The sequence below is a fragment of the Cervus elaphus genome, chromosome 14 (genome assembly GCF_910594005.1).
Source record: "Cervus elaphus chromosome 14, mCerEla1.1, whole genome shotgun sequence".
NCBI classification, from domain to species: Eukaryota; Metazoa; Chordata; class Mammalia; order Artiodactyla; family Cervidae; genus Cervus; species Cervus elaphus.
Window position 1 is genome coordinate 62,561,411 of NC_057828.1, and position 111,358 is coordinate 62,672,768.

The following is a 111,358-nucleotide window of genomic DNA, read 5'->3' on the forward strand; positions in this document are numbered from 1 at the left end:
CGCGGGGCAGCGGGCAGCCTGGCCTGAGTCACGCAGCACCCAGGCCCCTGGAGTCAGGGTGCTCTGCCCCAGCAGGCCTTTGGCCCTCAGCCAGGGGGCAGTTGGCTACAGCTCTGTCACCAGCCGTCCCCTGGGAGCAAAAAAGCCTGAGGCAAATCTCTCTCATCCCTGCACCCACCCCAGGCTCGAGCACCTCCTCCACTCCCCACAGAGCAGCCACACACACGCTCGCCCACCCCCAGCCTCTCCCCCAGCACCTCAGGCCACGGGGTGGACTTCTCTGCGTTTCAGTTTCCTCATATATAAAATTGAGCTTGTGAGGCCTACCTTATTCCCTTGAAAAGTAAGTGAGCCTGGCACACAAGGGAGCCATTGTCTTTAGAAGGATTTGGTGGGGACTCAAATCGGAGCTGTGGAGGCAGCTGGGATCGCTCAGGCATCGGGGTGAAAGGCTCCTCGGGGCTCATTTTCATCTCTGCTCCCCGCCAAGCTTCCTGCAGCCTCTCCTCCGTCGCCACCTCTCCCAGACACTGCCGGAACATCTCTCTGCCCATTACTGCCTCTCCCTCCATTTGGAACTTCCCTTCCCATAACTGCCTGTGACTCTTGGAGGGACCCAGGGTCCCATCAACCTGTGCTGTGCTGCGCTTAGTCACTCAGGCGTGTCCGACTCTGTGACCCCATGGACTGTAGCCCACCAGGCTCCTCTGTCCATAGGGATTCTCCCAGCAAGAAAACTGGAGTGGGTTGCCATGCCCTCCTTCAGGGGATCTTCCCAACCCAGGGATCAAACTCAGTTCTCCCACTTTGCAGGCAGATTTACCACCTGAGCCACCAGGGAAGCCCAAGAATCCTGGAGGAGGTAGCCTATCCCTTCTCCAGGAGAACTTCCCGACCCAGGAATCGAACCAGGCTCTTCTGCGTTGCTGCTGCTGCTGCATTGCAGGCAGATTCTTTACCAGCTGAGCTACCTGGGAAGCCCCCATCAACCTAGGACTCACATTTTGGCCTCACATTTGCCCCAGTAAACTATACAATTAAGGGAGAGAATATTCATACAAACAAGAGTTCAGCTCTCAGCTGGGTTCTGTGCTTATTTCACTGGCTTCCAAGTTCAAGTCCAAGGCTTGGGTTCAAAAGTCAGGTCAGAAGGGGTCCAAGGGACCCCTCCAGCTCTCCCTCTTGAGCCTGGACTCCCCATATTGTCCATCCCTGGCCCTGCTGAGTCTCACCCGGAACCTGCTAGACATTCTGGCTTCTCTGTTGAGGAGTGGACGAAGGCCTCCAGATGTTGGTGGGAGGTGAGGGTGGGAGAAAGAGTAGAGGGAGGGATCCCAACATCTGGCTGGGAGGGACAGGAATGCTCTTCTGTAGGACACCATCTGCACTGTCACAGAACTGTGGAACCAGAGGAGAATGGGACCTGCCCCATCCCTGCTGCCTCTCGCAGTGGGCTCTGCGGGACCCACCTTCACTCGGCTCTGAGTTCCCCTCCTTGCGTTCTGCCTAAACCCACAGAGAACAAAGGGAAATGATGGCTGAGCTCTACGACATAACCCGCAGGCCACGAAAGACTCTATTTCCCTGGCTAACCACTGTATCATCACTTCTACTCCCTCCTATCTGGGGGATGCGCGGGGGAGAATTCCTAAGAAATAAGATCAAAGTCCTCTTTCTCTATTTAGCTAACCCTGCTGTGCTCCTGTTCATCTGTTTTTGTCATAACACTTAAAGTGTGACTTTAGGGAAGTTTTTCATGTAATTCTAAGTTATTTGGGGAAATGTATCCACAGACTTGTTTCCACTTCAAAATGAGCTAAGGCAGCTTGAGTGGCACTAGGAGACTGAGATCGGGGAAATAAGACTCTGGGGCCTAACTGTACTAGTTCTGTAAAAGAGCATCAAACCATTCCCATGGCCTGCTTCCACATGCATCCTTAGAGGTGGGTGGCCAGTCAGATCCAGACAGCCACCAAGCACCACCCACCCACCTCCTCCCCGCCTGCCTTCATCCCTCCTCTGTGTCTTGCTGTGGATGCAAGTGGGGAAAGGCTTCATCAGGCCAGATCATATTGCCTCTGCCTTTCCTCCCTTTCCTTTTGCTTCAGTTCAGTTCAGTCACTCAGTCGTGTCCGACTCTGCGACCCCATGGACTACAGCATGCCAGGCTTCCCTGTTCATCACCAACTCCTGGAGCTTGCTCAAACTCATGTCCATCATTGGTGATGCAATCCAACCATCTCATCCTTTGTCGTCCCCTTCTCCTGCCTTCAATCTTTCCCAGCATCAGGGTCTTTTCCAATGAGTCAGTTCTTTGCATCAGGTGGCCAAAGTAAAGCAAAGATACATCCTTTGCATCAGGGGCTTACGATCCTGTACCTTTTATCTTTTCTTGGATGTGGCATGCAGGATCTTAGTTTCTTGCTCAGGAATCAAACCATCTCTCCCTGCAATGGAAGCAGAGTCCTAACCACTGGATCAATAGAGAAGTCCCTACAGGGTACTTTTAGATGGGAGGAAAGAGAGCCTATGAGTGTAAAAAAGTGAAAGTGTTAGATGCTCAGTCATGTCCAACTCTTTGTGACCAGGTGGACTATAACCCAACAGGCTCCTCTGTCCATGGAATTCTCCAGGCAAGAATACTGGAGTGGGTAACCATTCCCTTATCCAGGTAATCTTCCCAACCCAGGGATCAAACCCGGGTCTCCTACGTTGCAGGCAGATTCTTTATCATCTGAGCCACCAGGGAAGTAATGTTGACACTTTAATCATGAGTTCTGTTCTAGATCTAACTAAACAACTCAAGCTTAAACAGAAGCCTGACCCTCCTCACAAAGTTCTCTGAACTCTTAGCAAACATAGGACCCAACCAGGGAACAGGTCTTCTCCAGATAACCAGTCGGTGCTGTTACCTGCAATATCAGTGTAGTGAGGAGGCCATGACTCACTCCCCAGAGAGGGAGTCTCTTGAACTCCCCTTCTGACAGGAATCATGAGCAGGGCAGGGCCCTGGTGGAGGGTGGAAGGAGGGTGGAGAATGGCACCTCCACCTTCTAATCTCTAAAACGCAAGATCGTCAAAAGCAACCACGTGCAGGCTATGAAAAATCTCAACGTTCACCAAATCTGAAAGCATTGTCCAACAAACAAATTCAAATACATCCAGGAATAACACACTTCTCATGAATATTCTTAAGGATAATATTTTCTGCCTTTTAATCCAGTTGTTGGGCAGCCATGAACTCTTCCTGAAGCTTAGGAGCTGAACATCCATCCAGGGTCCCAGCCCTAAACATGGCAGAAGTCCCCCTTTCTCCAGCAAACTGCCGCCACAATCCTAGGTGAGCCTGCTTCCCAGGATGGTCCTTTTCCAAGGGTGATTGGTCTCTGGGGGACGATCTGCCCAGGTCTCCAGAAGAGCACTTGACTCCCCAGCTTCCTCTCCATCCTGTCGTGAAGCAACCCCCACCTCCTTCCCACACACACACCACCACTACCACCAGCAAGGAGCCCCAGCCGCAGCTTGGAGCTGGCAGGTAGGCAAGGCAGCCGTTTCCCTGAGCTCACGGGCTCCCAGGCCTGCTCCACCCAGTGGGCAGGACAGGTCCAGTCTTCAAGGGGTGAACGTCCAGAAACTGGGTGACTGGACATCCGAGATCACCTTCCCCTCCAAGTCTTCACATGGTGGAGATGACGACAGGGCCCAGCCAGCCCTGGCCATTGGCACCCGAGGCCCTGGAGGCCCATGGGGCTCCAATGCTGGCCTGCCTGCAGGTAGAGGCCAGGTCCAACACCCACGCCAACCCATCACAGTATCTATATATCCTCCTGGGCTGGGTTTTACCTTAGGCCAGAGATTTTCTTTCTACCCATTGGGAATTACATCCTTACTCCTAACAAAAGATCTTTCCCCTGAGAAGATCCATGTTCTGGGTCTAATCAAACCTCCTAAATTCATAACTGAGGCCTGACCCACCTCACAACATTTGAGTTCTTTCTGCAAACATGTAGGGCCCAACCAAGGAATCTAGAATGATCAGAAGACCTCAAACCCCAGACCCCTGCATAGAGATCAAGGGTCTCACCAGCCCCCTCACCCTCCCCTTCCTCTGCCTCCCTCCCGCCGCGTGTGGTCGCTTGTCTTCGCATCTGAGAAGGAGTCGTGAGCTGGTGCCAGTGAATGAGGAGGAACCCAAAAGAGAAAAACTAAGAATCGAGAATTTTCGAAGAGGGAAAAAAGTGGTAATATAAAATTTCAGACACTGGAAGAATACACAGACACACACACAGACACACAAAGAAAAATGGCTTCCTGTTGGAAGGGAGAGGGGAGTCAGTGAGATGAAGGCAGAACCAAAACTTTCCAATGTGTGCTCGCTTGGGCAGCACATATACTAAAATTGGAACAAAACTTTCCAATGTATGCACGTGCTAGGTTGCTTCAGTCATGACCCACTCTGTGTGACCCTATGGACTGTAGCCTTCCAGGCTCCTCTGTCCACGGAATTCTCCAGGCAAGAGTACTGGAGTGTGTTGTCATGCCTTCCTGCAGGGGATCTTCCTGATTCAGGAACCAAACCCGTGTCTCTTATGTCTCCTGCATTGGCAGGCAGGTTCTTTTCCACTAGCGTTACCTGGGAAGCTTCTTTCAACATATACCTGGTTATATTATTTTCCTTTGGTGACTTTATATTTTGAAAAGTGTTTTCTCTCAGTTAAATTATACCAGACTGTGTCTGAGAACAGCAAGTACCCTCCAGGCAGTCATATGCAGGTACATACCTGGCTATGAGCAGAGCCCTTGGGGCAAGCCTGCTGAGGCCTGTGCTCAGATCTGAAGAGATGCCAAGTGGTCAGGAGTCTCTTCAGATGTTGCCGCGTTTGGACTCTCCCAGCTCTAGGGCTGGGTCACAGCTCGTGTGTGCCCACTCTCCACAGGCAAAAGGGACTTCTGTGCTACAAGTTTGGAGTAATTTTCTCTCCACAAGACCAGTGGGCAGAAGACTAAAGGGAAAAACACTGTCAACCCACATAGGTTCATATCAAATAAATATTTTTTGAATTGCTTTCTGTTGTGGTAAATTATCTATAACGTAAAATTTACAGTTTTAAACATTTCGAGGTATACAATTCAGTGGCGTTAGTTCAATAGTGGATTTATTTATTTGCCTACTTATCTGAGATATAATTGACATATAACATTGTATTAGTTTTAGGTATACAACATAATTTAATATCTATATATATTGCAAAATGATCACTGCAATAAATTTAATGTCCATTACCACATATGGTGACACATTTGTTGTTTCTTTTTTTTTTTTTTTTTTTTTTATTTTTTTTTACATTTGTTGTTTCTTGTGATGAGATTTTAAGATCTGTTCTCTTAGCAACTTTCCCAAATGCAATACAGCAATTTTTAAAATACTTATTTGGCTGCACTGGGTTTTCGTTGTGGCATGTGGGATCTAGCTGCCTGACCAGAGATTGAACCCGGGCCTCCTGCATTGGGAGTGCGGAGTCTTAGCCACTGGACCACCACGGTAGTCCTCAGTAATTTTTTAAAATAAATTTAATTTATTTAAATACATAATTATTAAATACATAATTATTGACTCGAAGAGTCAATACCATTGTGAGGATCAGAGTCCTAGGGATAGAGGGCAGTCAGAGCTCACATAATCACCCTCACCTCAATGTACTGTCAATGCAAATAATCAATAACCCATCTAAAAATAGAGGGGAGTTTTATTCAAGCCAAACTGAGAACTATAGCCCAGGAAACAGCTTCTCAGTAGCTCTGGGAATTACTCCAGAGAAGCATAGTTTTCAGCAGTTTTATATCTTATCAGAACAAAGAACATCAAACATGACAGGGGTGCATTCCTTCAAGTTAAAAAAAAAAAAAAAAGACAGATTAGCACATCCAGTGAGTCAGTATGACCTTGGCGCCAGGAAGCGAGCCTTATCATCAAAGGAGTACTCACACTGATGTCCCAGGAAGGGGGGCATTTATCTCTGTCTTCAAAACAGACATCCTTTACTTCTGGACAGCACACCCTTTTCTTTAATGGTTAGAGCAGCTGTAAAATATACGTGTGATGGACCACAGACAGTATGTCCTAACTAGCATAAAGTTCAAGCCAAACCATGCACAAGCTAGAATGACTTCCTCAAAGCTCAATATGTGAAAATTTCTTCCATCAACCATTAGAAACCATCTGGCAGGGAGTACTTCCCTGGTGGTCCAGTGATTAAAAATCTGTGATTCCACTGCAGGGGACACAGATTTGATCCCTGTTTAGAGAACTAGGATCCCTCATGCTGTGTGGTACAGCAAAATAAAATACACATGCATGCTCTTTGGGTTTCCCTAGCAGTCCAGTGGTTAGGATTCCACACTTCCACTGCATGGGGTGCAGGTGGAAATGGAAACCCACTCCAGTATTCTTGCCTGGAAAATCCCATGGATGGAGGAGCCTGGTGGGCTACAGTCCACAGGGTCACAAAGAATTGGACACAACGGTGCAACTAACACACACATACACATAGGGAACTAAGGGGCTTCCCAGGTGGTGCAGGAGAAAGGATCCACCTACCAAGCAGAAAACGCAGGTTCAGTCCCTGGGTTGGGAAGACTCCCGGGAATGGCAAGCCACTCTCGTACTCTTGTCTGGGAAATCCCATAGACAGAGAAGTCCATGGGGTTACAAGGTTGGACACGACTTAGCAACTGAACTAAACCTTTAGGAGAATAACATTACATTCCTTTTAAGATAAACATCACTTATTAAAATGTAAATAATAGTGAGGAGATGTTAGTCAAAAGGTACAAACTTTCAGCGATAAGATGTAAGTTCTGGAAATCGAATACAGTATGGTGACTGTAGCTTACGCTGCGTTGTATACTTGAAATTTGCCAAAAGAGTAAATCTTGAGTGTTCTTAACACAAAAAAGGTGACTATGTAAGGTCATGAATATGTTAATTAATTTGATTGTGGTGATCATTTCACAATATACATATATCAAATTATCCTGTTGTACACTTGAAATATATATAATTTTATTTGTCAATTGTACCTCAGTAAACCTGGGAAAAATGTAAGTAATTCAAGGCAGGTAAGAGATTAGATATCGTAATTCTAATATTCTATCTTCCTATGATTATTTGGGGTACTATTAGTTAACAACCTAGTCTTTAAAAACTACATTTAATTTTTAGGTATGTAGTAGGGAACAACCTTTGTGTTCTCTTATAAGCTAGTCACTAAGGGGAGTTGCCTATAAGCTTAAATACACATAATGGTCCAATTCTGGGAACCTTGCCTCCCAGGTAATGAGCATTAAGCTAAAACAACTTTGTTTAGCTCAGAGGAATCATCCTGACCAGGTTCACATGTGAATGACTGCAGGGAGGAAGAAATCAACACATTCCCTCCAGAGGCTGATGGGAACCAGGAAGTGCGTGACTTTACGCCCTCCCTTTTTAGTATAAAAGAAGCCTGAGTTCTAACTCAGGTAAGATAGTTCTTTGCCACATGAGTTCCTTATCTTAGTCTGCTGGCTTCGGGAATAAAGTCACTGTTCCTTGCCCCAACAGCTTATCTTTCAGCTTATTGGCCTGTCATGCAGCTAGAAGTATGAAGTTGGATAACAGGTATTTATTTCCATTTAGGTCAAGAATCTTTTTTTTTTTTAGACTTACTAGGAATTTTTCACATCTTGTACAGATGTGTTAAAAATAAGATGTCAACTTTGCTACACTGAAGTATTATGGGAAGAAAATAATTCCAAAACTATATATAAAACAGCTAGGAATCAGATATAATAAAAGACAAAGTATATGATGAACAGAAGTACAATATAATACACTTGATCTTAGCCAAAAGGCCAAGAAGTGGTAGAAGTATGATATAAATGCTAACTAATATTAAATAATACTCATTTAGTAATACAAGGGGACTTTTGGTCATATGAAAAGAACTGTTAGTGGTTTTAACATCATGGTGGACTGATGGTGAACTCATCTGTGCTTCTGCTTCCTCTTGCTTTCTGAGAAATTTCTGAGGATTTCTGATCTCACTCAGGAAGCATTATGGTAAAAATCTGATTGAAGAAATATACATTGTATCTATGCTGGGTTTTTTGTGGGTTTTTTGTTTTTTGTTTTGTAATTGGAATGGCTAACTACTTGGTACTTCTGCCCCAGACTTTCATCACTAAATAAAACCCACTAAACTGTTGGCTATTCTAAAAGGTACTTTCCTTCTTTGTTTAAATTTGCTAATTCAGGCATGGAGTTTAAAGACAGCTCCATAGAAAGACTATTACCTCGAGTTCACATGGAGTAATTATTGAGGGTGATATTCTTTAATTAAAGAAAGAGGGAGAATAGTTTTTCTTCCTGTACCTACCAAGAATATAAATTTTTAAAAAAAAAATGGCACCAGCTCCTCTATTGTGGCTCCTGTGTATGTTTTTAGACGTTTACTTACTTGGCTGTGTTGGGTCGTTAGTTGCGGTAGGTGGGATCTTCCCTGGCAGTGTTCTGGGTTCTCTCTAGTCTCAAGAGCGCAAGAACTCAGTAGTTGTGGTGTGCTGGCTTAGCTGTCCCGTGGCATGTGGGATTCTGGTTCCCCAAACAGGGATTGAACCCATGTTCCCTGCATTGGAAAGCAGATTCTTAACCACTAGACCACCAGGGAAGTCCCAGCTCCTGTTCATTCTGATTGCTGCTGTATAAAATTTTCAAATCAAATGTAATTGTTGAAGTTTTTGTTACTTTTTCTCTAGTTTCCAGCAAACATATTGACATTCTTCTAAAAACCATTTGCTCTAGATTTTACCTGGGGAATATTCTACATGTGGCTTACCATCTCTGTGAAACTCATAAATAAATGAATGAAAAATTGATAAAATGGTCATGCAATATCACTGACAACAGACCAGGATGGCGATTTAGTAACCAGGAGTGTGTAGTTTTTGTTCATACTGTTCAGTAATGTGTCTGATGAGTAATTATAGCCCCACATCAAGTAATGAAACTACTGGCTATAATCAGAAAGATAGTGGGGCCTTTTTAAATTAACTTTCTCCAGACAAACTACATGGAATATAAGAAATTATGAAACTGACTTGCAGTACACTTATAAGATGCATTCAAACGAGATGTTTTCTTAAAAAGCTGCTTGAAACAAAGAATTACTGAATTTTGTGGATAACAATACCAATTTTGCAGGGCTTGCCTATTAGCTGTCTTGTTGATAATAACCAAACTGGTGGGCCTCACATGGGGCACTTGGTTCTAAGCACCCAGAAGCCTCTGCCTGACTGGATGCAGGACCCAGCAGGCCTGTGGCTTCAGCCCCACTTATCACTTTTTTTTTTTTTTTTTTTTACAATTTCTGATCCTCAAAGGTGCATCTGTTGTTCTTGAACCTGGCTTTGTGTTTTGTTTTCTAATTTTATTGACGGTAGAGTTGATTTATATTGTGTTAATTTCTGCTGTGTGGCAAAGTGATTCAGTTATATATACATTCTTCTTCATATTCTTTTCCATTATAGTTTATCACAGGATATTAAATATTGTTCCCTGTGCTATATAATAGGACTTTGTTCTTCATCTATCCCACATATAACAGCTTGCATCTGCTAACCCCAAACTCCCAATCCTCCCCTCCCCCATCCCCCTCCCCCTTGGCAACCACAATTCTGTATTCTATGTTTGTGAGTCTGTTTCTGTTTTTTAGATTATGTCATTTTATATTTTACAGGTAAGCATATGGTATTTGTCTTTCTCCATCTGATTTACTTAGCTTAGTATGATAATCTCTAGGTTCATCCATGTTTCTGCAAATGATGCTTCATTCTTTTCTACGGCTGAGTAATACTCCATTGTATATATCTACCACATCTGCTCTATCCATTTACCTGTTAACTGACATTTAGGTTCTTTCCAAGTCTTGGCTATTGTGAATAGTGCGGCTATGAACATAGGGGTCCATGTGTCTTTTTGATTTAGTTTTGTCTGGGTATATGCCCAGGAGTGGGATTGCAGGATCATACAGCACCAACTTACATTCTCACGAACAGTGTAGGAGGGTTCCCTTTTTGACCACACCCTCTGCAGCATTTGTTATTTGTAGACTTTTTAAATGATGACCATTCTGACTGGTGTGAAGTGGTACCTCATTAAATTGTTAACGTTTGCATGTCTCTAATAATTAGCAATGATGATGGCTCTGTTTTTTTTTTTAAGTTCCCTTGAATTTATTTCATCTATTATTGTTACATATTCAGAGTTACAAAAAGGTGTTAAAGTGAGAACTTAAAATGGCATCTTTGGTGTTATAATAAAAGGCATTACCAAGTTGAGGGTTCATTTTAAGTACTGGTTTGTATATCAGAAAATTAGAGATCTCCTAAAAGGTGTCCAGCTACAAGTCAAAATAAGTAATTTGTGTCTCATTTGTAGTATCTGTGTGTATGAAGGCCTTCTGCAGGCCCTAAATTCATATATCATGTGGGTGGATTCCTCAGTAAAGAGTACCCTGCACATATATGAAACAGGATTTGTTCCCTTTTCTTAAAGTAGCTAAGGACTTCAGTAGCTAAGTTCCTTCCCTAGTTTAGCTCAATGGAGCTACTTGTAAAAGAAAAAAATATTCAATGACACATGTTAAAAATGATAAGGCAGACTTCATTCAGGATGTTAATGCTGGTCTAGAGACCACTGCAATGGGATGTTACAGTGTGGAGACAGAACTGGGTTCAACTCCAAATACATCTTGCGCAAGAAGCAATTTAGAGCCAAGGAGCAGGGATAGAAAACAACTGAGAGGAAACACCAGGGATAACAGGGGTTCTGACTAAACTGACTTATCAGAATTCTAGCTGAAGGCAGGCCAGGGTGATAAGACATCACCAAGGGCAGGGGTCCCCAACCTCCAGGCCGCAGACCCGTACCTCCTGTCAGATCAGTGGTGGTATTAGATAAGAAATAAAGTGCACAATAAATGTAATGTGCTTGAACCATCCCCAAACCATCTCCCCACCCATTGTCTGTGGAAAAACTGTCTTCCCTGGAATCAGTCCCTGGTGCCAAAAAAGGTTGCAGACCGCTAAGGGATGCTGAAGGATGAGGAACCAGGTTAGATATTGAGGGTGGAGGGTCAGTTTAACACTGAAACACTTTCAGTTTAACACTGAAAGATGTTAAACTGGGATTCTTGTGAAAACGTTATTTTCTGAAGTACACAGATAGGCCTAAGAAGATATTCAGGAACCTGACTAAAGTTTGGGCAAGCAAAGAATCACTGTCAGCTTCTGTATCAAATATACCATGATCCAGAATGCAACTTCAGACTTCATTTTTATAGTATACTGTTTAAAATTAATTTCCACAGTAACCAAATAATTCACAGCACCTCTTTTCCTTATTAAACAATTTTCACAGCACTGAAGCCTGTCTGTTCCAATGTATTTGGAGAAATATGTTCACATCCTCTAGTGGTGAGTTTATGAATAAGAATAAAAAAATCATGTTGCTGGAAACCCACTGTGGCTATTTGGAGAACCATATGCTCTCTACCTTCAGGCTTGACTTATCCTTTGACTTTAGCCCATTCCATGGAAAGCTCTTATTTTAAGACATGCTGATTCCCAAGAGTTTCTATTATTCTGAACTGCAAGAATAAATCTCAGATTTTCAAAACTCAGTTCACCCAACCCCAACACACTGAAAGATGTCTGCCCTTAAGAGTAACACAATTCCCAATCAGCACACCTAGGTTAGGAGCAGTTCCCAGAGGTCTGCTTATTAAGGCAAGTCCTGTTTCTCTCCTACTCAAGAAAGCCTTGTTAAGTAAAAAGAGCACATGCAGAATGCCCAATGAGGCCAGTAACTGATGGCCAAGTGCCACCTGACATTCACAGAATTCTTTGGCTCTTGAACTTACTACCAAATGAGGGCAGTTTCCCTTCCCATCATCAATGAGAATACACCCATTTCTATAAACTTGCTATTTTGAGAAACAGAATCAATAATTAGTCAATAAACAAAAATTAAGGAGATTTATTTTTGGTAAAACCACGTAACTAGTTTGAATAAGGCACATTTGTCAACATCTATGAGAAACAAATGCAAACACAATCATGGTTACATAAGGAAGAAGGGGAAATACGCAGAATTTTGACATTAATATGGGCAAAGCCCATTTATGTTTGTTAAGTAGAAAAAAAAGCAAAATGCAGTTGTTTGAAGGTCAATGTGTGCTTCTTTTATGACAGGGATGACAAACTGATTTTAATCTCCTGTAATCTGACCAACAAGAACCAACTGCCTGAAGCTTTGGGCTGAGAAGGCAGAGGCCAGTGTGGGCACAGGAACAAGGATCTGACTGCTGTGGGCGGGGGTGCCAAGCGTCACATCTTCCTACCTACTCAGCCCGCTGCTTCCCAAGTCCAAAATGTTCTTTCTGGTTCAGGTGACTGCTCTTAGCCAAGGACAAATTTAGTTTAAGAGCCTCAATAAGGAAAAGTGGGAGAGCATTTCTCAGTATAGGAACCAATCTACGGATTTTTAAAGCCATCAAAACAAACTGAAGTAAACAGAGCATGTAACCTTGGGAAGAAAGGCATTGAAGACTAAATTATTTGTATCTTTACCAATTATTTACAGATTACGGGATACTAGTTGTGTTCTCAGGCCATTTAGACAAGGCTAGTGCTCTTAACTAGTTAGTAAATTTTTAAAACCAGTCGAGGAGCACTGCCATATACAGATCTGATAGGGCAGTATTTTGGAAATAAGTTTCAATAGCCCAGTCTCTGAATAAGGCAAATTTAGGCCCCCCATCATCAGCTACTTTAAGCCTAAACCCTAAAACTTAACATAATAGGAATAAGGGATATCTTAAATTAAGTCACCTGGAAAACTGTTTCACACAGATATTTTTAGTTAGTTCTCTCTAGAATTGGTAATATCTTCTTTGTAAATGCATTATTCAAAACAAGTATTCCCCATGTGACTCACAAGCCTCAGTATTTCATAAACTCATAGAACCCTTAGAAATATTTTAAAATAATCATTTCATCATATTTCTATGGACTATAGTATTTGTAATCATTAACAATAATCATAATACACATATAAAGACAAATATCAACAGTCCCATTGAGCAAGTGATATAGTGTCCCAGGTATTTTAATTTTGGAAAAACACAAACAGAAAACAGAACCACTATGACTTTTCAATAAATAAATTTCAAAGTGAAATATATTATGCTCAGATTGACAAAATATTAAAATGAAGATTAGTATTTAACTACAAATTCAACAATGACAAATAGATTAAAAACTGCTTTTATAAAATGATATAGAGAAGGCTTTATAAAGATGTCTTACTTTTACAATTATTTATTTCCAGATGATAAAAATAAGGTGTCAGGTTCCTATTTGGAAGTCCTTCTTTATCAATAAACTGTATATAGATATAAGATTTATTCCCATTAAATGATAATCAGATATAATGATTATATCTTCTGCTTAGGTTTTGAAGTACTAGACACCTGATTATGCTGCATAAAAACTGGTCAGATGTAGGCAAACACAGTCCCAGTGAAGACCACCTCACTCAATTACCACTTTCACATGCTGAATTCACTGTAGTTTTAACACCAGTGCTCCTTATGCTTCCTATATACATCAAACAATTAAAAACTGTGAAAGGGACCAAACCACCTCAGCAGCTAACACTGTTTACCTGGGTCTTCACCTGGAGGATGGTGGGTCACAGGCCTGCTGAACCTTACTCACCACATAAGCTTGGCAGGTTTCAGATGAAATTTATTTAAATTACTTAGTTGATTTAAAAATTCAAAATAGAAACAACAGCATTGCTACCTTTGGTTTTATGAATCCTCTAGAACTTCACTGCTAACCCTTGGGAACTGGGAAACTCAAAATTTACCCCATGGGGAAAGACACTTAAGTCTAGAGATGGTCTATAGTTCTACCAGTTGCTTTCAGAACTCTGGTATCACTCAAAGAAGTGACTTACATTAATGTATAACATAATGAGAATTTTCTGTGATAATAATTAAATGGCGATGCTTGGATATCATGCATGGTTATCGTATGCCCACAAGTCATTGTTTGAAGTCAGACAAACTATCTATTACAGTAATGAAAGCTGAACATAAAAGAAAATTTGGAAACTTGAAAAATGTAAAAAAAAAAAAAAGGTACAACTGAATAGAAATTAACTTGAGTACATTATATAATAGATTTTATTTGTACATTTAAAAAATAAAGTTTTATGCTTTAAGAATAATCATTTTATTCATGAGAAGACCCAGAGCTAACATACTGCTTCTTTTAAAAATGATTTTTGAAATAGTGGCCAGAAAACTGACAACAGTTTCAGTACTTATACATTGGAGGAGACTTTTTTAACGACGTGAGTGAATGAATGAAAGTCGCTCAGTCGTGTCTGACTCTTTGCGATCCTGTGGACTATAGAGTCCATGGAATTCTCCAGGCCAGAATACTGGAGTGGGTAGCCGTTCCCTTCTCAAGGAGATGTTCCCAACTCATAGATAAAACCCAGGTCTCCCGCATTGCAGGTGGATTCTTTACCAGCTGAGCCACCAGGGAAGCCGTTTTTAACAGACCAAAGAGTTAAAAAAAAAAAGTGACATTTGGAAATGTTTTTCTAAATTATACTGAAAGGAAATGAGGAAACACCATAGTCAACTGAATGAAGAAACGATCTCTGTCTATGATCTGAGTCACTGTTGTCATGTGCATACTCCACACTGGTTCTTTATAGATCCCAGGTAGCACAGGTCAGCAGGCATCAGTTCTGCAAGGCACCACTGGTTTTGTGTGATGTAATGCTAGCATCTGAGATCTAGAAATATTGAAAAAAAATTGAATATGGTATATAGATTTTCCTTTCATTTCTACTGATTTTATACTGTATTGATATTGATCTTATATACACTATGTTTTAACTTTTTGTTCAGGAAGGTCTCGCCTCAAATCTAGCAGAAGAGTCCTTCCCCAAGGCCCCAGTGAAAACAGTACCTTTAGGTATGTGGCCCTACACTCCGCTAAGCACAGTGTCAGGTCTTGGTTAGAACAAACTTTTATGTTTTTCCTGTGACAAACACTGTCAATGGCTTCTTCCTCCCATATCTTTATTATCTCTCTATAGGCATCAATAAAGACCCCTATATCTTCTTACTGTTCTTGAAAATCCTTCCACCCTTTAGTCACTGGACTTTAAAGGTCAAAACTTAGCTGAAATATTCTAGGTTCATGGCAATAGTTCCTAGGTATGCCATGTAATGGGTTAGATCCTTCACTTGGTCAAGATCATTTTACTAAAGTTTCTGCTTTAGGGGTTGAAATACAAATCAATAATCACTATCTCCATAAACACTGTTCTAGAGCTTCCTTACAATCACAGAACATGATCCAACAATTAACACTAGCTGTTAAAACCTCTTAGAATCTACCTACCATTTCTACTTCCTCTCACTAAGTATAATAGCTTCTGCATTTTTCTAATTGTTAACCTACTAGTACTTCTAACTAGAAGGTCAAGAAATGAGCTGCATTATATAATGTCCCATCACTGTACAATAAGCAAACAGTACGGTAAAGTTATGCCAATGCACCCAATATAAAACCTACTATTCAAGTGGTTGTTAAAATCAGTTCTGCATAAAGCATTCAGACTCATCTTAGACAATACAGAATTCCGTCAGGAGAGACAGAAATGCTGAGTAACAAATCAACAAAAGCATAGAAATATGCTAGTAAATACTAGTTTACACATTCTGCTATTCATCTGTAGGTCTTTATATTCTTCATAAATAGCATGTCTCTATGATAAACTTGTACTTCAATTTCTACCTACTCATGAGTTTTAATTCATTTCTTTCTACCCATTTCCTATCTTCTAAGCTGTCTTTTCCCTTAATCAGTGATTTTCAAACTTATCAGCAGAACTCTTTATTCCAATTAAATCTTATGTAGGATCTCAATATGTAAAATGGCAAAAGCAGAACTTCTCTGATACAAAAGGGAGAGGGGCCAGTAGACAGCTTGGAAATCACTGCTCTATATCAGAAAAATTGAAGCAAAGATACAGCCAGTTGCAATTTATTCATTTGCAATGATTATAAACAGTTCCCCCATCGTTTCCAATTTTTAAGAACATTTCTTGAGCACAGGCTGCTTTTTCCTTAGAGTTCATTAACGGAAGAAAAACATAGGGCCTTACATATAGTATTTAGGTAAATAAGTATTTGAATTCTTTTGTCCTTTTTCATACTATTCAAAAGTGCAAAAAAGCATAAGATGTAGTCCTGCAACTAGGTTATTAAAATGAGTTTTTAAAATATTTAACATGTAATAGAAAATTTTTAAAAATTTTAACTGCTTTATAATTGTAATTACTTTAATCTGAGTCCAAATACTATCCAAAAGGCTCCTCAGAGTCTCAAGAAAACAAAAATCACTCTGTAGTTACTGTGAGATTATCTTCCCACTTAATCATTCTGTCGCTCTATTTTTGGACTGGAAAAAATTCCTCAGTTGTATATACCTGATTCACTTGAAAGGCAAGGAAAGAAAGTCAGGTCAACTTTTAGCTCTGCCAAGCTTAGATTAGAAAGATTTTACAGGATGTAAAAAATGAAAATTTCTTTTCTAAAATAAGCTTGTTTGTGCTTTCCAGGCATTTCCCCACATTCATCAACCTCCTTCCACATAAAAAGACTTTTCAACTGACTTTTTAATAATCCCATGCCGATCATAACCACCTCTGTGCTTAGCTTATACAAAGCAGCCCCATTCTTCTATGCTCCTCACTGGCTGGACGGGCAGCACCAGGTGGGAAATACGGCTCCACAGCCCACTCAATTTGTCTGAATCCATTTGGTTGAAGGAGCTGGGAGTGTTAGAGTTGGTAAACCTCGCCCAGAGAAAATCTCGCACTTTCTCTTCGGTTTCCCTTGGGCTGACGCTTGCTTCTAATGTTTCCTCCTCCAGTAGAACGGTCAGGACCAGGGCCACATCTTTAAAGGCAGCGTTCTCATAGTCACAATACTTGTAGAAGATCAAGGTGGAGCCTGCAGGAAGGGATTCAAAGCGATGGACCACAGCTGCCTTCTGGCCCTTCTCAAATCCAGAGCTCAGTTCCATGTCAACTAAATGCTTGACCTGATCACTGTCCTGCAGGGTTTTCCCAGCCCCATCAATCTGAATGGCAGAGACCTTCTGGGCAGATGTGTAGGCATCCGCAACATAATGGCTGAGGCACTTCAGGGTCTCTCTTCCCTCTCGGGCTGCTGTGAATATGATGGTGGCTGGCTCACTGGGGTGTGAAGTGTTGAGGTGCTTCTGGAGAAATTTACGTGCTCTCTGCCACAGAAAGGAACTCTGGCCTGGAAACTTATCCTTCAGTTGGCTAAAATGAACCAAGAAAGCCTCCAATGCTGGATTTTTGGGGACTTGCTGGGCTGGAGACGAATAGTAGCTATTAACAGAATTTAGCAAAACTATGGTAAGAATCAGGAAGCCAAGAAAGATGGAGCCTGTCAGAGAAAAAGAAAATAAAAGACAAAATTAGAGAATGAGTCAGAAATAAAGCCTGTGGCAAACTAAAAAGAGGCAAGGACACTGTCAGATTTTACTGGATGTGTTGTGTTTCTTTTGCTTAAATCCTTATAATTTTTAGCTGTTAAAATCTACCGGAAATACTTCTTAAATTATTTAAAGATAATACTTCTAAAAATACTTCTAAAATTATTTAAAGATATAATATCTTTGTTAAAAGGTAAAATCTAATTTATATATTTTTTGCTATATCTAATGATGTGATTTAGAAATGAACTATCAGCATATTCTTCTATCAATACCTTCTGAAAAGTATCTACTACCTACAAGCCATTTTTTCCTAAATGGTCAAAATGTAAAAAAGCCACTTCAAAAGTTAATACTTTCTCACTGAAAAGGCAGCTTTAATAGGAAGCTATATTGAATATCTTTTAATAGCCTATAATGAAAAATAATGTGAAAAAATATACATATATATAATTAATCACTTTATTGCTCACCTGAAATTAGCACTACATTGTAAATCAGGTGTACTTCAATCAAAAACTGTTTCAGTTTCTTGGTTTATGAAAAGACCTTCCTCCACTGGGAATTCCCATTTTGTTAAGGATGGCAAAATGTTGGCTGAAACACCTAAAGGAAAAAATCCCTAAAACTCAATTGCTCTATTCTCATATTACTATAAACATTAAAAAAAAAAAATTAAAACAATGCTAAAACTGTTAAATCTGCTAGTTTTCTGGCTATTTCTCTGAGAATTTCTGAATGTGAATTACTGCAGTAAAACCAGTTTTGTTCTCACCATAGCTCAAAAAATCCTTTTTATCAGTCCTTCTTATGGTATCCTTCATATCCTTCATATGGTATCTTATGGTATCCTGTGCATTCTTCTCTTTGTTTTCTTCCAATTCTTGTGTTTCTTGTTGATGTCTCTCAGCCTCTGGAAAAAAAAACAAACATTATTCTTAGACAGTGTACACTAATGAGAGTGTGCATACCTTTGTACTTCTTATCAAAGCAAAGAATTTGACTGAGGATGCCATACGTCATAAAATTTTGTTTTGTACAAAGCTAATTATTTTTCCTGTCTTTTACTTAAGGCTCACTATTGTACTTTATTCTACTTAGAAGAATAAAATAAAATGCTGTGAAATCACTTAAGGATACATCCATAATTCTTCACTAGCCCTTATATCAAGGACAAAGAAACAAGATTGCAGCCAAACCTATTTAAAATGTGATTTGACAAAACGTACAGAACTAAGAAGGAATTTAAGAAACGCTAGCTATATGCAAGACTCAACATCATGGGTTTCAGCATTCATCAATAATTTCAGTATTCAGTTCAGTTCAGTTGAGTCGCTCAGTCGTATCCGACTCTTTGCGACCCCATGGCCTCCCTGTCCATCACCAACTCCCGGAGTTTACTCAAACTCATGTCCATCGAGTATTATTCATCACTAATTTCAGTATTTATATTTCAAAAGGTTCCTCAACTCCCAAATATGCAAATAACAGACACTAAGTTTAAAGACAGGAGAGATTACTATACACTAATAGCTTACTTTGCAAAATAACTTACAAAAGTAAGCCTGAAAATTAATAAGTGAGGTACATGAAACAAGGAATACAAGGTTAAGAAAACTTATGAACTATATAAAAACGCAGGTATGAGGTGTGATATCAATCTTAATTGATATCACATTTGTGATAAAATGTGTTGGTGAAAAGGAGGCAGTATTTTGTAGACTGAGTTAAGTCCCTCTAGAGTCAAAATGTGTGCCTGACCCAAGCCAGGTACCTCATATAAGAATGACAGCTGACTACTGCCCACAATCCTTACTAGAGAAATAACTCAAATAGCATACTCTATTAACATAAAGGAGTAGAGTCATCTCCACCTATAAAGAACAGTTAATCAGATCACACCAAAATGTGAGTTTTTAAACTATCATGTCACAGAATTTAAGGACTGAAAGGATCTGTAATGATCATCTACTCTAGCCCCCTACCTTACCTACTGTGACAAAAGGTCCAGAGATGTCAAGGGCTTTGCCCAACGCCAAGCTGAGATTAGAAAGAGGTTTCTCACCTCCTAGATGAGCTCATTCCATTATATTAAGCTGCTTCTCACACATGAAACTGCATTTTTAAAACAATGTTTTCTTCCCCTACTCAGTGAACCTGCGTAACAGTGAAATTCTGATGGCACATTATTGGTCCATATACAAATGCTATCATTTGCTCATTTAACAAATATTCATGAAGTCACTTCTCTGTGCCACGTGCCAAAGAAACACAATGAATGAGACATAGCCCTTGTCTTCACTCAAGTTAATAGTAAACTAATGAAACACATATTTGAGATCAGCCATTGAGTTACACTGAAACATGGAATTCTAGCTCGCAGTCAAGTCCAACAAAAACAATGTCTTACATTTTATATTCCTTTGCTGTGGCAAATAGGCTGAGCTTTCAGAGTACTTATACAACACAAATCCACACAATCCAACTCCATAATATCACAAAAGGTAAAAGCTGGAAGAAACCAGCTGGATATCATCTTGTTCAACTTCTTCATTTCCACAAATAGGAAACTGAAGTACCAGGAAGTTGGGAGATTTGCTTGCTGCTGCTGCTGCTGCTAAGTCATTTCAGTCCTGTCCAACTCTGTGTGACCCCATAGACGGCAGCCCATCAGGCTCCCCCGTCCCTGGGATTCTCCAGGCAAGAACACTGGAGTGGTTGCCATTTCCTTCTCCAATGCATGAAAGTGAAAAGTGAAAGTGAAGTCACTCAGTCGCGTCCGACTCTTAGCGACCCCATGGACCACAGCCTACCAGGCTCCTCCGTCCATGGGATTTTCCAGGCAAGAGTACTGGACTGGGATGCCATTGCCTTCTCCAGGGAGATTTGCTTAAATTCACCCAAATTAGGAACTGGTAGGGCTGCAACGAGAATCCATATCTCTTGAGTTCCAGTTAAAGACTTAGCACACTGCAACTATTTTTCGTGAGGAAAGACAGGATGCTGTTATCCTTAACATACAAGTGGGGAAAATCAGGTATAGAGAAATAACTGATTTGCTCAAAGTCCTATAAAACTGAAATATGACTGAGTTAAGGATACTGGCTCAGATGGTAAAGAATCTGCCTGCAGTGCAGGAGACCCAGGTTCGATCCCTGAGTCGGGAAGATCTCCTAGAGAAGGGAATGGCTACCCACTCCAGTATTCTTGCCTGGAGAATCCCATGGACAGAGGAGCCTGGTGGATAACAGTCCATGGGGTCGCAAAGAATCAGACACATACTGTAGTGACTAACATTTCACTTCAAGGCTACTATACCACTGATGCTGGTTTTTAAATATACCTATCTCTCGATTTATGTAGCATTTAATTTTCCCCAAAGTAAAAGATTTTAAATAGTGTAAGTGAAAATATAAGAAATAAAGAAAAGGCCAGGGGTGAATTTTTTAAGTCATACCTGTTAAAAAAAAAAATCATACATACAGTAAATAAATAGAAACTGTTAAAAAATGCAGCTTATGTATAAGTGGGAAGCAACTTAATGTAGTGAGCAGAATGAGCTAGCTTGAAAGTGAAAGTGTTAGTTGCTCAGTTGTGTCTGACTCTGTGACCCCATGGACTGTAGCCTGCTAGGCTCCTCTGTCCATGGGATTCTCCAGGTAAGAACACTGGAGTGGGGTGCCATTCCCTTCACCAGGGGATCTTCCCAACCCAGGGATTGAACCTGGGTCTCTCACATGGCAGGCAGAGCCTTTACCTTCTGAGCCACCAGGGAAGTCTTAGGAGATGAGAAACCTCATTTAATCTCAATGCAGTCATATCTCTTTGTGACCTTGGGCAAGATGCAAAGGCCTTAATCCTATGAAGTAAAGAGAAGCTCTCTGAAAAGAATGGCCCCACCTAAGCTGTGACAGAACAGCACACAACAGGACGGGCTCAGGGCTCTTCTCACCTGGGGCCAGCAGTCGCTTCCTCAGTGTGTGCTGGCTCCCCAGCCCTGCGCTGGGAGGGCCAGGGCTCTGGGCATCCTGAGGGTCAACGACTGGTGGCTCCTGAGAAGCTCCAGGTCCGTCACCGACGTGCTCCGGGAGCGCTGCAGAGCTGCCCACTATGTGTGTGTCTGTTCTTCCTACCTTGTCACTTGGAGAACACTCGGGTTCTGGATCCACAGGGTCTTCACTCAGACTCTCTGACGGGAGCTGATGGCCTTGTTCTCCACCCTGAAAACTCTGGCTGTTCTCACCTTCTATATCCTTTAGATATTTCCCATAATCTGTTTCGTCTGGATTTTCTGATTGAGCATCTATATCTGTACTTCCTGGGCCAGTTGTTTCTACCTCTTGGTGGTCTTTGTTAAGACGAGGGGCAGGGTCTAGGGTGTGAGCTTCTTCAGTGGTACTTGCAGTGACTGTAGTCTCCTGAGTATTTAGTGATGGATCATTTTCCAAATCCTTCTGAGGGTCTATTGAGACAAAAATTTACAATTTTAAAAATTTCCCTACATTTTTTATTTCAACAAGATCCCTGATTAATAAAAATATTTATATAGATTTTTATGGCTTTAAGAGGCACCCTTCCTAAACATTATTTCTCTTGACTTTCACTAAAGGTGACTGATTACCCAAATTTATTATCATGCTAATCTAACAAATAATACTAATTGAAAACTATTTTGAATGGCAAACCAACTTTTGGTAATATTAAAAATACCCTCTTCCCTAATGAAACAACAGATCTAGGCAATAATCATCAATAGCAACTGAAACCATTATTTGAAAGACTGAAGAGGAATTTTATAGTGAATGAACCAGGCTGACAACTTCCTTCTGAACCCATTGATGAATCTTAATACGACAAAAAGAAGGAAAATCAGACATTTCTAACTTCCCGAATTCCATGCAATAGGAAGTACACTATACTACCTATGAGGTATTCTTGCCAAACTAAAGCAGAATCTAATGAAGCTTCTAGAGCTAATTACCAGTTTCCAAGAAACACAGGGACAGAGGAATACATTAAATTATGCCTCAGGAATGTAATCAGAAAAACCCAAAATGATGGAAATTCTAAGAGACAAAGACTCTGTTTCTTGAGTAACACCAGGAGATAAAAATAAATGGCAATAAAAGATAAAAAAAGGAGGGGTGACCTATTGATTGAGATACTAGAGACACATCAACAATGTGTGGACCACATCATAGATCCAGTGTCCCACAAACCAACTGTTAAAGAAGTATTGATGAGATAATCAGGAAAATCTGAACATCAGCTATTTGATGAGATGAAGGAATTATTGGTTCATATTCTAGGTATGAAAAGGAATTGGGGTAATGTTTTTAAAAAGGAATCTGTACCATTTGGAGATAAGTGTTCAAGTATTTTGGCTAAAATTATATGATATCTAGATTTTGCTTCAATACAATGATATGGGTATAAGGAGAAGAGAGTATAAATGAAACAGCATTAGCCATATGTTGATAGCAGATGAAGCTGGGTCACGGAATTCATTTCATCTCTCTACTTTTATATATGTTTGAATTTTCCATAATAAAGTTTTTTTTTTTTTAAAGCAACTGAAAAGATATATCAATGAAATGCAGTATGTGACCCAAATGTAAAGAAAAAAAAAAAATTAGAAACCCAACTGTAAAGAAAACAGATTAAGAGACATTTGGGGAAATGTGAATGCTGACTGTATATATGAAGAATAGTGTGGAATAACAATTTATTTTTAGGTATGACAGTGCTATTTTGGTTCTTTTTTTTTTTTTAATCTAGCTTTAAGAGATGTAAACTAAAGTCCTAATAAAATTATATCATGTCTTGCATTTACACTTAAATATTTCAAGGCAGGTAACAAGAGTAGCATTATGTAGGTAAAAGTTGAAGTTAGATGTTGAGTACATGGGACTTCATTATACTGTGCTATTTTTTGTGTGTGCTATTTTTATATATTGAAAAATATCCTTAATAAAATATTTAAATATGCCCTTCTCTTCCAAAAAACCAATATCATATTTTGCCTATATTTCCATACACTTAAGCAGAATGAAGAATTTAAATTTCATCTTTCCTTATAATTGAAAGATCCTGCTCTAAATTTATAGCATATCACAGCTAACTTGACTTTTAAAAATATAACTCTAAAGATCTGTCTACCATCTTTTTTTAAGGTGTTATTTTCCCAATACTACAGGAGTCTCTAAAACTCAACTCTTCTTCATAATTAGGGTCTGGTATGATGGTAAAATTCGGTAAATATCAAAGAATAAGAATCATAATAAATTAAGCAATTCAGTTCTTTTTTACTTCCAAACTTCAGTTTTAGTCACCAGAGACTTTCTCTCCTAGCACAGCCCTAGTTTCCGACAGCACAAACTTCGTGCTGTACAAACGAGTCTTACCCTCTGGAGGATCCCCAAGTCCTCTGTCAGTCATGTTTGAGTTCTATCTCTTCAGACTTTGGGATACTTTCTGTTAGTATCTGGATTTCCTTGTAAAGATGTCTTGGTTTCTTCTTGTCCCAAGTCCCAACAGACTCATGCTTCCCGTGGACCCAGGAAACAAGGCATATATACAGTGACTAAAACAAAATAAAAAGAATTAAAATGACTTTTTTATTCATACATGGGAAAAATGCCTAGTTCAGCTTTATTTACTAAGTCTGTTTAGTTTGAATACTATTTTCTCGCTGAAACTTATCTAGTGAAGAAAAAATGTTTTCTGGCTTTCATGAGACTCATATTCCAAATCCTAGACTATAAATAGAAAAAAAAAAACAAACTTCAGATTATTAACCCTTGTATAGATGACATAACCTCCTAATACATTCTAGTGTGTCTGGAAGGATGTAAAAAGTAAGAACAAGTGACCAGAATCTTGAAGGAAACACCTTTGAAACTGAGATAAAAATAATTCCAAGAGTAAAAATTTAAGTCACTGCTGAGTTAATCACTGCAGATTTCCCTTATGTCAATTTCTGTCCCATATAAATTTCTCAGAGTTTGCCTATCAGAAACTTCCATTTATCATTAACAAGAAACATGCACAGGGGTGACCTACAGATGAAGATGGCTGTCTTGGTATTAGGAAAAGCAAATACACATTTAGGGTTTCGTCACTAAGAGTAGTTTTCTTACAGTATTCTTTTATAAAATATGGAGATAGTTATCACTTTATATGATCCCCTTCTATACACTGCTCAAAGAAGTTGTTGTGTTAGTCAGTCAGTCATGTCTGACTCTTTGCAACCCCATGGACTGTAGATCAAAGAAGAATATATATAAATTATTAAAAGCTGTATACAAAAGGAATCAAAACCAGAGGTAACTTATAAGCAATAAAAACTCAATTATATCTTATATTCAGTTGGTGCAAACATAATTGCAGTTTGGGTCCTTGAATTTTAAATCATTATAACTAGGCTTGAATACAGCTTAATTAATCAAAATAGGAACCATTACAATCAACACATTTTTGCTAAAGAGAAATAAGTTTGTTTATTCCTGTAGCATGAAAATCTATGCTTCAGGATTTGACAAACTCTTGGAAAGCATTTTCTGCATTGTTTGTTGTGGAAGTGTTTTCCCTGCAAAAAGTTTGAGATGCTTGAGGAAGTGGTAGTCAGTTGGTAAGAGGTCAGGTGAACACGGCAGATGAGGTAAAACTTTACAAATAAATAGAAAATCCAGTGACAGAGCAGTCTGGTGGGCTACAGTCCATAGGGTTGCAAAGAGTTGGACATGACTGAAGTGACTAAGCATGCATGCATGCACCTCATAATAAAAACTAAAAGGTACCTAGTAATAACTCTACAACACATATGCAAGGACTTTGGAGTGGGTGAAGTTTATGGTATATAAATTATACCTCAATAAAACTATTTTTAAAAAAAAGAACTTCTAGGGAGAAAAGTATTAAAACTTTATTGAAGGACATAAAAAGGACCTAAGTAGAGAAATATACTGTGTGTATAGACAGTAAGATTCAAGGCCATTTAGTGCTAATTGCACTCATCTCACATGCTAGCAAAGTAATGCTCAAAATTCACCAAGCCAGTCTTCAATAGTACGTAAACTGTGAACTTCCAGACGTTCAAGCGGGATTTAGAAAAGGCAGAAGAACCAGAGATCAAATTGCCAACATCCACTGGATCATCGAAAAAGCAAGACAGTTCCAGAAAAATATCTATTTTTGCTTTATTGACTACGCCAAAGCCTTTGACTGTGTGGATCACGGCAAACTGTGGAGAATTCTTAAAGAGATGGGAACACCAGACCACCTGATTTGCCTTCTGAGAAATCTGTATGCAGGTCAAGAAGCAACAGTTAGAACTGGACATGGAACAACAGACTGATTCCAAATCGGGAAAGGAGTATGTCAAGGCTGTATATATTGTCACCCTGCTTATTTAACTTATATGCAGAGTAGATCATGAGAAATGCTGGACTGGATGAAGCACAAGCTGGAATCAAGACTGCCGGGAGAAATATCAATAACCTCAGAAATGCAGATGACACCACCCTTATGGCAGAAAGCAAAGAAGAACTAAAGAGCCTCTTGATGAAAGTAAAAGAGGACAAGTGAAAAAGTTGGCTTAAAACTCTACATTCAGAAAACTAAGATCATGGCATCTGGTCCCATCACTTCATGGCAAATAGTTGGGGAAACAGTGGAAACAGTGAGAGACTTTATTTGTGGGGGCTCCACAATCACTGTGAGAGTTGGACTATAAACAAAGTTGACCGCCGAGGAATTGATGCTTTTGAACTGTGGTGTTGGAGAAGACTCTTGAGAGTCCCTTGGACTGCAAGGAGATCCAACCAGTCCATCCTAAAGGAGATCAGTCCTGAATATTCCTTGGAAGGATTGATGCTGAAGCTGAAACTCCAATACTTTGGCCCCCTGATGCAAAGAACCAACTCATTGGAAAAGACCCTGATGCTGGGAAAGACTGAAGGCGGGAGGAAAAGGGGACGACAGAGGATGACAGGGTTGGATGGCATCACTGACGTGATGGACATGAGTCAGCAAGCTCTGGGAGTTGGGTGATGGATGGGGAAGCCTGGTGAGCTGCAGTTAATGGGGTCACAAAGAGTCAGACACAACTGAGCGACTGAACTGAACTGAACACCAATTCCCTCCAAAATAATCTGTAAATTCATTGCAATCTGAAACAAAATCTTCAGACAATTTTTTTATTATATGTTTCTTATGAAATGAACGAGCTGACCCTAAAATTCATAAAAAGCAGTAAAGAATTAAGAGTCAAGCTAATTCTGAAGGAAGAAAAACGAATTCTGAAGGAGGGAAATCTTTACCAGATATATCAAGATATTAAAAACAATAGGGCACTGGCATTAGAACAGACAAACATAATAACAGAATAGAGAGCCAAGAAATATGTACATACTTAAGTAAAGGAAACTGAGTGACAAAGAGAAGAATGGACTAGTGAATAAACAGTTATGGGACAACTGATTTTTCAAATGGGGAAAAAAACTAGATTTCTACCTCCACAAAAATCAGTTGCAGATTAGAGACCTAAATGTAAAGTGCAAAAACTTTGAAATTTTCAGAAGAAAGTGGGGAATACCATTATAACCTCAAGGTTTTCTTAAGCAAGATATAAAAGACATACAAACCATGAGGGGAACAAATGTGATGACATTAAAAAAGTTATCTCTATACAAATCATCAAAATCAAGGTTAAAAGATAAATTCACTGACTAGAAAACTATCAGCAACACATATAATCATCAACGGATTAATATCTAGAATACATAAAAACTACCCCAGATCAGTTAAGAGACAAATACTGCTATTTTGCTTTTTAAGTGGGCAAAAGAGATGAACAAGTAGTTAAATAAAAAGAGGACTCTAAATGTCTAATGAATTGGTAAGAAATGTAGGCAAGGAATTGCAAATATTAATGATGAGATACCATCTCACAACCACCAGATTGGAAAAAAAAAATGTAATACCAAGTGTTGGTGAGGATTTGGAAATACCCAGACCTGTATTGCGGAGAAGGCAATGGCAACCCACTCCAGTACTCTTGCCTGGAAAATCCCATGGACGGAGGAGCCTGGTAGGCTGCAGTCCATGGGGTCGCTAAGAATCGGACACGATTGAGCGACTTCACTTTCACTTTTCACTTTCATGCATTGGAGAAGGAAATGGCAACCACTCCAGTGTTCTTGCCTGGAGAATCCCAGGGACGGGGGAGCCTGGTGGGCTGCCACCTATGGTGTCGCACACAGTCGGACATGACTGAAGCGACTTAGCAGCAGCAGCAGCAGACCCATATTGACAATGAGGCCACCTGTTACAACTTGGGAGGGCAATACAGCAATACCGAGTTGACACACACATTCTACAAATCAGCAATTCTTTTAGACATGTAACTTAGAGAAACTTTTCCTAAAGTGCCCAATGGTGTTTGTGGCAGCATTGTTAAAAAAGAAGAGGAAAAACTGAGAAAATCTTAAATGTCTATAAATAAGGAACTAGTTTTAAATTGTGGCATATTCTTTAAATGTAATATTATATATAGCAATTAACTAGTTATGTATCAAAAATTCATAAATGTTCAATATTAAAGCCTTCATATAAAATATAAGAAGCATAAAATACTACGTGTGTGTGTGTGTGTGCTCAGTCATGTCCAACTCTTTGCAACCCCATGGACTATAGCCCACCAGGTTCCACTGTCCAAAGAATTTTCCAGGCAAGAATACTGGAGTAGGTTGCCATATCCTACTTCAGGGGGTCTTCTCGATAGGAATCAAATCTGAGTCTCATGTGTCTCTTGTATTGGCAGGCAGATTCTTTACCACTGCACCACCTGGGAAACCTATAAATACTATAGAGTGATTAAAAAATAATTAAACAAATGGAAAAAAAATGAACCAACTACTGATACATAAGATGGATGAATCTGAAAAAATGTGATGAGTGAAAAAAGCCACACACAAGATTATATGCCAAATGATCCAATTTATATGAAGTTCTAGAATGGCCAATGGTCTACAGTGAGGGAAAACAGAGAAGTGGTTCCAAGGGTAAGGACTACTGACTGGAAAAGGGCATGAGAAAACCTTTTGGGGTAATGAAAGTGTTCTATATTTTTACTGAGGTGGTGGTTACATTTGTCATCAAGCTTAAAATCTGTGCATCTTATTGCAAGCAGGATATCCTCAATAAACTTAATTTCATGTAAACCTAACTGAATGCTTTAAAAAAAAATATTACTTGGAAACTAGGTTGCAGTCAATAAGCAATCTGCAAAGGAACACCAGAGATGTATCTATAATCTTACAAGTGCTCAATATATGCCTTTCTTATCACAAGGCACACATCATTTCTATAGCCCATTTCACTCAGACCCTTGGACACACACTGCTGTTCATAGCTGAACCAGTATTCCCTCAAGGCTACAAGGAAGAAATGGTATAAACACAGAAGTCCTTGATGTATCTTCAGAAGAAATTACATGGTGTGGTATCTGGGAGACCTGGAGGCAGATTCCAGAGGCAGGTTAATTTTTTGAACTGTGTCTAATCCATACCAGGAAATGTGTGCATTAGAAACCTCTGGATTGCATAGCAGAATTGAGGTAGCACCTCATTCTGATGGAAAATGGACATGTTGAAAACTTTTTGCAGCTTCAGGAAAAACCATCCATGAGCATCTCAAAAAAAAAAAATAATAATAACAATAACAACCCATCTTTGATGGTATCTTGAAAAAAAAAAACAAACTGATGAAGACCTACATGCTTCATTTAGCACAGAGGATGTTTGCTTTTAGTGAATCCCTTACAAGTTCAATTGTGAAATATTGGTTTTCAGTGCCCCATTTATAGAGGTTGCAATGATTCATTTTTCCACTTAAATAAAACTTAGCCTTATCATTGGTAGGTATCTTTGCTTCCCTGTGATCCTGAAATCTGCAGCAAAACTTACTGTTTTCCTTTAACTTGTCTCCATGAGGGCTCAAATCAGGTTCAAGTAATAAGGTTTTATTGTCTATGGAGAATATAACAACTTACTGAATTTTAATATCCTGAGACCTCCCTGAAGAGGGACACAGATTTACCTCACTGCTTCTTCTGTTTTGGATGCCCTGGCTTTTCCTTCTATATATTTATTTGGCTGCACTGGGGTTGCAGCATGTGAACTCTTAGTTGTGGCATGTAGGATCTAGATCCCTGACCAGGGGTTGAACCTGGATTCTTTGCTTTGGGAGTTCAGAGTCTTAGCCACTGGACCACCATGGAAGTCCCCTGGCTCTGTCTTTTAAGGTGCACCCTTTCTGCTCCATCTCAATGAACCAATGGTAATGCTTTGACAACCTGGTAGGTGTTCATTGTTTGGTACATAGAATGATCTCTGAACTGCGGTAATAAAACCAAGTCTAGCAGCCTGGAACACACAAAATTAAAAAGAGTAACAGTAACTTTAAAATTGATGCATAACATTGACATTCTAGGAATCAGTGAACTAAGATGGACTGGAATGGGTGAATTTAACTCAGATGACCATTATATCTACTACTGTGGGCAGGAATCCCTTAGAAGAAATGGAGTAGCCATCATAGTCAACAGAAGAGTCCGAAATGCAGTACTTGGAAGCAATCTCAAAAATGACAGAATAATTTGTTTGTTTCCAAGGCAAGCCATTCAATATCACGGTAATCCAAGTCTATGCCCCTACCAGTACCACTGAAAAAGCTGAACAGTTCTACAAAGACCTACAAGAACTTCTAGAACTAACCCCCAAAAAAGATGTCCTTTTCATTATAGGGGACTGGAATGCACAAGTAGGAAGTCAAGAGACACCTGGAATAACAGGCAAATTTGGCCTTGGAGTACAGAATGAAGCAGGTGCTAATAGAGTTTTGCCAAGAGAACACACTGGTCATAGCAAACACCCTCTTCCAACAACACAAGAGAGGACTCTACACATGGACATCACCAGATGGTCAACACCAAAATCAGATTTATTATATTCTTTGCAGCCAAAGATGGAGAAGCTCCATACAGTCAGCAAAAACAAGACTGGGAGCTGACTGTGGCTCGGATCATGAACTCCTTATTGCCACATTCAGACTGAAATTGAAGAAAGTGGGGAAAACCACTAGACCATTCAGGTATGACCTAAATCAAATCCCTTATGACTATACAGTGGAAGTGAGAAATAGATTTAAGGGACTAGATCTGATAGAGTGCCTGATGAACTATGGATGGAGGTTTGTGACATTGGACAGGAGGGAGGAATCAAAATTATCCCCAAGAAAAGAAATGCAAAAAAGCAAAATGCCTGTCTGAGGAGGCCTTACAAATAGCTGTGAAAAGAAGGGAAGTGAAAAGCAAAGGAGAAAAGGAAAGATATACCCACTTGAATGCACAGTTCCAAAGAATAGCAAGGAGAGATAAGAAAGTCTTCCTCAGCGATCAATGCAAAGACATAGAGGAAAACAATAGAATGGGCAAGACTAGAGATCTCTTCAAGAAAATTAGAGATACCAAGGGAACATTTCATGCAAAGATGGGCTCAATAAAGGACAGAAATGGTAGGGAGCTAACAGAAGCAGAAGATATTAAGAAGAGGTGGCAAGAATACACAGAAGAACTGTACAAAAAAGATCTTCACCACCCAGATAATCACGATGGTGTGATCACGCACCTATAGCCAGACAACCTGGAATGTGAACTCAAGTGGGCCTTAGGAAGCATCACTACGAACAAAGCTAGTGGAGGTGATGGAATTCCAGTTGAGCTATTTCAAATCCTGAAAGATGATGCTGTGAAAGTGCTGCACTCAACATGCCAATAAATTTGGAAAACTCAGCAGTGGCCACAGGACTGGAAAAGGTCCGTTTTCATTCCAATCCCAAAGAAAGGAAATGCCAAAGAATGCTCAAACTACCACACAATTGCACTCATCTCACATGCTAGCAAAGTAATGCTTAAAATTCTCCAAGCCAGGCTTCAGCAATACGTGAACCATGAACTTCCAGATGTTCAAGCTGGATTTAGAAAAGGCAGAGGAACCAGAGATTAAATTGCCAACATCCACTGGATCATCGAAAAAGCAAGAGTTCCAGAAAAAATCTATTTCTGTTTTATTGACTACACCAAAGCCTTTGACTGTGTGGATCACAATAAACTGTGGAAAATTCTGAAAGAGATGGGAATACCAGACCACCTGACCTGCCTCTTGAGAAACCTGTATGAGGGTCAGGAAGCAACAGTTAGAACTGGAACAACAGACTAGTTCTAAATAGGAAAAGGAGTACGTCAAGGCTGTATATTGTCACCCTGCTTATTTAACTTATATGCAGAGTACATCATGAGAAATGCTGGGTTGGCAGAAGCACAAGCTGGAATCAAGATTGCTAGGAGAAATATCAATAACCTCAGATATGCAGATGACACCACCCCTATGGCAGAAAGTGAAGAAGAACTAAAGAACTAAATGTAGGTAAGTGAAAGAGGAGAGTGAAAAAGCTGTCTTAAAGCTCAACATTCAGAAAACTAAGATCATGGCATCCGGTCCCATCATTTCATGGCAAATAGATGGGGAAACAGTGGAAACAGTGTCAGACTTTATTTTCCTGGGCTCCAAAATCACTGTGGATGGTGACTGCAGCTATGAAATGAAAAGACGCTTACTCCTTTGAAGGAAAGTTATGACCAACCTAGATAGCATATTAAAAAGCAGAGACGTTACTTTGCTAACAAAGGTCCGTCTAGTCAAGGCTATGGTTTTTACAGTGGTCATGTATGGATGTGAGAGTTGGACTGTGAAGAAAGCTGAGCACAGAAGAACTGATGCTTTTGAACTGTGGTGTTGGAGAAGACTCTTGAGAGTCCCTTGGACTGCAAGGAGATCAGTCCTGGGTGTTCACTGGAAGGACTGATGCTGAAGCTGAAACTCCAATACTTTGGCCATGTCATGCGAAGAGTTGACTCACTGGAAAAGACCCTGATGCTGCGAGGGATTGGGGGCAGGAGGAGAAGGGAACGACAGAGGATGAGATGGCTGGATGGTATCACCGACTTGATGGACATGAGTTTGAGTAAACTCCAGGAGTTGGTGATGGACAGGGAGGCCTGGTGTGCTACAGTTCATGGGGTCACAAAGAGTCGAACAGACTGAGTGACTGAACTGAACAGTTTATATACAACTGTTACTGAGCAATAAAAATTTCAAAGTGTTCAACTATTTTATTGCAGTGTACATTGTTTAAATGTACATAAAAATTAAACACATGATCAGAAAAGATACATGTTTGCTTCTGTGGAGGAAAGGATAGGAAGAGGATGAGAAAGAGAATGAGTTTCAACTGTCATCTGTTAAGCATTTTTTTTAGCATTTTTTTAAAATATGAGGTATATGTGGCAAAAGGTTAGTATACTTTATCTATTTTTAAAATTGAAGTACAGTTGATTTACAATGTTGTGTTAATTTCTGCCAAACAGCAGTCATTTGGGTTATATATATATATATATATATATATATATATATATATACACACACATCTTCCTTTTTACATTCTTTTCCATTATGGTTTATCTCAGGATATTGAATAGAATTCCCTGTGCTACACAGTAGGACCTTGTTGTTTATCCATTCTGTATATAATACTTTGTATCTGCTAACCCCAAACTCCCACTCCACTCTCCCTAACTTCCCTCCCCATTGGCAACCACAAGTCCCTTCTGTCTGTGAGTCTTTCCGTTTCATAAGTTCATTAGAGTCATATTTTAGATTCTACATATCATCTTCTATCCATGGACATTTACATTGTTTCTATGTCTTGGCTACTGTGAACAGTCTTGGCACTAGGAACACAGAGGTACATGTATCTTTTTGTTTTTGCCATGCCAAGAACCTTGCAGGATGTTCCCCCATCGGGATTAAATTTAGGTCCTCAGTAGTGAAAGCAAAGAATCCCAACCACTGACCCACCAGGGAATTCCCTGTCTTTCTGAATTATAGTTTTGTCTGGAGTGGGATTGTTAGATCATATGATAATTCTATTTTGTTTTTTTGAGGAACCTCCATACTGTTTTCTGTAGCGGCTGCACCAACTTACATTTCCAGCAACAGTGTAGGAGGGTTCCCTTTTCTACATCCTCTCTAGCATTTGTTATCTGTAGACTTTTTTTCTAAGAAGTGTTGCTTTTTCTTTTCTAATACTTTTATTTCCAGCTGCACAGGGTCTTTGTTGCTTTGTGGCCTGGGCTTTCTACAGCTGCAGAGTGTGGGGCTGCTCTTCCTTGGGATGTAAGGCCTCTCACTGTGGTGGCTTCCTCTTGTGGAGCACAGGCTCTAGGGTGTGCAGGCTTCCGCAGCTGCAGTAAGTGGGCTCAGGAGTTGTGGCACGTAGTCTTAAGTTACTCCTCAGCATGTGGAATCTTCCCAGACCAGGGATCAAACCCATGTCCCCTGCATTGGCAGACAGATTCTTATCCACTGCGCACCAGGGAAATTCCATTTGTAGGTTTTTTAATCTTGGCCATTCTGACTGGTATTATAGTCTTGATCTGCATTCCTCTAATAATTAGTGACGCTGAACATCTTTTTCATGTGCCTATTGGTCATCTATATGTCTTCTTTGGAGAAATGTCTACTTAGGTCTTCTGCCCATTTTTCTTTTTTTCTCTTTCTTTTCACAATTACAGGAGACTTGGAAAATACAGAACAAAATTAGATAGTTCCACTATTTTTTAAGTAGGTAAATTAAGATTTTTATTTGGAGCTTCAATATAAAACTCTCAAAAATTATGAGAATGAGTACACAGAAAAGTAGAATACAGGAGACCTGAAAGCACCATGAACCAATTCAACATAATTACGATTTATAGTGTATGATGTCAGTATCTTTAGTTTATAAAATTTTTGCAACTGTTTTATGTTCCTGTATATGTTTCAGTGTCTCCTAGTTTATAGAAACTTGAATAGAATTTGTATCCTACTATTGTATGAAAATTGCCCATTTTTCAATTGGGTTGTTTGTTTTTTTGTTGTTGTTGAATTGTATCAGCTGTTCATATATTTTGGAAATTAAGACTTTGTCAGTTGCATCATTTGCAGATATTTTCTCCAAGTCTGTAGGTTGTCTTTTTGTTTACGGTTTCTTTTGCTGTGCAAAAGCTCGTAAGTTTAAATAGGTCCCACTTATTTTTGTTTTTATTTCTATTGCCTTGGGAGACAGACCTAAGAAAATATTGGTAACGATTTATGTCAGATGTTTTGCCTATGTTCTCTTCTAGTAGTTTTATGGTTTCATGTCTTATGTTTAAGTCTTTAAGACATTTTGAATTTACTTTTCTGTATAGTGTGAGAGTGTTTCAACTTCACAGATTTACCTGTGGCTGTCCAACTTTTCCAAATCACCTGCAGAAGAGACTGTCCTTTTCCCATTGTATATATTTGGCCTCCTGTGTTGGAGACTGATTATAGGTGTGGGGGTTTAATTTTGGGCTCTCTATTCTGTTCTACTGGCCCATGTATGTCTGTTTTTGTGCTAATATCACGCCATTTTGATTGCTGTAGCTTTGTAGTATTGCCTGAAGTCTGGGAGGGTTATGCCTTCTTTGTTCTTTTTCCTTAGGATTGCTTTGGCAATTCTGGGTCTTTTATGGTCCCATATAAAGTTTAGGATTATTTTTCTATTTTGGTGAAAAATGCCGTGGGTAATTTGGTAAGGATCACATTACACTTGTAGACTGCTTTGGGTAGTATGGACATTTTAACAATATTAATTCTTCCAATCCAAGAGCACAGGACATCTTTCCTATGTTAATGTATTTTAGATCTGGGTGCATAGGTGAACACTATTTTCAGCACTTTTCTAAATGATTGATGTTAATAAATTTTTTAAATGAGTAATAAAATGTAATGTATTAGCTTCTGTGAGGAAAAGTTAAGAATCAAAATGAAAAACCTATAAGGGTTAACTCTGAGCCCACACACAATGAACTTATGTTACAAAGGCACACTTCAACAACAGTTTCCTATGCATTTTGTCACAATCAGCTGAGAGGAGACAGGACAAAGGAAAGCTACTCTCAAGAATAAATTGGGGCTGGGAGAGCAGTAGGACCTTACCTAACCTCTATTCCATCCTGGAAACTTCAATCTTATGATGTATGGACTTAATATTCCTTCTATTTTACAGATGAGGAAGTTGAGACAGAGAAAGGTTAAGAATCTTACCCAAGAACACACAACTAGTAGAGGCAGAGTTAGGATTTGAACTCAGGTGATTTGAACTCAGGTATCCTGACTGTGGGACCCTAGCTGTTAAGTAAAGCAACTGTTGATACTAAAACAACAAAACAACAACAATAAAACCACACAGTAAACATACTACAAGGCACTCCAAATCTAGGTTTGAATTGTGACTCTAGCACATATGACCTGGGTAAATTTACACACATTCAACTTTTCTCTAACTGCTTTTTTCAGCATTGTGTTAAAGTCTCAGGTGATAATAAATCATAAAATAAATTAGTTATATCTACCACAATTATGATTATAAATGGGCCTAAAAAAAGGTGACAAGGATCTGCCTTGGGTCATTCATCCTAATCCTCTTAATCTTCATCTCAGACCATGTGATTCACACGACTACAGGCCTGACCTCAGGTACAAGACAAATCTTGTCCTTCATCAGAAAAGATTTAAGAAATTTTTGATAATTTAGCATCAAGTTCTAACAGTTGGCCTTAATCCTTATTCTAAAACTGAGACTCTATCTTATCCCTAGTTCTAACTTCTGCCTCATTCTCTTATACCGCTCCTCATCCTAAAGATTTACTGTGGTGCTGACTGATAGACATGTACCACATATTAAACTTCACAACAGTATGAAGAAGGTATTATTACAAAACTTATTTCATAAATGAAACTGGACAGAGAAAGGTTAAAATGCCCAAGCTCATTTAATGTCAGAAGACAAACTGAGGTCAGCTGGCTGCAAGGCCATTATTTTCCCTCTATAACAAGCAGTTTTCAAGCTGTGTTCCGAAGACTGCATTGAGACTCAAGGGCTGCCAGCGGAGACTCCAGAGGGGTATGGCTCTCAACTCACTTTTACAGACACGTGTATTATGACTGCCACCTAGTCTTTGGATGTCATGGAATTCTTTCTTGCATGTGTGCTTGCCTGGACTATGTTCTCCTACAAGTTAAGAGATGAATCTTAACTCAGTCACCCACAATCCAAGACAGCCTTCTCTTTAGTAGATACTTTCCATTAAATTTCTACTCCTAGGTCTGCATTAAAGTAAAAGTATTTCTGGAAGTCATTTTAGAAATGGCCACCATTACATGTAAGTAATATTATCAACTCTCCCAGAGGATGGAAGTGGAGCTTACTATGGCTCACATCATCCAAAACAGTGGATCATCTGTGTTAAGAATTAATTTTAGGAATACACTTATACTTCCAAATTCATTATTCATAACCATGAATGAGTATTTTAGAATAGTCTGCAATGTTTTAAACCCAGTGAAGTCCTACTAAAGACCTAAGCTGAAAAGCTATGCAGTTTTCTAAATTTTCTCCCCTGCTCCATTTTATGACCTCTACCACATGATGTTGTTTCTGAGAGCTGACCATATCAGGTATGTGGTAATAATCATGTATGAAGGCAAAGTACCCTTCTTAATGTAGTATTAAAATTAGCATTTTTGATTCCTTTCTCTTGCCCATATGCTCACAAAGTTTATAATGACACCCTACAGAACTGTTTAAGGGCTACAATAGAGCCCTCCCCACAAACAGTTGAGAAAAATGTGACTGAGTTATCACCTGAAATATCAGCAGAGTCCTTCAGGCTGCTATGAAACCTCTTTATATGTCACTGGCAAAATACAATAACTACCACCATCTTACAGTGTTATGAGTACTCTTGGTTCCTAGTCTTTTAAGCTAGGTAACTAAATATGATGGATATGCTGCTATGGTATTTTTCAAGGTATGGTTCATAGAGCATCTGCATAAGAATCTTCTGAGGCACTATTTATAAAATGTAGATTCCTGGGCCCCATAAGAAACCTTGGAAATCAAAATTTCTGTAAGATCAGGAAATTTGCATTTTTGACAAGCTCACCCAGGCACTGACTTGAAACTCAACTGTACAAATCCATTTAATGTCCTACTATTTAAGAATGAGATTGGTTAAAACAAAAACAAAAGAAACTTTCTCTATTCTCCTGAATTGAACATAAGCAGTGTGTTTTGGTGTGTGTCTGAGAAAGTTTAGGAGACAGTAATATTGATTATAATACCATCCTCAAAAGCAATACCTCAAAGTAAATTTTCACTTTTTAGATAAAGCTTTAGGATAGTGTAGTTCTTAACCAAGGCTTGATTAATAAACTAATTAGTCTTCACTCAGTATAGCAGTCCACACACAATTTATTCAGCAATAGAACAGAAGAGAACGTCAATCATGACAGACATAAGGCAGATACAGGGCAGATCTCGGGGTACACTCTTTATACAGACCAACAGATGACTTTAAACAACATGTGGCAGGCATGATTTGCTGCACACCAACAGCCATTCATCCCTCACTTCTTCCTCAAAGAGCCCTGATTTTATTAGGGGAGACAACGTGTCCTACCCAGGCAATGTCAACTCCATTCCCCTCTGTCAGGTTTCCCAGGCTCCCTTCTGAATCAAGGGTGTAAGGGGAAATCCCTGATGTAATTAATGTAAGGAAAAATCTGAGGGACTTTTGAGAGAGAGATTTTCTTCCCAAATAAAAAATAGAGACTTGAAAGAACAAAGCTTTTTGCTCTCTACTTCCAGTCTTTGAGAGAGATTGAAATGTCTGGCGCAGCAACAAGCTACATTGTACTCACTGAGAAAACAACTATGTGGACAAAAAGCCAATACAATAAGGATCCCAGAGGGGAAAGACAGAAAGAACCTGGGACCTTGAGACCATTGTTGAGTTTCTACATAAGCAATGGATTATTTAGCATCTTAAGTGGAATTTTTAAATTGTTAGGTGGACTCTGAGATGTTTTCAGCTGCTTTTTCCAAGTTTCTTAACTCAAACTCTGGTTCCATGATTCTCATGAACAAGTGAAGGCCAGAATGAGGCCAATGTCAGGTAAGTCCTTTTTAGTTCTAAGAAAAATGCTTCCCCTAAACTGTTCATAATCTATATGGAGTCAAGTTTGATAACTCCTTCTGTCACCTAGCCCCTAATACAGGTACTTTTCCATTTCCAGAGGAGGACATTCTAAGTTCAGTCACCACAAAGACAGGAGAGTCTTTGCTTATGTAGAGCCAAGTAACTAGATAGTGGCATTTCTGCATATTTTTCTGTAACCTATTCAGGTATTGCCTGATTGAATGTGGTTTCTCTGACAGTGACCAGTTAATAAGGAAGGTCAAAGCCACACTGAGAATAAACCAAATAGAGCCAATGATGAACATTTGGTTAGATATGAATAAATCATATATATATATATAATTATCACTGATTAATATATAAGAGGTGGAATTGAGAATATAGATTCTTATTAAATGTCTAATTGTTTTACTGGAATAATCTAGAATTCAGCTACAAGGATGCTTTCCCACAAAAGTTATTACTAGAATTAAAGTACACACAGTATAGGCTTCTCCTCCAGGACTACCTTGTCACAATAACGTCAATGATTAGGCTGTGGAGATTTTTAGGAGGAGCAAGCTAATTCCAAAACATAGGAAATATGGATTAGTCAGGTTCCAGAGGAACAGTCTGGCTTGGACTAATAATTAAATTCATGCTGAACAAGAGATGTATAGACCCTGGAAGCAGATCCAACAATTTAAGCAGTTTCCCAAAGCAGTGACAGTCTGGATCAGATTTAGAAAGGAGTCATTTTTCCATCTTCCTTGGGCTACTAGTACAAAACCCTCTAGAGTCTCCATGATCTTGACTGTTTAAGAAGTTACTTGCTTTGGCCAAGTTTTTTGTTTAAGGTTTTGTCTGTCCTCGTCAGGATTAACTGTAGTGCAGGGTTAAAACCAGCAACTCTAGAGTCATGTATTCTTTTTCTAACCAGTGGAGGACCCAGAAGAAATGGGTGGCAGGCTTTTTCAAAGGTCCACCTGGTAAGATTTTGAGGAGCCCACTCAAGTGGGAAAGACCAAGGAAGAACAAGGCTTCTATTAGCAGGATTATCAGGGTAACACTCAGGGCAATAATCAGCTCTGTTAATACGGTCTAAGAACACTTGGTAACATTCATTCTCAACCAGTTCAGTTTGGTACAACCAATGGCCTAGTTCTAAACTAGGGAACCACTGCTGCCCACAGTCAGGGCAATGTGAATTATCTGAAAACATTGGGATCTGGAGAGACAACACAGACAGCAAATGTAACAGTAAGAGGCAACAATGATAATACAGAGAGACACCCAAGTAACCAGACCTATTACAGTTTCGGTTTAGCACTTTCTCAGTCCAACCACCATTACTTGGAGAGGATAAAATTTGGCTTGCACCTCCGTGCAATTCTTCACGATTTCTTTGTCTATTTTTCACTCACTTGTAGCCAGTCTCCAAACTCAGGGACTGATCCAGTCTGTTATCAGTCACTACTAGCAGCACAGATGTCACAAGAGCTCCTTTAAATCTGAGCTTCTTAAGAAAAGACAGGGTTCTAGTCTAAGTTACTTTTTCTCGTGTGTTATCAGCTGGTGGTATGTGCAGAGGCACTTGGCTTACTCTGCTTTGCTGGTAAGTTATTATGTCTGTTTGGTGAAACAGAAGCTGACAGTCCAGTGAGTCTTTGGTGGGTGCTGGCACTCTTGCCGTTGTAATACAAGTACCCAAGTCTTAAGGCCTTAGTGCTTTATAGCGATGTAGAGGGGTCAGGAAAACTTGGCAGTGTCCTCTTGAGCGTGGATCCAATGAAGTCTTTCTTGGGAGGACCTTAATCAGGACCCAGTCACAGGGAAGTAGCTGCTGTTGAGTTGGTTGAACGGTTCTGGGAATGCTTCACATACCTGTAAATAATAAAACTTCAGACAACTCATATGGGCTTTGAGTTGCTCACAATATCATTAGAAACATGCATCTGGAAATCATTTGGGTCAGTCAAGGTGCAGAAGAATTGTCTCATGGGATTCCCCATGACAACTTTATATGGATTCAAACCAACTTATCTGTTGGGAATTATTCTTATGCTCAACTGGGCAACAGGGAAGATTTTGCTTCATTTAAGATTTGTACTAGTCTCATTTATTTTTTAGGACTATGTATTTATTTTTCCTCCTCCTTTTGCACTTTGGGAATACTACAGTCTGTATAATCATATACATGGTAAAACTTTGAGATTTCTTTTATCTGTCTTCCATGAAATGGGTGCCATATATAGTATTACCATAATGGGTGGGATAATGTTAACAATGGTTACAGCCTTTTAAAACAGACTTCAATGCAAGGAAAACCTTACAAAATTATTAGATAATATTCTTAATAACTATCCATAGAAAGTTGGATGAAATCCTTTTGAAGGCTGGAAAAGAAACCACAAGGGACATGCCTCACTGCCCACATCCGTCTTTATAGGCTTATAAGCATTTAAGTTTAAGCCAATTAAAGCAAAGTCCTGAACTATCCTTGGGACATATATAGTAAATCAGTTGGGATTTACAGGCACTTTCACCATCTTTGTACTCCTTCATGACATTTAAATGTAGCAAGTAAACAAGGTGGGGTAGAGTAAGATGTACTGAACAACTAGAGAGCCACCTAGAGTATGCCACAGACCATCAGAATATGACATATAGCCTGCCTTTCTCCAGCAACTCTTTCGTGAATTCTGAGGCCTGATTCTGTGAAAGCACTAAGGAACACTGGGGAAGATGGGTGTCCCATTTACACAGGGTTAAAACTGTATAAAGACATAGCCTGAAAAGCAGAGGCAGTTATATCCTTAGCTGTGATCAGCCAAATCATTTTCCTTACAGACTATCAATAGTAGCTGTGATTCTTCGATTTTAAAATGAACACTTTAAAAGATAACTGGAGAGCCACCTCTGATAGGGCTGCAACATGGAGTGAATATTTTGGTGGGGACTCCAGATGGGGTGAGATAGAATCAGAGTCGATACACTGATGTGTTTTATGAGGTAAGGTGACAATGTGTGAAGGCTACCAATCCAGCCCCTCACGCAAGAATGAACACAAAATAGGATTTCTGACCTTTGTGGTGGCAACATAGGGTATAGCAGATTTCCCTGAGGGTCTACTGTCAGGAGCCACTACAGTAGAAGTTTCACTTGCCGAATCAGGAAATCTAGGGTACATGAAAGAGATGATGAATAAAACCCACATTGACTGTGGGGTTTAACACAGAAGTTAGTGGTAGTTATATGACGAAGTTTGATGTTGAAAAGATATAGAATTTTGGAATTTTCAGAGTAAAAAGGGGAAACTCAATTAAAACCACAAGATACCATATTTCATTTCCACCAGACTGGCAAAAATTAACAAGTTTGACAATGTGGGCTCTATATACCCTCGGCAAGACTTCCCCTCCCCCATGACTCCACATCTCTATTATAGCAGAATCAAGAAGAAGCTGTAAAGCTCCAAATGCTCAGGATAGATCCACCCTTCTCCCAACCTTCATTTCTCCAACTTTAAGAGTTAAGAAAGCACTAGAGCTCCAAGTGCTTATATTATATATTAACTGCTTAACTTATATGCAGAGTACATCAAGAGAAACGCTGGGCTGGATGAAGCACAAGCTGGAATCAAGACTGCCAGCAGAAGTATCAATAATCTCAGATATGCAGATGATACCACCCCTATGGCAGAAAGCAAAGAACTAAAGAGCCTCTTGATGATAGTGAAAGAGGAGAGTGAAAAAGTCGGCTTAAAACTCAACATTCACAAAACTAATAAGATCATGGCATCTGGTCCCATCACTTTATGGCAAACAGATGAGGAAACAATGAAAACAGCGAGAGACTTTATTTTTCTGGGCTCCAAAATCACCGAAGATAGTAACTGAAGACATGAAATTAAAAAATGCTTACTCCTTGAAAGAAAAGTTATGGCCAACCTAGACAGCATATTAAAATGCAGAGACGTTACTTTACCAAGAAAGGTCCGTCTAGTCAAAGCTATGGTTTTTCCAGTAGTCATGTATGGGTGTGAGAGTTGTATTATAAAGCAAGCTGAGCGCTGAAGAATTGGTACTTTTGAACTGTGGTGTTGGAGAAGACTCCTGAGAGTCCCTTGGACTGCAAGGAGATCCAACCAGTCCATCCTAAAGGAGATCAGTCCTGAATATTCATTGGAAGGACTGATGCTGAAGCTAAACTCCAATACTCTGGCCCCCTAACTAGAAGAACTGACTCATCTGAAAAGACCCTGATACTGGGAAAGATTGAAGGCAGGAGGAGAAGGGGACGACACAGGATGATATGGCTGGATGGCATCACTGACTCAATGGACATGAGTTTGAGTAAACTCTAGGAGTTGTGATGGACAGGGAGGCCTAGAGTGCTGCAGTCCATGGGATCGCAAAGAGTCGGACACGACTGAGCGACTGAACTGAACTGAGAGCTCCAAGTATTCTTGAACCAAGAGAACTCTAGTGTTCCATACATTCCAGACAAAACTGACCCTCCCCTGGTCCTCCAAACCACTACAGGTAAGAAGGGAATCAAAAGGGGGCTCCAAAGCACTAAATGATCAGAACAAGATCACGTACTACCAGCCTCCTAACTCATTCCCAGCCTCTTCACCAAAGGTGAAGAGGCCTTCCCCAAAATACTCCTGGAAAGATTCTCAAACCTTCCCACTTCTCACCCTCACAATTTCACTACCATTATCTGCTTGAAAATATGAGGACAAACCAATCCCATCAAACCTGTACCTCTGTTCATGTCAATCACCACATGGAGCCCAGAGCTTCCTGATTATACTTCATCCCCTTAGTCTCTAATCTGCTATGGCTCTGAGCACAGTGAGACAATATTCCCTCTCCTTCTTTACTTTTCCTCCCCATAAAACATGTACCATTTTGATATATTAAATATATATCAGAGAACATAGAGTAACTTGAATTCTTATACCCTAATGACAGGAACATAAATTAGTATAACCATTTTGGGCATTATCTAATAAAGCTGAGAATGTGCGTTTCCTATAACTCAGTAATTCCACTCTTAGGTAATTACCCTAGGGAAAATTACATGTTTATTTAAAAACATGAATAAAAATATTCATGGTAGTTCTATGTATAATAGCAAAATAACAGCTAAAGTGTCCACAAACAGTAGAATGGCTAAAAAAAAAAAATGACGTATTCTTATAAAAAGCAAGTAGCAGAAGGATATAATACTCTCTCTTATGTAATAGTTTCCATCTACATAGTTTCAATATATTGCTTAGGAATAAATATGCACTAAAGCTAAAAAGAAAAAGATAAGCACAAGGATAATTACTACCTTTGATGCGAGAGGGAAGTAAATGGGGTCAGGAAAGGCATACAGAGTATTTCAAAGATAATTATAAACATTTTTTCTTTGAATGGTTGGAGGTACATGAATGGTCACAGTATCACAAATCCTAACAATTTACATAACCTCTATTTGATATTTTATTTTTTTCTATTTCTATCTTCATTTTTATATTTTAAATAATTTTTACTGGAGTATAATTGATTTGCAATGTTGTTAAGTTTCTGCCATACAGCAAAGTAAATCAGTTATACTTAAACATATATCCACTCTTTAGAGCAGAGCAGAAAATATGAGTGGGCTAGAAAAACAGATAAATAGGCAAAACCAAACTTTCAAACTGTGGACAAGAAGATCAGCAGCAATTATTCTGTTCAGAGGCAAGGTGGGTGACTGAGGAAGAGGAACGCTATAGAAAGACATGGAGCTGTGTTTTTCTCATAATATTGCAAGCAACTATCTCTTTCTACAAACAAGGTAAAAGGAAATATAATATTGTAAATCAGCTATTTGTTGTTGTTGTTCAGTCACTCAGTCGTGTCTGATTCTTTGCGACCCCACAGACTATAGCCCGCCAGGCTCCTCTGTTCATGAGATTCTCCAGGAAGGAATACTGGAGTGGGTTGCCAGGCTCTCCTCCTAGGGATCTCCCCAACCTGGGGATCTAAGCCTGGTCTCCCGCATTGCAGGTGGATTCTTTACTGTCTGAGTCACCAGGGAAGCCCAAGAACATTGGGAGTGGGTAGCCTATCCTGTCTCCAGAGGATCTTCCCGACCCAGGAATCGAACCGGGGTCTCCTGCATTGAAGGCGGATTCTTTACCAGCTGAGCTACTAGGGAAACCCTACCTAATGTTAATTAATGGAATTAATTTCTCCATTAGCTACCCAATGGAAAGGAAAGTTTATCTTGGCATATTTTATAAAGGCACGAATCTCTGTGCAGCACTTTTTTGTTTTTTCATATGGTGTCTTTGTGCATATTAGAAAAGCAGCATTCTCCTTCCAGGCAAGATGAAGCCCAAAGGACCTCAACTGGCCTCACCTGGCCAAGCCTTCAACAGTAATCCTCCATCTGTGGAATACTAATCCTTTTTTTTACCCCTGGCCGCACAGCACGGCAAGTAGGGATCTTAATTCTGCACCAGGGATGCGCCCCCCTGCAGTGGAAGCAGGGTTCCTCCACATCCTAAGATTCAAACAACCACAGACTATGCAGTACCATACTATTTATCGTTGAAAAACATCTGCATGTAAGTTGACCCACACAATTCAAACTGTGTTGTTCAAAAGTCAACTGTACACACATTTAGATTCCCAAAAGAATCTGAAATGGTTCCGAACCATTTCACTATCAAAGGCAATTTTTATTCGTACGCTCCCCCCTCAGATCTCACTTTGGAAGGATGCTGGAACAGCTACCATTCCTGTAATAATGTCATTTTCTCATTTTATTAATTAGACATGTAACTCTGCCAGTCAGCACTTCTAATAAAACAAGTAAAAACCAAGGGTTAATAGCCCTGGTTAAGAAATTTTCAATACTTTAGAGATGATACTCAAAGCACCTGTAACATAAAGTTGGAAAGACTGAGACATTCTGGATTTGTTTCCTTTCTCAACACCATTAGCTTAAGTCAGAAGTGGTTCATTTGAGGTGAATACATGATAACCATTTTTGCATGCATGCGCAGTCACATGTGACCCTTTGTGACCCCCATGGATTATAGCTCACCAAGCTTCTCTGTCCATGGAATTTTCCAGGCAAGAATACTGAAGTGGGCTGCCATTTCCTACTCTAGGGGATCTTTCAGACCCAGACATCAAACCCATATCTTTACTACTGTGCATCATTATGCTTGTAGAAATGCTGAAAATACCCAGGAAACAACCAGTACTCAACTGATTATTGTATTGTTTAAGTTACTGAGGAAACCACCATGCACTAGGCACAATGCTAAATATTATAAATACAAAGAGAAAAACCTTACAGAACTTCTAGATGTCCAGGGAATCCAGAGTGGAACCAGTGCTTTAGGTAAAGGTCTTATAAGGGCTTTTTTTTTTTTTTTTTTTAAAAATAAGGGCTTTTGAAAGTGAAAGTGAGGTCGCTCCGTCATGTCCGACTCTTTGCGACCCCATGGACTGTAGCCTACCAGGATCTTCCGTCCATGGGATTTTCAAGGCAAGAGTACTGGAGTGGGTTGCCATTTCCTACTCCAGGGGATCTTCTTCCTGACCCAGGGATTGAACTTGGGTCTCCTGCATTGCAGGCAGACACTTTTACTGTCTGAGCCACCAGGGTGGGTTTTAAGGGCTTTCAAATGGATAGTAAAAGACTGCCTATAGAAATCACAGAAAATTATAGAAGGCCCACGGAAGAAGTTGGAATGTTTTTATTTTCAACAACCTTCCAGCCAACAATAGTGAGCAAAAAACAAAGTTTAAAAGGCTTCTCTACCACATAAACTCTATACAGTCATCCTATATAAGTGGGGGATTCAATCCAGGATCACCCAGATACCAAAATGCAAGGAGGGATGAACACTCCAGTCCCTTATATAAAACGGCATAGGATTTCATATAACTTATGCAAATATCAAGATTACTTACGATACCTTATACAAAGTAAATTCTAAGTAAATAGTTGCCAGAGCACAGCAAGTTCAAGTTTTGCTTTTTGGAACTTTCTGGAATTTTTTTTCACAAATATTTTCTATTCATGGTTGGTTGAATCCACAGACATAGGACATGTAGATACAGAAGACCAACTCTACAAAAGAAAAATACAAATAAAATTTTTTTTTTTTTTTTTTTTTTTTACTGCACTGTGAGGCTTAGTTCCCCAACCAGAAACTGAACCTGGGCCATGGCAGTGAATGTGCCCAGTTCTAACCACTGGACCACCAGGGAACTCCCTAAGTCAAAATTTTTGTGTGTGAGATGTTTTCTGCAGCTTTATTAGAGGAAAATTTAGAAAACAGCACTTTAACATCAAAATAGAAAATGCAGTTCTATTTAAACCAGTTAAATTTACATCTACTAAAAACGGCAGCTCAATATATATTAAATAATCATCTCTAAATATTTTGAGTCTATATCAAGAATTGCTATTTCCTGAATGCATGTTAGTTAGACAGCTCACATCTGCCTTTGATAGACAAAAACTCCCTTATTCTTTTTAGGCTGGATAATATGTTTCAGATTGAGTAGAGCTGGGGTGACTTCTCCAGGCAAATATATCATTTCAGCCAGGTCCTCATATAATACATAAACCAAAAGACAGACATGGAAAAAATACAAATGCTCTAAATTTTCTTGAGTTTCCATTTTAAATATTTTCTTCTGTGGAATATTTTATCCTAAAGTTAATCAATAATCAAAACTATTTTTTGTATGAGACAGAGCTTCTCTGGAAGTCTCATGCGTGTGTGCTCTGTCATGTCTGACTCTCTGTGATTCCATGGACTGTAGCCCATGAGGCTCTTCTGTCCATGGAATTAACCGGCAAGAACAGAGGAGTGGGTTGCCATTTCCTACTCCAGGGTATCTTCCCCTAAGTCTCACATATAAAGTGAAATCTCAAAAGCTTCATATTTCATTAACCAGTTCTGAATTTAGATGTTGAGAGTGAAGAAGTAGGGCTTCCCAGGTAAAGTGGTAAAGAATCTGCCTGCCAATGCAGGAGACGCAAGAGGTGCCTCAATCCCTGGGTTGGGAAGATCCCTTGGAGGAAGAAATGCAACCGGCTCCAGTATTCCTGCCTGAAAAATTCCATGGACAGAGGAGCCTGGTGGGCTACAGTCCAAGGGGTCACAAAGATTCAAATACGACTGAGCAACTGAGCACACACAGCACAGATTATAAAGTATGCAAAAAAAAATTCCTCTTCTTTTTAAATTCACATAACCTAAAATAATTCTTTGCTTAAAATATATTATGAAAATACAAGCTCCTGAAAGAAGTTTTCAGTCTGTTTTGTGAGGAATTACTTTGAATTTGGCAAAGTCGTGAGATCAGAGAGAAGGCACACTCCAGCACTATTTGGCACAGACACTATTCCCTCTCTGAAAGAAGATAAGCTGAACAAAAAATATCCTGAGTCGCACAGGAATTGACACAAAGAGAATTCCCCTGGTGGTCCTGTGGTTAGGACTCTGAGCTCTTAATGCCGAGAACCAGGGTTCAATCCCTGGTTGGGGAACTAAGATCCCACAAGCCTCGAGAGGTGCAGTCAAAAAAAACAGAATTGACAAACATAAGAGGTGTGTTTGTGCATTGCTGGCATTCCACAAAGGGGAACAACTGGTTTAGACATTTACTGGTGCATTTCAATCTACTCTGCCCTAACGGACACAAGTTCACGGTTCAAATTCTGCCTACAGTTTCAATTTAAAACACCAGGGGCCAAACTTTTAAAGTTAATTCGCAGTTTTCAATAGTGAGACCTAGTAGCGCTAAGGTTAGGTATTTCTGAATTTGTACCAGCAATTTTGGCTTCCCTGGTAGATCACTAATGAAGAATCCACCTGCCAATGCAGGAGACTCAGGTTTGATCCCTGGGTCAGGAAGATCCCCTAGAGAAGGAAAAGGCAACCCACTCCAGTACTCTTGCCTGGAGAATTCCATGAACAGAGGAGCCTGGCAGGCTCGTCCATGGAATCCCAAAAGAGTTGGACTAACTGAACAACAACCAACACCACGCATGTCTGTGTTGAAAACTAAGTATCTAAGTCTTGCCCACTCCTCTGTACCATATCCATTGTCATAATAAGTCAGGATTAATATTTTTAAATTTTAAAGTCATTTCCCAGTGTTTTCCCTAAGTACTTATCCCATATTTTAAAAGGCAAGTTGAGAAAGTACTAAACACTAGAAACAAAAAGCACTCCACTTACTTCCCTAGGGAACTGTTTCTTTTCAAGAGCCTGGAGCAGTTCAGTTATATACCTTTTCTGAGTACAGAAAGTTTTCTTTTCCTTCTTACCCTTTGTTCTACTCCCTCCCAACTCCTCTGATTTGTATCTCAGTTTTAAGAAGACTTATGTAGAGGCAAAAAGCAACGCACAAAGGTTCAGAGAGTTTGCTACGATTCCAACAGTGGGCAGCACAACTGATTCCCAGTGTCAGTTCAAGTCCACTAATCATCTTTAGTATCTACATGAAGCCAGCACGTTTTTATTAAACATTTTATTTTTAACTAATTTTATACCTGTTATAAAACCAAGACATTAACATGGTACAAGTCAATTAACTACAGACTGTTTGAATTTTGTCAGTTTCTCCACTAATGTTCCTTTTCTGTTCCATGGTTCAATCTGGGATCCCTCATTGCGTTTAGTTGTTAATTCTACTGAGTCTTCAATCTGTGACGGTTTCTGTCATTATCTTTTGTGACTCTTCCTGGTCTTTGTAACCTTGATACTTATGAAAAATACCAGTTGGTTATTTTGTAGAATGTCCCTCAATTTGTGTTTATAATGTTTACCCATGAGTAGAAAAGGAGGAGGCAATGGCACCCCACTCCAGTACTCTTGCCTGGAAAATCTCATGGACAAAGGAGCCTGGTGGGCTACAGTCCATGGGGTCACGAAGAGTCGGACCCAACTGCGAGGCTTCACTTTCACTTTTCACTTTCATGCATTGGAGAAGGAAATGGCAACCCACTCCAGTGTTCTTGTCTGGAGAATCCCAGGGATAGAGGAGCCTGGTAGGCTGCTGTCTGTGGGGTTGCAGAGTCGGACACGACTGAAGCGACTTAGCAGCAGCAGCAGCATGAGTAGAAAGATAAAGACGTTATGCATTTGGGGCAAGAATAACACCAAAGAAATGATGTGTCCTTCTAAGTGCATCACATCACTGGGTTCATGAAATCCATATGCCTTATTTCTGTGGAGATTTTAACCTTGGTCAGTCGGTTATCACGGTATCTCCACTGTGAAGTTACTAATAATTATCTTGGGGAGACACTCTGAGACTGTGCAAATATCCTGCATTTCCTCAAACTTTCACCTACCAGCATGACAGGCACATTTTGTTTGCGATAATTACTATGCTGCTGTTTTGCCTAATAGTGATTTTCTATTTCCTTCTTGCTGTGTTTATTCATTGGAATTCTTCTATAATAAAGAGCTGCCCCTCCTTGAATCCTATCTATGTACTCAGCTATGTCAGTACAGACTTATGGCCACTTATTCTATGAGTTAAAATCCAGTACTACCATTATGCATTCTATTACTCAAGGTGTTCCAACGTTGGCAATCAGGAGCTCCTTCAAGTCACTCTTGCGTGTTTTCAACAAGCTCCCAAACCGTTTCGAACATTTCCCTAATTTCCAGCACCACAAAATGTTTCAGGCTCCTCTTATATTTTCCCTGCCCATGGCCTAGATTCAAGTGCTTCCCCCCCCCCCCCGCCCCCCGGGCAAAAAAGTTCAAGTTCCTTTTATTAGAGGATAGGATTTTAAAACAGGAGCTGGGTGCTCAACGCTACTGAGGTTTCACTATCAGGCCAACAATTTGGACAACCACCACTAATATTTGTTTCCTTACTAAATTCATTAGCTGGAAATCATTAGCATCACCTGGGAACTTATTAGAAATGTAAACTCTTGGGCCCCACCCTAGACTTATTAGACAGAAACTTTGAGGGTGTACAGGAATCTGTGTTAAGAGGTTCACCAGATGATTCTGATGCTCCTTATAAAATTTAAAAAACACTTATAAACACTTTTAATGAAGAATACGTAGCTCTCTTTCACTATAAACCCTGTATTTACTTTATGTTTATCTCTAATAAAAAAAAGGGAAAATTTAGTCTTAATAACTTGTCTGGTATATAAATCACATTTTTTGCTGCCACAACTATTAAAACTATAGGTGAATGCCTCAACTGTGAAGACACTAAACACCTCCCTACTCCTGTTTTCCTACACATTTTTTTACATATGGTGGTCATGGTTGTTGTAAGGTGTCAGGAAGCAATTAACTGCTTCCTGTGTGCTGTTTTGGATCTGTCATGAATCCTCTCTTCCTTATTAATTCCTGAGTATTCAGGAATTAAGAGAGGCAAGCCTCTCCTGAGGAATCCAGGCATTTCCTTTGTTAGTTTTTCAATACGGTGGTAAGTACCCTCTTCCCTCTTATGAACCATACGGTAAAAGTGATTGTTTATGACTCTTTCTCTTTAATATGGATTGCCTTATGCTTTGTAAGTCTGGAATTTTAATCTTTATCTCTGCTGAGAATAACTACCTTGTAAGACAGTATATATGCCCACACCATGTTGATTAAAACACCTTTGCTCCATCAGAGCTTGGGTCCCCATGTCTGTCTTTCTCTCTCTATTTCTGGCTGATTCCCTGGAGCGCGAAGGCTGGCTGCGTAACCCAGGGAATATTAGCCTCTTTCCTTCTTTCACTTTCTCATCGTTGACTCCGGACCACCAAGTTCTGGTCCATTAAAGGACCAACAGTAAGGTACAAATACTGTTTGTTGTTTTTTTGTTGTTGTTGTTGTTTTTATACAAAGAAGTTGTAAGTCAGCCTCCAGGATCATCTCCTGCATACACATACAACTTGACATCCATATAGTGAATCTATAAATAGGAAAGACTGGCAGCACAGTCCCCTAAAGTCAGACTGCCTAGGCCTGAATGACTGCTCCAGCACCTGATTTTGTGAACTCTTCCCTGTTTCTCTGGTTTTCTTAATAACCACAAAATACAATAACACTACCTACATGAAAGAAGCATTGTGAGTGTTAAAGAGATAATGTGCAGTCCTTACCACAAAATAAGTCTCAGAAAGTGTTTATTACTAGTCTAACTAGTAAGTGAAAATGCAACTAGATATTTATTTTTCGAACTGAGAAAAACAAGTGGAAACTGTACTAAAGGAAAGCTCTGCTCTTTCATCACTAGTAGATCAGAGAGGCAGAACCAGAAAGCTCTATTTATATAATTAAGACAAAACCTTTAAAAGTTTACAAACTAATGTCTTAAACTTGCCTATTTGCAAAAATGTTATTTACATTATGTATATCCATGAACGGAGGCTAAAGAAGAGTGTATAAAAATTTAAAATTTTTTATTTGTTGAAGTAGTAAAATTATAGGTAAATTTTCCTCCACTCTATTTTGATTATCAGAACCATATGCCACTTATTTTAATATTAGTAAAGAGAAAATTAGCCAATTGGCAATAACTGTTTCCACTTAGGTCCTTAAACTATCCCATTTAATGTTCCAAACAACTCTAAATCTCTGCTTTCATGGGCTCAGCTGTGACTCCAAAGTCTATGCTCATAACCAACGTGGGAGCCATCTTTCTTTACTCACAAATGCTTAATTTGCTGTCCAAAACCTATGGTAAAGTATAATCAGTGTACTGAATTATCTCTTGTTGGGCACAACAGTCATAAAATATTGCCTAGCAATCAAATTTTGACACAATTAAACTTCTAAATGCAAAATGAGAAACAGCATAAAGCATACCAAGCTTCTCTGAGCAAACTTTCCTTCAGGAAATTCAAGTTGCACTTCAGAGGAATGTGGATTCTCATTCAGATTTCAAAACTACCTCCATGGCAAAGATAGATTACATACAAGACACTATGCATTATTAAAATACCCAATAACCCCCAAATAATTAGATAAATTCTTGTTACTTTATTTGTGAATTATAGACGCTCTCAGGCTAGTATTATCTCTACTTAAGTTAAAAAAAACAAGTGAAACACTGCTTAAATGAGTCACTTATGGTTACGTGATAAACCAGAAGCAAAACTGGTAATCAAGCTCTGGACTCTTGCATTCAGCATAAAAAATATTGCTGAGGAGAGGCTTTCAAAGTTTTCAAAGCAAAAGCCAATTTTCCAAACTATTCTAATCCACATAAAGGCTTCCAGGAACATTTTCAGTTCCTTTACCATTAAGTTCCTTTTAAAATTATTTTCCACTGGCCAGTTACATACTAATCCTGTGCTTGAAAAACAAAACTGAACTGATAGATATGGAGAACAGTCACAGTCCTAATTCTTAACAAACAGAGACAAGGAAGGAATCTCTCACAGAGACCCAAAATAAAATGTTTTAGAACCTTGAGAGGTAAAATTGAAATAAAAACAGTGTACTGAATCAGATTAAGATAACTGATTTTTGTATCTTGTGTATAAAATCTTTCAATTAAGGACTACTGATTAAGTAGGCAGTACATTTTTTTGAAGGAAGGAAAAAGGGATAAACTTTCTTACTGGGTATGAAATACAATTGGGAATACATACATAATATGTAATAAATTGGTAATTGCAGGGTCTCATTAAAACTTCAAACTTCGCTCTTTTTAGCACAATTAAGGCTAAAAGGCAGGGGTGGGGGAGTGAGGGGTGGGCGGGGCACTATCTTACAAGGATTAAGACGACGAATGACGGAATCGAGGCAAACACGGAGGTAAGGGAGTAATCAACACCTGCACTGGTAGATTTCCCGTTTACATTTGAACCTTAGAGAAATTGTGCTTCTCATCTCAAGGTCCAAACCAAACATTTATTCTCACCTTCCTGTTTAATGTTTACGCGATTCTGTTTCTTTTTCACTCCAAAACAAAAATATACCTCCAACCTGCTCCGTTTAAGGTTTTTGCGGTAAGGAGGTGGGGGTGGGGAGGGATCTTTTCTGAAAGATATTTAAAAAGAAGGTATCAGAGCAAATATTAAAACATGGGAAAGTTGTACACACATTTTACTTACAGTGTCTAGCGATGTTTTAAACCGTCGACTGTCAACGTCAGGAGAGCTCTTCGAGCGTTCTTTCTGGTTCACAACGCGGGCTGCACCCCTCGGACGCCACAGAACTGAACGTCGCCCCGTCCCTGCCCACGTGATGGCGACCTCCGCGGGGAGGGTAGGCGCCCGCGGAATGCTGGGACTGGAAGGCGCCGGCCCCTCCCCCTCCTCCCCCAGGCGTCACCCTCGGCTCCACTCCCCCGGCTCCACTCCCCCGGCCAGCCGGCGGCCGGGGGGGAGGCTGGAGGCATGGGCAGTGCGGGGACAGGACCGCAAAGCCTCCCAGCATTCTCGCTGTCGCGCTGCTGTCTGACCCGAAGGCAGATATCTCTGCAACACATTGGAGGGCCCTGGAGTTGGTGAATGGCCAGGGAAGCCTGGCGCAGCTGTTGGGGTAGAAAGGAGTCGGACACGTCTGAGCGACGGAACTAAACTGAGCCCTTAAAAAGACCTAAGGCTCATAGGCTTGAGGAACCAATGGAACCAACGCAGTGAGCGGCACTAGCCAATGATAATGGCAAGCACCAGTCAGGCTTGATTTGGAAGCCGACTGCCTGCCACCTTTATGAGGTGCGTGCCCCCATGTTAAATGCGGACAACGCTACATATATACCTCATAAGGTGGTTGTGAGTAAATGAAATAATGAACAGAAGTGTCGGTTAAATGGATAAAACATGTTTTCTTGATCTATTAATTTTATAAACATGAAAAGTGAGAGATGGAAAGCAGTTTACCCAAGAACACATAATTGGTTAAGGGCAACTGTCGTCAGTCTAAAAGTCCTGTTCCTGAACTGGGCCAATTCAAGACAACAGAGAAGAAATCTGCTCATATAAATCTCACTTCCCCTTTCCTAATTTTTTCCTATAAAACTCCTGACCAACATACTGTTTTACTTACACTGATTTTTATCTGACTCCCATAGAATATAAAATCCTAGAAGGAAGAGACGGTTGTCTTTGGTCTATTCTTTTCTGCTATATCCCCAGCACCTAGAATAGGGTTTACGTAGTACATAGCACAAGCTCAAAATTTTATTGGATTAATGATTCTTCATGTAAGTAACATTTTTTTGGTGTCTTCAACCATCCTTTTTTGGCAGAAGTTGCAGGATTTGGGAACATTTTTACATGTTTAATTGCAATTTCAAATTCAACAAAGAATAAGTGGAAGGCTATTTATTGTAGTCACTTCATTTCCAGCAAGACATTTTCATTTATATTAATAGTCTTCAAAATATTTTTTCTATCACTTGTGAGAATGGGGAATAAATGCAGCTGGTTACTATGTCTTTACTTCCTCTTATTTAATATTTTAATCTTTTTATTAAAAATAACAATGTTACCTTTTTCTACTAAGATATAACCCCAAAGTTATTTTTCTGACCAAAATTGTGAACACTATATACAATGAATTGATAAATGCTTTCTCACTACATAACAGGATTTCTGCTTACCCTGAACAAAAAACTCCAGGAGATAATGGAGGACAGAGGAGCCTGGCTCCTGGAGTTCATGGGGTTGCAAAGAGTCAGACATGACTTAGCAACAGAAAAGCAAACAAAAAACTCATGTACAAAAATTATCTTATTAAAATAGCTGCTTTACTTAGAAATCCAGAGTCAAGAACATTAGATTTCTAGACTGAGGCCTAATAGTTAGGTATTTAAATTAATGCCAATTATAATTTTGTAGATATCTGTCCTCCCTCAGTTCAGTTCAGTCGCTCAGTCATGTCTGACTCTTTGCGACCCCATGAATTGCAGCACGCCAGGCCTCCCTGTTAATCACCAACTCCTGGAGTTTACTCAAACTCATGTCCATCGAGTCAGTGATGCCATCCAGCCATCTCATCCTCTGTCGCCCCCTTCTCCTCCTGCCCCCAATCCCTCCCAGCATCAGGGTCTTTTCCAATGAGTCAGCTCTTCACATGAGGTGGCCAAAGTATTGGAGTTTCAGACTCAGCATCAGTCCTTCCAATGAACACTCAGGACTGATCTCCTTTAGGATGGACTGGTTGGATCTCCCTGCAGTCCAAGGGACTCTCAAGAGTCTTCTCCAACACCACAGTTCAAAAGCATCAATTCTTCTGTGCTCAGCTTTCTTCAGAGTCCAACTCTCACATCCATACATGATCACTGGAAAAACCATAGCCTTGACCAGACGGACCTTTGTTGGCAAAGTAATGTCTCTGCTTTTTAATATGCTATCTAGGTTGGTCATAACTTTCCTTCAAAGGAGTAAGCGTCTTTTCATTTCATAGCTGCAGTCACCATCCACAGTGATTTTGGAGCCCAGAAAAATAAAGTCTGACACTGTTTCCCCATCTATTTGCCATGAAATGATGGGACCGGATGCCATGATCTTAGTTTTCTGAATGTTGAGCTTTAAGACAGCTTTTTCACTCTCCTCTTTCACTTTCATCAAGAGGCTCTTTAGTTCTTCTTCACTATCTGCCATAAGGGTAGTGTCATCTGCATATCTGAGCTTATTGTCATTTCTCCCGGCAATCTTGATTCCAGCTTGTGCTTCTTCCAGCCCAGCGTTTCTCATGATGTACTCTGCATATAAGTTAAATAAGCAGGGTGACAATATACAGCCTTGACGTACTCCTTTTCCTATTTGGAACCAGTCTGTTGTTCCATGTCCAGTTCTAACTGTTGCTTCCTGACCCACATACAGGTTTCTCAAGAGGCAGGTCAGGTGGTCTGGTATTCCCATCTCTTTCAGAATTTTCCAGTTTATTGTGATCCACACAGTCAAAGGCTTTGGCATAGTCAATAAAGCAGAAATAGATGTTTTTCTGAAACTCTGTCTTCCCTAATATATGAAAAATTCCCTCAGGGTAAAGAATACTCAATTGAATTCATATATTTATTAAGCATCTATTCTGTTCCAACACAGATGTTTAATAAATACATGAATTAATGAGTCTATTCTTTGTTCTAATCATTTTTTCTCTTGTTTTCTTTCGATTCACTGAATTCCTCCACAGATTTCAAACTCCCACAATAACTGTTTAACATTCAGGGCTCATGCTTCCTATTGGATTAGCAGTCCAGCAGTTCCCTTATGATATTAGCTGAGTCTACCGTCTCTATAATGTCACCTCTTTTGTGCCACCCTTGGGTTTGGAAAACATCTACAGCAGAATATCTGGTTCGACAAGGGTTTAGCTTTACCTCACAGTTGGTAATGAAAAGTTGGTACTTGTAAGGTTGCTAAGTGTGGGAGGCACTTATGGCAGAACTAGGATTATGTACCCTTATTACCTAGACAAAAGAGGGAAAACCCTAAAAAAATGTATGTTTTAATGCTAAAGTTACCATTCCTCTGATTCTGCGTCAAGCTTCTCATGATTTTGAAAACCATTCCTAAGTTCTTCAAGCATTTTTAATTACAAGATGACACAGGTGGCGCTAGTGGTAAAGAACCTGCCTGCCAATGCAGAAGACATAGACATGCAGCTTCATTCCCTGGGTTGAGAAAATCCCCTGGAGGAGGGCCTGGCAACCCACTCCAGTATTCTTGCCTGGAGAATCACATGGACAGAGGAGCTGGTGGGCTACAGTCCGGGGCCGCAGAGTCTTGGACAGGACTGAAGCAAATTAGCAGCAGCAATACATGTATTAATATATTGAATCTCCTGTCTTCTTTTTTAATACATCCCCCCAAATCTGTTTTAAAATCTGTATCCATTTCTATATAGTTAACTGTCCTCATAACTGTTTTAAAGAGCTTAATATATGTATTAATATTACCACTATATTAACTTTATTAATACTACTTGTATAAAGTTTTATATCCTTTAATCTATTATATCCTTTATTATATCCTTGAATCTATTATATCTTTTCATCTATTACAGTACTTTTACTGTTACATATTAGTAGAGTAATATAATAGGTACCTTATAAAGCACTAGTTAAAACAAGTAAAAGCCAGATATTAACCAAGTATCAGTACTACTCAGCATTTTATCAGAAAAGAGTTAAGTCCCACAAATTTTCCAAATATACTATCTAACAGCTGACAAGGGAGAACATGCTTTTAATTTTCCCTAAGATAAAAGATTCTTTAAAAAGTAGCATCTCTCATGTTACTATTCCTTCAGTTTCTTTGGCTATATTGTATATAATTAAAAAAAAAAACCAGAACAGAAAACTAAAGGAGAGCTTTTATCAAGCAAAGACCTAGGTGATTCTAAAGCATGTAATTACTTGTGTCTGTGGCCAAATTTATGGACTATTAGTGAAAACACAGGACATCGTTAAGATCTCATTAAAATGAAATATGTGCCCAGTTTGGAAAATGAGTTGCTCAAAAACATTCTAAAGTGATTTTAAATACTTGAAAGAGTAAACACCTTTCTGGCTCAACTGGTAAAGAATCTGCCTGCAATACAGGAAACCTGGGTTCGATCCCTGGGTTGGGAAGATTCCCCTGGAGAAGGGAAGGCTAACTCTAGTATTTTGGCCGGGAGAATTCCACGGACTGTATACCATGGGGTCCCAAAGAGTCGGACATGACTGAGCGACTTACTTTCACTTCACTTCAAAATTTTCAGGCCCATTCACTGTAACTGCTATCCAAATTGCAATTTTTAAAATCTACTCACTAAAATCAATTCTAGAAAATCGTCCGAGGAGGGTGTGTGTATGTGAAGGCAAGATTAACCGTTTTCTCAATAACATTCCCTCAGTGTGTCTAAGTTTAGACATTTGCAGATTTTCGACATCTGCACATACGGTACACAGAAGTGAAACAAATGGCTTTGTCATGCTTTCTTATTCAGTAAACAAAGCGCAGAAAAACCCTGTATCAAATGCAGTATATCAAATCATGCTCAGAATCAAAGTGAAAATAATGGACCACAACTGAAAATTACAGTGCTGTCTTTAATCAAAGTATTTGTTCATTTCTTACTGTCCATAACACAGCACTAACAATGTCTCTGAACAGCTGGAGTAGAGCCTTTATAGGAAATCAGGAGTAATACTGTTTGCTGCGTACGTTTTGTAAATGGAAATCCACCCAAATAAGCCTATAGATCCGATTTCGTACACTCAACAAGTGACTTAAAACCTAAAACTGGTAAACTGCCTTCCCAAAGAACTTGAAACTAAAATTTTCTCCAGGGAAAGATGACACCTGCGAATATGTCTTTCTTATCAGCCCTGCAAAGGGACACTGGAAAGGTACGGCGAAGGCAGGAGTCGATCAAAAACGCTGCGGGGAAACTGCGCAACAGCCTGGAGCTGAGGACCGAAACTTCTCCTCCACCCGCGTTTCACTCCGCCTCTCCCAGCGACTCTGTGCTGGGGGCCCTGCCGGGCGCCTCTTGCGAGCAGGCAACAGTTGCCAGGAGCAGCTGGACTGAGGACCGGCAGTTTGCCCAGCCACTTGTCCCTTCTCCGTCTTCCCTCCCTCCCTCCCCGAAGGCCGAGGACAGCGACGCCTCCTCGCTCTTCTCCTCCTCTTTGGTGCCTTCAGCCAGGAGGCGGGAGTGACCCGCGGCAGCTGACCCAGCACAGGCACTGCCTCTTCCACAGCCCTCGGAACACACCATGGGCCCAGAGGCGGGTTTGCAGCACAGCAGCGACGACGCAGGCGGCAGCCCCGGCGACGCTCAACTGCCTCCCTGACCGCCGACACCACCGCCCTACACCCCGAAAAACGATCGCCATCAACGGCAGGAGACTTTTAAGGGCACCGCAAAACACCTTCGCGATCGACTCAAGCTACGTCAACAACTATGGCAGGCGAGGGGCGGCGGGCGGAGCCGGAGAGGGACGGATGGGCGCTGTACGTCACGCCAAGGGCTCCGCTACGGGAGGGAAGGCCCCGGCTCGCCCCTCAAAATGGCGGCAGCAGTGACGTGCGTGCGTACGGAACTCCTACGCCGTCGCGCCACGGCCGGCGGGAAGTGAGGTTCTCAGAAGAGCCGCCCGAAGTGTACGGCGACTTCGAGCCCCGGGCGGCCAAAGAAAAGGCCCGGGTGGGAAGACAGATTCCGGTAGAAGGGTTCCGGGCCGATTCGGCGAAAGAGGAAGTGAGAGAAAGCGCCTATTACCTTCGGTCTCGGCAGCGAAGGCAGCCCCGACTCCACGAAGCCGAGGAGATGCAGACGCGGAGAGCTACTCGCCTCCAGCAGCAGCCGCACTCACCGCCGCCTCCGATACGACCGTCTCCGGTTACCACCAGAAGAGGATTACGGGACTCCCATTCATCCGAAGGTGAGACAGTCGGAAGTAACGGTGTCAACCGCGAGTCAGGGAGGGAGTGCCGTGGGCGGGTGTGTGCCTGCCTTGAGCTCATCCCCTCTGAGCTTTTCCAGGATGGACGTGAGCCCCCACCCCCGGCCGCCCCGTCGGCTGGCGGGAAAGTGGCAGGGCGGGGGCGCTGGAAGGAAAGGCGGTCGTGCCTAGTGACCTGAGCAGAGCCGAGGAGCCGCGTGCTTCCCTGGGCATCAATTTAGAGGTGTCAGGATTGCCCGTTTTCTGCAGGCCTGCACTTCGGGGCGGCCAGTTAGGCAGCAGGCAGGACACTGAATCACTCCGAGTTCAGTTTCACATCGGTTTCATGTCGGTTCTCTCTACCCTGCGGGTGTTTCTGCCAAAGCCACTTCCATTTCCTCCTTTTAACTCCCAGACCAGAAGTACCTCAATGAGAATTTTGGTCCTCTAACCTTCCAGTCTTTCCCCGTCACTATCCAGGAGGGGAGAAAGGAAGGGGAATTTCGTGAGTGGCTGTTTTGAGGACTAGCGTAGTTGATGAATTGATTTGAGATCCCACCCACATGTTTACACTGAAATGGGGTCAAGGCAGTCATCCTGAACCTGAAGCTTCCCAGTGTGTGATAAACTTGAACTGATCGCTCTTTCTCTAGTGTGGTGGTCTCTGCCAGAAATTCGCATGTTGGGGACCTTAAGTGTAACCTCAGTAGTTAAGTAGTAGCGTGACAAAGTAAGACTTTCATTAGTTTTCATCTAAATGAGCCAAAGGATTACTGACAAAGTGATTGTGTAGTTTTAGGAAAGTCACAGACGAATCAACTCCGGTAATGCGTCCTCCCCTACACTGCCCCTTCTCCCCCATCTAGTACTGAGTCCCAGATGGAGTTTCATGCTGGCTCCAGGTAGGGCACCTTTGAGGTAAAACCAAGGGGTTTGAATCATAATGGGATTACATAGTTGGTGATAGACCATTGGTGGATATGAAGAAGAGGAGGTGGATTTTCAGTTTAGAGCTGAGTAATACACTGCACATTACCTGCTGATGCCTGAAGTGCTGACACAGTAGAAGTGTTGATGATTTTGGAAATTATGTTAAAGATAATGTGAGTTACTATTGGGAGTAGCAATTCAAGACTGTTTAACCCTATACATGTTTTATCTCTCTTTTAAGATTATAAACTTCTGAAGACAAAGATACTACATATATATTTGAGGGACCATGTTATACTTCAATGTTTATGTTCTTTCTGTATGTCCAGTAGCTAGAAGAATGCTTTGGAAGGCAAAGGAAATATGCTAAGTTGTATTGACTCTCCCACACAGGCTGATGCAGTTGTATAAGCTAGTTGTTTATTTAATTTTAAACACACAAATGATTTACTTCTATTTTTAGTGAACCTATGAAAATCTACACGTTTTTCATTCTTCCTCTTTAGCCCATCTTTCAAATTTTCTGGAGTAATATTTCTGTGTTTTTGTTGTAAAGCGTCATTGGTGAGTATTTTTATGTTGTCCTAAAGAATAGTTCTCACTAGTTCAATTCCCAAGTTTTGGTAAACCTAATTTTGTGTTGTTTAGTGTCCCCTAAGTCATGTCTGACTCTCTTTGCCACCCTATGGACTGTAACCCACTAGGCTCTTATGTCCGTGGGATCTCCCAGTCAAGAATACTGGAATGGGTTGCTATTTCCTTCTCTAGGGGATCCTCCCTACCCAGGGGTCAAACCCAAGTCTCCTGCATTGGCAGGCAGATTCTTTACCACTGAGCCACCAGGGAACCCCTTAATTACACATTTCTGAAGGGATTGAAACTGAGTGGGCCCCTGTGAGCCTCCCAGGCCTTTCTGTCCCCCATTGTTTGGAGGCAGTACACCAGCCATTATGACCTCTGAGTTCCAAAGGGCAGGTTCCAACTGTTGCTAATCAAGGGAAGAACAACCAAGAAGTCACTTGATGCAAGATTAAAAGGCCCAGATTAATCATCAGGATTAGGAGACTGACCACCTGAGATGAGAGTAAGGGATGAGAGTACCTTGCTCACACCCTTATCTTGTCAGACACCCTACCTTTGACCCACTTTTAAAACACTCATCAAGTCTTTTGGGGATGGGATACATAGTTTTTCAAGGCAGAAGCCTGATGTGTCTCCCTTTGCCTGGCAAAGCAGTAAAGCTATCCTTCTCTGCTTCGCTCACAACTCTGTCTCTGGGATTTGAATTGGCATCTGTGCACCGAGAGACCGAGTTTTCATAACAATGAATTACTTGCATTTCTGTTTATATATTGCTGTTAATATACATAATCCCTACTCACTTTGCATATTCTGAATTTTACAATTGTTATGTCTGTTCTTTAGAGGATGACCCACCTTCACAAACTGTTTTAAGCCAAACGGTCACAAAGAAAGCTATCAGGAGAACACAAGAGACTCCAGGTAAGAAGTTGAGGTTCTTAACTCCAGGTTGAGTTTGTTTTTTTCCCTAACCTGTCAGCTTTTTTTATGTATAGATTATAGCCTATAATTATTGGGTTATTGGATTATTGGGTGGATCAGGGGTCCCAAATCATACCTCATTCAAAGTTTCAGTGAATCTCATTTTTAGGTTGTTAAATTGAATTAAGCAATAGTAGCATGTGTCAAGAAAAGACAGGGCGCATACTTGAATACCTTCTAAGTACCATATACTTGGTATATGTTAATTCACTCACATAACTATGAAGGATAGATGTACCTACTTTTTTGGTGAGGAAACTGGAGCTCAGAGTAGCTGACTCTTCTCTTAAGATTACTTGCTGTGTAACTGAGCCAAATTCAGACCTAGGCTTGTCTTCTCCAAAGCCCCTTCACTCCAAAGCCCCAAGTACCTCACTGTCACTCTCCCATGGAATAATTAGCTGCTCAGTGAAACTTAAGTGTTGAATGAATAAATGTGTCATGTAAAATGGATTAAATGGTCTGCATAGTAAAATCATGACACAATATAATCAATCTCAATTTGATACTATATTTTATTAAATCTAAGATCTCATCAGTTGTAAGATACATCCTCTTGGGCTTCCCTGATAGCTCAGTTTGTAGAGAATCTGCCTGCAATGCAGGAGACCCCGGTTTGATTCCTGGGTTGGGAAGATCTGCTGGAGAAGGAATAGGCTACCCACTCCAGTATTCTTGGGCTTCCCTGTGGCTCAGCTGGTAAAGAATCTGCCTGTAATTCGGGAGACCTGGGTTCTAACCCTGGTTTGGGTAGATCCCCTGGAGAAGGGAAAGGCTACCCACTCCAGTATTCTGGCCTAGAGAATTCCATGGACTGTATAGTCCATTGGGTCCCAAAGAGTCGAACACAACTGAGTGACTTTCAGTTTCACCTAGGAGGAAGAGATGCTGCCAGTTAATGGTAATGTACCTTAGATTGTATAATACATCCCAATTTTAGAGATGTTAACGTGTAGAAGTATTTGCATCTTAGTATCAAGTGGCATTAGGCTACATTTGGTAGTGGCCATTTTAAAACCTGTTTTGAAAAGCAAGGGAAAGGATTAAGTTCAGTTATTAATGCATAGTATCCTTTGATTTTTAGTTCTGTTTATTTTCAGTTTGTTTTTCTTGACATTAGGAAATCCACAGTAATAATGACTGTAGCTGTTGAAACTGATCATCTGTGGCTTTTGTTTTAACCCAAATCCTGACTGACTTCCATACCCATTGCTTCTAATAAGATTATGCTTTGTAGTTTAAACTATTCTGTTTAGAATAAATAAATATCTGGTTGAAGATAAATTCCAAATAACACACCCTTTATGCTTAATTCCTTGAACAGCCTATGTTCCTGGAGTCTTAAGATTAGAAACTGTTTTAGAAAAATGCTTCGAGTGATAGGCTCTATAATCACATTTTTCAGGCCATTTGGGAAAACTGTATTCTTGAAATTTTATTTACAGTAGGTTCAATTACATGACGCTTATGCCTAGAAAAGCAAGTTTCTCATTTTTAAAATCTACAGCAAAAATAAATAAAATCTACAATAAATTTATAAAATTTATGGAGTTAAGTAAATTGATTTAATGAAGACTGTTGAGCACCAGCCTATAGACCATACAGACCACTATAAAACTATTACACAATAGAATGTCTTGTACATCTTTTGGAGTTCACATTAAGCTTGTATTTTAGGACTGCTATTGAGGTACATGGCTGCATTATGTTATGCAAAGAGCACTGGACCTTGGTCACATTAACTGCTGCTGCTGCTGCTGCTAAGTCGCTTTAGTCGTGTCCAACTCTGTGTGACCCCATAGACGGCAGCCCACCAGGCTCCGCTGTCCCTGGGATTCTCCAGGCAAGAACACTGAGCCATGTTAAACCTCAGGCCTTTATCTGTATGACTTAACCCGGCCTAACTCAAAAGCTCACTGCAAAAGTGAAATAGTACTTGCAAAATCACTTAGTATATAGTAAAACATATGGATATAAGGTGGGGTTTTTTTTCCTCACAGCACTTTGCAGGCAGTGTGAAGTTCATAAAATTTTGCTTAAGCATTTCTTTTTCTGACAAAGCTCATGCTATGGTTGATAATGGAAAAGACAGAACATTTCCCAATGTAGATAGTAGATTGATGGAACTCATGCACAGATTACCTGGACTATATTGTGCTGCAGTATAACTGGACATAAAGATCTGTGCATTTTGGGGAAATGTGAGATACTCTGGGTTCTTTTACTATTAAAGGTGCTTTTAAAAATCATACTATAAAAAAAAAATCATACTATATCTAGGACTTGTCCTGCTCCTCTGTCATTCCTCTTAAAAAAGGAGAACATTTAGGAAAGTCATTAAATGAACACTTGTAGAGTCTGTCTTTACAAGCTTTGTAAAGTACTGAGTATTCATTGGAAGGACTGATGCTGAAGCTGAAACTCCAGTACTCTGGCTTCCTGATGTGAAGAACTGACTCATTGGAAAAGACCCTGATGCTGGGAAAGATTGAAGGCAGGAGGAGAATGGGATGACAGAGGATGAGATGGTTGGATGGCATCACCGACTTCGTTGGCATGAGTTTGAGCAAGCTCCAGGAGTTAGTGATGGATAGGGAAGCCTGGCGTGCTGCAGTCCACAGGGTCATAAAGAGTCTGACATAACTGAGCAACTGAACTGAACTGAAAGTCTGTCGAGCAGAGGAATTACTTAAACAGGAGTCAGTTTGATGGAATACTACTTTAAGTGCAAGTTTAAGATAGGCCCTTCCTTGTTTGAGGGGATGTTAATTGGTACAACCACTATGGAAAACACTAGGAGGTTCCTTAAAACTAAAAATAGAATTGCCATATAATCCTGCAATCCCACTCCTGGGCATATATCAGGAGAAGACTCTTAATTCAGAAATATACATGCACCCACAGGTTCTTAGCAGCGCTATTTACAATGGCCAAGACATGGAAGCCACCTAAATGTCCATCAACAGATAACTGGAATAAAGAAGTAGAAGTGGTATGTGTGTGTGTGTGTACATATATATAAATGTATGTGTATATATATGTATACACACGTGCAAAATGGAACAATACTCAGTTATAAAAATGAATGAAATACTGCCATTTGCAGCAACATAGAAGGACCTAGAGGTTATCATATTAAAGTGAAGTAAGTCAGAAAGAGAAAGACAGATGTATAGTATCACTTGTATGTAGAATCTAAAATATGATACAAACAAACTTACGAAATGGAAACAGATTCACAGATTTATAGTTACCACAGGGGCAAGAGGGTAGAGGAGGAATAAGTTAGGAGTTTAGGATTAGCCGATATAAACTACTATATATAAAATAGATAAACAACAAAATCCTACCGTATAACGCAGGAAACTATATTCAGTATCCTATAATAAACCGTTACGAAAAAGAATATGTATATGTGTGTGTGTATATATATGTATAGAACTGAACCACTTTTCTATACACCAGAAACTATTAATAATACAACATTGTAAATCAGCTATACTTCAGTTAAAACAAATATATAGGCTCTTCCTCCTCCTTGTAGAATCACAGACTTTCAGTTCAACTTTGGTGTTCAAAATCATGCTATAATTGTATATAGGACCACTAGTGTGGTCTGACAAAACTTTATCCAAAAATGTCCTTGAAAATGATGACCTATACCAAGGGACTTCCCTGGTGGCTCAGCTGGTTAAGAATCCACCTGCACTGTGGGAGACCTGGCTTCGATCCCTGGGTTGGGAACAACCCCTGGAGAAGGGAACAGCTACCCACTCCAGTATTCTGGCCTGGAGAATTCCATTGGGGTAGCAAAGACACAACTGATCAACTTTCTCACACACACACACACACACACACACACACACACACACACACACACACACACACACACACACACACACACACACACACACACACACACCCCCCCCCCAAGGGACCACTTTCTAAAACAGCCTAGTAATCCGTTGGGGTAGCAAAGACACAATTGATCAACTTTCACACACACACACACACACACACACACACACACACACACACACCCAAGAGACTCCGTTGGGGTAGCAAAGACACAACTGATCAACTTTCACACACACACACACACACACACACACACACACACACACACCAAGGGACCACTTTCTAAAACAGCCTAGTAATCCGTTGGGGTAGCAAACACACAACTGATCAACTTTTACACACACACACACCCACACACACCCCAAGGGACCACTTTCTATAACAGCCTAGTAAAGACAACCACATCATTTGTCGTCCTGTTTTGGAAGTCATGAAAATGTTGATTGTATTAGTCTAGAGTAGCTTATTGCTTGAAGTTTCAGAATTGCATTATTTTCAAAGTAAAATAGCAATTAGGTTGTTCGGTCAGTTCCGTTCATATATACATATGTAACTTCTTCTATGGCCAGATTCATTCCATTCATGAAACTAATTTCATAACCTAAAAATATAGTAGGAAAATTTTAGTAACTTTTCCTAACGTTAAATATTTTTAGTAGTTATGGTTTCTAGTTAAATAATTATTGTTAAATATTTTTAATGCCTTCTGGTTTAACATGAGGGCTTCCCTGGTGACTCAGGAGTAAAGAATCTGCCTGCCAATGCAGGAGACACAGGTTCGATCCCTGGATCAGGAATATCCCTTGGAGAAGGCTACCCACTCCAGTATTCCTGCCTGGGAAATCCCATGAACACAGGAGCCTGGTGCGCTCCAGTCCTGGGGTTGCAGAAGAGTCAAACATGACCGAGTGACTAAACAACATTTTGTCATGAACATTTGAGTCTCTGACTGCTGTAATGACAGCATTCATTCATTCTCCAGATGTTTATTGAGCACCTACTTTACATTAGTGCTGTTGCTAGATGCTGGGGGTGCAGTGGTGAGCAAGAGCGGCAAACAAGGGAAGGAGATTGCTACTAAAGAAGAATCCTTGTTATTTTATTCCCTAATACCTCTCTCTGCTACTCTCTCTCCTTCAACCCCTCTTACATAGGGCTATGTATTTGGTAGAGCATACAAGAAAAGCTTAAATGAAAAGATGGGGTCTGAAATAGTCATTGATATCTACAGATTAAAGTTGAGTTTTAGGTTTTAACTAAACCTGCAAAGGATGGGAATATAGAGGAAAAAAAGAGGAAAGTCATTGTAATAATAAGAGTAATGGACATATGTGAGATTTCTTTTTAAAGCTATTTATGTAAGTTCTAAATTTGTGTTATGTAGAATGCTAACAACTGATAAATTGCATAGAATCTTAGAGCTGGAAGATTTACGAGAGTCATGTACTCAGAGTTTCTATCAGTGTAGGTGTCCCTCTGTTAACATCCATCCATGCACTGTCGATCATCTGCAGTGATGTGGAAATCACTCCCTCACCATCAGTTCTGTTTTGGAGACAACACTAATAATTTGGTTGCTTTTGTTTTTACCGTTGAACTAAAAGCTACTTTGCTGTAAATTTCCCTTGATCTTGACTCTGCCTTTCGAGCTACATAAAATCAATTATTTCTCTACCTTTTAAGATGTACAAAAACATGCTTGATAAGTATTTTTATAACAAATAAATGGATATCCCTTCAGGATTTCTCTTCTTGATACCGTGAAGAGGAAATGGGGTTAAGTCAGTTTTGTGAGAACAAACATAGGCAGCCAGTATAATGGAGAAGGGGTCAGTGATAGCTGGTTCAGAGTATGGTTTTTTCACTTCTCACGAAGAGCCAAACATGCTGCCTTTTTTATAGGTACAAATGAAGCTAAGTGTAATATAATCCAAATTTAAATATAGATTTGGTTTTATATTATGTTGTACAAGGCTTTTTGAGGACATACACTTGGATTTCTAGGCTAACATTAACATTATTTAATGGTATTGGCTTCCTCATTCACCCTGTGTCATTGAACTATAGACAGTCTGAAACAAATTGTGGCTAACATTAACATCTTTTTTTAAATCAGGGTTTGTATTTGCTGAAACACACAAGGTTAAGTAATTGGAGGGAGTGTATTAACTCTTAGGAAGTTAACCCTCAAATCAAAGTTTGACATAAATAATCCACAGTGAGGGTATGCCACAATGGAATACATAATTGAGTTGGTGCTACGGTACAGATTTTGGTTCTTAATTGAGAAATTTAGAAGTTTTATTTGATACTCCTTTCTTTTTATACAAATATGGTCTGGTGAGAAAAACTGCCAAATTTTACATCTAGCCCATATATTTTTTATGGCAGCAAACCTTTCTCTAGTTCACTATTTTATTCCCATACTTAGCATAATGGAGAGCTCAGAAAAAAAAACTTTGCTGACTAAATAGGTGATAGTATAATAAGTCTAATATGTTAGACACTTTATATATGTATTTTATTGTTTTGTCTTCCCATGTTAGTGATGAGTGAAGATCCTGTAATGAGTCTGTGTAGACCCCCTCTAAGAAGCTCAAGATCTGGTAAGAGATTGTCTTGTCTGTTGGTTCAGCTTGCTCGTATTTTTAAATAGAGTACTTACATGTATTTATATGGTTTGAAATTCAAAATTTCTATAAATATACAATGGAAAGTCTCCCAGCTCCCTTCGTTTGTTTGTCCACCCAGCTTCCTTAAGCAACCAGTGTTGTCAGTATCTTAGATATTCTTCCAGAGATATTTTATGGAGATATAAGGGAATTCATGTATAAATTATCGTTTCCTCTCTTTTTTAACTCACATTTTAGCCCAATAATTACTCTTTTCTGTACCTTCTTACTCTTTATTTTTACTTAAAATAGATTGAGACATCCTTCCATATAAGTGTATAAAATAATTTCTTCATTCTTTTTTAGAGGCTATGTCCTTGTATGTTGCTATGATTCTTTTTGTTAGCAAAATGGTTTTAAATTAATGTCAGGGACTTTTTATTCTTCCCAGTATAATGCTAATAAAAAATTGAAGACTGAGGCTTTGTGGCTCAGGGCTATAAATTTTTCCTACCTTAACTGCATTTCTTCCCTTGTGGCTCAGCCGGTAAAGAATTCACCTTCTACATAGGAGACCTGGGTTTGATCCCTGGGATGTAAAGATCCCCTGGAGAAGGGAAAGGCTACCCACTCCAGTATCTTGCCGGGAGAATTCCATGGACTGTATAGTCGTGGGGTGACAAAGAGTCGGAAATGAGTAAACAACTTTCACTTTAAGAGCTTAGAAGAGTATTGCCCTTAAATTGATTTCATGACTATGAAAGAAAACTAGGAATGTTATTCCAAGAGATCTACTTCATTTTTAGAGTTTCTCAGCCCATAAGGGCGCTTTATTGTGGGAACTAAAAAGGAAACATTTACCTTAACATGAAGTTTCTACTCCCCAGTTATTCTCTTTTAAAAGAGTTAGGTTGAATTTTTTTTGTTTTTTTGTCTTGATAGATGAACTGTCCTTTTAAGTGATAAAAATCTGTTAAGGTTTTGATGATGAACCTGTGGTAAAGAACCATATGATGCATTTCATTTTAAGCACTAATCATTTTATTGCTATCTCTCTTTCAGATTCGGCACACAAAACAAATGGAAATACTAAAATGAGTGAATTAGGTTTGTTTATCTCTAATTCTTATAGGTTCTCTTTGAGGCTTCTAATCAGTAGAATACAGGAGTACTTTCATTTGGTCACTGGCTTGAAAATATTACTTTGTTCATTATTTCAGCTTGAGGGACAGTGTCTTTATGACCAATAGCCTTGGTTTTTATTCTCTGAAATTATGTCCTTTGTTATATTATTGTTTAAGTTCACATGAGAAAATGTCATAACCTATATTTTAGTTTTTATTAGCAGTTGTTAAGTTCACACTATCGCGGGAAAAGAGATAGCAACTTACCTATTAAGTTTTTTCTTGATTTAGAAAGTGAATTGGAAATTTTTCTGTAGTAAGTTGTGTCCTTTGCCATGTTTATTGAAGTGGTTTATATTCTTTTCAGGATTTGCCTTGATATAGGACTTGAGCTAGCAAGATCTGTGGCTTTAAGTGAACTTACATTGATTGTGGTTGGACTTAGTCTTAAGTTACAAATTTTCTAAATTTGGAGATGAGTCAAAGGAGAGAAGCTTCATTTTTCTTTATAAATAGTTGCAGCTTGGTTTAAATTTGTCTTCCACTTAAGCTCAATTTTTTTTAGAGACTTCAGAATTTATAGTGTCTGGGTACTGAAAATGATCCTTGTAGTATGCAACTTATCATGTGTACTTGTACCTACCAGTTTCTCAAATGCTCTATGTAAAAACTTAAAAAGGAATTTTTTTTTAAGTCATAGAGTCTTAAATAGAAGCAAACTTGGAGCTGAAATAATCTAGCACTTTTGTGTTCTTTCTGTGCTAGATTTAGAAATTATTTCTGTAAGTACTTTATAATAAAAGCTAACTTAAAAAAAGTACTTTCCAACTTAAAGGAAATTTCTGTGAGATCAATAAAGAATGACACCCTTTTTTTTCCCCCAATGTAATTTATTAGTAATTACCAGTAATGCTAGTAAATCTTGAAATGTATAAAATGGCTGTTCATGGAGCTTGAACGTTTGTGATATTTCCAGACTATTCTTTATTCTCTTCTTCTTGCTGCCTCACTCTCTTGTTCTCCAAAGCATGATTGGCACTGAATAGTCTTAAAAGGTACCTTTCTTAAAGGTATCTATAGTGGGGATCCCCAGAGTACAGCCTCTGAGTAAAATCTGACCTGTGGTCTTGTTTTTATACAGCCTGTAAGCTAACAAAAATTTTTACATTTTGTGGAATAAGTATATATTTGTATATAAATAAATATAAATATGCATATGACAGAGACCTTATGTGGCTAGTGAAGCCTAAAATATTTACTATTTGGCTCTTGATGGAGAAAGTTTACTCACCTCTAATTACATTAATGGCAGACTTAAAGACAGCAAATCACCTAAATTATCCGTTGTTCTAAGAATAAATTCAGAGAGTTAAATAACTGCCTGGACATAGATTTATGTCCACACACAGATTGAACATTCCACACTAGGTTTTACTGACAACACAAAAAGGAGATACAGTGTCTCCTGTCTTCTCTTTGAAAAAGCATGATCGTCTCACTTTTGAATCTTCGTGCCTTTGTCCCCAGACACAACACAATTACGAAGTTTGTATTTCCTTGAATACCCTTCACGCCTCACACCAGCACATTTCATAAATCTCTTGGAATAAGAAAGGCTATAGTAGAAATATACTGGGACTTTGTATTTTTCTTAAAAACCGTGACCAGACAAAAGAAAGTGAACTGAAAGTGATACAGATAATGGATGATGTCCACCAGAGGAGGTGGTTTTAAGTGATCTGTGTTTTATAACAAACAGAAAGACCTTAGACTTCTGAAAGTACCTTTCCCTAATTGGTTGAAATTGTTAGAAAAGTGACACCTCCTTAATAGCACATTTAATTATTGCCATTTGTCTAAAAGCCACAGCCTTTGTAATTTTTTTAAAATAACCTTTTTTTGGTTAGAGTATTATTGCTCCAAATAGAATTTTAATGTCTTGAAAGTTTTCGCATATGTGTAGGAAAGAGTGGTACTTTTTTTTAAAAAAAATTTTTTTTAATGTTTTAACTTCCCCTATGTAGCAGCCAAGAAGTTTAGAATAAAGGAAGCTAAATGACAAAAGAGGGAAATGAAATTAAAAGCTATATAGTCATAGATACTGCTGATTCATCATCAGATTGTATTTGGATATTTATCTATACATTCTTTGCAGCTTGGGTAAAAAAATTGTTATAAGTATTAAAATAGTGGTATATGTATATGGTAGAGAAGAGCCCTACTCTGTGGAAGAGGTCAGGAAGGTTTAATGGCGATGGCGTTAGAATTTTGAAGGATGCAGAACAGGCAAAATGAGGAGAGTTATAAATACTACAGTTTGTCTTGTAATAAAATGTTACTCTTTTTACATTTAGAATTCAGGCAATATGAGAAACTCCTTTACGTTAGAAACAACACTCATATTAACTGTGGCTCCTTGAACTATCTTATGGTAAATGATTTTCAGAATGACATTTTCAGCTGGTTTCTAGGGTGAGAACTATGTTTTAAAATGTGTATACAACCAGGACAAAAGCCTATTAACAATGAAGAGTACTTGTCAACTATATAAAATGTATTATTATTTAAGTTGTCTTAATTCATAAAATACTGCTGGATTATAAGGCACAAAATAATACTGTTTTTTGTTCTTAGTGATGTTACTATGATAGCCTTGCTTGACAAATTATTATTTATGTTTTATATAGTGCTGATAAATATTTACTGTTAGGAACATGGAATTCTAAGAAAGGATTTTTAGACCCTATATTAAAAGTCTTAAAAGTGTTCAAAAATAGATTAAATCCATGATTTATTTAATACTTCATATTAAAAGTATTAAAAGTAAGTGCAGAACTCCCTTATAGAAGCTGATTTAAAAATACTTCTAAATCCTCCCTCATGCTAATTAAAACTAATTGACATAACTAACATAAACAGAAAAAAGGGAGATTGAATTGTAGGCAGCCTGGTATAGGAAGGATTGATTATTAGGTAATTTGCTCTAGACAGTTGACATAGATTTGCAGAAGTATTGTGCAAATACATTATATCAGGATGAAAAAAGAGGGATTACTGTACTATTTGTTTTTTCTGATAGTTTGGTGAATGAATATAAATTTTCAACATACTTTTCCTTCCATACATACAGATTCAAAAATCAGTTCAGCCTTAAATTTTGCTACAACAAATAATTTCTGAACTATATAAAACATAATGCCCTAATATAAATGTGATTTTAGCAAAGCTACTGTGTTACATTTAGGTATTGTTGGAACCTCTTATTTTAGAAAGAATTCACTTTTCAGCTTTCCCCCCATTCATTCATTTACTCAAAAAATTATTGAGGGAGACTTTTTAAAAAGGTTCCATGTATAAGGAACTTGGAAGTCACCATTTGAGCCTAATAACAAGTCAAAAACTGACAACTGAAAAGTCAGCAACTCTTCTTAGATCCATAAGAGAGGAAATGACACAGGTCAAATCACTGTCCCCAAAGTTGGAGAAATGGGCAAATACAGGAAGTCATAGCTTGCTGGAGCCAAGACTCACAAGTAGAAGCCTCTGCGGGAGGTAGTGCTGGATAGGAATACCTGAACTGCAGTTAATGAATTGTTGGATGTTCTGTGTGGACAAGTCTGAAGAGTTTAAAAATTTCAAGAGGACCCAATCTAAGGCAGGCCCCTACTGTGTTGCGATATTTACCTCCAGAGGCTCAGCCAGGCTCACATTAAAAAAAAAAAAAAAAAATCCCTTCAGACTTCTGCAAGGTAAAGGGAGAAAGGCAGCATTTTGAAACATGCCAGGGTATTCTGTTCCTCTTAACAAGACAAGCCCTCAAGGAAATCTAGTTAACTGGAGCCTATCCGTCTAGTTAAGGCTATGGTTTTTCCAGTGGTCATGTCTGGATGTGAGAGTTGGACTCTGAAGAAAGCTGAGCACAGAAGAATTGATGCTTTTGAACCGTGGTGTTGGAGAAGACTCTTGAGAATCCCTTGAACTGCAAGGAGATCCAACCAGTCCATCCTAAAGGAGATCAGTCCTGGGTGTTCATTAGAAGGACTGATGCTGAAGCTGAAACTCCAATACTTTGGCCACCTGATGTGAAGAGCTGACTCATTGGCAAAGACCCTGATGCTGGGAAAGATTGAGGGCAGGTGGAGAAGGGGACGACAGAGGATGAGATGGTTGGATGGCATCACCGACTCAATGGACATGGGTTTGGGTGGACTCCGGGAGTTGGTGATGGACAGAGAGGCCTGGTGTGCTGCGGTTCATAGGGTCGCAAAGAGTCGGATACGACTGAACTGAACTGAATCTACTGTATCAAAGCCCAGCTGACTTGAGAGATGGGAAATACCCAACTCCAGACCATTTTGAGCGTTCTATTCCACATAAACAGGAAGGGGGAAAATTTTGAACTGTTGTGAAGTTCATGGTCTTGAGGCATAAGCTTACTAAAAAATGGACACCTAGAGCTGTGAGATACTTCAGTTCTCCCAGGACACTGCCCCTCCCAACACCTTACCACCACTTTACTAAAGACCTATTTACAGCAGTATTCTTTTTAGCCAGTACATCAAGAAAAAAATTACAAAACATGACAAAGTGCAAAAGAGCAGTTTGAAAAGATAGAGCAATATCAACCAGATATGGCATGGATGTTAGAATTATCACATCAGGAATTTAAAACAACTATGATTTAATTTATGATTTGACTTAAACTATGATTTGATTTAAAATCAAATGATTTAAATTTAAAATCAAATGATTTTAAATCAAATTTTAAATGATTTAAAATCAACTATGATTTGATTTAAAACAAATATGCTACAGACTCTAATGGATAAAGTAGACTGCATGCCAGAACAGATGAACAATGTCAGCAAAGAAGTAGAAATCCTAAGAAAGAATCAAAAAGAAATGCTGCAGATAAAAAACATTGTAACAGAAATGAAGAATTTTGATGGGAGTTGTTGGACTGGATATGGTTTAAGCTCTCTAGCAATAGAATATCAATAGAATTCTCAAAGAAATGATATATGACATGATTTATTAGCTAGTGCTATGATGATAATCATACAGGAATATATAAATGTAGCAAATCAACACATTGTATACCTTACACATAACACAATGTTAAATATCAATTATATCTCAATTTAAAAAACAGAATCCTTGAAAACCAAAAAACAATGAGAACAATGACTAAATAATACAGAATATCCTAGACTGTGCGACAGCTACAAAAGATAAATGTATGCATACTGTGAATAACAGAAAGAGAAGAAAGGAACAGAGGAAATGTTTGAAATATAAATGACTGTGTGCATGTGTGCTCAGCTGCATCTGACTCTTTGCTACCCCATGAACTATAGCCTGCCAGGCTTCTCTGTCCTTGGGATTTTGGCAAGAATACTCGAGTGGGTTGCCATTTCTTCCTCTAGGGCATCTTCCTGATCCATGGGATTGAGCCTGCATCTACTGCATCTCCTGCCTTGGCAGGTGGATTCTTTACCACTTGAGCCACCTGGGAAGCCCAGTAATGACTTAAGAATTTCCCAAATAAATGTCAAACACTAAACTCAGATCCAGTAATCTCACAAACACCAAGAAAGATAAATGCCAAAAAATAAAAATACACTTGGGTATATCAAATGAAAAAAAAAAAAGAAACCTAAACAAAGCCTGAGGAAGACAACACATGACCTGTAAAGGAATAAAGGTCAGAATTGCATCTCACATCTCAGAAAGCATGCAAGCAAGAAGAGATTGGAGTAAAAGATTTAAAGTGTTCAAAGAAAAAAACCCACCAGCCTGGAATATTGTACCTTCACCTTCAAAGGTGAAGCTTCTGCCCAAGTTAACTAAGAAAAAAGGAAAGAAGGAAAAAAATGGAGAGGGATAAAAGGTAGGATGCAAGTTACTAATGTCAAGAATTAAAGAGGGGACACTGTATATCCTATGGAAATTAAAAGGATAACCTGGGAATATTATGAACAACTTTATGCCCACCAATTTGATAACCTAGATGAGATGTAACTGATTCCTTGAAAGATATAATCTGCCAAAACTCACTCAAAATGAAATAGGTGATCCGAATAGCTCTATATCTCTTAGATAAATTGAATCAACAATTAATAACCTTCCAAAATAGAAAGCATGAGGCCCAAGTGAGTTTCTTAGTGAATTCTTTCAAACATTTAAGGAAGAAATTATGCCAATTCTTTACAATCTCTTGGAGGATGGAAGCAGAGGAAATACTTTCTAATTCATTCTGTGAGGCCAGCATTATGCTGATACCAAAACCAGACAAAAACATTAGAAAAACTATAGGCCACCAGTGTCAGAAACATAGCAGTGTGAAACATCTACCTTTGTCGCTCTCCTTCACTGTATAACCAGTGAATAATTCACAGCTTAACAAAGGTGTCTCTGCTCAAAGCAACAGGATGCTGGAGAATTCCACACATCTGTGCATCTACAGGTGGGTGAATTGTAACACTTAATGGAAGAGGAACTGTGGTAATAGTGGAAACGGGGCTGCAATTGGGGTCCTTTGATGGAAACAGCAGAGCCCAGAGACAAAGAACTCAGAAACAGCAAGAAAGGCTATACACATGATTTGAACGAACTGACCAGACCAACACCCAAGGCCACAAGTAACTGGTCGATGGGAGCAGTGGGGCCTGGGACTGCAAATCAACAGCCACTGAGGTGCCCGCATCCACATCACCCCCCATTCACAGTGGCAGAGCCTGCAAACCTTGTAACAGACAAGGTAGAGTTGCCTGTGTGACTCCAGTCCCTCTGCCCCCTCCGTCGTCTTCCCCCATGGTGGAGCTTGTGTCTCGGGATCCCAGATGCAAGGAAAGGAAAGAGCCCACCATCCTGGTGATGACAAAGGCTATAGCACAAGCAAGGAGCTGTGACCCTGGTGGCAGAAAAAAACTACAGCAAAGGCACAGTCACACCTCTTAGAGAGAAGGTAGAGTCTATGAAATGCCATTCAGACAGATGTAACCAGTGGCAGCTTAGGTAAGAAAAACAAAACTCACGTGATAGTGCCACCAGCTGGAAAACAAAGGAGTCTAACTTCTAACCTGTCATTTAATATCAAATGCGCTGACAGAGGAACAAGTTCATCATCAAGCAACAGGAAGAACCACAGTAACAGTATACCACAAAAAGAAAATGGCAGTTGTCCAGAAACAAAAAGTCATGAAATATTGTAATCTGACTGTTAGAGAATTACAAACTTATCATGAAGATACTCAAAGATGTAATAAAGATATAATACTCAGAGATATTCAAAGATATAATAAAACTCAGCTTAATGAGCTCAGCGATAAAACTAATGGGCAGAAAGAATACCTTACCAAGATACTAAAATTCTAAAATTCTGGAGCTGAAGAACACAATAAATAAGATGAAGAATTCATTAGAATGAGAGCAGGCCACATGAAGAGAGTTCGGTCCAGTCACTCAGTCGTGTCCGACTCTTTGCAACCCCATGGACTGCAGCACGCCAGGCCTCCCTGTCCATCACCAGCTCCAGGAACTTGCTCAAACTCATGTCCATCATGTCGATGATGCCATCCAACCACCTCATCCTCTGCCGTCCACTTCTCCTCCTGCCCTCAATCTTCCCCAGCATCAGGGTCTTTTCAAATGAGTCAGTTCTTCACATCAGGTGGCCAAAGTATTAGAGTTTCAGCTTCAGCATCAGTCCTTCCAAAGAATTTTCAGGACTGATTTCCTTTAGGATTAACTGCTTTGATTGCCTTGCAGTCCAAGGGACTCTCAAGAGTCTTCCCCAACACCACAGTTCCAAAGCATCAATTCTTCAGCGCTCAGCTTTCTTTATAATCTGGTTCTCACATCCATACATGACAACTGGAAAAACCACAGCTTTGACTAGACAGACCTTTGTCAGCAAAGTAATGTCAAAGTAATGAAGAGAGAGGTAGTGACTTGTAGATAGAAATCTAGAAATAATACAAGTAGATGAGAAAAGAGAAATAAGATGTTTAACAGGAGTAAAGATTCTGCAGTGACTGTATCTGTGGTGCTTGTGCAGATTTTTCATGAAAGAATAAACTAAGACCTTTTCCATGTCAAAAAAAAAAAAAAATGAAGGAGCCCTAAATACTCAAAACTGAATGACAGTATTTTAAAGGCAGCCAGGGAAAAAATGGTGACCTACAAAGGAACCTGTATCAGCCTATTGGTGAATTTCTCAGCAGAAACCCTACAGGCCAGGAAGGAATAGAATGACATTTTCAAAATACTGAAAAATAGAAACTGTCACCCAAGAATACTCTATCCACCAAAGTTACCATTCAGACATGAAGGAGAAAAAGACTCCCAGACAAAAACTGAAGGAGTTCATCAACATGCTTTGCAAAATATATTGAAAGGGGCTCTTCAACCAGAAACAAAGTGGCCAAAATGTACAAAACTTTGAACAAGGTGATAAGTAGAGCCAGAAAATTACAACTGTCTATCAAAAAAGGTTTTTAAACCATCTATTATCTCATGAAGATTAAAGGGAGAAAAAAGAATAATAAATAGAGCTATCTCACTTTGATAACAAACTCACAACTTAAAAAGGGATAATTTAAGACAACAAAAACATAGAAGAAGAGGAAAAGGACAGAACTTGTATAGATGAATGAAGATAAGATGCTATCAGCAGAAAATGGACTATTTTAACTGAGATATTTCATACAAAACTTAGGATAACCATTAAGCAGAGACACAAAACATGAGAGGAACCTGTGGAAAATATCTTAGAAAATCACCAAACCAAAATGGCAACAGAAATGCAAGGAGAAACAATGAAGACATAGATCAACCAGAAAAAAAAAAAAAATTGATTTAATAGTAGTACTGTCCGTATCTACCAATAATCAGCATAAATATAAATGGATTGTACTCACCAGTCAAAAGACAGAGTGGCTGGATGGGCTGAAAAACAAGTACATGTTGCCTCTAGACCTCAGCTCTAAAGACAAACACAGGCTAGAAGTAAAGGCATGGAAGATAATACATGAAGCAAATAGCAGCCAAAAGAAAGCTGGTGTCTCCATACTCATATCTGGAAAAATAGACTTCAAGCCAAAAAAGGTAGCAAGATGTAAAAATGAGCAGTATATAGTAATGAGACAACCCATCAAGAAGACACTACAATGATTATCATATTTGCATCTAACATAGGCACACCAAAGTATATTAAAGCAATTGTTAGCAGACCTAAAGGGAGAAAGTGACAACAACATAATAGTAGGGCGTTTTAACACCTCACTTTCATCAGTGAGTAGATCTTTCAGATGAAAGTCAGCAAGGAAACACTGACCTTAAACATTAGACCAGATTGCTTTGATAGATTTTTAAAGAACATTCCATCCAAATGCAGCATAATATGCTTTCTTCTTAAGTGAACACAGATTTCTCAAGGATAGACAATATGTTGCGGCATAAAACAAGTCTCAGGAAGTTTAAGAAGATTGAAATCATATGCATCCTCTCTGATCACAGTGTGGAATGAAACTGGAAATCAACTACAAGAAGAAAACTTGAAAAGTCACAATATGGAAACTGAACAACTATTGGGTAAATGATGAAACAAACGCAAAATTTAACAAGTGAGATTACATCAAACAAAAAAATCTCTGCACAGCAAAGGAAACCATCAAGAGAATGAAAGAATAACTTACTGAATCGGAGAAAGTATTTGCAAAGTGTATATCAAATATGGGGTTAATGTCCAAAATATATGAAGATCTCATACAATTCAAAAATTAAAAAACCCTAAACAACCTGGTTAAAAATTGGACAGAGAAGCTGAATAGATGTTTTTTTCTAAGAGACATACAGATGGCTAACAGATTCATGAAAAAATGTTCATAACTGATTATTAAGGAAATGCAAATCAAAATCACAGTGAGATATCACCTCCCACATGTCAGAATTCTCAAAAAAGGAAAGATAAAGCAAGCGTTGGCAAGGATGTGGAAAAAAGGGACTCTTCATACATTATTGGTGGAAATGTAAGCTGATACAGTGACTGAAAGACTGTATGAAAATTCCTCAAAAAATTAAGAATAGAACTACCATATGATCCAGCTATCCCACTCCTGGGCATTTATCCAGAGAATATGAAGATACTAATCTGAAGTGATATCTGCATTGCCACTTAGCTCTGTGATCATCACAGCATTACTTACAGTATTCAAGATATGAAAACAACCCAAGTGCCTATCAACAGATAAATGGATAAAGAAGATGTGGTGTATATATATATACACACACACACACAGACATACACATATATATACAGTGGAATATTACTCAATAATAAAAATATGGCATTTTGCCATTTGTGATGATGTGTATGGATCTTGAGGGCGTGATGCTAAGGAAGATAAGTCAGAGAAAGACATACATATGATTTCATTCATATGTAGAATATAAAAAGCTAATATTTAAATGAACAAACCAAACAAAAGTAAGCATGTAGATATAGAGAACAAAGTATTGATTATCAAAAGGGAAAGAACAGTAGGGAAGGGGAAGTAGGTAAAGGGAGATCAAATATTTGATTTGTGAGCACATTGTAGGGTATATAGATGTAGATATGTAATGCTGTATACATGAAACTTATAGATCAGTGTTACTTAAATATTTGAAAATGTTTTATAAGCTACAGACTAATATTTCTCATGAACACAGACACTAAAAGTACAAGAAGAATACACTACAACCAAATAGGATTTATCCCAGGTGTTCAAAGCCTGATTTAACATTTGAAAATCAACTCATATAATCCATCACAGTAACAGAGTAAAGAAAAATCATACAATACTATCAATAGATGCAGGAAAAAGCATTTGATAGAGTCCAACACCCACTCATGATAAAAAAAATTCTCAATTAGGAATAGAGGTAAACTGTCTCAACTTGATAGAGAGTATCTGCAGAAACTACAGCTAACATCGTGTATAATGGGAAGGAATTGGAACCTTCTGTACTAACCTCAGGTACAAGGCGAAGATGACCTTGCTCACCACTTTTAAACATCAGGCTGGAAGTTCTAGCTAATGCAGTAAGAGAAAAGGAAATAAAAGGTACAGAGATTGAGAAGGAAGAACTAAAACTGTCTTTATTCACAGATGATATGACTGTCTATGTAGAAAATCCAAAAGAATGGACTGAAAACCTCCTGGCACTTACAAACAGTTATGCAAGTTTGTAGGATACAAGGTTAATACACAAAAATCAAGCAATTTCTTACATACCAGCAATGAACAAGATATTTTAAAATAAAAACAATATAATTACCATTAGCATATCATACAATGTAATACTTATATATAAATCCAACAAAATATATACAAGAACTATATTTTAAAAAATCTACAAAACTTGGTGAGTAAAATAAAAGAATTACTAAGTAAATGGGGAGATATTCCATGTTTATGGATAGGAGGACCCAATATTGTCAAGATGTCGTTTCTTCCCAACTTAATCAGTAGATTCAATGCAACACTGAACAAAATCCCAGCAAGTTAACTCATGGACATCAACAAATTGATCCTAAAGTTTATGTGGAGGAACAAAAGACCCCGAGTAACTAACAGAATATTGGAAGAATAAAATAGGACAGAACTGCAAGCTAAACTGAACCTAAAGCTACATAACTGAGACAATGTGGTATTGTCAAAAGAATAAACAAATATATCACTGGAGTAGAGGACAGAGCCCATAGGTAGAGGCATATGTAGTCAACTGATCTTTGACAAAGGAGTGAAGGCAATATAATGGAACAGAGAGTCTTCTCAACAGATGATACTGAATCAACTGGACATCTACATGAAAATAAAGAATCTGTACATAGACCTTAACACCTGTCACAAAAATTAACTCAAAATAGATCACAGACCCACATGTAAGCACAAAGCTATAAAACTTGTAGATTACATAGAAGAAAACCTAGATGATCTTGGGTTTGGTGATGCCTTCTTAGGTAAAAACCAAAAGCAGAATCCATGAGAGAAATAATAGGCCAAATTTTGTTAGGATTAAAAACTTCTGCTCAGCAGAAGACAGTGTCAAGGGAATGAGAAGGTAAGCCATAGATTGGAAGCAAAAATTTGCAAATGATATATTTGAGAAGGTACTGTTATCCAAAATATACAAATAACTCTCAAAACTCAGCAATAAGAAAACAACTTAATTTAAAAATGGGTCAAAGGCCATAACAGATACCTCACCAAAGAAGTTAGATGGCAAATAAACATACATAAAGATTCTCTCCATTGTATGTCATCAGGGAAATGCAGTTGAAAACAATGAGATATCACTATACACTAACAACACCAAATGCTGATATGAATGTGTAGCAACAGGAACTCCTATTTGTTGCTGGTGGGAATGCAGGGTTGTCCACTTTGAGGTTAGTTTTATAGTTTCTTAAAGAACTAAACATACTCTTAGTATGCAACCCAGCAATCACACTCCTGGATATTTACCCAAAGGAATTGAAAACTTAGATCCACACACAAACCTGTACACATGTGTGTGGCAGCTTTTTATTCATAATTGCCAAAACTTAAAAGCAACCAAGATATCTTTTCCATAGGTGAATGGCTAAATAAACTTCCAAACAATGGGATAATAATGTGTTAAGAACTATCAAGTCATGAAGAGACACGGAAGAACCTTAAATGTATCTTATTAAGTGAAAGAAACTAATCTGAAAAGGCTGCATACTGTATATGGCATCCTGGAAAACGCAAAACTCTTGAGACAGTAAAAAGATCAGTGATTGCCAAGGGTTGTGAGGGTAGGAGATGAGGGAGCAGTGAATAAGTCTGGCACAGGAGTTTTCTAGGACAGTGAAAATACTCTGTATAACACCATAATGGTGGTATACATGTCATTGTACATTTTTCTAAATCCATAGAAGGTGCAGCATCAAGAGAACTGATAAAAAAACGAGCTGTAATGTAAATTATGGTCTTTGGGTGGTTATGATGTATCTGCATAGGTTTATCAGTTGTAATAAATGTACCACTGTGATAGGAATGTTGGTAATGGGGAAGACTATGCATGTGTAGAGGCAGGGAGCATATTGGGAAATCTCTCTCCCTCGCCCAGTTTCATGAATCTTAAACGGCTTTAAAAAATTAATTTAAAAATAAAAAAATTTAAATTAGTGAGTGCTTACTATGTGCTATTATTATGAACAAAGCTGATGTAGTGGGAGAATAGTAGACTCAAAATGAGAAGAGTCTATTCAAGTCCTTTTTGGTCACTTGTTAGTCTTGACATCCTTAGACAAGGCACTTGATGTCTTTGAGCCTTACCTATGATAGTGTTCTCTTATGATGTTATGGGAATCAGATTAACACATGAAGTTTTTTGAAAACTAGCAACATGAAGATATTAAGGACTTACTATTATTAAAATAACTAAGACATGACCATTGGCTCTTAAAATTTTTTTGTTTGCATGCTTTGTAAATAGTTGCATAAATGAATAAAGCAAAACTGCTGTATAAAAAAGAAGTACTGTTAATGGTTATGAATTTAGAAAATAAAATTTCAAAAAGAGGGCAATACCTTTTAATGTGAGTGGAAATATTAACGTTTTAATAGAATAGCGGTAAGACAAATTTGACTTGCCAGGTTTCTGCTTGGGAAAGAGAAGATAAAATGAAAAGATAGTCTTTCTAAAGAAAGAATCCTATGCTGTGCTGTGCTGAGTCGTGTCCTACTCTCTGCAACCCCATGGACTGTAGCCCATCAGGCTCCTCTGTCCATGATTCTCAGGCAAGAATACTGGAATGGGTTGCCATGCCCTCCTGAGGGGATCTTCCTGACCCAGGGATTGAACTCAAGTCTCCCACACTGCAGGTGGATTCTTCACCTCTGACCACCAGGAAAGCATAAGAATACTGGGGTGGATAGCCTAACACTTCTCCAGGAGACCTTCTTGACCCAGGAGTCGAATCTGAGTCTGCTGCATTGCAGGCAGATTCTTTACCAGCTGAGCAACCAGGGAAACTCAAAGAAAGAATTGCATAGTATTATTAGCAATTTTCTCGGAGTTAATTTTTTTTATAGCAAAAATGTCAAATGCTGATTTGCACTTGCCACTATTAAGTAAAAGTAGCTTGGCTAGTATTGATGTTATACCAGTCTAATTAAACTGATTTTTTAAAAGTATTTCCACATTCATAGTACGATGGGTTGGTAGTTGCCTTCTATAATACAATTCTTTTTTCTTTTGAAAAGCAAATAGGAGTTACAATCAACAGAGGAAGATCTGAAAGGAAACAAATTTTCATTTTTGTGGAAACAGTCTGGTTCATTTCTGTTCTCATATGATCATTCAGCAATATTTTAGCCCAATTGTGCAATGCTTACATTTGGGTATATCTTCCTTTATTAAAAAAAAAAAAACAGGAAATTCCCTGGTGGTCCAGTGGTTGGGACTCTGCTCTTCCATGCCAAGGGCCCAGCTTCAGTCCCTGATTGGGGAACTAAGATACCACAAGCCAAGTGACACGGCCAGAAAAACCCCCAAAAAATCAGAATAGCCCATGTGAAAATACTGCATTTCTTTGACACATTTTACTCATTTATCTTTGTCCAAATTCTCTGACTCTTGAGAATAATGGTGTATGTGGACCTGCTGGAACTAGGAGTGTTTCTTTACCTTTCTTACAATCTTTTTAGATACACCAATGCATTAAAACACTGGTTTTTCAGCTCCCCTTGGGGGTTGACTTTTTCAAAGGAGTATGGGAAGTCTAGCAGATAATGAGAAAGAGAATACAGTAAACCTATTTACCAACCTAAGGGACTCTATTTATCAACATAGAGCTTCACATTTTCTACAAACACAGGTTACATTTTATAATACAAATAGACCTCTCACTGAAGATAAAGTCTTTCTGATTCTAGTTTGTAGCACATTTATTCCTGAAATAGTGTAAAGGGAAATAATCCTTTCTTTTTTATGATTTAACAAGGGGAAAAAAGTCTAATTGGTGTGATATAATATTCACTTTCCTAAATTAAATGTTCTTATTTATTCCTGAACTTTGGCTTATGATGTTATATACAACATGTATGCTTTTCTTTTCTAGAAGCTGCCAGTGTCCAACAGAAGGTCAATATCTTGGAAGAAGGTATTTTCTCTTAAAATACCATGCGGTATATTCTAAATCTTTTTGTTGTTGTTAAGAGTAGAAGCAATTTTGGTAGGTATTTAAGAGAGAGGACAGAAAAAAAGGCCTTTTTCTTCAGGAAAAAAATATTCATGCTTAAAATCTGAACTGTTAAATGGACAGGTAAAATAGGATAGAATGTGTGATAATGGCTTTTATGTATATTTTAAGCATCTTTTGTCTGTTGAAATTAATTTAAGAAAAGCTAATATTTTCTATTTCTGTCATGTGCTAGCCTTTGATTATGGTATTAAAGTAACCAGTTTTCCAAATCTTATATTTGAATAGTACAGTAAAATTTAGTGGTTTTTTAAAATTTATTTATTTTTTAATTGAAGTAAAATTGCTTTACAGAATTTTGTTGTTTTCTGTCAAACCTCAACATGAATCAGCCATAGGTTAGTCTGTTTTTAAGTTCACCATAATCTGAGATTAGTCCCGTGCATACTGAAATGTTTATGTACGGGTGTATGTATACACACACCCTGTTCGCAAACATACACACATATATGCAAACACATTAGTGCATATACTAATCTTCTATGAATTTGTACACTAAATTGTGTGTACTTTTCCTCACCATAAGGTAAAACTTTCCTTCTGTTTAATGTTCGTTTGTTTACTTTTTTACTCTAAAGCCTTAGAATACAATCTTACTGAATATTCATTTGGGATATAATTATGAACTTCAGAAAACATGAAATAAATGAGCTCAATTTTAGCTTTTTTAGAACTTTGTGACTCAGGATAGTAAGCATAATAAATAGCAATTCTAGATCTGATTATTTAAAAGGCTTCATTTTAATGTCAGATTGTTTTTATTTTTTTAATCCAGATATTTAAAGATGTAGAATAAAGACTATAATAGTGTGTTTTTATTTTGTTTTAGAGGAAACTGAGGAAAATGATCAAGACAGCTCTGACAGTGATGTTACTGCTAAGGTCAGATCCGGGGATTCTGTTGAGTCTGGAGGTAACATTGCTTTATGCTTTATGACTCTTTTCTTAGGAGCTGTAGTTCTAGGTAGAGTATAAAGTATTCTGTGAATTTGCTAAATATTTTAAAGTATTAAAGCTACTTTTTAAAAAGTTCTTTAAAAAAAGTGTACATTTATTAAAATTACTGATTCCACATACATATCTGATTAGTAATATAATATCTAAACAAACAAATCACTTCTACCTTGCCTTGTTATTTGTGGAACATATTTTTTTGCACCAAAAAAAAGCTATTTGTGGTTTTTAAAAAACTTTGATAGAGAAACTGATCACACTGGCATAGACTCACTGTACTGTCAGGAGTATTAGCTAGCTTTTAGAAAGTTTTAGTAAACTTAGATTACTACTTCTATCTCTGAATTGCTCAAATTCACACCAAGTTAGCAGTAACAGTTTCTGACTGTTCATGAAAATTGATGTTTAAGTTTATTCAAGGAAAAAATCAACTGAACGAAAAAGAAGTACCAGCTTGAGGCTTAATGAGAGTGCCGATCAAATTTGTAAACAGTGTAACTTATGAGTAGTTTTATTTATATGTTAGTCCCATTAACAATAAAATCTATACGTATTCTTCCCCACCTTTTGAGAATTTCTGTAATTCCTATGTTTTACTTAATCATTCTCCTTTCAAAATGAGCTCAGAAGCCCGCTTATGGGCATTTGATATTCTTTATATTTCCCACCCTTTGTCATTTTTTCCCCATCCTTTCTTGACACATAAATCCCAACGGAGATGTGCAAGACTCTAATATAGTGGTTAAGATCATGGCTCTTGAGTTAAGATCACTGGCTTTCACTCTTCCAGTACTATTGATAGGTTTTGTGCCCTCAGGCAATTCCTTAACTTTTCTGTTCCTCAGTTTCCTCACTGGTTTGTTGTGAGGTTAAAATACTCAGAGAGTGCCTGGCAAATAGTAAACACTCAAGTTACGTGCTGTTGTTAGTTGTTAGTTTTCATGTATGCATACGTCTGTGCTCTAAAACTGAGAGACTGATAAAGCCATTCATATAACCACTAGCTCGATACCATTGCCATCAGTGCTACTCTTTGAAACCACATAAACCACAGGCTCTGTAATCCCTTTAGAATTCTAATAAATTCGTATTGAACCACATATACCCCATGCAGAGGAAAACTCTAGCTAAAGAACAAAGAAGTGAAGCACATTAGGAAGAATACTGGTCTTTCTCGATTCTCTTCTGGGCCTATTGTCGCCACAGAGGGAGAAAATCCGCTGGAGTGCAGGAGGAAAATATTAGAATTTAGTGTATTACAGCTTTTATTTCATCCATTTAAAATGTCTATTTTAGTTTGTTTTATAATATGTACAATACATTCATTAATATTATTTTAGTAATGCTTATATATAAATTAAAAATATATTTTGGAGATTGACGCTCGAAAGTTTTTAAGTTATAGGAGTACACGGGCAAAACTACTTAGCCACTGCCTGGATGTGTCAAATACTTTTGCTCCCAAGATAGCAATCTGATTGTTTTTAAACATAATTTGTTATAAATTCTACTTTTAAATGAAAAAAAAAGTTGAAGATTTTTAAGAAGGGAAGACTAAAATATATAATATATTGATCATTTACAAGAAAAATTTAAAGCAAAATGGATGGTAATGATTCCAAGAAGATCCATTATTGTAAACTTTGAAGATTTTCCCCCATTCACAGGTTGTCATTATTTCTTTTATCTCCTGCCATGTTCTGTATCTTTTATCTTTAAAAAGAAAAGACAGATAATTAATTTTTTAGATATAACATGACCCTTTCGAAACTATATTTTAATAAATTATACATTCACATTGAAGTGTTGAATTCCATGAGGTTTATCTGAAAATTTTTGCTCTTTTGATTATTCATTATTTTCTGGTAAATGTGCACTTAGAAAGTTAAATGTGCTTTATAATATACTATATTTCTTTTTTGTTTTTAGACCAAACCACCAGATCATCAAGTCAGTATAAAGAATCACTTTGGCATTCATCACAAAGTAGGTAAAACCATAATTTACACTCTTAAAAGTCTAGATGTGATTGTGGCCAAATGCTATTCTGATTTTTCAAGATTGTCTTTTGCAGTTTAGTGTAAAATGTTGAAAGAGGGTATAGGCCGCTGCGGCCGCGGCCATGAGTATGCTCAGGCTTCAGAAGAGGCTTGCCTCCAGCGTCCTTCGCTGTGGCAAAAAGAAGGTCTGGTTGGACCCCAATGAGACTAATGAAATCGCCAATGCCAACTCCCGCCAGCAGATCCGGAAGCTGATCAAAGATGGGCTGATCATCCGGAAGCCTGTGACTGTCCATTCCCGGGCTCGATGCCGGAAAAACACCTTGGCTCGCCGGAAGGGCAGGCATATGGGTATAGGTAAGCGAAAGGGTACTGCCAATGCTCGAATGCCCGAGAAGGTAACCTGGATGAGGAGGATGAGAATTCTGCGCCGGCTGCTCAGACGATACCGTGAATCTAAGAAGATTGACCGCCACATGTATCACAGCCTGTACCTGAAGGTGAAGGGTAACGTGTTCAAAAACAAGCGGATTCTCATGGAACATATCCACAAGCTGAAGGCAGACAAGGCTCGCAAGAAGCTTCTAGCGGACCAGGCTGAGGCCCGCAGGTCTAAGACCAAGGAAGCCCGAAAGCGCCGGGAAGAGCGGCTCCAGGCCAAGAAGGAGGAAATCATCAAGACTTTGTCCAAGGAGGAAGAGACCAAGAAATAAAGTTCTCCCCCTCTTCTCTGTACATAGTGGCCTCGACAATTGCATAGATCACTCATTCAATAAAAGACAAGCCTTTATCTGCCTAAAAAAAAAAAAAAAAAGAAAGAGGGTATAGTCAATGCTAAAAAAAAAAAAAAATTCATCTTGCATCTTGAATTTGCTTCTTGAGTTAATCACCTCTGTACTCAACCTTGATTTTGAATGAAAAAAAAAAAAAACTGCTGCTTTCTGCGGCTTGTTGAATGCCCTTGTTTGCAATATGAATTTGTTGATAAATCAGGTATAGTAAAGTTCATGGTACATTAGTTGGTGTGTATATAACAGTCTTACAGCTTTGCTTCCAACTTTGAAATTTTTCATAATAAAATGTTGAGAAAATGTAACACAGATTGGGAGGTAGTATGAAGATGCTAACAATGATTTGTTTAGGACAGTAAAACCGTTGTTAACATTTTTCATTTTCTTTTATCTATATTTTGTAGATTATCTACAATGAGTATGTATTTCTTAAACAGAAATTACACTTTTTTTCTTTTTTCCTTTTTAAATAAAATCCCAGAATTCAAATTAATAATCAATCAAAGATATCCTGGAATGTAAAATCTTCAAGGACTTTGTTTTCCTCCCACATAGCCATTTTAAAAATGAGACTTTTTATATTTTTAAAGAAACATTTTTTTAACATATGTAATTTTATTTACTTATTTATGGCTGTGCTGAGTCTTCATTGCTGCATTGACTTTTCTCTAGTTGCAGAGGGCAGGGTCTGCTCTCTAGTTGCAGAGGGCAGGCTTCTCATTGCAGTGACTTCTCTTGTTGTGGAGCCTGGGCTCTAGGGTATGTGGGCTTCAGTAGCTGCCACTGCTGGGCTCTAGAGCGCAGGCTTAATAATTGTGACACATGGGCCTAGTTGCTGCATGGAATGTGGAATCTTCCCGGATCAGGGATTGAACACATGTCTCCTGCCTTAACAGGCAGATTCTTCACCGCTGAGCCACCCGTGAAGCCATGAGACTAGTCATGAGACTATTTTTATAAAGAAAGTCTTTGGAAATCTGTTTCATAATCACTATGTTCATAGAATTCCACTTTATATATGTGCATGTTGCAATGGCAACCCACTCCAGTACTCTTGCCTGGAAAATCCCATGGACGGGGGAGCTTGGTAGGGTGCAGTCCATGGTGTCGCTAAGAATTGGGCATGACTGAGCGACTTCACTTTCACTTTTCACTTTCATGCATTGGAGAAGGAAATGGCAGCCCACTCCAGTGTTCTTGCCTGGAGAATCCCAGGGACAGGGGAGCCTGGTGGGCTGCTGTCTATGGGGTTGCACAGAGTCGGACATGACTGAAGCGACTTAGCAGCAGCAGCATACATGTATTAGTTTTTAGTAGGTTCTGGGTTTGGAATTTAAAGCATCTGAAACAAAAATCAGTCTTTTATGTAAAATTACTCTGAATCATCTTATATATTTGCACTTTGTTATTCTAAATGTTTAATCTTTGGAAGCTCTGAAATGTGTCTCCCTATATTAATTATGCTATACTTATGCAATGGTATACTTTTCAGTTACGGAAAATGAGTTGTTTGTATAGTTAGGTGATCAGTATATATTTCATTGAATGTAAAATGCCATCGCTTTTACATGTCACTGAGAAACCATCCAGTTAAACTGTGTCATACCATTGATTGTAAGATATAGCCCTAACACAAAGGTGTTTTTTATTTTTTATTTTTTTTTTCAATTATTTTTTATTAGTTGGAGGCTAATTACTTCGCAACATTGCAGTGGGTTTTGTCGTACATTGACATGAATCAGCCATTAAAGGTGTTTTTTAAAAATTACTTCATAGAATCAATGAAAGAATACAAAAAAGCATGTGTACTTTTTTGAAGTTGTTAGTATAGACTGAAAACAAACCTGGAATATATGTCTGTGTTATTCATCATAGTTTTCCTTCAGTGTTTTGCACATAGTAGACACATAATAGATTTTAATGAATTTTTAGGTTATGCATTTCTAGAAAAGTATGTTTGTATTACAGCCAGCATATATTACATTTATAGTCAGAAAAAAAATTACATTGAACATAAATTTATATTGATGCTTGTAGGTAGAAGTAACTTGTTTCTTCAGGGCAGATTTGGAAATCGACCACATTATAATTATAATATCATTTTCTAGTTATCTCCTTGTATCGTTTTATAGTTGTCCTTAAATACCATCCCCAAACATGAAGTAGCATCTTGCACTACTTTGCTTATGTGGTGTTCTCAATTTTGCTTGTGGAGTATATACTATTATGTATGAACTGCTGGGTTTATATCTCAGTCCTACTACCTTTACATATTTAATCTTGGGAAAATTTTTAGTTTCCTTATTTGTGAAATAGGAATAATAGTATCTACGACATAAAGTGTGAGAATTAATAAAATTATACTTAGTACTGGTAAGCAGTCAGTACATTTAGTCATTATTTTGATGGTGTTCCTCTTAAAGCTAGCTGCTTCTTATCCAATTCCTGAACATTTTGACGTTTAGGAAAGGAAAACACATATAGGTTGTATATGTTTGGGACTGATGACAGAAAGGTTTGATTTTTTTGTTTGGTTTTGGTGTCAGTAGTAAACAAGCAAAATGTCTATGCATCCAACCATCTTATTTTTTTTCCCAAGGTTTCCGTGACCTTATCTCTGTTTTCTGTTTCAGGTGGAGACTTCACAGCGTTTGATAAGCAACCGTTAATGCAAAGTAAGTGGTTGGTTGTCTCTTCTTTATCAGTTAACCAAGTCTAACCCAGTCTTATTCTGCCAACAAAAATTTGAATAGGATTGAAAGTCATTTTACCCCTTTTGCCTTTTAATCCACCACAGATTGGTACTATATGTAGTATTGGTACTCTGTAATGTGGAAATGTGTTCAGGACTACTTTACCAAACGTAATTTATTTACAAAAGTAAATGGTTAATCTTTCTCTTCTTAATTAACACCAAAGTGTTAATGAAGTTCAAGTGTTGATAATCCCATTTAGACCATAGCAAAGGACTTGTACATAGTTTTGTCTGTTAGGAGATTATGTATTTATTTGTTGCCTCTTTTGCTGTGAGAAGTAGTTCATCCTCACTGTTGTGATCTTTTGACATTATCATTTACTTCTGAACCTATTGCTTTTGTTTTTTCCCTTCCTAACTTTGTTTTACCTTTCTGATAAAATGTACCTTATAACACTTAGATATAGCATACATTTTCAAAGTATGTGCAGTGATATCTTGATATGTCGCAGGCTCAGGATATCAGAAAACTCCTCAGGAATGGGTTGAACAAACCACAAGAATAAGGACTAGAATGCAAAGTAAGTTGATAAATCTGTACCTGTTATTGAAGTATTTGTAAATCTCTGTTATTGAAGTAATTTTAAGTTTCTTTGCTGTTTTCTTGATTATTTAACAGATAAAGCTGTTTAATTCTTCAGATAAGCATTTGAGTTGTTTGTGATCTCATTAATAAAGGACATTTATGATTGCTAGTATAGTTATTTCTATCTATCTGGACTGGTACAAAATGTAGATAGTAGTGTGAGAAAACCAGTGGATGATACGTCTATACTTGACAAGTTGTCACTTCTATCCAGCAGTGGTACAGTCTGCACGTGAAAATTAAATTCTGATTTTTTGACAATACCTGTTTTTTTTTCATATTTAACAATTGTTTGTGTGAAAGTCACTCAGTAGTGTCCGACTCTTTGCAACCCCTTGGACTCTACAGTCCATGGAATTCTCCAGGCTAGAATACTGAAGTGGGTAGCTGTTCCCTTCTCCAGGGGAATCTTCCCAACCCAGAAATTGAACCCAGGTCTCCAGCATTGTAGGTGGATTCTTTACCAGCTGAGCCACCAGGGAAGGTAAACAGTTGTTTACCATTATGTAAATAAACACTTAGACCAGCTTTGCGTACCCATTATTTTAAGTTATAAATGCTGAAATCCTCAAATTGTATTTTCATGTTTAGGTTTAGGATAGAGTAGATGTCATAGAGTTTAAGAAATATTTATTTAAGAAATAAATAGGTGCTGAATTCAATGTCTATCGTAACATCTATAGCAATGTATCCACATTAAACTTTGTATTAAAAAAAATCCATGCCATGCCTTAAGCTAAGTTGATAACTCCTATATAGTATATTCTCTGTTTGCATTTCTGCTTTGTCTTAAATTTGTACATTTGCTGTGGCTTAAACATCCTGATTGATAGGCATCCACCGTATATATAGGACTTCCAGAATTAAATAGAAATTATGTAGCTGAAGTTTCCACATCAAGGTGCATATAACAAAATTTTTTAGGTTTTTGACTGCACAAGGACTTCAAGATAAGAACAATAAACAGGAAGAATTTTCAAAGTAGAAGACTGCAGTGGTTTCCAGGCAGCCTTATAGATTTCTCTTCAACCTAAGATCATTTGAAAAAACTTTTCCTTAGGTGTCCAAGTTTCATATCTCATTGTCTTAACTTTGCACTTCTGCTTCTTTGAGGAAAAAAATACGCATTTTTAGATTTAGGTGAACTTGGATTTCAGATTGTTATTATTCTTTGTTAGCCGTGGCTTCCTGGATAGACAGGTCCCAGTTCAGGTTTCTGCCTGTATCCAAACCTTTTGGGAAAGATAGAGCCACTGTCTTTACTTTTGGTGTTTCCCAGGTGATAAAATAATGAGAGTAAGAGAGACTGTCCGTGGAAGGTCAGGCCTCTCAGTCTATGCTTCATCAGTATACATGCTTTGGAGCCTGCCTCTGAAAGTGGTATAGAGGAAAGAGGAGAGCTTGGAGTTAGAGCTATTGGGTTGTGGTCCCGGATCTTCTATTTACTAATTGAGTGATCTCGGTAAAGTCACTTAACTGTTGTCAACCTCAATTTTCTTAACTTAAAAGTTGGGACAAAAAAAAAAGTTGGGACAGTAGTACCTATAGCTAGGTTATTCTAATGAGCTAGATATGTGAACACATGTTTTAAATCTCAGTGTTTTAGTTGCTCAGTCATGTCCAACTCTTTTTGACCCCATGGACTATATATAGCCTGCCAAGCTCCTCTGTCCATGGGATTTTCCAGGCAAGAATGCTGGAGTGGGTTGCCATTCCTTTCTCCAAGGGATCTTCCCAACCCAGGTTTCCTGCATTGTAGGTGGATTCTTTTACCATTTGGGCCACCAGGTCTCAATGTATCACATGAAAAGTGAAAGTCAGTCTGTCTGACTCTCTGCAACCCCATGGACTATACAGTCCATGGAATTCTCCAGGCCAGAATACTGGAGTGGGTAGCCTTTCAGGGGATTTTCCCAACCCAGGGATCAAACCCAGGTCTCCCGAACTGCAGGCAGATTCTTTACCAGCTGAGCCACAAGGGAAGCCCCATGTATCATATAATTAATATTTATTATTAACTGTATATGTGTAATAATCAGTGGTAATAGCTATGAAATGTTCATGCCCTCTGCTTTTGACTTTATAGAGTGATTGATTGTTACCTACTCTTCGTACTAAAAATAACTCTAAAAAGATCTTTTTTAAAGGAATTTTTATTACTGTCTAAAAATATTTTTAATAAGAAAGATAGAGTTTATCTTTTAAACAATGTGCTGCCTCAACAGTATATGCCTTGCTAAGTTTGTGTTCTTTGAATTCTATAAATATTTCATACAGTGTATAGTAACTGTTACAGTAAATTTTCATACAGTATATAGTAGCTATTCTATATCTTTAAAATCATAGAAGGGCGCGCAAAAACATTTTTACGTGTTGTCGCATTGGATCTTTGCAACCATGGATTAAGATATTCAAGATAAACATCTTGATGGATTTTCTTCCTTTTAAGAATATTTTATTGAAGCATAGTTGATTTACAATGTTGTGTTAGTTTCTGCTGTATAGCACAGTGATCCAGCTTTATATATATGTGTGTGTGTGTGTGTATATTCTTTTTCATATTCTTTTCCATTATGGTTTATCACAAGATATTGAATAAACTTCCCTGTGCTACACACAGGGACCTTGTTTATCCAGCCTATACATAATAGCTTGCATCTGCTAATCCCAGACTCCAGTCCATTCCTCCCCCACCCTCACCCTCTTGGCAGGTCAGCCTGTTCTCTATGTCTGTCTGTCTATGAGTCTGTTTCTGTTTTGTAGATATGTTCATTTTGTGTTGTATTTTAGATCCACATATATGATATCATATGGTATTTGTCTTTCTCTGACTTACTTCACTTAGTTTGATAGTCTCTGGGTCCATCCAATGCAAATGGCATTATTTCATTCTCTTTTATGGCTAATATTCCATTATGTATGTGTGTGTGTGTGTATGTGTGTATATATATATATATATATATATATGTATGCCACATCTTTATCAGTTCATCTGTAACTGATAATACATTTAATGTATACAACTTATGTATTTAATGTATACAACTTGATGAATTTGGACATAAGTATACACCTGTGAAACCATCACCATAATCTATGCCATAACATATGTATCACCTCCAGAAGTTTTTTCCCACCCTCTTTATTTATTGTTATGTGTGTGAGATAAGAACACTTAACATAAGAGCTACCCTCGTAGCAGCAAGTTTTTAATATATAGGACAATAAATACAGGTACTATATAGTAGATGTCTAGGATTTATTCATCTTATTTAACTGAATCTGTGTACTCTTTGACTAGTATCTTCTGATATCCCCCTGTCCCAGGCCCTGGAAACTACCTGCTTCTATGAATTTGACTATTTTAGATTCCTCACATAAATGACATCATGAAGTATTTGCACATCTGTACCTGACTTATTTCATTGGGATAATGCTTTCCATGTTGTCAAAAGTGGCAAATTTTCCTTCTTTTTAAAAGATGAATAATAATTCCATTGTGTGTGTGTGTGTATCACATTTTATCCATTAATTTGTCAATGGACATTTAGTTTGCTTACATATTTTGGCTATTGTGAATATTACTACAGTTAACATGAGTGTGCATATATCTCTCCAAGATCCTAATTTCAATTCTTTTGGATATATATCCAAAAGTGGGATTGCAAGATCATATGGTTGTCCATTTTTATCTTATGAGGAACCTCCATAATTCTTTTCCTAGAGATTGTACCAGTTTGTAGTCCCACCAACAGTGTACAGGGATTCTGTTTTCTCCACATCTTCTCCACATACCTTGCACTTTTGTTTTTTTGATAATAACTACACATTACATTTGATAATATGAGGTGATATTGTGATTTTGATCACATAAGTCATTATGCTTCTCAAGTTCGATGTAATCCCATGGTCTATTTTTACTTTTGTTGTCTGTGCTTTTGGTGTCATAACCAAGAAATCATTGCCAACACCAAGAAGGTTTTAACCCATGTTTCTTATGGGAGTTGTATTATTTCAGTTCTTAGTTTAAGTCTAGTCTGTTTTGAGTTGATTTTGGGGTGTGGTATATGATATGGATCCAGTTTCATTCTTTTATAAGTGGATATCCAATTTCCCCAACACCATTTACTGAAGAGGCTGTCTTTTCTTCATTGCGTATTCTTGACACCCTTATTGAGGATCAGTTGACCACATCTTAGGTTTATTTCTGACTCTGTTCTCTTCCATTGGTCTATTATGTCTTTTTATGGCGGTACCATAATGTTGTGATTACTCTAGCTTTGTGATATATTTTGAAATCAGGAAGTGTGGTGTCTCCAGTTTTGTTCTTCTTATTCAAAGTTGTTTTGGCTATTTGGGATCTTCTGTGGTTCCATATGAATTTTAAGATTGTTTTCCTTTTCTGTAAAAAAGAAATGCCATTGGAATTTTGATAGGGATTGCGCTGAATCTGTAGCTTGCTTTTGGTAGTGTGGACATTTTAAGAATATTCTCTAGTCCATTACCATGGGATGTCTTTCCATTTACTTATATCTGCTTTAATTTCTTTCATCAGTGTTTAGAAGTTTCAGTTATAATTCTTTTACCTCCTTGATTAGTCTTATTCCTAAATATTTTCTTCTTTTTGATGCTGTTGTCAATGGGAGTTCTGTTTATGTTAACTTTGTTTTCTTAATTCTATGTTCTATGAGTTATAAATGTTATATATGTTTCATAATAACTAATTTAGCTATTCTCTATTACTAATATCATCATGTACGTCACAGATTTTTCATATATTATCTCATTTGATCTTTGCAGTCAGGGAGTAAGGTATTTAAGATAAACATTATCTAATGGAATTTTAATTTTAATTTTGGTGACCTAACTTTGAAGCTTCTAAATGATGACATTTCCTAGCCTAAACTAGTAATTGCAAAGCAGTTATTAGTTTAGAGTTAAGATTGATGCCATTTTGTTTCATTTGAGGTTTTTTGTCATATGACCAGAAATAAGGCTATTTCTATTAAAAACAACAACATAAATTAACAGTGCTAATTGTATTCCTCCAGTTTAGTCCAGTGTTTCTCCAGTGAAAACTGTTGGTAAATACTAGAAAGATCACTTATACACATAAAAGCTAAAATCTCCAGGCAAGTGGTAGGTGACAGTATTGGTAATGTAGATCATACAAATGAATAACTCAGCCTCTTCACCTTCTGAACGCTGTCTTTCCATTTCCTTTTTCTTAGATGTTAAAATCTGTCACCATGTCAAAAAAGATGGAGGGGGAAAGGAAAGAGCTGGATAGTTTTTTATTTGTTTTCTAAAGTAATGATGGAAATAGAGATTTGATGGAGTTGTGAGAAAATTATTTTTGACATCTATTGTTTAACTAGCCACAAAGCTAAAACAGAATTAATTGTCTATTAACAGAAATGGTGAAAAGTTTTTTAGTGTAATTTCTAAAATATTACTGTTATTTGTAATGGTCAGAAGCACCAGAGGCAGTATTGAGTTCATTTGAGGTAGAAAATAAGAAGATTTGAGATTGAATTTTACCTTAAAAATCCCTTACCCAAATAGCTCAGTAATCCATAATCCATGTTTTGTCCTTCTATCCCTCTTTACAGCATCATCACCAGGCAAGCGTTCAATATATGGCAGTTTTTCAGATGGTATAATATGTTTCCTTTTATTATAGTTGTACTTGTTTTCTTTGTCCTCTTGCCTTTGTCCCGGAAATTTCACCACTCTCATTAAATAATCTGGGTCAAATTCAAGGCTTTCTCACAAAACTAATGTATTAAGAGTATGCTTTGTACTAGACTCTTACATGCCATGAATAATTATGAAAGAAATGGTCTGTGTCTCAAACCACTGTCAATCTATTAGACACTTGAATCTTCTGCTTTTTCTTCTGTTTCTGGCTGATCTCTCCCTTATTTTCTCTTGGTGAAATTTGTATTTTCATTTTTCTATTGGACATACTGAAATTATGAAACATAAATTGATAATCTCTATTACTCCTATCGTTAGATGACAGTGTTCAGAAATCAGAGCTTGGAAACCAATCTCCATCAACCTCCAACCAACGTAAGTTTGTCTATTCATCTTTTATTAAATGAGTCTCAGTCTCAATACCACTTACCACTGGAAAAGTTAATAATTATCCCTTAATAAGTATCCCTAGGAACCTTTGGGGGAAAAAAGGGTTACACCTGTCCATAATTACCTAGAGATTAAAGCTGAAAAAAAATTTTTTTAATGTTTGTCAATTATTTTTAAATAATTTTGTGTTTTCTCTAATCTCTAATGCCTGGTTTAATAAAATGAGCTGGAATTTCATTCTGCTTCTGTATTCAGCCTGTTTCAATAGATTGCTTTGGTTGAGGTATCTGCAAATATTTAGCTTTGTACGGATATGTAATGTTTTAACAGTCTTTAGACAGTTGTGAATATTCTCTTTTGATACTCTCCCAAACTCAGATAACATTAGCTTCTAAATGTTGTTTGAAATATGAACTCTGAAGCTATATTAATGAACTTTTTATATTCTGTTACATTAAAACCCATTGGTCTTTCTTGTACTTTGAGTATCATGCACTGGTCATTTGGAAAAGGTTGGTTCACTGAGTTATATCGATCTTCCAAATGCTGACATGTTTTTAATATGATATAAAAAGATCACATTTGTTAAGATCGCTACCAGTCTCAAGACAAAGAAGTCTTAAGTATTGAGAGCTGTTAAATTCATGATGGCAGATATCCTGCAGCTCTTAATTTTCACTTGAAACCTTGAATTTTATCACTGGGAACAAAGATTGTCAGTTTCTTTGAAAGCAAGAGGCTCACATTGTTCCTTTTCAAGAAAATGTCTCCCAAATACGAAGTCTGACTAGCCATAGTTTGTCACTTGTCCTTTCCAGTAAAAATTCTATGAAAAAAAGCACTGGTTCAGCTCACAACTCAATTGTGCAAAGTGCTTTATATATACTTCCCATTTCTTCACATAGAATGTTATACTCAAGGGTTGAGGTTTAATAAGGTAAATAGCTTTAAATGCTTCATGAAGGATGTTCTTAGGTGAAATTGATAACCTTGAATACAAGGCCGTGAAGAATACAAAGACAGTCCTAGTATAGTTTGATGGTGCCACTGCCCTGTGATTGATCTAAAGCGTCAGTTGTTTTTCCTGTTATGGCTTTTTACATCATTGGTGCAGATACCAATATGGCGGGAAGAGATGAATAAGATCTTAGTGTTAGGAGAACAGCTTTAACCTCAAACATTCCCTTGAAGAAATCTTGAGATAGCCTACCAGCTGTACTTTGAGACCTGTTGGTCTACAGGGTCCATAAATAGAAAGAAAAAACATTATTGCTGTCATATTTAAATGGTTAAATGATAAAGTATATGAGAAAATGCTTTATAAACTGTGGCTGCAAAGCACTAGGTAAATATAAATTGATATCATTGCCAATAATAATTAGGAGTGAGTTACAAATGAAATTTTGCCAATGTTAACAACTGCATGCCACAAAAGATAGGCATCAGTGCAATTATATGGAAGATTTCATGTATAATGCATCCTTTTGTTTATCCCTTTTTATACTTAAACATTCCACCTTGGAGGATAATCCATGTTAGTTTCTAGTTTCTAAATTTAAAACTATTTTGTGAAGTGTCTTCTAATATTGTTTACCTCCCAAATATTAGCAGTAGTAATGATAGCTCTGCTTTATAAATTATATTCTTTCTGATTTGCATATGCCATTTCATATATTTAAATTCTACTTTTCCTCATTTTGATATTGAAGAGACATATGCATGCTCATACACATAACTTAAAATACATGTGTTAAATTATTTCTTTAAGAAAGTAAATTATCAGCTCCCTTCTTTAAATTCTTCTCTCTCTTATCTAATATTTGTAAAGATTAATACGGGCTTTAAAAGTCACTTGCTCTTGAATCTCAGAAAATAATGTTTGTGCATGTCATGTTTTTTTTTTCCCTGAGCAGAAATGACTGGGCAACCCAAAAGTGCATCTTCTGTCAAGACAAAGTGGTATTGGCCCCTTGTTGTGATAGCCGCTCTTCTCCTTGGGAGTTTTTGGTACACTCGTCCTCCTGAAGCAGAAACCACTGCTGTTCAAGAGTTCCAGAACCAGATGAAACAACTGATGAATAAGTACCAAGGTCAAGATGAGAAGCTGTGGAAAAGGAGCCAAACGTTCCTGGAAAAACATCTCAATGGTTCCCAACCTCGGCCTCAGCCTGCGATTTTGCTGCTCACCGCCGCCCGAGATGCTGAAGAAGCACTCAGGTGTCTGAGCGAACAAATCGCTGATGCCTACTCTTCCTTTCGTAGTGTTCCTGCCATCCGGATTGATGGTGCCGGCAAAGCTACTCGAGACAGTGATACTGTCAAAGAAGAAGTAGATCAGGAACTGAGCAATGGATTCAGAAATGGCCAGAATGCAGCTGTGGTCCACCGCTTTGAGTCACTGCCTGCAGGCTCTACTTTGATCTTCTATAAGTATTGTGACCATGAAAATGCAGCCTTCAAAGATGTAGCGTTAGTCCTAACTGTTTTGTTAGAGGAGGAGACGCTTGGAACCAGTCTAGGCCTAAAGGAAATTGAAGAAAAAGTGAGAGATTTCCTCCAAGTCAAGTTCACCAACTCTGACACACCCAACTCCTACAAACATATGGACCCAGACAAATTGAGTGGACTCTGGAGCCGTATTTCTCACTTAGTCCTGCCTGTACAACCCGAAAATGACCTGAAAAAGGGCATCTGCTTATAAAGGAAGGCAGAAGAGAAAATTATGTCTCAAGTGCTGAGAATTTTTTCAAACTTTCTAACCAGACAGCACTCAGAGCTCTTTTTGAAAGAACGGGTTTCTTTTTAAAGGAGGTTAGGTTCTTAGATACACATGGAACATCTGTATTGTTTATTCAGACTAATTATCTGTTACCTGAAAGACTCATTTCCCACTGAGATCTGTGTTAATGTTATCTACAGACTATAAATTACATACAGTCCCATAGAGGATCTACTTAGATTCCAGAGTGAATCATTATTGCTGTGGTATGACCAGTGGGAGGGATTTGGCTCCTTCCTATAAATCCTCCCCAGTTTTTTAACTTGGATTTTTTTTCACAGAGTTTGTTATTAGTAAGACAGCTCCCTGAATGCAACTGTGGGCTTTCCTGTTTTGTTCTCTTTTTACATCATTTAGATGTGAATTCCTTAGTAAGCTTCTCCTTATAGGAACAAAAATAATGAAAGGCCATCTAAGTGTTTGGGTATTTCTTTCTTTTTTTCTTTGACTTTGGAGGGCAGGGAAAAGGAGACCAGGGAAAAGTTGTGGAATGGAGAAGGAAAGGGAAGGAAAAGTCTTCAAGATTAAATATTAAAATAAGTCACTGGGGGGATTCCTAGATGGTCAAGTGGGTGGGACTGCATGCTCTCACTGCCGAGGGCCTGGGTTCCATCCTTGGTTGGGCGGCTAAGATTCTGCAAGCCGCCCCATGCACACTCAGAAATTAAAAAAAAAGTCACTGCCACCTGGGGTTCATCAAACATAGCTATATGAACTCCATTATCGGTAAATTCTGTTGGGACTTTTATTTTCCTTTAAGAAATTTTTACTCCTCCCAAGGATTCTGAAGCATGTATATGATGAGGTTTAGTATACTTGCTCACTTGGCTCTTAAGAACGGGCAAATTCAGGCAGTTTATTTTGTTCATATCCTGAAAGTTTTGTTAAGAAAGATAATGTCAGAAATTGGTAAATTGTTTTGTCTCCTCAGTGACTGAAGAGGGATTTGATTTTCTGCATGTCCATTTGTTGCAGTCTAAATCCTTTAATGACACTCTTGTAACAAGATTTACTATGCACGTGATAAATTCTATTGAGTGCCTCAAGCCAAAAAGAAAGTGAAGTTTACTATATATGAAGGATGTTAAGATGTACTGCTGTACATTACTGTTACCATAGTATTTCAGTTTTAACTTTGCATCTCTTACCAGCTTTCTCATCTGTCAACAGCTTTGGTTTTCTTAGAATCTCAAAATTCTGGATCAACTTTATTTTTTTATTGTCTACAAACCTTTAAATGATAATATTGTTTTTAGAGTACTAGAGCCTGTCAGTGGCTTTATCATTTACCTTTTGAGAACCCCATAACTGATGGTAGAATATGGTCTTATTTCTTCCACTAGGACTACCAGTATTTGTAAATTTATACTCCTTATTATAATTTGTTCCCAACACTGTCAGAAGTCAGATATTCTTGATTTATAGAGGATTCTAAAACAAGAATTTTTGAAAAGGCTTATTTTATACATATATGTATTATATGGAGAAACAGATGTTTTTATTAACTGTTTCACTGACCAAAATTTTAAAATAATTAATATTACTTATATCAGGAAAAATAATTGTAGCAGCTGATCTGTAAATGACTTTAAAAGCTATTTTAGTAATTTAAATAAATTTACTTTTTTGATTTGTACTCTGTGTGTTGTAAGTTTAATGACTTGTATAAAAAATTATTATATTCATATTATAATATTATAATTATATTCATACAATTTATATAATTATATAATTATAATATTATTTATATAAGAATTATTATACTTTCAAAAAATTATTCCTAGAGTTTTCTTTACACTTGAACAATTTCAGTGACTTCTGCTTGGAGAAACAAGAGCAGAGAGAACTGGGGCTGCTCACAAGTACGTGGTAGAAAATACAGTCACTGTGGTTTTCTCTTTCATCTGGGGATTTTGAATTATCACGAAAGTTGAATTAAAGTATTCCTCACTTGGTAAAAATCTACACCATGTTTCTCAAATTTTCCATTCTCACCTCCCTAAGGAACCTTTTTAGATTTTTTTTCCCATAATCATCTACCCCCATGAAATTTTAATAACTGCATACAGACTGTGAATCATACACATATTTTTATGCTTTATACACATGAAGGGTAAGATTTTGTTGTCCTCACTAAAAATGCATGCTCAAGAACATCTGTATTTTAGATCATTGATGCCTGAAACATTGTTTTGTTCATGTTACCATAATACTTTTGAAGGGGAAATTGTAGTAAATCATTGGCTTGAAAATAGGAACTTGGGCCTCTAGAAATTAGGCCATTGTGACTTTGGGTGACTACATGGGCCCAGGGAAAACTACAGTGCAATACTGACCTTACAGATTTCTGTAAACATAATTTGCTTCCCATCTTTTAATGACTTTCTTATATTACTTGTAAAAAGTTTTCTAAATCTCTAATCTTCAAAACAAAAACTGGAAGTAAATCTGATTTTCATTCTATGAAGAGAATTTAGAAACTTAGAATTTCTAAGAAATTATAATTTGTAACTTAGAATTTGCATAGTTAATACCTAAACTGATTTACCTCTGATCTTAGATCATCAGAAAGTGGACTTAATGTTCACAATATGAAGAAGCATTTCTCATTGACTGCCAAAAAAAAACAGTGGACTTTTCTACATTGTCCTTATCAAGGCCACAGAGTAAAATCTTATGATGATTTTTACTGACCTTAACAACCTGGGATGAAAGTGTAAGTCCTGAGTTTGGGAAACCAAACTGAGAAGTCTTCCATTGTTTGCCATTGACTTGGATAAAGAGGAAACTCCTGCTTTAAGCCTGTATTTGGCCTAGAATCAGAGAAGTCCTGTTGGGCTTTCAGGTTCTTTTGGATGGTAGGGGAAATATAACCCATCATCTGAGCATAAACAGGAGAAACCTTTGGCAATTTGCAAATTGTAGTCTTTTTGCATACTCTTGAACACTTCCAAAATATTCATATACCTGCCTTCTCTCTTTCTCTCTGCTAATTATGCTCTGCTAATTCTTACTTGTTCTGAAGCCTTTATTTTTTTAGGCAGAAATTCACTGAAACCTTCCTTAAGTCCCTACTCTGGAATACTGGTGCAGGTGCCTCTTTATGCTTTTGTATTACTCCTGTATTACTCCTGACACCACATTTAGCACATTCCCACTACCATATTTGTTGTCTAGTTGCTCAATCATATCTGACTCTGTGATTTCAAGGACTGCAGCATGCCAGACTTCCCCGTCCTTCACCATCTCCTGGAGTTTGCTCAAATTCATGTACATTGAGTCGGCGATGGCATCCAACCATCTTGACCTCTGTCGTCCCCTTCTCCTGCCTTCAATCTTTCCCACATCAAGACCTTTTCCAATGAGTTGGCTCTTCACATCAGGTGGCCAAAGTCTTAGAGCTTCAGCTTCAGCATCAGCCCTTCCAATGAATATTCAGGACTGATTTCCTTTAGGATTGACTGGTTTGATCTTTCAGTCCAAGGGATTCTCAAGAGTCTTCTCCAACACCACAGTTCAAAAGCTTCAATTCTTTGGTGCTCAACTTTCTTTATGGTCCAACTCTCACATCCATACATGACTACTGGAAAAACCATAGCTTTGACTATACAGACCTTTGTCAACAAAGCAGTGTCTCTGCTTTTTAATATGCTGTCTAGGTTTGTCATAGCTTTTCTTCCAAGGAGCAAATATCCTTTAATTTCGTGACTGCAGTCACCAACAGAAGTGATTTTGGAGCCCAAGAAAATAAAGCCTGTCATTATTTCCATTGTTTCCTCATCTATTTGCTATGAAATAATGAGACCCGATGCCATGATCTTAGTTTTGTGAATGTTGAGTTTTAAAAGCCAGTTTTTTTCATATTCCTCCTTCACTTTCATCAAGAGGCTCTTTAGTTCCTCTTCGCTTTCTGCCAGTAGGGTAGCATCATCTGTATATCTAAGATTGTTGATATTTCTCCTGTCAATCTTGATTCCAGCTTGTGCTTCATCCAGCCCAGCATTTTGCATGATGTACTCTGCATATGTAAATTAAATAAGCAGGGTGACAATATACAGCCTTGACATACTCCTTTCCCAATTTGGAACCAGTCAGTTGTTCCATGCCCGGTTCTAACTGTTGCTTCTTGACCTGCATATAGGTTTCTAAGGAGGCTGGTAAGGTGGTTTGGTATTCCCATCTCTAAGAATTTTCCACAGTTTGTTGTGATCCACAGTCAAAGGCTTTACCATAGTCAAGGAAGCAGAAGTGGATGTTTTTATACCTCTTTTTTAAAAAATCATATTTACAATGAAATTAGATTTATAATATTGTGTTAATTTCTGCTCTACAGTAAAGTGATTCAGTTAGATATGTATACAGCCTTTTTCATGTTATTTTTATTATGATTTATTATAGGATGTTAAATATAGTTCCCTGTAGTTATACAGTAGGACCTTGTTTATCCATCCTAAATATAATGGGTTTTTTTTTTATCCTAAATATAATGGTTTTTATTTGCTAATCCCAAACTCCCAATCCTTCCCTTCCCTACCGTTCCTCCCCCACTGGCTGCCACAAGTCAGTTCTCTGTAAATGTGTTTCTGTAACATGGATATATTCATTTGTGTCACTTTAAATTCCACGTGTAAGTGATAACACGGTATTTGTATTCCTCTTTTTTTTCTATACAATTTAATTTTTATTTATTTTTGGCTGTGCTGGGTCTTTGTTGCTGAGCAGGCTTTTCTCTAGTTATGGTGAGCAGGGGCTACTCTTTAGTTGCAGCGTGTGGGCTTTGCATTGCAGTGGCTTCTTCTGTGGGGAGCCCAGGCTCTAGGGCCAGTGGGCTGAGTAGCTGCGGCTTCTGAACTCTAGAGCACAGACTCAGTAGTTGTAGCACATGGGCTTAGTTGCTCCACAGTATGTGGGATCTTCTGGGTCAGGAATTAAACCCATATCTCCTACACTGGCAGGTGGATTCTTTACAGCTGAGCTGCCAGGGAAGCCCTGCATTTCTCTTTCTGACTTAACTTCACTCAGTGTAATTCTAGGTCTATCCTTGTTTGCACTATCCTGCAAGTGGCATTATTTTGTTCTTTTTAATATATGTGTATACTCACATCTTTATCTGTTTATCTGCTGACAGACACTTAGGTTGTTATCATGTCTTGGCTATTGTAAATAGCTGCTATGTACATAGGTATGCATGTATCTTTTTGAATTAAAGTTTTCTTAAAAGCGCTAGCAAGTTTCCTTACATCTTTTCATGTTGCCTAAGACGGTAATTATAGTCTAGATAAGAGATGGCTATTCATATGGAGAGAAGATAGATAAGAATAATATTTGAGAAGTAGAAATGACAAGATTTGGTGTTGAATGTAATATTACAGAGAAAAACACCTCACAGAGGACTCTTCAAAGTGCCATACTACTAAAAATACCTCTTCAGTCTATTTAGCTCATCTGTCTTCTCTCCCCAGATACTAAGTACACAGTGGTAGACTAAATTCTTATCTCTACATGTCTTTCTGTTGGCTTTTAGCATTTTGTAGTTGAGACTCCCGTATTCAGGAATTACTTGATTGTTAATAAAAATCCTGTCTCATCAACAAAAGAGAAAAGGAGGGGTAAGGTGGATATTATAAGAATACAGATCTCAGACTCCAAGGTGGAAAAATATGGGAACTGTGAGGACTGTTCTACATGGAGACCTCATGGATGTTCCCTCTGCCTCTCTACTTCCTGCTTGCTATGCCTCAGCAACTTCCCCCTTGTGACTTAAACACACCAAGAGAGTGAACCTGATTGGCTTGGTCTAGTGTATGGGGTGATCCCTGAAAAGAATGTATAATTAAACATAGCTGCCTACGTCACCCCTTTAATAGGGTCTGTGGGCTGGGGATAGAGTTGGAAGTCAGGCCAAGGAATGGGCAGACACGGTTAAAGGACAACTGAATATATCCTCAAATTTATAGGCCTTCATATAATGTGATGCTATCATTTTTCATTCATTTTGCCTTTTTAAAAAAAATCAGTGAAAGGAAATTAAAGGTAGTGGAAACAACAATGAAGTTTTAAAATCTGAGTCCTGGTCATGGCTCTGTCTGATAAATTTGACCTAAGCAAGTCCTTTTCGTAGCTCTGCTACAAATGTGTTCTGATTTTTCCCCATTGCTCCTGTGTAGTGTTTCCTAGGAGAAGGCAATGGCACCCCACTCCAGTACTCTTGCCTGGAAAATCCCATGGACGGAGGAGCCTGGTAGGCTGCAGTCCATGGGGTCTCGAAGAGTCGGACACAACTGAGCAACTTCACTTTCACTTTCCACTTTCATGCATTGGAGAAGGAAATGGCAACCACTCCAGTGTTCGTGCCTGGAGAATCCCAGGGACGGGAGCCTGGTGGGCTGCTGTCTATGGGGTCGTACAGAGTCGGACACGACTGACGTGACTTAGCAGCAGCAGCAGCAGCAGTGTTTCCTATGCTGAAAAAAAGAATGGCACAGTAAAAAAATTCCAGCTACTATTGTAATGTATAATGGCTATTATTAGTTTGTTCTAAGTCCCTCACAAGCACACTGAGCATTCTTTAGTCTTCAGTCTGTTTCTTGGGCAAGTGAGGTAGGAAGTGACTCCTGATTCAAACTTGATTTTTCGTTTGTTTTCCCACTTTTAGAGAGCACCATTCTTAGGCTAAACCCAAGAAGAGAAGCCCACTCCTTTCTATATAGCCCATAAGAAAACATTTAAATATAGTAGTTATGTCCTTTTCCTGATGAGCAACTCTTAATGTGCTCTCACTATCTCAAAGTTTAAATGCACTTTCTTTTACCTTGTCTGTAATGAACATGAGAAAGATCTATTATGAAGTTGTACCTCATTCTTTTCTAGTTTTTGTTAACTATTGAGTGCTTATTAATGCTCAATACACTGTTTCAACAGCTCTGTATGTATTAACTGATTTCTCACAATAACCCTGCAAGGTGGTTCATTTCAGTTCAGTTCGGTCCCTCAGTCATGTCTGACTCTTTGACACCCAATGAACTGCAGCAAGCCAGGCTTCTCTGTCCATCACCAACCCCTGGAACTTGCTCAAACTCATGTCCATAGAGTCAGTAATGCCATCCAACCATCTCATCCTTTGTTGTCCCCTTCTCTTCCTGCCTTCAATCTTTCCCAGTTTCAGAGTCTTTTCCAGAGTCAGGTCTTTGCATCAGGTGGCCAAGATATTGGAGCTTCAGTTTTCAGGACTGATTTCCTTTAGGATTGACTGGTTTGATCTTGCAGTCCAAGGGACTCTCAAGAGTCTTCTCCAACACCACAGTTCAAAAGCACCAGTTCTTCAGTGCTCAACTTTCTTTATAGTCCAACTCTCCCATCCATACATGACTACTGAAAAAACCATAGCTTTGACTAGATGGACCTTTGTTGGCAGAGTAATGTCTCTGCTTTTTAATATGCTATCTAGGTTGATTGTAGCTTTTCTTCCAAGGAGCAAGCGTCTTTTAATTTCATGACTGCAGTCACCATCTGCAGTGATTTTGGAGCCCAAAAAGATAAAGCCTTTCACTGTTTCCATTTTTCCCCCATTTTTCTGCCATGAAGTGATGGGACTGGATGCCATCATCTTCATTTTTGGAATGTTTAGTTTTTTGTTTTTTGTTTTTTTTTTATTAGTTGGAGGCTAATTCACAACATTTCAGTGGGTTTTGTCATACATTGATATGAATCAGCCATAGATTTACACGTATTCCCCATCCTGATCCCCTCTCCCACCTCCCTCTCCACCCGATTCCTCTGGGTCTTCCCAGTGCACCAGGCCCGAGCACTTGTCTCATGCATCCCACCTGGGCTGGTGATCTGTTTCACCATAGATAGTATACATGCTGTTCTTTTGAAACATCCCACCCTCACCTTCTCTCACAGAGTTCGAAAGTCTGTTCTGTATTTCTGTGTCTCTTTTTCTGTTTTGCATATAGGGTTATCATTACCATCTTTCTAAATTCCATATATATGTGTTAGTATGCTGTAATGTTCTTTATCTTTCTGGCTTACTTCACTCTGTATAAGGGGCTCCAGTTTCATCCATCTCATTAGGACTGATTCAAATGAATTCTTTTTAACGGCTGAGTAATATTCCATGGTGTATATGTACCACAGCTTCCTTATCCATTCATCTGCTGATGGGCATCTAGGTTGCTTCCATGTCCTGGCTATTATAAACAGTGCTGCGATGAACATTGGGATTCACCATTGCAACAAAAAGAATAAAATACTTAGTATATCTACCTAAAGAAACAAAAGACCTATACATAGAAAACTATAAAACACTGATGAAAGAAATCAAAGAGGACACAAACAGATGGAGAAACATGCCGTGTTCATGGATTGGAAGAATCAATATTGTCAAAATGGCTATTCTACCCAAAGCAATCTATAGATTCAATGCAATCCCTATAAAGCTACCAACGGTATTTTTCACAGAACTAGAACAAATAATTTCACAATTTGTATGGAAATACGAAAAACCTCGAATAGCCAAAGTAATCTTGAGAAAGAAGAATGGAACTGGAGGAATCAACCTGCCTGACTTCAGACTCTACTACAAAGCCACAGTCATCAAGACAGTATGGTACTGGCACAAAGACAGAAATATAGATCAATGGAACAGAATAGAAAGCCCAGAGATAAATCCACGGACCTATGGACACCTTATCTTTGACAAAGGAGGCAAGGATATACAATGGAAAAAAGACAACCTCTTTAACAAGTGGTGCTGGGAAAACTGGTCAACCACTTGTAAAAGAATGAAACTAGAACACTTTCTAACACCATACACAAAAATAAACTCAAAATGGATTAAAGATCTAAATGTAAGACCAGAAACTATAAAACTCCTAGAGGAGAACATAGGCAAAACACTCTCCGACATCAATCACAGCAAGATCCTCTATGACCCACCTCCCAGAATATTGGAAATAAAAGCAAAACTAGGAGAAGGAAATGGCAACCCACTCCAGTACTCTTGCCTGGAAAATCCCATGGACAGAGGAACCTCGTAGGCTACAGTCCATGGGGTTGCAAAGAGTCGGACACGACTGAGCGACTTCACTTAAATCATAGTGTCAACAAGTTCTTAATGAGGTAGGAAGCTAGCTAGTATTGCTAAGAAGTGGTTCTGCCATTTAGGTAAGACCACAAAGACTCTAAACTGAGGACCTGACACCTACAGTGTATTTGCAATTTTTACAAAATGAAACAAATTTTTGCCTAAAGCTAGCTGGGATAATAGGATCATCACAAGTTGCAGTTTCTAGAACTAAAATTAGATTGAAATCTTATCTGACCTAGAACATCTTCCTTCAGGCATTCAGCAGCCTTCAGAAAGAATAACCTTATTTTGAGCTAGTTTGGTTGTTAGTTTACTGTGTCTCTTACTCAATAAACAAGCAGAATTTTTGTCCTGCCTTATCCAGGTCTAAAAGATGAAAAGTTGGATCCGCTGAGTTAGTATGTTTCCTTCGAAAAAATTGTAATTAAACTGAAGTTTAATCCCTAAAAAAAAAAAAATAAAATAAAAGCAAAACTAAACAAATGGGACCTAATGAAACTTAAAAGCTTTTGCACTACAAAGGAAACTATAAGTAAGGTGAAAAGACAGCCCTCAGACTGGGAGAAAATAATAGCAAATGAAGAAACAGACAAAGGATTAATCTCAAAAATATACAAGCAACTCCTGCAGCTCAATTCCAGAAAAATAAATGACCCAATCAAAAAATGGGCCAAAGAACTAAACAGACATTTCTCCAAAGAAGACATACAGATGGCTAACAAACACATGAAAAGATGCTCCACATCACTCATTATTAGAGAAATGCAAATCAAAACC

The 111,358-nt window shown here is 38.4% G+C and overlaps 4 protein-coding genes, 1 long non-coding RNA gene and 1 pseudogene across 16 annotated transcripts; 2 read left to right on the forward strand and 4 right to left on the reverse strand.

Moving 5' to 3' along the window:
- Window positions 1–7,743: 7,743 nt before the first annotated feature.
- On the reverse strand, window positions 7,744–7,902 carry LOC122708420 (annotated as a pseudogene).
- Window positions 7,903–12,045: 4,143 nt separating this feature from the next.
- Window positions 12,046–54,029, reverse strand: TOR1AIP2 (torsin 1A interacting protein 2). 2 transcript variants are annotated; one of them, XM_043923166.1, is made up of 5 exons: window positions 53,900–54,029; window positions 24,060–24,238; window positions 21,608–22,117; window positions 18,431–18,568; window positions 12,046–17,606 (listed from the first exon to the last, which is right to left on the reverse strand). In XM_043923166.1, exons 2-5 carry the CDS (start codon window positions 24,091–24,093, stop codon window positions 16,846–16,848), a joined length of 1,443 nt encoding a protein of 480 aa, XP_043779101.1. In that variant the 5' UTR covers window positions 24,094–24,238; window positions 53,900–54,029; the 3' UTR covers window positions 12,046–16,845. The 2 variants fall into 2 exon arrangements, with proteins under 2 accessions (XP_043779101.1, XP_043779102.1); XM_043923167.1 differs by lacking the exon at window positions 53,900–54,029 and adding an exon at window positions 46,773–46,898.
- Window positions 38,077–54,030, reverse strand: LOC122707572 (torsin-1A-interacting protein 2). 5 transcript variants are annotated; one of them, XM_043923169.1, is made up of 3 exons: window positions 53,900–54,027; window positions 41,886–41,979; window positions 38,077–40,684 (listed from the first exon to the last, which is right to left on the reverse strand). In XM_043923169.1, exon 3 carries the CDS (start codon window positions 40,020–40,022, stop codon window positions 39,627–39,629), a length of 396 nt encoding a protein of 131 aa, XP_043779104.1. In that variant the 5' UTR covers window positions 40,023–40,684; window positions 41,886–41,979; window positions 53,900–54,027; the 3' UTR covers window positions 38,077–39,626. The 5 variants fall into 5 exon arrangements, with proteins under 5 accessions (XP_043779104.1, XP_043779107.1, XP_043779103.1 ...); XM_043923172.1 differs by lacking the exon at window positions 53,900–54,027 and adding an exon at window positions 46,773–46,898; XM_043923168.1 differs by lacking the exon at window positions 41,886–41,979 and having other exon boundaries at window positions 53,900–54,030.
- Window positions 54,031–59,369: 5,339 nt separating this feature from the next.
- TOR1AIP1 (torsin 1A interacting protein 1) lies at window positions 59,370–103,126 on the forward strand. Of its 7 annotated transcripts, XM_043923062.1 has the most exons (12): window positions 59,374–60,171; window positions 62,527–62,604; window positions 69,069–69,128; window positions 70,197–70,241; window positions 85,395–85,436; window positions 86,365–86,448; window positions 88,419–88,475; window positions 91,914–91,955; window positions 92,488–92,556; window positions 98,234–98,278; window positions 98,640–98,696; window positions 100,625–103,126. In XM_043923062.1, exons 1-12 carry the CDS (start codon window positions 59,691–59,693, stop codon window positions 101,410–101,412), a joined length of 1,848 nt encoding a protein of 615 aa, XP_043778997.1. In that variant the 5' UTR covers window positions 59,374–59,690; the 3' UTR covers window positions 101,413–103,126. The 7 variants fall into 7 exon arrangements, with proteins under 7 accessions (XP_043779002.1, XP_043779004.1, XP_043779000.1 ...); XM_043923065.1 differs by lacking the exon at window positions 98,234–98,278 and having other exon boundaries at window positions 59,372–60,171; XM_043923066.1 differs by lacking the exon at window positions 62,527–62,604 and having other exon boundaries at window positions 59,372–60,171.
- Window positions 64,402–95,368, reverse strand: LOC122707534. Its single transcript, XR_006344837.1, has 3 exons — window positions 95,130–95,368; window positions 81,224–81,228; window positions 64,402–64,415 (listed from the first exon to the last, which is right to left on the reverse strand). It is a non-coding gene; the product is annotated as an uncharacterized LOC122707534 (long non-coding RNA).
- On the forward strand, window positions 88,585–89,279 carry LOC122707533 (60S ribosomal protein L19). Its single transcript, XM_043923070.1, has one exon. The coding sequence runs from the start codon at window positions 88,612–88,614 to the stop codon at window positions 89,200–89,202; it is 591 nt and encodes a 196-aa protein (XP_043779005.1). The 5' UTR covers window positions 88,585–88,611; the 3' UTR covers window positions 89,203–89,279.
- Window positions 103,127–111,358: the final 8,232 nt, after the last annotated feature.

Bases quoted from the DNA above. Each gene is read 5' to 3' on its own strand.
- TOR1AIP1 (XM_043923062.1), top strand. From the start codon at position 59,691: ATGGCAGGCGAGGGGCGGCGGGCGGAGCCGGAGAGGGACGGATGGGCG. The intron at 62,605-69,068 runs GTAAGAAGTTGA...TTCCCATGTTAG, and splicing joins GAGAACACAAGAGACTCCAG to TGATGAGTGAAGATCCTGTA. The intron at 86,449-88,418 runs GTAACATTGCTT...TTTTGTTTTTAG, and splicing joins GGATTCTGTTGAGTCTGGAG to ACCAAACCACCAGATCATCA.
- LOC122707572 (XM_043923168.1), bottom strand. From the start codon at position 40,022: ATGTTTTCAGATAATTCACATTGCCCTGACTGTGGGCAGCAGTGGTTC.
- LOC122707533 (XM_043923070.1), top strand. From the start codon at position 88,612: ATGAGTATGCTCAGGCTTCAGAAGAGGCTTGCCTCCAGCGTCCTTCGC.
- TOR1AIP2 (XM_043923166.1), bottom strand. From the start codon at position 24,093: ATGACTGACAGAGGACTTGGGGATCCTCCAGAGG. The intron at 18,569-21,607 runs GTGAGAAGAGCC...TTTTTTTTCCAG, and splicing joins GAAGCGACTGCTGGCCCCAG to AGGCTGAGAGACATCAACAA. The intron at 17,607-18,430 runs GTGAGAACAAAA...TTTCTCTGACAG, and splicing joins AAAGGATTTTTTGAGCTATG to GCTCCATCTTTCTTGGCTTC.